Below are 143,621 nucleotides of genomic sequence, written 5' to 3' on the forward strand. Positions count from 1 at the left end.
AAATGACCCTTCTGGTCTGATTGTCTTCTGGCCCACAGACTGGCACTGAGAGGAAAAACAAAGACACGGGAAGAGAGCGAGAAACAGAGAGGGAGGGAGAGAGAGAGCTAAAGAGTGGTGGCTAAGTGCTAATGCACCTAGCAGCAATTAGAGAGGCTTACCTGACTGTGTGAGCACAGCACGCAAACACACACACACAAGGTACACACAGTAAGTAACCCAACCCTACCCTCTCCTTAGAAACACCAGCTGATGGTCACACATACACCAACAAAACGAAAGCCCGACTTCTCTTGGAAGAACTTATTTGCTCAAGCAGACACTCATGGGGACACACGTCCACCATGAGCCTGTTCTTGGTGGATGCTTCTGCCACCTTTTAGCCAAGTGATTAATTGGGCTGAGCTCCCGATAGTTCAACCCTTTATTCTATGAAACTTAAACAAAAACGGACAGGCCCCTCTAAAGATTACAGCAGCACATTAACCACAGAGTGAACCGTGAAATTGCTTTTTCCCCTCCTGTAGTGTTGTGACTCTATAAAATGGTCACTACCAGTTACGGCGGAAGGTACACGGACATTAGTGTTACATCAGCGATGGGAAGCAAGACATGACATGTGGGTGGGGCTTGGCCAAGGAATTCAGATCAGCAGACCACACAGGTGCATAGGTAACATTGTTTTATTCATCAGCAGATCCCAGTTTTCTTTTTCAACAGAGTCCGGCACGCCAAATTCATTGCGATAAAGAGGGTTCAGAGGGCTGTCACATGGGAAGGAAAGGTTAATTCTGTAATTATTTCAGTGTGAAAAATAAATAATGTACCCTTTGCCATTTCCATCCTTTCCTAATTCGCTTGGAAATTCATTTTCTTTTCTTTTTTCACTCCACCTAGCCCAATTCAATCACTTGAGTTCATCTGTCTGTGTTATGCAAATCTGAGCGGCTGAGACTGAACCCATCAGCCCCTCTGCTCACGAGTTGAGCGGAGGGGCTGATAGAAAAGATGAATTCTTCCGTTTGAATGTGCCTCCCTTTTTCACCCAGTTGCACGGTATCAAGGCTACCTTTTTACGCGGGGCTCTCGTTTATTTTAGCCCATTGCACAGCGCTTCTCCGGTAGTCAAATGTATGAATAAGGATAGGGAGTCACACATACACCATTTCTCTGCATCTACGATCATGGATACTCTCATTCGTATTGGCAAAGATGATTCTGTGAGGAGGGGGTTCATTTTTGAGCTGAAGACTGTCCAAATATCCTCCCCGTCTGTCAGCAATAATTTTTTATTTAAAAAGGAAGGAGGACAGATACATTGGTTGTCCTGGTCAGGCTTCTGATTGACAGCCAGCCCTGAGTATGAGCAGGGCTGAGGCTAGTGTATTGGATGCATGCAGACATAACACTATTATTCCAACTTATCCCTAGGAATAAGTCCAGGCAGCCAGAGGCACAGCGGGAGGCTAATAGACTAGCCCAGAGGAGCCCCCCTGAAGCTCGATGCATTGTGTCGAGGCCTTGTCTACTTCACGCACATTAAGGATCACATGCCACAATTTCACAGTACAGCAGGGGGACCGGCCCCCATCCCAGGCCCAGATTGGCTAGTGATGGATGGTGTTGACAGTTACAAGCCGAGTAGCAAGTGGAGCAACACAAAGGTCAAGGTTGAAGCTGTCAGTGTGGTCTAGTTAACAATGAAAGGTCTCCATGGTGGGAAAATGCTGTTTATACTCAACACTGTGCACTACGCAAAGTGTTTTTTGGCTTTAGTCATTTGAAGCCACAGCATTTGTTAAGAGTGGTTAACCACATTCCGGTAGGCTGACTAAAATAATAATAAAGGCTGTTTCTAAAGAAGAGTAATCTTCCCAGAAACAGGCATTTGCGTGAGGAAACTACCTTGTGCCTATCCCAGGTATCAGCAGCCATTGCATCCTGTGCTACATCACCGAGAAGTGCAGAATAAAACAGTTGTTCCCGCTGCAGTGTCCTGCAGGAGTGATTTTTTTTCAGTGTAGCACTTCAGGTTGAAGACATTTCTCCTGTCATTTTCCTCCAGTACTTCAGTGTAATTCTTTTTTTCTCTCCCCTCCATTTTTTCCCCGGCAACTGCAGTATGTGGCGGTCTGAATTGTGTGTTATTACCCAGCAGGAGACAATATCATTACCACATATTTGCTGTCAAGGGTCTGCAAAGAATGGTGCTGTCTTGGGCCTCAGTGATCTAACAACCTCACACAGGGCTCCAGAATTACCCACTCCTGGCTGGGGGAAGTCAAACACTACCAGTTAGAGAGGGGAGTGAACAAAAGAGAGGTACCCACTCTCTCTCTCTCTCTCTCTCTCTCCCCTCTTCCTCGCTCCCTCTCTCGCGGCGATAGAAGGGGACACACCTCCTCTGCGCCAAACGGAGGATGCTATTCTCCCCACGCCTCGGTAGAAATATATGTTTGGCTCAAGTGCGGGATGATATGAGACTGCATTGGTGGATGTGGACGGGTAGTGTGTATGACAGTCTGTCATTTCAGATAAAGAGACAAATTGTAATCTCTGTGGTGTACTATTAGTGTTGGATGAGTAGCTCATAATTACCAGCACTTGTATCAAGTTTTTGTTTTTTGTTTGATTTTGCTCGATGCGACCTCTGAATTTAACCCAGTGTATGTCAGGTGATGATAGGCAGAGCGTTTCCACAGTGTTGGGGGATAACATAAGTTACATAGGTACCAAAATGAAGTGAATTTTTGAAAGTTTCAAAAAGGGGAAAAAAATGAAATCCCAGTTACATCAGGGTATATTTTCTCTTGTCATGGCGTCAATAACAGTGTATAAATTAAGTTTTCAGCGTCTTTTCAATTGGTCATCTGATTTGCCCGCCTCTTGTCTGGCAGGAAATCAACAGCACTGCTCTAAGCACCTGTGTCCAGTCATCCAGACACCAAGGCGGGCGGTGGCGTTGTCTAACAAGAACCCCTTTTACTGCCGGATATTCAACACCAGCGTCCGCATTCAGAAAAGGGCACTAACGTTGCTGCAGTGCAAATTCTGTCAGCCTCAAAGGAAACATTTATAGCCAGGAGGGGACTGTTGTTGCCCGGTGTAGAAATCTCAAATGCAAACATTAGATATTACATTTTTAACAGCTCATCTAGTAATCTGTAACTCATTAAAGTACCAGTTACTTTTCTGTTTCCCCTCTTAACATATCACTTTGTGACAGGGCGCTCGGCATTTAAAAGGGTTCGTGCAGATATGTCTGAAGAAAATAACTTCAGAATGGACAAACAATCCCTTTCATGAAAACTGCTATTCAGACTTTGTAACAATGTCTCTCTCATAAGACAAATAGAACTGCTATCATTTCTGTTGACAGCGAGCAGACCAACAGTTTATGCATACTGAGTGACAAAGCCATCTATTTTCTTTCCGGAAAAACAGGCAATACACACTCTGGCAATTGAACCACAAATGAGGAGTGAAAAATTCAAACTTCCTCTGCCATCCACCATCATTTATACAAGTCATAGAAATATTTGATTGCTCTTGCATATCTCCTCGCGCTTAAGGAGGCAGCCAACCAATACACGGCCACGTAAACAAAGTCTGGGGCTTCTATATGAGCCTATCATTTAGGAATCCAAGCAAATCAAGCTTGCAAACAATCAGCAGAGAGGGGAAAAGGCTTCTTGTTCCTGTGCTTTGAAGGTGTAAACAGAGACCCTTATTTAAGGTAAGATTAGCTGTGCATCCTTGATACACCTCTGCACTGAAACAAGGCAAGAGTCCTTGATTTTTCACAACAATGGGGGCCAGCTCTTGAGAAAGACACATTCATATTCATGAATTAAGCATCTATAGTGATAAATTATAAGCATGCCGCTACCGCGAGAGGTGGAATGATAGAAACCATTTGAATACTATAATCATGTGGAGTATTCATGCTAGTTACCAAAGTATATGTATTTCACTTTTTTGAAGTGTGCACCATGGACAGGGTGGGATTTCTCAATAATTAAGTTTGATTAAGAGTAGTGCTCTTAACGTAGGATGGAGAGAAGCAAACGCCAACAAAGATGAAAAAAAACCCCTCCTTGTTGTTGTGCAGTCGTATCAGTTGAAGACTTTTCCTTCCCTGTGTGGCTACATTCACCTTATTCAATGGTGAACTGCACAGGAAGCTTAGTACAGCTAAGAATTTAATTAATGCCGTCTTCCCGCATTCACCATTCTGCAAGCGATATCCAAGATCATGCATCAGTCAGATGTGGTATCTGACATGATATTAAATTTGAACATTTACACCTTACAAACAGAGAGCACTCAAAGACATGAGCTGATAGGATGGCGTGATAACGTTTTGAAATCATTGCCACTAAATTAACCTGATTCTAATAGGATCTGAGGTAGATAACATGGAAAATTACTGTTTTCTTTTCAAGGCAATATACAAAATGGAAGCGCTACAAATTGATTTCTATTTCCTTCCTAGATGCCCTCCCCCATCCACACATTTTCATAATTTGAGATGAGGCGATATGGCATTAATATTCCCTATCTTATCTTGTCACATCCTGAAATTGTTGGAGAGGATATGATTAGCTGAACAATAGCATGAGAAATGCACTTTATGAAGGCTATCCAGGTTTTTATGACAGAGGGTGGAGAGGTGGAGAATGGGCCAGGAAGCAGACACGATGGCAGTCAAATGCCCTCGTTCCTGGATCTTGATTTGTCGCAGCAGGCATTCAGAAGAGCCCAGGAATCGACGGTACATGCATGCCCACCGGTGTTGGCCATTCAGACGCGATTAGCATTTTATTATTGTTTATGGGCCATTTAGGAAGCAGGAAGACAGCCCCGAGCCAACGTTGCAAGGAGGGCTCCAAAGCACAGTGTTTTGGACTGGTTAAATGCACCATTAAGCCTTTTAAAATGAGCTCCACCCGTCAGAGACTAAAAACAAACGTGGCTTTCTGGCTATCAATGGGCACCACTTAGAGGAAACAATGCCCTGTTGAGGCCCACCAGTTTCCTCATCAATGAACATCAAAGCTGAATGAGCCCTGGCTGACAGCTTTGTTTTGACTCTGATAGCCACAAAGCCCTGCTCAATATCATCCTGGTCCTGCTCCTCTGGGCTGCCCTAACAGGTGCGACCCATCCTCTCAATGCACCATTTGACAAGGCTGCGGATGGGCAGGGGGTGGCGGGGGGCTTTGGTCCACATCCTCCTTAATCCATGCTACTATAAAAACACTTTGAAAAACAAACGTTTGTTTGGCCAAAGTCAAAGCCCTGGAGCCTGGGGCTCATCCGTCTGTCTGCCCAGGCTTTCTCCCCTTTATTCCTGCCAGTTTTTGTCAGAGCTTCAACTCTTCCCCGCTCATTTGGACAGGACATTAAACAAGACCCAAGAGGATCTGATTCCCAGCCATTTCCCACAAGAGGAATACATACAGTTACAACAGCCAATTGTTTGGATTATGATAACAGTAGCTCGAGATAAAGAAAGAGCAGAAAAGGCGGGTCTGGGGGGGATCTCACAGATGAAAACATGGTGTTAAGAAAAAAACAACTGTCTGTATCGAAAGATGCCGAATGAACAAACCCGATTATCGGTCACGTTATTCTTTAGATGCAAAGCGTTTCGAGACAGCTAATTTCCATGCTCGCCCTTTTCTGCTTTTCACAGTAAGAAATGTGTTTTTCCGCCAGTGATAGGCTCCCACTACTTGGTGGGGAGATTAGAGCTCCTCCACTCAGGGACACAGAAAGGCCTTCAGCCTGGCAGAGAGTGAGGGGGAGAGCCAATGTTGAGCATTTTAATCTAGAGTCACAAAGATAAGATGCAATGGCAGATCAATATGTGCTCTATGGTGGCAGCTCCCTGAGAACTTGTCTCTCTTCCTGTGTACTAAGAAGACTTTACCCTGTGTGCCCCATGGCTTCATTTCTCCACAGACCAGCTATCTGCAGTAACTGTCTCTCAGTGACATCTCACACCGGGGCATGTTTAACCCGTGACACCACGCAAAACAGACGGTGAATATCTAAATAGGATCGCCTGTGAAATTTGCCATGATAAATCTCTCCAGGAATCATCCAGTTTGAATATTTGATATGGCATCTATCCTTGGCTAGCTCAGGGGGCGAGGCAGGAACGATAAGGGATATTCAGAGGAGCGATTAGATAAAAGAAAGCTAAATTCTTTTTCGATTGTGGGAGATGCATAGCTATGGTATTTGCACTCTGCCGTGTCTGTGTGACTGAAGTAAAGTGTATAGGTAGCATTCAGGATGTCATTTTTACTTAATTTGCTCTCCTTTGCATCATTGTGGCATTCCATCATTCCAGCACCATCAGATGAGCTGTGAGTAGTGAGGCATCATAGAAAAGATAAAAATGAAAATTCTTCTGTGCTATTGAGAATCTTTGCAATAAAAACTGAAACACCTTGAACTCCTTTAATTTTCAGCTAGATAAACAGCTCCCACAGCATGCCATTATGCTTTAAAGAGACACAAAACTCTCATTCGCGTGCACTCATACTGACATCATTAGCACACACAAGTGGGTTACGATTCGTCTCTTTCATGTCGGTTTCCAGCAGCCCACATCCTTTGGCGTCGACCCCCGTCCTTCACGTTTTCAGCACCGTGACATCCGACACGACTGCGTCCTAAACAGAATCGGATCATTAAAGGAGAAAACGCGAGGCATTGTCATGTTTGTTTGTTTTCATCCTTGGCAGCAGTTCAGATACAGCAAAGGCTCGGAGCCAGACTTGGCCCTCGCTGCAAAAAAGAAACACGATGAACCAAATCTGCATTTGTGAGCGCAAAACATGTACTGTAAATGACAACCGCTGTGCTTCGGGCAAAGGGTGGATGCTGCAAGTCGGCAGTGTGTGTGTGCTCGCGAAGATGTGTGAGCGTTTGAATGTGACAGCAGACCTCGCTAAGGACTAGCAATCACTCCATTCAGCATCTGCTGCCACACAGCTCATATTGTCATTCCCCAGTTTAAAGGAACCTTGAGCGGCTTCAAAGATCTTTTCAAAGCCTTAATCCTAATAGGTCGCGGTTTGTTCTGTCACATCAAAAGGGGGAGAGAGGAGGTAGGGGGAATAATGCATCGGGGCTGGCAGAGATTCTTAAGGGTGGAAGATTGGCAGAGGATTTGCAGTGCGGGGAGGACAGAAATCTGAAATATCGGACACAGAATGCCTGCTGTAATAGATATGAAATAGGTCTTCTCAACAGCATGAAAGGCTGACATTTCCAGAAAGTTTGTCATGAGAAGGCCCTTTTATTCCCCTTCGTCTATCTGCGTTTGTACTGCCACCATGTCCATAATGGAAATTTGCAAGTGTCACTCTAACAGGTTATAGAATAAGATTGGACATTTAAGATTTTTTTTCCACCTCTTCCCTTTTTTATTCAGTGTTTAGAATTTTCTGTGAGAGACCAATTGAGTCCAAGCCGTTTTAGAAAAATGACTTCTGCATGGCACTCCAGTGTGAAATCCACCTCCGGCACTTGTTTTCTGACCCGGTTTTACAGCGAGCTGGAAAAAATACGCCCTCGAAATAGTTTTTAAACCGTTTTCTTGGATTATAATATCTCCATGTTATGCAATATGATATATATATATATATATATATATATATATATATATATATATATATATATATATATATATCTGGCAAATTTCATTGGAGAAATTTGTGGAATGACTAAGCCTATTTGATGAGCAGATAAAATGCTTCTGTGACGATAAAGTTCAGATCAAGTCTGCCAAAGCATATAGTGGGTGTGAGACGTGCTAGACCATAAGTGTCACTTATGTGTTTACTCCTCACCTCTCTGACACTTTATCAGCTCTGATGGTGTCTCTCATGCATTTCACCTGATCGACTAAGCAGACAAAGAGATGTGGTCCAGTGTTTCAACAGTGCACAAGTGTCCAGCTAATTAGGTGCTCATGGGAACCCGGGCATTGATTTTCTGTCAGCATGTCTGCCCCCGAAAAAGAAACAGGGGCTGTTTGTCTTTTCAAACGATGCACCGTGCACAATTGATAACAGCGATAAAACGGGTCAGGGGTGTAGCATAAGCAAACCTGGACACACTATACCCGTGGGAACCCACATATATATATATTTATATATAATGATGCGGTTTAATTGTACGGCTTTGTATGGGAAATGGGTAGGCTGCGAGTAGCTGGAAGTAAACAAAGTTTGTTGGGGATGGAAATGGACTGAGTTGTCTGACAAAAACATATCTTTTCAGCTCTGCAAAGGCGTGAAATCCCTCTTGTGCTTGTTATTTCACACTCCTGTGGCTTCAACTTGGGCCAGCAGTGACACAGTAAACAAACAAACACATGCGTTCTTGCAAACACACACCACAGTATTCTAAAGAGAAGGGATTTCGGCAGAGAACTTACTAATGACCTCACATTTTCAGGCTTCTCACTCATGGAGAATATCCTGGAATACCTACTGACAATTTTTACATTATTCCAATACAGCACAGCTCTAGCATTAAAAAAGAGCTATTTTTCTAGAATAGCAAAATAACCAAGGATGCTGCCTATCCCTCACATTCTCTCTGAGATTGGAAACACGGCTCAGCTGAGCACACAGAGCACTGCCATGTATACTGTAAATAATGGTTTCAGTATCACACTGGACAGTGTGCCAGCCACCTGCTGATCCAACCACACACAGGTAGAGCCAGCCCGGGTGCCGCGGGGCTGTAGACATGGGCATTCAATCTGCCAGCAAACTAATCAGTGAAAAGGATGACCTCCAAGCTTATCAGAAGGGGTCATGGATGTAGGTGGAGGAGGCAGCAGTAGGAGAGAAGGGATGTTTTGCACAGCCACAGCAGGGTGACACCGGCCGCAGAATGGGAAAATTCTCAAATCTCAGTGTAGGAGGTTAGAAGAGCGCAACCCTTGAGGAGGTGAGGGAAGCTTGGCTGCCTACCACCCACACATTACCTGAACATGTCAGAGTCCTGTGCCAACACCTTCAGCCCAACGATGATATCATGAATGCCAGGTTCACTTGCTTCGCAATGGATATCTGGCAGCCACTATATTATTGGCACTGGGCATTTGTGGGTGTAAACTCTGTATCACGATAAAGAGCAGCATATACCATGAGTGTGAGAGTTTGATAAATAAATCTTGCCAGAATTAATGGGCATTGCCTTGCGTCGCACGTCTTGTACTGCAGATGCTCGAGTACTGCATTGTCTCTGAAGCACTAAACCCTGTTAAAAAAACAAAAAAAACCAATTCAATTCACTAGATAAACGCCCATCTTTGAAATGCAAGGACGTTTGCCTTTAAATTGAAGAATGTTCTTTTGCCTTGGCACAGAGATGCACACCGCTGAATCGAAGCATTATTTCAGCTCCTTAACCGATCACCGCTGGAAACAATTCTGTATCAGCATTTAAAGGTACAAGGCTGTAATTCAGAAGGTAATTTCACATCTTAACAGAATCCAATTAAAAGCATGGACATTTCAATTAAACCTCCCCCCGGCTTGTCGCTACAGTGTCACAGCATAAGTGAAATTGGAATCAGATTACGGAAAGAATCTGAAGAAGTGTTTTTCAGCGCAATAAGGATCACGCATTGCTGATAGAGACCCCTGTCATGCATACTGCAGGAAAAAAATAGCCCTTCTTTGCTAACATTAGTCATTTAATTCTCCCTCGTTATTAATTTCACAGCAGATTACCTGAGAAGATACAAAATGCTGTCAGCAAAGAGTTTTAATTAAGTATGGGGTATGTTGCTAAGAGTACCTTATGTGAAACTGCTGCCTTATAATGCTCTTGTTTTAATTACTTCAGAGTGCCCCCTCATTAACCTCTGTGGAGATGTGCTCCAAACTGCTGGCTGAATTACACACACTGCACTCCGAAATTGCTTATATCCACATACAGATACTTGTATTAATATTTATATTACCAGAAATGATACGACTGTTTCCAGTTCTTAAAAAAAGAACTTTTTTTTTTCAATTTCAAAGTAAAAGAAAAAAACAGAAGCATTAGGAAATCTGTGCTTTGAACTTCCAGCTGTGAGATAACCTTGGTGGCTAAGGGCACCATGACGACCCCTGGTGGGAGGTGTAATTTCAGATTAAAAGCCTGCATTTTTGCCTTATTAAAAAGAGAGGGAGAGAGAGAGAAAAAAGTCAACATATAGTATGTGAGTTTTCTATACAGCACGTCTAACAGTGAGCCTGAAAATGTATTTAATTGAAATAAATATTTCAGAATTATCTCTGCTGTTCTGCATGTAATAATTACAACAAAGCGTTAAAAAAAGAAAAAGGAAGGTAAAATATGGATAGTCCCTTTCTGAGGTGCTGCATTGAACCAAACAAAGATTGCTTTTGTTTTATCATTTTATTGCTCCGTGGCGCGTCTCTGTCAGGCAGCTGTGGGTGGTCGCTCAGCCTGAAAATGTGGGTCGCTGTGGACGTTTCCCTTTTGATCCTTTTCATCCTGAAGTTTCTGAATGGTCTGATATAGATTTCAAACATTACTCCAAAAGTGGGCTCCTGTTCAAAATATGCGGATGCACCACTGTCCACCCTCACACCTTAATGTGGTTTAACAGGATACATTAGCTTTTAATGGCACTTAATTGTACAAAAAGGAAATCCATAACCACATAAGGAGAAAAGTCAAGTATTTCCAAGCTCTTTATAAGAACAATTTAGAGCAGACAAGTGCTTTTCAAACCTTGGATTGGAATCAGTCCGACAGTCTGGCCATGAGAGCGGTGGTGCGCATTTGTAAGCCTACAGTGCCACCATTTGGTCGTGTTGGGGAGCGTCACTTGCCAATCTTAAAATAACAAATTATGTTTGGTTATGCATCAAAAGTCCTGTTTAAAAAAAAGAAGAAATAATTAAACAACAATCTTACAGTTGCCACAGTAAGAGTTTTAACTCTGCACTGAACCAGTTTTCAGGAAACAGTGGCTCTGCGGAGGGCTTCAAACTCTGCCTCAGCGTCGGGTATATGATTTCAAACATGAGCTGGACCCGAACTCCTTCCAGGTGCCAAATTAGAGAGGAAAAGATCCAGTCCCATTGTTAGTGTTGATAGATTATCGTAGGTCCGTGCCATCTTAGATAACGAGCAATAACCTGCTCTTCAAGAACAGGGGAGGTTTGCCAAGAAGGAATGGTGATTACAGTCAATTAAGACTGATGACAAAGCACCAATAATAACCCAGTGTGTGTGTGAGCATGTGTGAGCTTGTTTTATTCACTCATTCTTCCAAACTACCCTGTTTTCTGTAATCAACATCTGTTGTGACAGGCACCCTCCTCCTTTCTCAGAATGGCCCACTTCAGATAATGAGTGTCATACCAAACTGCAGGGCGAAGGCTGATTTTACTCCTCTTTTTACTCCTCCTCTTTGGCCTCTGCTCTCACTACCCTCTGTTTTCCTCTCTATCATTCAAGACATCCATTATTGGGAACCTTGAAAACGAGAGACAAATGCTTTCACAGCATTGTCAGTGGTGGATATGTGGGGGTGACAGAAGAACAGAGTGCAGTCTTGTTTTCTTTAATGAAAGCGATGCTTCACCGTTGACTAAATTTCTTGTTAATGTCTTTATTTTACATTCACAATTTTGTTTTTTGGTATTCAGACAAAACATGAGAACTTGTGAGATTTTTCCTACAGATTATTCTGTTATTGCCATTTAAATGGATTCTGTCAGTCTTATCTGCACCGATGCACCTGCATCTGCAGACCTATGGCTATGAAGCATATTTACTCCTTGGGAAAAGAAAGAAATCCAGATCTGCAGCCTTTGCAGCTCAGCAGGTTTGTTTGCTTCAGTGGTTTAGGCGCCATCTTCTGGTAAAATAGGTCAACTCCAAGAACCTAGGATGGATGGTTGTGAGGACAATAATTAGAAAACAAAAAAATAGTATTACATAACGTCATAAAGGATCTTTCCATATTTAAAAAAGTTTCCACCTGACCCCTCAGAATCACATAAAATTAAGCCATTTGAATTTTAAACGCATACTATGAGCATTTCCTGAGTTACAGCCTCTCAGTCCACCTCATTCACCTTTTTCTACAGAAAGTTTGAGCAAAGCTTGTACAACCAAATCTTTATGAAAGTCCACAAGTTGGTAAATATTCATAGCACAAATTTTACATGGCTTCATTAAATACACTACACATTGTTCTAGAATATTTGCAGATCCTAAGGTGGGAAGTGCCCCATGATTTTTCATATGTAGCGGTGGCACGGTAGTTGTATAAACCTTTATTTTTTCACATAAGGCTAAAAAGATTTTAAGCCTGCAGTCGGATCTGTGTTTTTAATCAGTTACTAAGAAGTGTAAGTAAAATCATTTTAGGTCAGAATTGCTTACAAAATGAGACAGATTGGTTCAGACAAGTAAAAGTGTGAAACTGCACTGAATGTCACTTTAGTGGGTTGATTAATAAATCTATCCATGTTCTTCAAACTTAATATTTATCTCAGAACGATGTTCTGAAAAACATAAAACCTAGTAGTGTCATGAGTACAGTGAACTCTTTTTAAGGTATCATAACCGTGAGAGTACTTAAAACTACAGAAAAGCTTTGCTGTTTTGAAACTACCTTGTATTCTTATATTAATTCATCAAAACCTCCAGTTTAAAGTGTCAAGTGGCAGCAGCTGGAATGAGCAGTGAAGCTGTTATACTTTCATTCTCTTTTTAAGTGTCACCATAGCAGGGTGTGAATATCAAAAAATGCAAGTCCTTTTAATCTGAAAGTTGGGTTCCACGGTTCATTTTTAACTTCACTCTAACTTCACTCCTGAGTGACAGGAGAATGGCGGCTAAGCTGTCATCCCTGTTGGACAACGTCTCCCACCCCATGCAGCAGACTGTGACAGCACTGAGCAGCTCCTTCAGTGGGAGACTGCGGCACCCACGGTGTGGGACGGAGAGATTTCGCAGGTCTTTCCTCCCCACTGCTGTCAGACTCCACAACAAAGACTTTAACTGAACAAACACACACATCCACACATGTGCAATAACACTAAGTGCAATAATCTTTTCTGGCATCGTTGTATTTTTACTCAGTTGTATATAGCATTCGTATTCTATTTTTATCTTATTGTATATTTTTATTCTATTTTATTCTACTGTATATAGTATATTATTTTATTCTATTCTGTACAGCTGTGTACTGTATTTATTCTTATTGTATTCTAATTTTTGCGTCATAACTTTTGCACTGTCCACTTCCTGCTGTGACAAAACAAATTTCCCACGTGTGGGACTAATAAAGGTTATCTTATCTTATCTTAAAAATTAGTGCATTCGGCTCTGAGAGTTTGCAGGAAGACATGAAATATTTTGAATACACCCTCTGACGTGTTCCCAGGCTTCCAACTACAGTGAGATAAAGTGCAGGCTTGTGTCTGCTTTTATACATATACAGCAGAGGAAATAATTAATATTAATGATCATTTACCAAGAGGCAGCCAAGAAACCTAAATGACTTAAAGTTCCTCCTGAGATGTGTGCGAACCTGGTGACCAACTACAGCAAAGGTCTCACCAAGGGTTTCTCCACCGCGCACTAAATGATGACTTCCTTGAGGATCAAATATTTATTTCACTTGGTGTAATGTGTTAAACCGAATTTAATTTAATGTGTTTTTTTCCGGACTTTTGGTTGATATTCTGTCTCCTTCCAAAAAGTGAAACTACCAGACAAAATGAGAAGCTGTAAAAAATGAACGACTGAGTGAACTGGGATCTACGTGCAGAGAAGCCAAAGAAAAAGCAAGATTAAGACCTAAAAAGAAGAAACCAATATATAGCGGGCCAAGGAGCAGCATGGATGAAAGTGATGTTCAGTGCCGAATGACAAATCTGCAGTGTGAAACCTTTAAAGACGACTACCTGAACAAATTTTCTGGCTAATGGGGTTGCATATCAGGTAAAGTACCGGGCGGCATGACCATCATTAACTCAGCACTATTCACACAGGATCACACTTGCATGTTGGGCATTTTTCTCATCTGACAGAAAGTAGGTTTGGTGATAATGAAGCCATTTTTCAGGATCATAATGCATCTTGCTGCAGAGCAAAGAGTGCTCAAAAAGGCAGCTAATATCAACTTCGTGCCATGGGCAGCAAACAGTCTGGATCCAAGTCTGATTGAAAATTTATGGTGGAAATTGAAAAAGTAAATTTCCATAGTGAGCATCCATGCTGGAAAGCTGATCTGCCAGCCGCTATTTGGGAAGGCTGGTTGAGAGAGCAGGTTGATACAGAATATTGCTTTTCATTAGTGAAATCCATCCATGCCTCAGAAAAATCAGGTCGTTATGAAAGCCACAGGAGATGCAATAAATTATTAATTTTGGTGTTTTTGTAGATTACGCCATCATTTTCCCCTCAACATCGAGTGTTTCCATTTCTACTTTATCTGGAAAAAATATAGCGTTAATTAAAATAATTCCATTTAATTTATTTGAGGCATGTTTGGCTGTTAGACAAAGAAGAAAAGCAATAAGAGTGAAGGTTGAAATGATGCTACTGAGACCTGCTAAGATGTTTGATTTGAAGATGGTGGAGCTGACAAAAAGACGAGTGTTAAGGTTTTTATTGAGTGTGACCAGGATGGAGAAGATTAGAAATGGCTACGTCAGAGGAGTGGTTCAGGTTGAGCACTTTGGAAACAAAGTTGGAGAGGCGAGGTGAGATGATTAGGACATGTGCAGAGGTGGGATAGAGCATATACTGGACACAGTGGACAAAGGATGCTGAAGATGGAGCTGGTCGGCGGGAGGAAAAGAGGAAGACCTCAGAGAAGATTTATGGACGTAGTGAAGGAGGACATGCAGAGGGCTGGTGTGACAGAGAAGGATGGAGCCAGGTGATTCCCTGTGATGATCCCTAAAGGGAGCAGTTGTGTCATAATTGTGATTTGTTTATGTCCTTCAAAAAGTGGTGATTTCATTTGTCAGTTACCCTTAGTTTTGATATTACTTTCATTTATTTTATTAATATGTGTGAACATACACACCGTGTCCCTCTCTAGCTTTAGTGTTAGAGACTAAAAGGGAAAGCATTCTGTACATTCTTTCAAATCTTATTTTAGTTAGTGTTTCAAGAGCATATTGTTTTAGTTTGTTTTTGTTTGTTTGGGTTTGTTTTTCAACCCAATTATACTTTTATACTTCAATTCACTAATTATACTTCACTCACCTGATGACCTTGTGTTGGACAAAATGGGCAATCACTACTTTATCTTTAATTTTCATGAAACAAATTCTAATTTGCAAGCACATTTCTGTTTGTTGTTGTTGTTGTTGTTGTTATGCCAAAAGGTGATTTATGAAACAGGATTTATGACTGGGGTCATATATAAAAAATAAAGAAATTACCTCTTTTACAAGTATCTTTATGAGTCTGAGTTATTGTACCTACAAAAAAAAATCAGAACTGTGACATTATCCTTGTTACAATTTCCTCTTGGTTCGATCTCTTGTAAAACACATTTTTAATTTGAATGACATTAAAATAAAGAATAAACTTTCTTTCTGTTCTTTCTGTTTAAAAATGTCTTAATATCATTCATGAAAGACACGTTGAACATAGGCCAACAAGTCATTTACAACAGTTTAAATACAGACAATCATTTTGGGGAAAATATGGAAATCACTTTTTCTTATCAGTGTATATAGTATCATGAATATCCATCCACTGCTCCTCTACTGTAGTGTTTTACCTTAGACACCAGAGGGCGCTTGGGAGCTATATCAACCCCCTTTTATCAAAATAAAGAGGTATACAGTCTCACAGTCCCATTTTTAAACTAAAGCTTGCTGCCAATACTCAAACTTTTAGACAGGACAGTGCACTCAAGCCCACTACTATCAGTTTCTGAAATTAAAGTAGACAAACTCCTCCGTGGTGCTTTGAAAAGTCTGTTCTTAACCTAGAAAACTGAAATGAGTAACCTTACTTCTAGCAGGGACGGAGAGTAAAGCTGAAGGTGCAAGGTGTAAAAGACATAAACACGGAGGCGTATTCATGAGGTCTAACCACGCCTCCGTTAGACTGCGCTTCCGTGTTTACACACCCACAAAAATAGGAGACTCCAGCGGCCGTCGGGCGGCTGTTTACCGAGCAAGCAGAGTAGCAGTGAGGAAAGTGACAGCCACACGGGAGGCTCGGTGTATGGTGAAAGACAGGTGATTTCAGCTTCCACGGTCGCATTTTAAAGCGTAATGTTCACTCGAAGGGGGCATGGAGACGTCAAGAAATCTACACAGAAAGTTCTGGACCCAAAGAAGGATGTGTTTACCCGGTTCAAACACCTCCGGACTCTGTTAGGTGAGTGAAATGTCACCGGGGAGCTGGATGCTGCATCGTCGAGGCTTAGCTAAGTGGAGCTAGCTAGCTGGCACCAGCCGACTGCTAACGTCAAACAAGGCGTCAGGTCAGCTGGCTGCTTAGTGCGAGTCCAGCCGGCTGACCTGTAACATGCATCTGCATTATGCCGGTACCCTCTGCTGTTTGAAGTCTTTGTTCATTTAAAATATGAGACAAATCGCACTGTGATGAGGCATGGATGCTAGCTAATACAAGCTAGCTCCCCTGCGGCTACCTAGCCAGCCAATAATGCTAACTGATGCAGGGAAACAGATGCCGAGAACAGGCTTTGCTGCTCTTCGGTCCTGTGCCATCATTATAGTGTTAAACACGTAACTGAAGCTTCGTCATTCAGCATCGATTCGCACAGGTTGAAGTCTCTGTTTGGACTTTTGGAGAGAAGACAGGGCTTTCTTACTGCAGGTTACCTTCCCGAGTTTCAGTCAACTTGCCTCTACCTTTTTTTGAGAAATTTGACATGATATTGACATAAACGTGTTACACAAGAGCAGTCATTTATTTTAATCCACTGGACAAGGAAGTGCAGAATTTATGAGGCTCATAAAACTGTTGTCTTCTTGCGCTGCGTTAAAAAAAAAGAGACACGACTATGTTCTGCAGTCACCTGACTTGTGTTGTCCATACGAGCTGTTAAACGGTCTGAGTTTGCACGGCTTATTCCATTGATAAACTGTAATAATGACAAGTGAATGCTGAAGCTACACTGATTTAAGCAGAACCGATGACGTGCAAGTTGTACATTTTATCATGCCGAATCATATCAAAGACAAAATAAATGCAGTGCTGGAATTTGAAGGCACCATCATCCTTTTTATAAATGAAGAGCGCATCCATTGGCTGAAAAATATATGTGATAGGCTAATATCTGGTGATATGTCACTGGTGTATTATTGGTTTCTCGTATTTGGAACTCAAACGTTGTATTAGAGGCCAGGAGGTCAAATGTTACAGTCGCCTCCCATCAGAACTCTGTTGACAACATCATGAATGCTGTACTATATCTTGTGCTCTTCTGTTATTCTCCGTGCTTTGTCAGTAATCGAGGTCAGTGTGGAGAGGAACAAAGAGATCTGGAGAAAAACTGCAATCTGCTCACTCTGAGTGCAATAAATCATGTCTTTCAGAAATATCATTCAAAGTAGGTCATGTATGTGTATTTCTTGACGTGGACCACACAGAGGTGAACATCTAGGCAGTTAATTTTCTCTTGTTTTTATTTGATGATTAATGGTTATATCCCCAGAGTAGCTGGAAAACAGATGCAGTAAACACAGTTTCTTCTCTTGTTTTCATTTAGATTTTATTTTATTTATTTTTTTACATAAAGCTTTGAAAAATATTGGAAACCTTTTTACATATTGTCCCAAAATACACACGATGACTGATTTGGGTAAGTTTTAGTTACAGTAAACACTAATTGCTTTTAGTTAGAGCACTTTTAGAGCTTCTAAAGTTTGGTATGTCTGTGGTGGCAGTGAAATTCAGAGGAAAGTCCGAGCACGTTTGCCATGTTTAGAGTTTAAACCATCGGTTCATTGACACGTGCCTGCTTGTAACCTTTTCATATAGTGACTTGTTATCCAATTTATTGATCCTCAGTACTGCAGCAGGATTGTAATAGCCACTGTCAGCCTAACAGTTGTAGCTTGAGCAAAGCTGTGGGAAGTTGATATGGTTGAAGTTTTTTTGCTATCATAGCAAACTTTCAATGTCAAGACTAGTACAGCCAAGGTGGAGGTCAGCACAGTGCTCTGCCTGCCATCTGTGTTTTTCTTTCCCTCATGTGCAGCTAAAGATAAGGCTGGTCTGTTTGTCCAGCAGCTGATAGTTGGGCCGACGTTGCAATCTCCCCCAAATTCCCAGATTACACCGAGCTTGCAGTTCAGGAAGGATTTCCTCCTGGTTCTGCTGGTTCCTGTGTGGCAGGAAGCTTGATGAGAGATGGGGGTGAGCTGGAGGACAGGGCAGGACAGGGACTTGGATAGAGCTGACCTTCTTTCACCAATCACACTGTTTTATCTTTTTGAAATATTTAAATGTTATTATTCATAACACTAGCAAGAGAAGACATTTCCAGAGGCGGCAGGCTGGAACAGCTTCTGGTGGGAGGAAATTTAATATGTAGCTTCTTGTTAAACTTTACAACCTGTATGTCAAGCATCCACAGCTGGGGTTTACCACACTTATTTACTATGTTCCAAGGAGAAGATACCATTAAGGCACAGTTTGTTTTTTAATGACTCTTATGTTTTCAGTAATCCTTTAATTTCTGCACAGAAGTTTTCAACCTGCTCGTCTTCTCTCAAGGTCATTGTCTATTAAGTTATCCAAAATTTGACCTCTTTATGTCATTGCAACACCAACACCAGAAATTTGGTAAACAGGCTTGTTAAATCAGTGGTACTATCAGCAGTATTGTACTTGAAAGGACAATCTGTGGTCTGGGCTATTTTCAGAGTGGCCCTCTATTGGTTTTCTGCTCACTGAGCCGATCTGTGGGATAGAGTGTGAAAGCTGCTGCATGTTAATTTGCTGGTCATGCCTGGCTGCATTTGGCTGAGGTTGTTAATTACAGGAGCCCAGCAAAACCACCTGATCACTCACTGCTTCACACACTTGTGGCACCAACCGCTTTTCCTTTGACTTCTCTCTGTGCGAAGTCTTTCTCATCCTCGGCCCCCACCTGCTGAGCTCGCTGTGCATCCCAGTGCTCCAGGTTGTTCATAGTGACCTGGAGTATGATGATGAAAGTGTAGGAAATCCTTCATTGACATGAATGTAAACAACAGTGTTTGTCTGGAGGAATACCCATTGTATCCCCGGGGCAGTATTTCTTTTTTAGTGCCAAGTCAGCTATAAACGAGTCACGCAGCTGCATTTGAAGCTCGTAAATGTTTAACTCAAAGCTTTTCGTTTGTGAGGACTTGAGACCGGGTGCCTTGGTTGAAGGAGTAAATTAGCTGTTGTTTCTTTACTTTTCAGCTGGTGTAAACAGGCTCAGCTGGAATCTGCTTGTGAACTGCACTGGAACAAGTGTTGCCAGTGATAACACTCAGGTGTGTTTGTTGTAGGTCTTGGTATTTTTAAGTTTGCAACCAAAGGTAAACCTGGGGAAAAAATGAAGCTCTGTACTCATCGTTCACAAAAAATGAAAATGGTGTCATTACACTCTGCCTTTCTTCGTGTGCTGTTGTGTGGGTCGGGGTCAACTGAAAGTGCTGCTGTTAGAGGAGGAAATCACAAGTTGAAGCACCAGGGGGGAACAATGAGCACAACACTGGAAGTGCTCTCAAGAAGGTCCTCTGTGTGGCTGAAGTAAAGGCTGAGATCACTTGACTTCTGATTCTGCCCCATTTGTACAACACTCAGGTTAGACTTGTGAACAAGTCCAGCCTCTTACCATCTTTTATCCCACACTGCGTAGGCAGGATATCAACACTTAAAAAGTGTAGTGCAGTTCAATGCAAGTGTCATATTAAACTGTCCTTTCAGGATTTTATTAACCTTTCACAGTCTTGAGTTTTGTTTCTTATTTTCATGCTATCACCAACTAAACTTGTATCCGAGTCATCATGGATGATTAAAGCTTTTTGACACTAATTGGCATAAGTGGACTCTTTAATGTTACAAGTAAAATAAATCTGACCACTTTTAAACCAAAACATTTACCTGGTTTCCAGATAAATGAAGAAGTATGCAGAAAGAAATCATTGTTAGTTCCCTGTCAGATAAACTGTTAATATAATGATGTTAGAAGCATTGTGTGCTGCTTAGATTAGATGGCAGCTTTAACAGCTCTGTAGTGTTGCCTATTACAGCAGCACCTCCTCTCATAATGGTCTAGGCATTTAGCATCTTAGCACGTACTTAACACGTGCTAAATGCCTTATTAAGAGAAGCACAGAGATGCTTCAGAATAGAAATGAGGACTATCTAACACTGTATAATCATGGAATAGTGTAAAGCTGCCTGATTTGACTGTACATTATAAATTGTTGTAGACTTTATCAGTTAAATTTATATTTAATATATATTTGCTCATAAAGGTGAATGTTTTTAACTGCTTTATATTAGTTGATAGGGTCGGCAGGACTATGACTCTGTCATGGATATCAATTATTTATTGTGTTGCAGTGATATCTAACAAGGTGGTCATGTTAACCACATGGTTTATTTAGGCTGGAGGGGAAGATCTATTTCCTTTCATAAAGTCTATAATTTTTACTGTCTTGTCAATCAAGAATGGGAGCAGCTACTGGCATCAACAGGTAGACGACGCTTCTGCAGCAAAACAGAACTTAGCCATGCAGGTTATCAAATAGTCACTTCTAGATGTTATTGTTACTTACTGTGCTGCTTCACTGATTTAAGTACCCTTTGAGTCAGTAATAAAACCCAAATATGTGTATATCATGGTGCAGTTGATCGTAATGAAAGTGTCAGCTTCAGTCTCTCGGGGCTATTTATCAGAAGCAGCATCGCCCCCCTCCCTAGAGACAACTAGACTTCTTAAAAATCGATCCTTAAAAGAAGAGACTGGATTATAACTGTCATGATCTCAAAAATGTAAAAGCAGCAAAACAGGTTTGTTTTTGTCCACATCTGCAAAAAGGCTCATGTGAGCCTACTACAGTGTGAAAAATGGCTGATGATCTAACAGATAGCTGCTGGGCAGACGAATGTAAAACCTCATCCACGTATTTGTTTTAGATAAATCAGTGGAAGAGCTTTTTTAAAAGAAGTTATAGAGGAACTAAGGTAAGCTGGGGAAAAAGCTTCAGTTCTACATAAAGACTGAGTTATCTGGCCACACACAGGAAGCAGGTGGAAGGTGAAAAACGAGTGTTTTGACCAGTAGTTGTCAGAGTCACTCTGGTAAATGAATGATGATTTATTTATTCATTAGCTACATTGGAACAGATCAGAGATTAATAACTCTGTAGGCAAAGAGCTTCAGGCTTTAAGAACAAGATTAAAAAGTAGATGTAATAAGAGGAACAGTTTGTTTCCACCCTTGTTTCTGCTGTTAATGTTGGTGGCTTCTAAACTGGTGGCAGAGTCAAGATAAGCATTTGGCAGTACAAAGAAGTCCTATCCCGCAGTCCCTGGGTGATTAGAATTGCAAATCATGGCACCATAAAACAGAAACTAGCTATCGCGCATTATAAATGCTGGATCGGCACACCTCAGTAGGAGTGGAGGGCTCTTATTAGTGTTAAGTTGATGTTGAAGTACGTCCATACCGTAGTAGTGACAGTTTTAGGGTGTCCCGTGTCTGTGTTTTCAGGTGTTTCTCATACACCATCAGAATAAACTCTGGGGCCATTTCTTTGAGTCTTTTGGAAATGTTCTTGGCTTTATTTTCTTTTTGCCATCACTGCTGTTTATCAGAGCCCACATTTCAGATATAAAGATATGTTTAAATCACATGCTTTTGAATGAATTCCTTTCCTCCCCTTTTAGCTACAGGCCAGCTGATGAAATGGAGAGAAAAACACCAAAACCCTGTGTTGTGCTGTGGGTGATCTGTGTTTCACCCACTGCAAAACCAGTTTGACAGGTTTCACTGTTGACCTTTCCTGTTTTTATAATGGCCAAACTTAAACCTAGCCCCCGTGTTTTACTGTGGCAGCATGTTATTGAGATCTGATCTCAGGGTGGATTTACATTTCATGTTGCCTTTTTGAATGCACAAGCTCCCGCTAATCTTAAGCAGTTTTAAAGCCAAGTAAAAACAAACACTCAGGTTTGGCTTACAGTCCATCAGATTAGTAGTTTGAGTAAAGCACAATCGAGGCTGGTGTTTGTTTCAAAAATAGTCAGTGACAAATTGATATTCAATGAAAATAGAACCTCTGTTTGGGGTTACACACTTGCAGGTGTTCATGTGACCTTGCCTTGTGGTCAGCTGTTGCGTCTTTACCTGTCTGCTTGTTTCAGTTTGGTCTTTCGTTTCCACAGCTCTCAATAAAAGTAAAGGTGGTGCGTGGAGAGGAAGAGTGAGTGTTGCCAGTTTAGCAGCTCAGTTCTGCGATAAGCTGTTTTCTAATGTGTGGGCTCAGACTGGGATAAGGTCAGGCTTTGCCAGTTGTAGCATGACCACTTCACACTGTGCTCTCTGTAGACTCATAGGCCCCAATCTGTTACACAGCTAGACACTAACTGCAAGTCAAGAGGCATTCATGCAGTGTTTGGCATGGTGGCACCATAATGAAATGACATGGGCCAAAAGTGATGGGATTGGAGGAAAGTCCTTTTTCATCACAGTTTCATTCTTGTGATTGATTTAATGAAGCTCTACACCCTCAACCATAAATAATACGTCTAAATAGGACTCTAGTTTTTATCCACACCATCATGTTACATCATGTTATGACAAGCCTGATGAGATTTAATTTATGGTCTTCCATGAGTATAGCTGATGCTTTGAGAGTGTGGCAGCCTTTGCAGTGTTGCTTTACCCTAGCACCATGTTAGTTATGGGTCCACCAATTGATCAGTGAAGCATTGGCTAATATACAAGTCAGCAAGGTGTGAGTGCCTCTGACAAATGACAGGATATTCTGATATTGGACATGTCTGTTAGATCATGTCAGTTTTGTGGATCTTGTATCTAAAATACAGTTTTATAAGTTTGAAAGATTATGATGAGTAAATGTCTGTTTCAACCATAAACATAAAGTTTGGAAATATTTTATTTATTTTCTTAAGCTAAGCTCACAATCAGCCAACCACTTGTACATTTGCCCAGTGCTGCAAAATAAAAGCTTTAATGGCCGAAGCAATCCATAGAAGACGAGTCTTGTCAGTAATAAAACAAATGGCTCTAATAGACCCCCTGATAAGGAAAATCATTCTGTCCCAGCGAGCATCGAATTATGATTGACATCTGTAGATTGGCAAAGCCTGGAGCGCATTTAGTAACACAAATGTTCACTGTGTGCTATCAAGGCCTCAAATGTGCCTCACACTGATTGCTCCTTATTGCATCATGTGACAGATGTGTCCTTCTCTGCTGGTTGCAGCAGATTTATGATTAACTTTGTTTCACTTTGGTCAAATATCAACCTTCTGTGGGTTGCAAAGAACTTCCTACAGGAGATATGTTTTCCTGTTTTGTCTTCTTCTTCATTTACATTCATGAACGTGGAATTTTAGGACTGATAATTGACTCTACGTGTTTGTTATGTCCCATTTTAATAGTGTGGATACTGTAGATATATTAAATAGTTTTAGAAGAAGTTATATATTAACTCTGCTTCCTTTTTTTTTTTTTTTTTTTTTTTAGCACAGACAGCCACAAAAAAAGTTAGAGTAACTTGGCATACTCTAGAGCTTATTAGCAGTTACTGAGATACTTTAGAAGTGGTTGAAATCTGTTAACCTTACACTTAAATGAAACCAGCTGACGGCAGCAGGTCTGTCCTTTGTTGTCTGCCTTTAGATTGTTTTTAACTAAGTATAAAACATTCAAACTCTGCACACTGACTTTATATCTTTAGTTTGTTCCAAAGGTATTCAAGTATTGTTGCATGTCTTAATAGTAAGTTTCCATCAGCACTGCATTAATGCTGCCCCTGGCTTCCCTTTGATTGGCAGCATTTGTTGACAAAAATAATTTTATTATGTCAGTATTTATTTTGGGTGGAGCACAAATGGTTTCACTTCCAGTGCTAAGACAGACATTGTTAAATAATATTGTAAAGGCCGTACCACATTATAAGAAAAATGTCCCCTCGACACAAAGCCTTTCAAAATGTTACCAGTATTGTTTTATCAGCAGCATTTTTTTTTTCTGAATGCAGTGCAATAACTGACAAGTTTGTTTTTTTTTTTTGTTTTTTTTTATTCAACATTAAAACATGTTGAATAGAAAGACTGGGCTCATGTTGGTCCACTTACATGTTTCAAATGTCATGTTTGATGTCTGTCAACAAATAAGAGGACTGTTTGCGTGCAGACTTAGTATGTCACCCTCTTAGGGTTTTCTTCCACTCTCTCAAAATGATTCCACACTTTGGATTTCCTGCCTGACATATGTAATTACTGTAACTAATTACTGTGACCACTGGTAGCAGCCATGATAACTGTTTGAGACACACTGTCACCGCTTTCACTAACTTAACTTGACTAAGAATGATCAAATAGCATTTGGGCGGCTCTGTGAATCATGCTGTCTGTTAGTGGAGGATCGTAGCTCAACATGCAAACAGCCACGGAGCAGGATGGGGAGCAGAAAAAAACAGATTTTAAGTAGTGTCCATAATTGGCTTCATATTCATATAGAATTTCCATTATTTCTGGAAGGATGACGGTAATAATATTCTTACTTAAATGCATTTTGTTAATTGGAATATTTTATAGCTAAGGTACTTGAGTAGAATAGCTAAGGGTATTGCTGCTGACTTTTGCAGTTATTATTCAATAATAAATACTTATAAATGAAAAATGTTTGAACTGGTTAAAGAACTGAATATTCTCAAGAAATCCTCAAGGAACAGGCGTATCTTTATTATGATCAATCTCCTGCAGTCTCTCTAAATTTGGGAAGTATAATGGCATCCATAGTGCATTTGTCGCCTTCTCCTTTAGCTGGCATGCCATATCTGTGCTCCTACGTGTTGGCAGCCTCCAGGCATCCGTGCCGGGGCCCTTAAAGAGTCCTCTGTGTCTAATGTGAGCATTCAGCCAAGGGCACATATCAGTCTCTTCTCTCTCTCATCTCCTTTCTGGCAAGAATATAGTGCACCTGCAGTGCTAGCTAGCCCAGGACTAATGCAAATGAGAGTGTGTCTGATCAAAGGCTTTATTCGACTGCTTTTTGTGTATGACGTGGCATACTAATGATTCAGCTTTAATTGAAATAAGTGGCGTACACTGGAATTTACCCAGAGACTTAAATGTGGTTTAACAAAACCTGTTACACTGAATGTCAGTTTTTATTGGATGTGTTGTCTGCTGATTAACTTTAAACAGGGGAGTAGGCAGAGTGGCGCATCGTGGCCCATCGCCTTCAAAGAGCAAACAGCAGAAGAGCACACCAATTATTCAGCTAAAACTTGAGACTGTTCTGCTTTACCCAGCGGGTGGCTGCTGTTCATTTTTCCACCTTATTTGAAATGGTTATGCATCAAAGGATGTGCAAAAGCATTAGATAACACTTGAACACTGTTTGGGGTATTTCCAACCACTCTCACCATAGCAGCTCTCGGTCTCTTTGTTGTAGAAGTCACAGTAAGATGTAAGGAAGCCTCATTCATGTCATGATGATGACGATGATATGAATTATCCGATAACAGCGCTGCCAAAGATCAGAAAGTAAAGGTATAATCTGTCATTTTTTAAATTAATTTTTTTAGACAGGAGGATGAGCTGATAGTATTAGACTGAACATTTTGAGAAGATACTGTGTTTAACGGCTGTGCAGTATATAAGATTATGGCTCTTAGCTCTGGCTGCATATTATTGTTTTGCAGCTGGTCGTTTCACACAGGGGTGGAACATCTGCCCTTTCCTGACAGTTAACAGGAAACATCACAATGGAGAACTGTGTCCTCCGAGCCAAACCTGGCATGGCTGATGTGTTTGGCATGTATTTATTAATTCCATTGTAGAAAATTGCAGATCTCCGAATCATTAACTTATCACTGTCAGCACCATTTAGAAGAGTGTTCATGCAATTGTTTGTTTAATAGGGCTGACTTGGTGATCCCCACAAGTCATTTTTACTGCATTTTATGCAACCAAAAAAGGCTTTATGTGAGTATGAAGCCTTATTGGGCACTTTATCAGAAAATAAACAGTAACTGGAAGGAACAAAATAGCACCTGTGGCATGAACTCGGCATTTGACGTTTGAAGGCAGTTTAGCTCTCTAGATTTATGCAGTCGGCACTAAATTGTGCGTCTCAGCAGATATTGAGATTTATCAGACCGTGTGTGTGTGTGTGTGTGTGTGTGTGTGTGTGTGTGTGTGTGTGTGTGTGTGTGTGTGTGTGTGTGTGTGTGTGTGTGTGTGTGTGTGTGTGTGTGTGTGTGTGTGTGTGTGTGTGTGTGTGTGTGTCAGCCTTAGATTTCTGCCCTCGGCCTGCAGATACCCAGTGTTACACCCCGGCCTAGGCAACCGGGGTGCAACGTAGAAAAACAAAGATAAGGAAAATAAAACCACGAAGGCTCTCCACCAAAATCCCAAAACGGAAGTGTCTCAAAACGAAAGTATTGACAAAACCCATTTACAGCTATTTACAACAAACTATTTATTTACAACAAAAACACCAAACTATTTACAACACGGGGGAGATCGCGACCATGACATACTGAAACACAGGGTTTAAATACATAGAGGGAGCAATCAGGAAATGGACCACAGGAGGGAAACACAGCTGGGGCAAATTAGAACTGACGAGACAGGGAAAATGTAAACTGAACACACTAAGATAACACAGACTTTCAAAGTAAAGCAGGAAATACATAAGTCATGCAAAAACAAAACACTGACACACCGAAACGTAACATTTCCCCCTACCCAAAAATCAAACATGTAACCCCAAGTGAAAAGTTTGATTCAGACAAACGAAGGCTGAAGACGAAGGCAGACGAAGCTGATGGAGGCTGGAGCGGTCCCACTGACCCTCCAGCAGACGACGAAGGCTGGAGCGGTCCCTCGGACCCTCCAGCGAAGGCGGATGAAGGCTGGAGCGGTCCCACGGACCCTCCAGCGACGACAAAGGCTGGGGCGGTCCCACGGACCCTCCCCCCAGCGAAGGCGGATGAAGGCAGACGAAGCTGATGGAGGCTGGAGCGGTCCCACGGACCCTCCAGCAGACGACGAAGGCTGGTGCGGTCCCCCGGACCCTCCAGCAGAGGCGGATGAAGGCTGGAGCGGTCCCTCGGACGCTCCAGCGAAGGCGGATGAGCAGCCCACCAGCTGCACACACGGACACGCAGCCCACCAGCTGCACACACGGACACGCAGCCCACCAGCTGCAGAAGGCTGGAGCGGTCCCTCGGATCCTCCAGCGAAGGCGGATGAAGGCTGGAGCGGTCCCTCGGATCCTCCAGCGAAGACAGACGAGCAGCTCACTAGCTGCACACACGGACACGCAGCCCACCAGCTGCACACACGGACACGCAGCCCACCAGCTGCACACACGGACACGCAGCCCCACCAGCTGCAGAAGGCTGGAGCGGTCCCTCGGATCCTCCAGCGAAGGCGGATGAAGGCTGGACCGGCCCTCGGACCCTCCAGCGAAGACAGACGGCTGAAGCGGTCCTCGGACCCCTCAGCGATCCCGGACGAGCCCCCATATGTTACACCCCGGCCTAGGCAACCGGGGTGCAACGTAGAAAAACAAAGATAAGGAAAATAAAACCACGAAGGCTCTCCACCAAAATCCCAAAACGGAAGTGTCTCAAAACGAAAGTATTGACAAAACCCATTTACAGCTATTTACAACAAACTATTTATTTACAACAAAAACACCAAACTATTTACAACACGGGGGAGATCGCGACCATGACATACTGAAACACAGGGTTTAAATACATAGAGGGAGCAATCAGGAAATGGACCACAGGAGGGAAACACAGCTGGGGCAAATTAGAACTGACGAGACAGGGAAAATGTAAACTGAACACACTAAGATAACACAGACTTTCAAAGTAAAGCAGGAAATACATAAGTCATGCAAAAACAAAACACTGACACACCGAAACGTAACACCAGCCAGATGTGATCTTGTTGTTTATTGACTCTGTCTCAGAGTTTGTTGTGCACTTTGAACGTTTGTGAAACTCAGCTCGAACCAGTTTGGCCACACCCCGTTTACTCTTTTCACCAATAAAATTGTTTCATTCACCCATTTTTATTGTGTTTTTGAACTTCTTCAATAAACCCTAAAGGCGTGTGTGAGAGACATTTCTAACAGCAGTTTCATAAATTGTATAAGCATGTCTATCACCAGTCATGTTGCCACTGCCAAAGTTAGAGCGTTTTTACCCAGTATGATTCTTGATTGATTCAACACTAATTCCTGTGTTGTATCTCCATGCTACCATGCATTGCCTTCCTATCTCATTATTTGGCTGATTGCATTTCATTATCATTTCATTTCCTGTTTTTGACGCGAGCAGATGGAGAATGACAGATGGAGGCGTGTCATTCAAAGGACTGAGTTATTTTGTTGGAATCGGAGGATACAGAGTTATCCCCAGCATTCCTGGGTCTGGAGAGCAGGTTCTGTCGCTTTCTGTCCACATCCTGTTACCTGATGATGTTGGATATCTTCTCACATTGCTGGATGCTATTGAACAATTTCATTCTTTCATTTAACACATTTCTTTCATAAAAAGCAAGTCCTGATGTAGCAAGCATAAGAAATAAAGTTCCTCTCTTTCTGTAAATCATTAATGGCTTAGCAGACCATTAGTAGCTGGCAGTGTGATCAGATATTAGAGTATTCTCATTACTGAATTTTAATGCATTAACCCTCTCCATGTAGCCTGGACAGTAGGTCTGTTAGGAGGGATTGTATACACTCCCAATCACATCTAGGCTCTTTATCTGAACTTTAGTACTTGTAGGCAGATGACTGTCAGCTTTTTCCAACATCCTTAAGGGCTTAAGGATGTTGGCTTACCCACTGCTGAAGAGCGCAGACTAGTATCACAACAGCTTGATGTATGAAATTCACCCAGCACCATAAACATATGAAGCAGCCAATAATATTTAATTTAGAGGCATTTAGTGATGAATTGTTACACAATTCTTTTCTTTCTCCATCTTACATTACAGGTACATGATTTTCTAATCTAATCTGTTTGATATGAAGACTTTTTTTTTAATTGTATTTTATCCACAGAGCTCTTAAGTACACATAGTTTCATCTCAGGGCACTTTTATATTGTAAGGTCAAGTTCTTACTGTTTATTATACACAGGACATGTTAAGGCCAATGTGCTGAATCCAAGTTAAAGATTGTGCATCTGCACTTCTTCCATGTTTTCAAAGCTACTGGGAAAGCAGTGAATAATCCTTCATTCTTCCTGTGCTCAGAGGTGACTGTGGGTTCTTGCACTAGCTTCAAAGGATAACACATAGTAGAGCTAGGGTTGTCAAGTGGGCAGCTACCATCCTCTGCATTTTGCTGATTTAGCCATTTTTTTAAATGGTTTTCCCCAATGCCTGTCCATTTAATCTTATTTCAAATATATTCTGTACAGTTTTACTAACTAATAATAATGTATAGGGACAAGTTTGTCTTATATTCTTAGGTGTACAGATCCTACAATAGGGGGGGAAAAGTATACCTTTAGTTTTCTGATGTGCACTGACTTGTGTATGTTCTTGTCATTAAAGCGGCTGTTCTGTTCTAAATGATAACGTGTCAGCCCTGCTTCCACTATGACTTTGCATGTTTTGTTTGATTATTGTTAGGGGCTTGTTTATATTAGAGGTCATTCTCAGCTTTTCATTAGCAGCATTCATATGCAGCATGTCCTAAAAGCTCACTTTTTAAAAGCTTGTGACGTTACTACAGCCCATGGGCTCACGGTTTACCAGACACAGACACTCATTGAGCCAGATAATAAACCCTTTTTTGTTTTTTTTGTTTTTTGGAAGTGATTGAAAGATTGGAATTAGGGGAATGATGTTATACAAATGTGCATAACAACTTTGATTTCTAAAATAGTAACGTGGATAGTAGGGCTGAGCCATACCATACTGTTCACAGCAATACTGGTATAATGTTGGGCAATGATAAGAAAATTAAATATTGCGATAGAATATGGGTAAAACGTGCATGTGCAGTGCCTTTGTTTTCATACGCACATGGTGGAAAAAGCATGGCGGCGATGGAGAATGAGAAGGGAGAAAGCGTATCGTTGAATGAAACGGATGAACCAGAACTGGTTTGTAAAAATGCTTCAACTTCAGTGGTGTGGAACTGGTTTGGCTTTCGTCCGTCAGATACACTAAACTCACATTAAACAGTATTATAATCATTCTTTATGGTTCACACTAACTAGATAGGGTAGCAGATAGGGCTGTGCGATATGACCAAAATCTCATATCCCGATATAAAACATCTATCGTCCCAATAACAATATAAATCACAAAAAATTTAATATTTTCTGTAAATTCTGTGAATCTCGGGTAGGTGAAGTGTTTCCAGCTGGGCGTCGTGTACCTGGAGTCGAGTGTTCTAACCGATGCATGAAACTACACTTTTTTAGACATAAGTTGTAAAGGCCGCCGTTTTCTTTGTATTTATTACACAGCGTGCTGCGGGGAAAAGCCTGTTCTGAGTGTAAGGTTTATTTTTTAGCACCTGACAACTATTTTTTTTTTTTTTTTTGCTTCTCACCCGTCAATATTCTGCATACTTTTTCATGTGATTCCGTTTATTTTGAAAATTCTCAACAGGATCTTGAGCTTTATTGTGAAAGGTTAATGTGGAAAATAAACAAGCGGACATGCGATGGTTTTACCGTCGTTGTTGCTAACGACAACTTAAAAAAAACAGGCGCTTGTCCATCCGTAGTGTGGTTATATTAAATATAAGAGAAAGAGAGAACTTTAAGAAATGAATATAGCCACTACAGTGGCCATCAAAACGATGAAAAAAATATTGCCGTAAACAGTTTATTTTGCGACACCACGAAACAAACAATAGCGTAAAATGAAACGATAGATGTTTTTATATCGTCATCCGATATATATTGTTATATCGACCAGCCCTAGTAGCAGAGAAACGCCAAACTGAGCAACATGAGCCTTTAAAAAGGTTTGGTGTATTATTCTGTGCAACATTTCTGATTCTGGATAACTAGAATATTTCCCCCTGTGCATCTGGGGCTACTTTACTCTGAGCCGCTCCCAAGTGACCAAGCTTCTCACTGTAGCTCTAAGGGAGAGCCCAGGCACTCTTCCATTGAAGGCTTATTTCAGCCTTCTTCATCTGCAGTCTCACTCTGTTTTGCCTCAGTGGTTAGCGAGTGTTTTCTGGAGGTTGGTGGCTGTCTCTGGGTTAAATCGGTCACAGAGTATGTTTTGATTGACCTTGTGATTTCTTTGGTCTCGCAGATTCCTGGGTTGGCCCATAGTGTTCATGCAAGATGCATTTGTCTGCAAGCACTTGTTACCTTATGGAGAACATTCTACTTTAAAGTAATAGTTGTCTTTACTGCTAAATCATGCGACTGGGGCTTTAGTAGTTGATTTTGCAGCAACTGCCTGCAGCCACTTGCAACCACTCAAGGAATATTTTTTTTTCCATAGCAACTGGTGGCTGGCTATAGGCATGTGTGACTGGAGACTAAGGTTCATTAGATTTCTTTAAATCATTTTAGTGTTGGATGTTATTTTTATAACAGTGCAGTTGACCGGAGCTAATTCCTTCAGTTCAATGTGTTTTGTGATTAAGATTGGCTCATCTAAAACAGTCTGATAGTCTAAATCTAATCTATAACCTAAAATCAGTTTAGATTTGGATTGGAAATGGGAAAATTGGAATAATAATCTTTTTTTTAATTAGTATTATTTTTTTGTTATCCTACATTTTCCAGCATCTCTTTACAACTGTTTTTAGTGGTTAAAAATTAGCTGAAATAAAAACCTAAAAAAAATCTCCCCCTTTTATCCCTGTGTTTTTTAACGAAATCAAAAGTCTGTTACCGGTAGTTTAAATAATACAGACATTTGAATTTCCTGATGGAGCTATTCTTGGTTATGCTTCACTGTTTTGTTTCATGATTAATGAATCTTAGCCTCATGGGATTAATGTAGCTTTTCTTTTTTTCATGTACATCTTCTTGTGCTTTCTCAGTTGAAAACAAGCATCTGTTTCTACAGCAATGGGCTGATAATAGCTGCATTACACTGATTTAAATTGCTAGCTGCTGGCTGGCAGGGAGGTTGCCTATCTGCGGATATCATCAGGTAGTTTTGTTAGTCTACAGTAATTATGGGCAAGCTAAGGTAACTGTAAAGCATTGATGGTAGTAAAACTGGGTCGGGTAGAAAGTCGGTGTCATCTCACTGTGTGTCACCAATTAGTCGTTACATTATACATCTAACTGTCAAACAGCAGCGTCACTAGGGATTCACCCATGATGACATGATTATTTATTTTTTCCTAAATCGAGGCTAAAAATGTAAAACACTCATTACTTTGACTCAGTTTTCTCATCATGCATCTTCATTATCCCTGCTTTGATCTCAGGGCAAAGCTTTGTCTTTGTCACGTAATTCATCATTCCAGCAGTCCCCGGGAGTTGGACAGCTTCTGGGAGTTTTCCAATTTGCCATTTAGTAGAGGGAGAATTGGAACAGAAGGTGAAGCTTAATTGCTCTGTTTTGCCAGGAATCATTTTTGGGAAATGTATATGGGGAAATTATAGTTTTCAACTGTGTGTGTGTGTGTGTGTGTGTGTGTGTGTGACTAAACTGCTATTTAATGCATTGAAAAACACATTTACCACAGCTGTAAATAAATATAGATAGATTAATGCTTGAGGAAGCTTAAACATGTGTATTAGTTAAATATCAAGCAGAGGTGTCTCTTCCAGCATCCCAGCTGCCTGTTAAAGTGTATTTTTGCCCAGGAGAAAATCTGTCTTACAATAGCACTTCCTGAGTGCTGACCTAAATCCCAAAGAGCCCTATTGGATGGCATGGAGGAAAAAAGTCATCTCATTTATTCATCCTCCAGTGTAGATGAACTCAAAGTATTACTGGCTGAAACATGGAGGAGACTTTCATCACAGCAGTAACTGAAACAATGGCCTCATATTGTCTGAGAGTTTTGCAATCTTGAAAAAACAGAAGGAAACAAAAGGGGAAAAAATCACAAACTGATATTTTCTTTAACATTTATTTGGTTTGCAAGTATGTTTTGTCTCCATGTTAAACTGTGACTACCATTCTTTAGATTAAGTGCTCTTAGCTTTGCATTGTATTCCTCACATGGACTTTGCCTTTGGGAGCTACAAAAAGTATATTTTGCGACTCGTTTAGCTTAAGCAGAACCTTAAAGTGATTCCTCACAATAAGGTTCTGGGTTTGCACCTCCTAGTCGACTGGGCCCTTTATGTGTAGAGTTTCTGTGTTCTCCCTGTGCCTGTGGGACCTTCTGAGTACTCTGGTTCTCTCCCAAAGGCATTTTAGGTTAATTAGCCATAGGTGCATGTATATGGGAGAAGGTAAGGTTCTCTGTCCCTCTGCCAGATCTCAGTGGACCGGTGCGTGGTTCACTGCGCCTTTTGCACCATAACTGCTGAGATGGATTGAGTTAAATAAGCGGTTGGATGGGTGGATGAATTTATTAGACGGCATCCATTTCACTGTGATGGACTGCAGCTTGTTTGCCTTCTGTTTAGGAGATTGATTGCAAGCTAACCAGAACCTTGTACCAGGCTGAGGCTCCAGAGCAGAAGGACCACTGTCCTTCTGCTCTGCTCTAGTCGGTTGAGGTGCAACATGGTGGCACCGGAATCGGTCTATTCATTGTAGTGCCAGCTTAACATGTATTACTTATTAGTTACTTATTATAATTTATGTACCAATGCACGGATGTGCCTCTGTGCGCCACCACAGAGGCAACAATACAAAAATTGTGTCTTTGTTGGATAAAATGCACATTTCACAGTAAAAGCATCATTTAGAAATCTTTCACTTTTCAAATTGTGAAATTGTAGATCGGGGTAAAAAGTTTCTCAACGTCCCCAAAAAAAACAGTTCTCTCCCGTGGCTACAGGTGAGGAGTGGGAGAAGTTACACTGCTTAAGGAAGTGAAGCAATTTGCTTTGTTTTAAAATGTATGTAGTTTTCTGTTTAAATGGGGAACTAATGGGAACTCACTGTCACTCCTGTGATTAGTGTCACACAGACAACATTAAAGCATCCAGGTTTCTCAAAACAGACTACAGGGGAAAATCTCTACATTAACAAACCTTGAACGTTGAATACACTGTTGAATAAAAGTGATTGTTGTTTCTTTTTTATTTAATTATTATTTTATATTCTCACTGACTAAAGTTGATTGAGTTTCTTTTTCTTTTCCCCCAGATATCATTGACAAGAGTGAGTTGAAGACATTCTTTGAGAGCAACAGTTCTCAGATTTATTTTATCTTCTATGAAAATTTCATTACACTGGAAAGCAACTTAAAACAAAAAGGTGAGTAAAAGCTTTTTTTGTAATAAACTGCACATGAACTATTTAGCTGCTGCTGTCAGTGTCGGTTCAATAATTAACCCTCTCTTTGCCCTCTGTGCTACAGCAAAGGTTATTTTCCGTTTGCCCCAGATTTCCAGAGCAGCGGTACTTAGAGAATCAATCTGATTATGTTTAGTGTAACTGAGTGGATTGAGCTTGCCTTCATTCATTCCCACTGGGACTGCGGTCTCATGGTCATACACGTTCATTTAAATGAATGTTTATGCAATGGCCCATATTATTTTTGCATTATTGATGAAGCTCTATGCAGCATAGCTTCAGGTAAAATGTTTTAAAAACTTTGTACTAAACGTGTATTCTTTGTGCTTCAGGGAACAAATCTCAAAGGGAGGAGCTGGACTCTATCCTCTTTATTTTTGAAGTAAGTGCTCTGTTGTTTTTTATGTTGATATCTCCAGCTGGTATTTCCAGGTAAACTCGGGGAGTAGAATCACCTGCTACGTCCTGAATTCACTTCATAGAGTCTGTAGATCAATAGCAGGTTGTTCTAAGGCCTCATTGTTACGCTGCCATTCAGTCCACTTGTTTTTAAAATCCAGGCGTGCATGCAAATCAGAGGTGTGTTTCATCTCTGCATGCACAGCATGCTGTTGGCTCTCTAGCCCCTCCCTCTGTTTTTGCTGAGCACTTTTATGTTGCACATGCAGGTTAAAGTCCCCTACCTTGTTTTTCCACCTGACTGCAAAGGCAGCTCGAGTTTCCAATACAAACAGTGAGCTCTCCGGTTACATTTGCTCAGGGCAGGGCTGTTAGGATGGCAGCAGATCAAATTGTGGGGCAGTCTGTTTGTCTCTTTTGGTACAGTATGCCTTGCCCTAAATTTTGTCATCACCTGGGAGCAGTATCAGGGGGTTCCTTAAATTACACCAAGTCACAGCTAGGGAAGCGCTGCCAAGGATTCTTAACTGCTATAGTCTGTCTTGAGCGATGGATTACTATGTTGTTGGGGTTTTTTGGGTTTGGTTTTTTTTAGTCGGGCATATCAAATGCAAATTGGGCTCAGTGTTTTCGTGTAATCACATTACGTTTTCGGTGCTGTCTGGGTGATGCATCGTGTACTTCATGCATGCTCTGAAATGCTTCCCTATGTGTCTGGCTGCTCATCGTTTTTCCTGCTGGTGTTCTTTCAGTCTGTCAATCTTCTTTAGAATTAACACTTGTGCCGATGCCCCTCTCCTGCAGATCATACCAGAAATTATTTTCTGATCAAAACAGAAAAATGTTATCATTCAGTTCAACATTTCCATTCAGTTCTCTCTATTCTTTACCTAGAAACCCACAGTGTCTGTCTGCACACATCCAGTCATTTGACCTGTAAATAAAGCCTGGATTCATGGCTTCTACATATTTATGGAGTCATCTTTTCAGAGAGAACTAATATTGAAAGCAGCTTAACCCTCATTTTTCCCCTTTTAGCCCCTGCCTGTGACGCTGTGTGCTTTTACCCATGCACTGAGAAGATAAGCTTGCTTTGACTAATGTGGGCAGGACAGATACAGGGTTGCCTTGATCCTGAGCTGTGCTGCACTGTGTGGACATTCTCGTCACACCACATTACATTAAGAATTTTTTCGTCAATGTGATATCAGTGCATGTACTTCGAACATGCATACTTGAAGAAAATGTGTAATATTATGCAACGAAAGATGTGGCAGTGCAGCAGAAAATTAATTAAAACAGTGTTTCGAGGCAATGGCATTTTGCTCCCTCATAAATTATTTCTACAACAAGCACAGTAATGTAATATATTTCTTATGGGAATTTTACATTTATGCCACGTGTGTCATACACCTTCTCTCAGTGCAGGATAATACTTTGTGTAAACGGCCATTGTTAACATAAGTGATGGGAATCGCCCGGCCAAAACATGGCAGCTTTTGTCCAGCAAGTGTCAGAGGATTTTGTAGCGTGGCCTACGAGTGGATAATGGCTGGGACAAAAGCAAGTTTGCAGCACAGTGCTTAGAGTCACACTTTAATGCTGTATGACAGGGTAAGAAGAACAGGACATCTCAACATCACTTCTCATGTTCTTTGTATGAGTTTCCCTGGAGAACCCCATTTACACTCCTCTCTTCAGGAATGTGAAACGTAGTCCCTCACGCTCTCACCTGTCCCTCACATCTGCCTGATATATACAGTCCACGTCCCCAGTTTGTTTCCTTCGAGCTGGCTATGTGGGGATTACTTTGCTGTCATGATGAGGTATGCAACCCCTTTTTCATGAGTTGCTGTGGGGGAGCATGATCTCCCATGCTGGGCCCGTTTGAGTAATGGCTGTCTAGAGGGGGTAATCTTTTGTTCCTCTGCCTAAACTGTGCTGGTCCACTCCACCCCCCCATCCCACCAGCAGCCATCACTCCCTTCCAGGATTTCTTTGTCTGCTTCCACAGAGGCATCATACCATGGCAGTCTTTATGGGAATGCAACCACATTTCTGAGGATGCAGTCGTGTTCTCAGCAACTTTTATTTTGATATTGATTAAAGATTTTACCCCATAAAAAGCGACATAACATTTATTTATTTTGTTTAACTTTAATAGTTAGTCAATGTTGAATCAAAGGATTGCCTTAGTATGACCACAAGGCTTTGAACTCTCTTGGCAACTGTTTGTGTTTTATGTTAAAACATGTTTTATGTTTTTGAATACGTGTTGCTATGATACATGCTGTTAAAAATAATTCAAACGAAAAGTTTTCAGTGTATAACATCCGCAGAAAAAACTGTTTGGCTCCTTTGACCGTGTAGGCGGAGGCTTGAAGTAACGTTAGCAGTTTTTCTAGTCATTCACAGCTTGAGAGAGCGAACACTTAGTTTGATTAGAAGTTCTGAATTTATTGATCGAAATGTGAAAATACTCCACTGCCTAGCCATTAACATCTGCTGCACTTTAATCATTATCTGTTCCTGCAAATGACAAATTCAGTGGAGACTTCCAAGGTGATTGATGGTTAGTTGATTCCTAGGCAGTAACTCCCATACAAATCAGGCACATTAGCAACAAATACACAGAAACAAATGTGATGAAGTCAATGTGATGGTTGTCATAGAACATGGACAGAACATTGAACAGCTGTAAATTCACACAGAAGAAACTATCCTCTGTGTGAGAGTGAAATTGGAAATGGGCAGGTGGGAATCATGAAACCTATGGGCTGTTCAGCTGCAGAAATCTGAGGCAGTTTGTGCACAACCTAAACCTAAAACCTCACCAGTATCACAATCAATGAAAGAGGGTAAACTACTATAGATTTAGTAATCATGCTTTTTTTTTTTTTTTTTTTTTAAATTGCAGTTCATTTGGGTAGTTTAATCAGAATCAGAAATACTTTATTAATCCTGAAGGAAATTATGGGTTACAGCCGGCAGCATGCACACCAACCAATACCAATCCCTGAGGCCAGCAGGGGTTGGTACTGGTTCTTCCTACAGACTGACCAACAAAGAGGCCACGTTCCAGGTATGTTGGTCAGTGCTCTGTGTATGGCTTCTTTACTAAGTCACAAATACACAACAGTGGCAGTACAGATTCAAAGGTTTACAGTTTCACAACTGTTTACATTCACTGCCGCCATCTTGGATTGCTAACTCGGGGTTTGTCTGCTCCGAGTCGGGAAATCTGAATTGAGGAGCCGTTTCCCAAAAATTCACTGGGGAAAATGAGTGTTGCGTCAGGGCCAGGCATATAGAGTTTATTGTTGTACTTCAATTAATTAAATCAAATAAATTAATTTGTTTGGAGTGGCCTTTTGCATGCGAACATGTCCACAAAAAATCTTATTAGCCTTTATAAAATAAGGTCAAGCAAAACAATACATTCTAATTACAGTTCTGCTGGTAGGCTAGTGGCTGCACACAGATGTAAAATTTAATATAAAACTCCCTTATAGCTCCATCCCTGTGAGCACAATGTGCCTTTCAAAGACACACAATCTGCTGTAGATGCATGGATGTGTCTCCATATCTGTGTTGTACATGGATTCAGACATGAAGGACAAAATTTCTTTTCCTCTTTTTTTTATAAAATAAAAACTTGTGCCAAAAGGATAAACAGGCTTCTCTTTACATTCGGTAAAGATTCATGGTTTTCAATCTCTGTCTTAACCTGTTGGCACCCAGCTGCTGTGGAGAACCACCTGTCTCGTCAGGTGACCTGTGCGTGAGACGCACATTGTTGCTGATTGGCCAAGAGTTATTAACAACCTTTAGCGATCAACAAAGAGCCAAATTTGACACATGTGACAGAGGTTGTGAGGTTGATCAGTGAAGTTAAGTGTGCTTGTTTAGTTCATTACTTTCTGATTTGAGTGCAGAAAGTTAAGGAAGGAGGGCTTCTTTTTTATTGTCATGTAGTCGTTTTATTCGTGTTTTTGTGATTTTTGTTTTTTGTTTTGTAATGACATGTGTTCATGTCTTTAGTTTTCATTCTTGGTTTGCAAGCTGCAGTCGTAAATTGTTTATTTGCTAATCAGATATCAGCTAATTAGAGCCAAGAGTTGGTGTTTGAGAAAATATTTTTCTACATGTAATTCATTTCTCTTTCTTGCTGCTGCACAGTAGAAGGATACTATAAAGAATGAGTTTTACAGCCAGCGTGAGACCTCTTTCTGTTTTCTGCTGTCACAAGACCAGAACCAGCTTCTCAGGCCTCAGGGGAAGAGTTTGTTTATGCGCCTGTATTACTGGAGATGACTTCTCACTGACAACAGTGGCATTGAACACTGGTGCCGCTGTGGTTATGGAACAGGTTAAGGGACAGCTTTGGGACCCCTGAAACTCCGTGACCTCACCCTGACATGTCAAGTGCCATCTGGACCTGAGTCAGCAGGCTGAATTCCCCTTGTTATCCTCTCTGTCAAGCTGCCCCATCTAGATCTGAGACTTAACTTACTGACTTTTTAATAAACAAAATAAATCTATTTTTGTATAGTTTTTTGTTTTTGGAGATCACAGACTGAGAGAAATCTTTTTTTTATAGGAATAGTATCAGCCAAAATGGCAACACACTAAAACAAGTATCAAGCAGAAAAAAAAGACTCTGAGAGAAGAGAGATCTCTGAGGTTAAACTGAGATTTATTCATGTCAGCCGTAGCATATGATTTATTTTGACCTGCATGTTTTTAAATGCCCAGGTGTGTAATTAGTAATTAATTACATAGTTTAAGTCTCTATCATGAGCAGCCATCTATAGTTCTGTTCGGCCTTGTGTAATTGCTTCATATTCTTTGTTCCTCTAAACCTCGGCTAACGCTTCTAATAAAAAAAATGTGCTCAGGGCCATTTAGTTACATGATTTGTTTTACAGTCTAATTCTTCTTGACTGGCAGTTTACCCATTGGACCCTCACTGGTTATGCATAATGCAAATGTACAAAGTGTAGCTTGGGGTTGCACAGGGGAGCAGCAGATGAATCTTGATGATCTGTGCGTTGGTCCAGAATATTACAGATAGGAACATTTTTGTCACTAGTACGTAACCTGATTAAGAAGAGTTTTTAAAACGGACCCTAGAATGCTGTAGCTTGGCTTTGCCAACCAAAGAGGAAGGTGTAGCAGATGGATGAGAAGCTGGTGTTAAGGCGCTGAAGGAGTCTCATGTGCTGTTGCTGCCATCTACTGGCCACAGAGGGGAATTAAAACAGTTTTGTAACACTGTTCCCATATTTTTGGTGTTCTTCTTAAAAACAAAGAATAAAAACAAGTGTTTTGGGCTTAAAGCACCATTTAATTGGAGTTTTGTATATTTTACTTGGTTTAATTTGCATGTTAGTCAAATTTCTGTTCAGTCTTACGTGGCTCACACTGTTGTGGCATAAGCAAAGCAGGTGTGTGTAACTGACGTCTTCTCTCTGTGCTTTTCATCTATAAGTGTTTGTAATCCCAGGGCCCGCTTTTGGTTGATTGAATGCAAGCACTATACATTGCACTTTATTTCCTACACTGCTTACTCTGTGTTATAATTTGAGTTTTGCCTGTTTTGTCTGGTTTTCTCATTATTGCACGTCCTTGACTGCAGTTTAAGGTAGATTAGTTCGTTATGTCTCTAGTGTGTTTGGTCCTTCCTCCATATATGCTATATTCATCTCTATGATTGCCAGAAATCCCAAACAATATGCAAAGTACAACATTTCATCTAAAAGCATTGCATTGTGATTGGTGCTAGAAGCCCTTGTAGACCACATCTGTAAGCAGCATATTCTGTGTCATGTTCAGGCTCTACTGCTGGAAATCTAAGTACGGATCATGTAAATGTGTTAAGGCTGCTGTTGGACCACAATAATGCCCTTATATTTATGCTGGAGTATGGCTGCAGATTAGTGTAACTCCAACAACATCCAGTCCTGCAGATTTTGTATTCGCCTTGTATCAGCCGGTAAATTCTTCATTGTTGCGGCCGCCATTCCAGCTCCACAGGGAGTTTTTCTGAGCTAGCTTCTCCACCTCATTCCCACTCTCCCTTCCTAATGCTCTGTGAAGAGACAGTGTTACTGTGTGCACGCACACACACAAGGCTTAAGCTGGCTACCCTGCTGTGCTACCGACTAGCATAATGTCTCTACTGGCATAAGGAGACAAAATGAAGGTGGCCAGCACAGCCTTTGCGGAGATGTAATAATCCCACTTGGGATCAATACCAAGGTGCAGCCACACGCCTGTACACGCATATTATCGAGTCTGGGGATCAGAAAGAAGTTGAATGGCACAGATAGTCATCCAGCGCCCCCTTAAAGTGATGTATGCCTTTCAGTTTCTCTGCTGTCACTGATAATGACGGGGATTTAGTCTCAGAGGACAAGAAGGGAAAGTTAAAGATAAGGGAAGAAGGAAGTTGTTGACAAACGGAGACACTCAAAGCCTGAGATGACTTGTGGGCCACCACAGCTCTCAGCATAATGCGGCAAAGCACAGGGTAAAGATAAAGCTCATACCATTTGTCAGACCAGTGTTATGTCCATGGCTAATAAAGCACAGAGTTCTGTTAGTATATCACTTCAGTGAGTTTTTTTTATCCTGCCAGTTTCTGTTTCAGTGCCAAGTTTCTTTTCCACTGTTCATATCTGTTACTATAGGAGACTAATATTTGCCATTTCTTTCCTGGCATGCTCACTTTCCTTCTCTCGCCTCTGTTTCGTGCACTCAAGACCAGATGAGCTTTTTATCATGCTGACCACCATCGGTTGTCTGGTTGAGTGGGTCAGAGCTGCATACGTAAAGCAGTAAAGGACAGGCTTGACCTCTGCATTGCAATCATGTCTTTCTGGGTCAGTCATTAGGATTTGATGAGAAGTGAGTCATTGGAGCATTAGTTGCTCGCAATGAACTGACTGTTAACTAGCCGCATGTGCACAGCCGCACACATCTGCAGACTCGGGGCATTTTTTTCATCTTTCCAGAGGGACCCAGTTAACGGGTCGCTGCATTGAGGAATAATGATAGTCTGCTCAAAGGTTAGAGCTCGCTAATTGAGTTGTAAAACTGTTGTTGGTGAGGTGATGAGTGCTGTGTCGGGTCATGGGGTTTCACTGACAGGCTAGGCAAAGTGGAGAGAGAGGGCATTGCTTAAATAAATATATATGTGTGTATATATTAGGGGTGCAACAATACACAAAATTCACGGTTCGGTACGATACTTTGGTGTCACAGTTCGATATTTTTTTCGATTAAAAAAAAAAAAGGTTCGTGCCTTTTTAATTTGTCATTTATTAAAATTATAAATATATATTTTAACACAAACGTACAGTTTTTAAATGTAATGTTGCTGAAACAACAAAGGGATAAAATAATAAATCTCTGATCGAGAAATCACTCATCTTTGGAAAAGAGTTTGTTACAGAGAAATGTCTCTTTCCAAAACAAAAGCTATACTATACGCTTCTTCTGGGCTATACTCTCAGCAGCATATTAAACATATCAGGTCCCCATAAGGAGAATCATGTGCTAACGGCTGTCTAAATGACTCTGGTAAAGTTTGTAGCATGCGTGCTTGTTGTTTTTGTCTGCTTCCACTAGGATGCTGTCGGCGTATATGTGCAGTCATATTCGTTGTGTTCCCACTAGTGCTGTCAACGGTAATCTCGTTAAAATGACGTTAACGCCACAACACGGCAAACCTCTGTTAACGAGTAACCGCGGATCGCCCCGTGCGTGGGGCTGGATGGCGTCAACACGTTAACAAGCTACCTGCGCTAACGCACTAGTTCCCACCGATTGAGCATTGCGTGGCACATCCGACATACTATTTTACTTTTGTCCATGACGCGCTTACCATCAGGGTCATACGTCACATGAAAACCAAGATAGGTCCAAAGGCCAGATCTGAATGAGGGTGGGGGAGGTTCAATTTCGGGTAGCGTTGAGGCAGTTGCCATGTTGCAACGATCTTAGCTTCTGTCTTGCTAGCTTGCGCTGCGCTCAGTGGATCTGCACTCGACAGTGCAGCCTAGGCGGAGTAGTCGAACGCAGATCCACTGAGCGCTCAACACAGACAGCATCGTCAGAAGAAAAGCTGATAAAATAAATAAAACATTTTGTATTGTTCGATACATATGCATACCGAACTGAAAGCACTGTATCGAGCGGTTCAATATCGATACAAGTATTGTTGCATTGTTGTGTATAAATGTATGTATATGTGTGTTTTGGTCAAAAATGGTTTGACTTGGAAATTCAGCAAAGAATTATTTGTTTTAGAAATCCAGAAAACATAACTGGAATAAATGGGTGTTTTCCCCAATTTGTCATTCATCAGCTAGCTACCAGAATTGTTTGTCACAGCTGACGCAGGTACTGTTCTCTACCACTCTAATCACTCCTCTAAAGCTAATCATGACATGTCCTGTTTTTCATCAGAAAATCCTGCAGAATCTGCCTGAGAAGCTCTACAACAGATGGCAGTTTCACAGTATAGGTATGCACGTAACGTTTTTCCACTTTATCAAACATTTTGCACTTGCTTGAATTGTAACCGTTTTCTTTGTAACAACTGACAGGTAGGTGTACGCTTTGTATTTCTTTACACTTAAGGACAAAAAAATGTCACCAGGACCAAGCCTTAACCTTTAATAATGAGGAGGAAATAATTAGTCTGAGAAGGGGATGTAAATGGAAATGCAAATTAACACTTCATTTGAAATGCAAATAAGTAATTGAATTATGCATGATTTCAGTCCTGCACAAAAAAGGAAAACCCTTGCAAGAAGCGATAACCCCAATTATAACTGTTTTTCATCAGCCGTTGGCAGCTAAACAGTCCAGGTTGAGATCACTGTTGCAGATTTGCCTTCCCCCTCCCCAGGCTTGTAATTTTAAATATCAACACTTATCTTTGGGTGGATGTCCCAGACATATTTACCATTTTTGTCCATCTGGATCACAAATCCGCGCAGGTTTAAAGCTTCCTCTTAGCCTTTCTTGCACTCGCATAGAATTTTTTTTTTTTCCACACATCAGTTCAGGTGTCACTGGTCAAGATCCAGTGCTGTTATATGTGTACTTCAGCCTGGTTAACTTTTTCTTTCACATAATTTTTAGTGTGCTGTATCCAGAACCGTTACTAATGGAAATACAGCACCTTGCGACATATTCTTTGTGGTGGGTAGAGTAGCTCAAGAATTACATTAATGACTTGGTGGTTTTGGCCTTTTAGTTTGGAGATGCAGGGTCACAGGTACTTCACTCGTACCTTTAAGATGCTGAAGGAAATGTGCACAGCTTTTTGTTATCCTTCTGTCCCCAGCCCACAACCCATGAAAGGATTGCTCTGTGCTTTCGTGTTCAGTATTCTGATGAGAAGACCAGACAAAAGCTCCCTCAGTAAGGGCCTGTTGATCAGGACTTTAAGACACCTGTTCAGCGGTTTGGCTTTTACACTAACAAAACCCGATTCTTAATCTTAATCATCACCTTAAAATCAATATTAGGACCAGTCAAAGTGTTTTCCAGCCCACAACGTCCTCAAAAGAGACTGCTGCCTGTCAAGAGCATGTCCTAAATCACGCACGCACAGACATGCAGAGCTCTTCCTCCCGAGATATTTAGCAATCAGACCGATGTCTCATTTGATTACAGTGGAACCAGATTGGCTTCATAAATGTGTGTCGCTGCCAACTCGTGTTAATTTTCATCAGGAAAATATGAAGCCTTGCCACTCTACCCACTAGTTTGTCAAGACCACCCATCAAGGTCAATTCTTCTGAGTCGAGATGACAGCTTTGTGCGGTTTGTCTCTTTCCTTGTTGTGCAGAAGAAAATTTGAATAGCGGTTTTTGACCGTTGTCACGTTTTCTATCCTCCAGGTTCTATTCTCAAAAAGCTTCTGCACACTGGAAATTCATTCAAAGTAAGTGCCCAATTTGAGCTTTTAAAATCTTGGCACACAAAGATGGACTGAACATATTTTTTTAGTTGAATGGATTGTTAAAATTAGCCTCCTTTTGAATATGCATAAAAATGACCTTTTCTCCCGCTTTCTAGATTCGCTGTGAGGGGATCCGTCTCTTCCTGCTGTGGCTGCAGGCCCTAAGGGACCACTGTGCAGAGGAGCAGTTCCTCATCTTTGCCTGTCTGGTGCCAGGATTCCCCGCTGTGCCCTCCTCCAGAGGGCCGTGCACCCTCGACACCATCATTTACAACCCTTTCTCCAACCCCCCAGATGGTGAGAAAAGAGTAGCACATTACACATTATGTATTCACATTTAAATGACCATAGATTTTATTACATTTGTACATGCTTAGGATTGCCACTGAAATTATGTAAAGTACCCAGTTATAATACTGGGTAGGTTTATTTTCTGTCATTAACTTGGGTCCTTTCTTTCTGTTGATTTGAGCAGCCAAGGTGGTGCCTGAGGAGATCACCCCACTGGTTCCAGCTGTGGCAGGTGAAAAAGCTGCAGATGACCTGACCTGTTATATCCTAGAAATACTGCTTAAGTACATGGTCATCCAGGTAATAACTCACTTTGTCTGACAGCAGCAAGAATAGTAATGTTATCATAACTAACCCTGCCTGCAGGATATTCTTGGATGTGCTTGATGGCTGCTTTACCCCACTTGTTGTTGGGGTTCCTTCTAATACTGTTAGATAAAGTATTTTAGTTGAGTATTTCTTTCATCATGAAAATATCAGCTTTAACCCAGCACGTTTTATGAAGTCAGCAGCTAAACTATTAATTCCTCATGTTCTGTACAGTTAGTTCCTCAGACACAAACATTTTCAGTGACTAGATTAAGTTGTGTTATAAAATTTGCGCAAATGCACTTGCATACTTAAATTAAATGCCTTTTATGTGCAAATGCTTTTTCTGTCTTTAATAGACAGCCGTGTGATGGAAGTGCTCAACAAATGTGAACATACTCTGTTCTGGCTTCATCTTTCATTTGTTTTCATGATTGGGTCTCCTCCATGTATTGTGCCACTGTAAGATAAAAAGTAAATTCAGTTGTTAAGTCTAAAGTTTTTCATCATATTTGGCCTCAGATCTAACAGTTTATGTCTATGTACTTTTTTTTTTTTTTTTTTTTTAATCTTAGAGGAACCTTCATGCTATTGTGTTGCAAACAATATACTGTCGCTGTGATGTTGGAAGCATCTCCTCTCTCTGTAGCCTGACCTTGTCTGCCTTATTGTGCTGTCTGTCTGCCAGGCATCCAGTTTAGAATGGAAGAACAAAGAGAACCAGGACACAGGCTTCAGGTTTCTCTTCACCCTGTTCAAGAAGTACTACCTTCCACACTTATTTCCCTCCTTCACCAAGCTCACAAACCTCTACAAGCCTTTATTAGGTAAGCCCACAAACCCAAACTATGCACTGTATATATTACAAACCGGATTCCAAAAAAGTTGGGACACCAAACAAATTGTGAATAAAAACTGAATGCAATGATGTGGAGATGGCAAATGTCAATATTTTATTCAGAATAGAACGTAGATGACAGATCAAAAGTTCAATCCGAGAAAATGTATTATTTGAAAGGAAAAAGATATTGATTCAAAATTTCACGGTGTCAACAAATCCCAAAAAAGTTGGGACAAGTAGCAATAAGAGGCTGGAAAAAGTAAATTTGAGCATAACGAAGAGCTGGAAGACCAATTAACACTAATTACGTTAATTGGCAACACGATTGTGTCTCTCAGAAGCCAAGATGGGTAGAGGATCATCAATTCCCACAATGTTGCGCAGAAAGATAGTGGAGCAATATCAGAAAGGTGTTACCCAGCGAAAAATTGCAAAGACTTTGTAGTTATCATCATCAACTGTGCATAACATCATCCGAAGATCCAGAGAATCTGGGACAATCTCTGTGCGTAAGGGTCAAGGGCGTAAACCCTTACTGGATGCCCGTGATCTCCGGGCCCTTAAACGACACTGCACCACAAACAGGAAAGGAAATCACAGAATGGGCTCAGGAATACTTCCAGAAACCATTGTCAGTGAACACAATCCACTGTGCCATCCACTGTTGCCAGCTGAAACTCTACAGTGCAAAGAAGAAGCCATTTCTAAGCAAGATCCACAAGCTCAGGCGTTTTCACTGGGCCAGGGATCATGTAAAATGGAGTGTGGCAAAATGGAAGACTGTTCTGTGGTCAGACGAGTCACGATTGGAAGTTGTTTTTGGAAATGTGGGACGCCATGTCATCAGGACCAAAGAGGACAAGGACAACCCAAGTTGTTATCAACGCTCAGTTCAGAAGCCTGCATCTCTGATGGTATGGGGTTGCATGGGTGCGTGTGGCATGGGCAGCTTGCATGTCTGGAAAGGCACCATCAATGCAGAAAAATACATTCAGGTTCTAGAACAACATATGCTCCCATCCAGACGTCATCTCTTTCAGGGAAGACCCTTAATTTTTCAACAAGATAATGCCAGACCACATTCTGCATCAATCACAACATCATGGCTGCGTAGGAGAAGGATCCGGGTACTGAAATGGCCAGTCTGCAGTCCAGATCTTTCACCTATAGAGAACATTTGGCGCATCATAAAGAGGAAGGTGCGACAAAGAAGGCCCAAGACGATAATACAGTTAGAGGCCTGTATTAGACAAGAATGGGAGAGCATTCCTATTTCTAAACTTGAGAAACTGGTCTCCTCGGTCCCCAGACGTCTGAGTGTTGTAAGAAGAAGGGGAGATGCCACACAGTGGTGAAAATGGCCTTGTCCCAACTTTTTGGGGATTTGTTGACACCATGACATTTTGAATCACCATATTTTTCCCTTAAAATTATCAGTCTTCTCAGTTTCAACTTTTGTTCCGTGATTTATGTTCTATTCTGAATAAAATATTGACATTTGCCATCCCCACATCGTTGCATTCAGTTTTTATTCACAATTTGTTTAGTGTCCTAACTTTTTTGGAATCCGGTTTGTATGTTTTAGTATGTTTATTTACAAAAGGAGTATTCTCTCAAGTTGCACACAGTGTACATCAGCTACTCTTTCTTTACTTATTACTTTCCCGTAACACAGAAAATAAGATAAGTGTGCAGAAAATAGTTTCCTTAATAAAAACAGTGACGGCTTTACTCGTGAGCAGCAGTTTCATGAAATACAGGAAATGATGAAATCATATCCTGTTTCAAGATTCCATAATCATTTAAATGAACAATTTGATTTAGTGGGAAAAACTCTGACTTCACCACAGCCACTCATTTAATCTTTATTATCTTTGTCTTTTTCTCCCACTGTTTTCCATTTTTAACCGCCCCTCTGCCCTCAACTCTTCATCCACTGTGTTACTCCATCAGACCTCCCCCACCACAGACCAAAACCCTTGTATGTGCCAGTGACACGGAACAATGAGAGCACCTTCTGCACAAGGGATCAGTACCTAGCACCTCGTGTGGCCTTCATCACCTGGCTTGTCACTTTCTTCCTGGAGAAGAAGTACATCAGCACTGCTGCTTCAGCGCAGAGCGCAAAGAACGGCACCGAGGTCATTCCCAAACTCATCCAGGTGAACACACAGTACCCTGTGTTGGTTTCTTCTTTCTCCATTCTGTTATTCCAAGATCTTCTTTATCCTTCAGATGTTTTTGTAGCACACCATCTTTAGCAGTAGTATAAAGACATCTGGGGTTTATGTTTCTGAACAATATTCATGCATTTATTCATTCCTAAATGTTATTTTACCTCTATATAAAACATAGTTGATCAACAGCTTCACAAGCAATACAGCATTCAACCTAAGATTATAGCTGAAATAAAATCATGATGACGGCGATCAGGAGTCATGGAGGTTTTATTTCAGACTGCAACAGTTCTGTCACTTTCGAGTTAAATCAGTCATGGAGAAAATAAATGGATTTTTATGTGATTTATCCAGAGACAAATGCTGCATACATACTACAGTGGTTCATTTCCCTTTAAAAATGCTATAAAATACAACTAACAGCCAAGTAATCTGTGCTGAAGGAGACTGTAGTGGTCCGTGTGAGGAGGTACCCCCTACTGCATACTGAAGGACTCTCGTTCCTGGCTGTGTTTTCCAGACTGTCACTGCAGGCAGTAGCAGCCAGGAGAAGGATAAGACATCAGATGGGGACGCAAACGGACCAGCGGGGGAGCCTGAGAAGAGCCACTCCAACAGTAGCACCCTGTCAGATCGACGAGCCAGCGATTCCAGTTTGTGTAGCGTTGAGGAGGAGCACCGCCATGTTTATGACATGGTGCAGTCCATTCTGCTCTCCACCCGGGACAATGTGAACTTCGTCAACGAGATCTTCCACCAGGTGGAGTATTTCTGTCGTCTGTTGCAACCTTTGCCAGTATTTTCTATTTTGTTCTGTTGGAAGATGCCTCTAACAAAGATGCACTGCAGTAACACGGACTGTGTCGCCCTCTGCTGGCCTTTTCATTAAATTACAGATTCACATTTAAAACTAACTTTAATCCTAATGAGCCATGGTTTCTTTCTTTCTTTCTTGTTAATTTGTTTTGCAAAGGCTTTCTTGTTGCCATCCTGTGAGGCTTCTGCAACCAGGAAGGTCATCAAAGTGTACAGGAAGTGGCTCCTGCAGGAGAAACCCTCTTTCATGGCAGAGCCCGACAGAACCGCTCGGGAAGATGAAGTGGACGAATGCTCCGAACAGATTATCAGCACCGAGACAAATAACATGCACGTGCAAGTAAGTAATGCAGAAAGATGAATAAGTTTGCAATAACCTGTCACATATATAATGACTAAGTTGTATAAAAATCAGTTATGCCCTTGTTTTTTTCCCCCCATGCTTTCAAAAACCCGTCTTACAGGTAGTTTTTGCAGGCCTGTATCAGACTTGGTACAATTTGAGTTGAGAATCTTACAGAAAAAAACATTTAATTACTAACAATTTTGGAATAATCAGAAATGCAATAAGAATATTATTAGTTATTCACTTTCATTGTTAGACATATCTTTTCTGTTATTTGTAAACATTGATCTACCTATAAATCATATGCCTCAATAACTTAATTACCACAACATTTAAAGTGCATATTTTTACTTCAAAGCAATTAGCAGCTTTATTTTTTATTCACAGAAACTACCTGCAGCCTGTATCGATCATGCAAACGTCCAGAAATAGTGTCCTGTCTCTGCAGCCTATTGTGAGCCCCAGTTAATGGTGTAGAATGATAAAGGTGCACCAGACTGAGAAATAAACACTAAAACCCTTTTGACCATTAAAACGAACGTGTAACATGCAAATGATACGATGCATTTATGTGCATAAAACCAGCTTACGTTGATTAACTGGCCTTAGTCATGCAGTTTGTGTATACAAATACATAGAAAAACCGGTCTTAATAAATTAGTTTACGTCTACTGTGAATTTGACGGGCCGGCCTTGTCTTCTACCAGATGATGGAGAGTCACAGTCACAAGCGGTCGTCCAGCTGGGGTAGGACCTACTCGTTCAGCAGTGCCATCAATCAGGGCTTCATCACCGAGGAGGAGAACAGGAACATCAAAGCCGGCATCCAGCCAACACTACAGGTATATCTGTGTTCATAACCTCTGATGGTTGGAATTAGTGTTTTTCCAGTATTGTTGTTGTCTTAATTACTTTATGTTTGCACACATTTACGTTCGTGCAGGTGTTTCTGACCAGTTCATCCAACGTGTTTCTGTTGGAGCCATGCCAGGATGTACCAAAACTCCTGGAAAATCAGGTTGAGGTGTGCAAGGGTGTTCTTAGCATCTATCGGCATATGATCATGGAGCACTCCATGAATACACAGACGTGGTTAGTAGTATGTTTAGATGTGCAAATTTATTTATTTAAAAAAAAAAAAAAAATTTGTGATTTTTATCCCTTTTTTTTTTCTTTTTTTTTTTTTAATCGAATTCAATTGACATTATTGTAATTTATTTACTGTCCATGTTCTGCAGGGAGCAGATGTTGCAGGTACTACTGAGAATCACAGAGGCTGTGATGAAGAGGCCACAGGACAACCAAAGAAAAGACAGCTTTGCTGAAAGTTTAGCATCTTTGCTTTTTAGGGTATGGTTGCATTTAGTTTGTTACACACTCTGATAAACAGGCAGTCATAGAGATGGATCTGTCATCACCTCTGTTCTTTGGCTCTGAATACAGTGCGATTTGTCTTTATTTGTACACGTGCTATCAAGCCTGCTCTATATTCAGCGTGTTTGTGTCTCACTGTATGTGTAACTTGGTGCTAATTCATCATGTCTTTTCTCCTGCATCCAGACCATCATTGTGGCGTGGGTACGAGCCAACCTGTGCGTATTTATCTCCCGGGAGCTTTGGGATGAGCTGCTGGCAGTGCTGTCCTCTCTTACCTGCTGGGAGGAGCTGGTGACAGAATGGGCCAGCATCATGGACTCGCTTACGGCTGTGCTGGCACGCTCCGTTTATGGCCTGGACATGGCCAACCTGCCTCTGGACAAACTCAGTGAACAGAAGGAGAAGAAGCAGAGAGGACGTGGTGAGAGGACAAAATGGGAAAAGATGAGGAGATTAGAGTGGCTTTAATTTGATTGGAAGGATGACACGGTTTATTTTTTGTCTTTTGTTTTTCTTTGTGTGCTTGACTAACTCTGACCAGTACGATTCAGTACACTTGTTTGACCTGTTTTAAAGGTGCCATGCTTAAAAGTGACCTATGTAAGGTTAAAACGATAATTCTGCCAGCTACTCTGTGTTGTTTAAAGTCAAATAAAAAGGGTTGGCCCATTAATTTTCATTCTTGTTTTTTCAGCTCTAAAATAAACTAAATGTTTAGTTTTGTTCATTACAAAATGCCCTTGAACACTTCAGCACTCACTAAGTTTTGTTCCTCGTATGTCAGGAGTGATCCAGGACTCTCAGAAGGCAGCAGCAGTTGCACGCTCATTCTCCCTGAGCTGGAGGAATCATGGGGAACAGGGCGGGCCACCAGTACAGGAGCCCATGAGGACTCGCTCAGCCACTACTTCAGGAGCACCGGGTGTGGAGAAGGCCCGGAACAATGTCCGACAGAAGGCCTCTGGTAAGTAAGCTGTGGCTCGTATGAGCCATATACATTTAAAGCAGACGTAAAATGAATTTAATACTTGGCTTTATATAAAACATTAGCATTAAAGGCACTGACAGGTGAAGAGAATGACTCAGATTATCTTGTTATGATTGCATTTTTTAAGATGCATTTTGGCTGATGCGTTAGAAGCAGGAAACAAAGCTGTTTTAAATGTGTTGTTATTGTTTTTTTTAAAGCATTGTTCCATACGCACAGAGTATTATCTTCAGCTTTTGTGTGAGTCTCTAACACCATACTGATAACCCTTTGAAGCACAACTTTAGACCGCAGGGTTTATCAGACAGTATTATTGTGTGTGAAAGTCTTCAGACAGGTCCGTGTGTACACTGGCCCAGGTGTTTCTGAAAGCCCTGACACCAAAGACAAAGAGGCCAGCAGATGGCACCTATTGTTTCCCTCACATGTCACTACCCAGTGTCAACATGTTTCCATGTCAACTGGATTGTAGGCATACAGCACAGTCCCCCTGACAGCATGTCAGAGGCCAGCTTTGGACTCTGCAAACACCCCTTATCTGATGAGAAAGTGGCAGGCTAATTATAAGTTGAGCAGTGGAGTAGTAAGAAGCTACAGTGTCTGGCTTGCTCCTCTTAATTTTGTCTAGACAGAATCTTAATGTGGGGGATAAAACACAGAGATGATCCCTTTTTGTTCCCTGGCCTTCCGCCTCACCAATTACCGCCAATGTTCTGAAATGACGAGCTCATTGAGCGAGGAGCAGACGTAATTGTGCCTGGATGACATCTTAGAAGGGGCGTGTGTGTGTGGTGTAGGTATTACTCGTGTTGTGGGGGCCTAAATTTGTTTGTCTACACAGTCTCATTATGGAGACGTGTCTTCCCTATGGAGGCGAAAAGCAAGAGCCTGTAATATAAATCGCACACATTTAAAGGTTCAAGTAAGGTCACTTTTAAGGTTGTGGTGTGTGTGTGTGCGTGCGTGTGCATGCGCGCGTGTTCTCGATCTATTATGCGTCCCATGCACATGTTTATCCACCTATTATGCTGGTCTGTTTATTTGTATCTGCGTACAAGCAAAGATGGACATGAAACACTACTGCTTGAAATTCCCTTCCCTTTCTTTGGCCTAATTGGATTTCTCCCACATTGATCTTCAAAGGCCGAGCAGCCCTCCTCCCTACTCCTCAAGAGAAGGCCCACACATCAATTGCATGGCAGTTTTTGATAGTTTCATTAAGAGTGTAATTAATGCTCATTAATATGCATAAATGGGATGCAGTGGCGGGCTGGAGGAGACGATGTATCTCTCTCACTGAAAGGCATAATTAAAGTGTGCTGAAAGCAGAGAATAGAACTGTCCTCTTTCTCTGCTCCCTTTGAGATTAAACCTGAAGTGCTATTCAGGCACAATGGCAATGCCTCAGCATTGACAACTGTCAAAACTTGGTTGCACTTAAGCATGCAAATGCAAACTAATATTGTTCTGAGATCATGTCTTGATAACGAAGGAAGGGGCTCAAAAATTCATTACAGTACTCATTAAGCTTCTACAGCTTCAAGGACCCAGTTGAACCGGCTCTCAGTCTGCCAGAGATGAGATGGTTATCAGGTCTTATAGAATAATGCAGAGAGTGAGATCAAATGTTTTCTGCTTGGCGTGTACACGGGTAATTATTTTTATTAATTTTTCATTTTTTACTGCATAGTGTGTGTAGCCCTGCAATATACTGGCGACCTGCTCAGGGTGTACTCAGACTCTCACCCTGTAACACCTGGATACACAGCAGCCATCCTGCCTTGTATATGTGTGATGGATAAGTTCTGTTGCTCTCTTTCTTAGGTTGCCCTTGAAAGAGAGAGAGAGAGAGAGTGTGTGTGTGTGTGTGTGTGTGTGTGTGTGTGTGTGTGTGTGTGTCTCAATGAAAATTTTAACTACACAAATTTTTATCATCATCATTTGAATCTGCATGGATTTAGGGGAGAGTGCTAGTCTATAGACTGATATGCGTTTCAGCTGATAAGGAGCAAAAAATCAGTTTGAAAATACTACAGATACTCCACACTGGAAGTCACGTATTGCCATTTGCAAATATGTTACTACATGTCAGAAAATGTATCTTTTAATTTAAAATGAATGTCAGCTGTATGTCATTATTATTTAGGAATAAATTAAAAAGCCTCCTCATGATCATCTTAAAAGGGTCACGCGGCTGTTAAATAATCATAATAATAATCAGTTCACTAAATTCAGAACCAAGACATCGCTGATCTTTGTTTTTGCTTTTTGGAGGAAAACTTTAGCATTCGTGCTCATTTTCTATATAGTTTCTTTACTTCTGTTGCACATTTAAAACCAGAGATTTTCACAGTAAAATAAAATCTAAAATTGACATAGTGCAGAATCAGTGTTTCTTCATTATCTGAGAAATGTGTATTACCAGTTTTTTATTTTATTGTCTTCCAGGCGTTTTGATTTCTTTCCCTCGTGATTTATATTTGGTAGATTTTGTGGTATTGCTGTGCTGATTTGTGTTATGATTTTCTATATTTTTTCTGTATAAAATCTTTAAATCTCACTTTTGTGACAGTGTCCCTTCATTTTTATTTATTTATTTTTTTTGACTGGTTTTAAAATATTTTCTCTCTTAAAGCCGTTTTATTTTAACCTGTGACTCACATGCGACTATATTTGGATCAAACTCTGGTGCTGCTGGTCTTCAATTGCTCCATTTTCACGATCAGAATTGAATTTATTAGCAGAAGCTTCTTTGCAGCATTTTGTACTTTACTATCATTGAATATTTGCTTCTTTCCTTTACCTTTTTTCTCTTCCCACTGTCTCTCTTCTTTTTCCTCTTCTTTCTCCTTCCCTGATGGAAGCTAAGCGAAGCCAGTCCATCAGCAACTGTGTTCATCTATACGAGGCTTTGCCCACTACTAAAAGTGTTCCTATGCTGCTCCACACTGTGAGCTCTTTCTTGCCTGGTATCTCTTCTGGTAACTCTGCTTGCTCTCACAGACTCTCAGGTAAAGTATTGTGAGAGCTGCATGTGTTTGCATGTTGCGTGACCTTCGCCCAGCCTTTCCCATTCATATTCAGTCACAGTCTCTCGTATAGCACCCTGAACTTTTTATTTAATCCATGTTGTTGGATGATCTGACTAATGCATTTCTCAAGATTGCCCCGGTGCCTTGTGCTGTCCTTAACAAGTGTATGTATCACCGTTGCATGTTTGCATGCCCTGTTTTTCCTCACCATGTTTCATATGTGTGAAATCTTTGTCTGTACAGTGTCTCCAAGTCATATTCCAGTGTGTTTCCATGATATTTGATCCGTATTGCACCTCTTCCTGACCATGTCTTTGTCTTCCCGACTGTCAGATGTGGAGGAGTGTCAGCTGTCAGAGTGTGGGGGAGAGGAGGAGCTGGGAGGCAGAGACAGTCCTCTGCCGCGTAGCAGCAGCACCTCAGACATCACCCAACAGCTGTCTGAGACCTTACCAGGTATATACAAGCGCAAAGCACTTTTTAATCTTCTGTATACACTCACTGAATACTGTATTAGGTACACCCTACAAGTACCAGATGTTTTTCCAATCATCTGCTGTCCAATTTTGCTGAGACTGTTCAAGGTGTAGCCTCAGTTTCCTGCCGCTGTAGCTCATCTCCTTCAAAGTTTCAGTTATTGGCATTCAGAGATGCTCTTCTGCACACCCTGGTTGTAATTAGAGGTTATTTGAGTTATTGTTGCCTTCCTATCCACTTAAAGCAGTTTGGCACTTACTGAGAACTATTGCTCACTGGACAATTTCCTTTTATAGGCCTATTCAACTATTTTCAGTGGAATTACTCCTCTTTTATTCAGTTTGTGTGTTCAGCTGTGATACAAATTAACCCTGCAGTTTCTTTATAAAAGAGAAGTAATCTGTCACTTCAGTTGTCTTTATTACACCACTATCCAGTGCAATATTACGGTATTAATCTTATTCGGTTTTTCAAAGCAATACAAAAAAAGCAAATAACAGCTTGTTTTTCACAGTTAAAAATTTAACCTCGTGATAAAAAGGATATGAAAAACAGGCCAAACACCAAATTGAATTTTTCTGTTTAGTCTGATTTTCATAAACAGGAAGTTACTGACTTCTTTACACTTTATAAGCTTGGAGCAGAAACGGCTGATATAATCGTGCAGCTCGAGTTTGCAAATGAGTTTGAACATCATATGTTTGCACATACATGTACAAAAACAACCATTTAGAAAAAACAGCTCTGTAAGCAAATTAAAGAAAGGTAAAATTCATTATTCTTCTTTTCAACAAGATGATGTGAGAGTGGACTTGTATAGTGTGAACACTTTTTATTATTTACATTACAGTCAACTGGAATTTTTCATTTTAGCAGCTAAGCCTGATATGTTTGATTTTTAAGCATGAATAGTTAAACAGACCTTAAACTGTATGTCAGAGATCTTTGGTGTTATTATTGTTTAAGTGATGAGACGGTGGATTTATGAGCCAGTGCTAGTCAGCTTGGTTTAGAAGCTGCATTGCACAGAAACAGGTGTCTGCTAATTATTTCAGAGATGCAGTACATCCAGAGTATTCACAGCATTCTCCGGCTGGAATAAAGCTGCCGCGTTAACGCCCTATTCCAAATAGATTCAATTCATTTATCACAATAAAATTCTGCACACAATAGTGAAGTGAAAAAGTTGCTTGAAATTCTGGCAAATTTATTAAAAAAATTAAAGTATTCACAGCTCTTGCTTAATAACTTGGCAGCAATTGCAGCCTCAAGTCTTTTTGAGTATGATGCTTCAAGGTTGGCGCACCTATTTTTTTGTTGGGGGGGCAGTTTCTCACATCCTTTGCAGAAACTGTCAAGCTTGGTCTGAATCAGGAGCTTTGGTGCACAGCCATTTTCAGGTCTCTCCATAGTTGTTCAGTCAGTTTCAAGTCTGGACTCTGGCTGAGGCACTCGGGGCATTCAGAGAGTCTCAAAGCCACTCCTTTGTTATCATGGCTGTGTGCTTACGTTTCTTGTCCTGTTGGAAGATGAACCTTCAGCCCAGTCTGAGGTTCAGAGCACTCAGGAGCAAGTTATCATCAAGCATGTCTCTGTAGATTGCTGCATTTATGCTGAAATGCATCCCAACAACTTGATGCATCCCAGCAACTTGATGCTACCACCATGCTTTACTGTAGGGACGGTGTCCCAGCAACAATGGTTACTGTAAGGTGCTTTATATTTTAAGGTAAAGACCCTACAATAATAACGAGGGGGGAAAAAAATCACATGTCCTCTATGAGCAAGCGTGTTGGCGACAGTGGGGAGGACAGAGGACATGCTGTGGAAGAGAGCCAGAGATTAGTACTAACAAATAAGTGCAGAGAGGTGTACAAACACATAGTGAGTGAAAAAAGTGACTGAGGAAGAAATGCTCACTGCATCGTGGGAATCCCCCAGCAGCCTACACCTATTGCAGCATAACTAAGGGAGGATTCAGGGTCCCCTGATCCAGCCCTAATTATGTGCTTTGTCAAAAAGGAAAGTTTGAAGCCTAATCTTAAGTACAGAATTCTCGGTCTCCTGAATCCAAACTGGAAGCTGGTTCCACAGAAGAGGGGCCTGAAAACTGAAGGCTCTGCTTCCCATTCTACTTTTAAATACTGTAGGAACAACAAGTAGGCCTGTGTGAGAGCAAAGTGCTCTAATCAGATGAGAGACCTTTTGGCAAACTCCAGGTGGGCTGTCATGTGCTTTTTACCTGAGAAGCATCTTCCATCTGGCTACTCTACCATTCAGGCCTGAAGTGCTGCAGAAATGGTTCTTTTAGAAGGTTCTCCTCTCTCCAGTGTAACTGGACGCTCTGGCGCTCGATCAGAGTGATAATCGGGTTCTTGGTCACCTTCCTGAGCCTGTGTGCTCTGATTGCTCTGATTGGTCAGACGACCTGCTTTAAACATATTCATTTATTTATTTTTTTATAATTAAGATCAGGGCTACAGAGATTAACTGAACATGTTCCAGTTTTTGGTAGAGACCAAATCAGAACTGTTTGTTGCCTTTCAGTCCAGCAGAGAGAGTACTCGCCTACTTCCTGTGGTTCTGATAGCAGGATGTCTGAGGGCAGGACTGAGAGCAGTGAACCACCTGTGGTGAGAACATTCATCCTCAACCATCGTGTTAGCTTAAAATAAGATTGATCAACGCTTGGTTCATCTGTTTAAATGTTTGTCTTTGTTGTAGATCCTCATCCGACGGACCAGCAGCTCAGCTGAGACAGAGTGCAATACTGAGGGACACGCAAACTACACGAGGCCCAAGCTCAGAGAGAAAAGTTAGAAGTTATAATCACTGTTCAGTTTTAATGTTAAACATAAATTGCTTTTTAAAAATGTGAATTTTCATCAGCATACTCTGAGACTATAGCATATAAATATGTAATTGTTGCATTGGATATTACAGTTTTCCTTACAGAGCTAGTAGGCTCCATTTGAAGCTTCTTTTGCTTTTTTTTCTTTCATGAATTTAATCTTTTCACCTTACCTAGGTGAGAGTGTTAGTAGCGAGACGTCCAATGGCTACCTCAATGAGGCTGAAGTTACCTGGCAGGCGTTTGATGAGGAAGCCGATAATCAGTCCACGCAGTCGGCACACATGGACGTAACAGTTGATCCTCAGAGCCAGGGGAGTCTGCTGCTCAGCCATAATGAAGCTTTAGCAGGTAGAAACTCACAGCATGCCCCTAAATCTTGATGCAAGTGTCTCTATTAAATGTCTCTGTTTAGCTGTGCTTGTTACAGTTTGTTTGAGCTAACAAATCCAGTCAGAGTACTTGATTTATGTCTGTCTGCAGCCTGCAGCTGGTTTGATACATATAATAGTTAGCAACAGAGCTAATATCCTCATTATAAAGGAAGCCCTTTGTGACCATTCATCACAGTGATTAAATTATTTGGGACACTTCAGCAGTTGTGCAGTTTAAACTGGGTTTTGTAACGTTGCTCTTGATTGATAGATTGATCAATCTTAGGAAGGGTGAAAAACCTAATATTGTCTAGATGACTTCTCCCAAGCAATTTAAGATTTTAAATCTGCTCAGAGTTTGTGGTGTTTGAAAAGTGGAAATGTTATGAAAGGAAAAGTAACCTGTGGTCTCTGGTTTGTTTAAGGTATCTACAGATGTTTGACAAATTTAAGGGTGGAAAAAAAGATGCGCTGTTGTAGTATGGAGAAGAACCACCACAGCATCATTTTACTTTTTGCCCCTTGGAGGGATAGAACACATTTTTTCCAGGAAATATTCCCTCATTTGGTTTTCTGATGCTATTTGATGTTCTGATGTTTGATGTTCTGATGTTTGTAATCAGATAGGAAGTGAAGTGGTGACTGTGGATAGCATGTGGTTCACATAATTTTCATTCAGTGAGAGCATTGTCATGTTGGAGGAGACTACTCCCATCAGGATAGAGATGTTTCATTAACCAGGAAAAATGGAGGAGGGGCTTGAATTAGCTGGTTTGTTTTTCCTTTAATTTGTCACCTGTCAATTTCTGTGAGGGGGGGGTTACCACAACATCCCTTCAGCTTTGAGGCTTTTTATTTATTTACTCCCTCCCCCCTCGTGTATGCAGATATTGTCGTCCCCCTGTCTGCCCTTCCCACCCTTGTACGTGAACTTCTGTGTTTCCCACATTGTGATCACTGCCCCTCTGCTCTGTTCCTCAAACCCAGTTTGATCCATGTCCACTTGTTGTTTTTAGGTCCTGAGTGTGCTCTCCCTACCCACTCCGCATCCCCGTCCTACCACCACAACCACCAAAACCACTACCACTACCCCCAGAATCCCCCCGCTTCACCAGCCCTGCTGGTGCACACAGAGTGCCCACGGGATTGCCCCCTGGACGACACCATGCATCAGTCTGTCTTACACATGCCACACCACTTGGGTACTGCTCCCTAGCTGCTACTCATCATGTAGACCACAGTCTTCATCTGCATTTCACTTCTTTGTCTTAAATTCCCCCTGTAGATTTTTCTATTTTCTTTTTCTTTGTTTGGTTTGATGCTACTCTTACTTAAAGTAGTTGCTTTGTCATTATTCTGCACACATAATACAAAATAATTGTTCTTTTGTTTCTTCTTGTAAACAAATGAGCAATCTTTTATCTTTTTTTCCCTGCAACTAAATTTAAAAACAGTGAAACAGAAAAAACTTTCAGAAGTCATTTGAATCACCTCACATCAGCTACACTATCATCTGTCTTTCCAAGCCTTTACTCCCTCAGGTTCTCATTGCTCTCCTGCTGCCCACTAGGTGGCACTGTCCTGCCACAATTCACTTGGATGATGCATGTGGTTTCTGCCTGTTTCCCAAAAGTATTTGAGTGTTTTATTCACTTGCATAATGCGTTTGGGGAATATGCACCAGATAACTTAAGGATTGGTCAACAGCTGCTCTAACGACGCATTAGCATTGAGAGTCAAATCAATTCATTTTATTATAACTGTATAAAGTTGATCTGCATTTGTTGACTGAATCCATTCAGCTAAATAAAATGAAGTCTTTCTTGGTACTGGCAAAGTGTTGCCAAATAATAATTTCTGTAACCCACATCACCCATTACTCTTTCTATGTGACCATGCAGATAGCAGTGAGTTTCTGGCTGATGATGTCAGCATCATTGCTGGTGGGACTCTGACTGGCTGGCATGCTGATTCAGCCTTCGTCCTGTGGAGGAGAATTTTGGGTATCTTGGGAGATGTCAACAATATCCGCTGCCCCAAAATCCATGCCAAGGTCTTCTCCTATCTCTATGAGCTGTGGCACAAGCTGGCCAAGGTACAATAAAGACATAATCAGCTGATGATAAACCAGTAATTCCATATGTTATTTGTACACGAGCATAAAAAAAAAAGCCTACATCAAAGTGATGCTTTTAAATCCTCTTTATGTCAAAGACAGATAAAATTTCTATAAAAAAATATGACATTTTAAATCAGACATTGTATTCTGTACTTCCTAAAGCAGAGAGTTTGAACCAAGCATTAGATATGATGTGTTATTCAATGAAGTGAAATGTTTGCTTACAGATTCGGGACAATCTTGGGATTAGTGTGGACAACCAGTCTTCTCCGCCCCAACCTGCCTTCATCCCACCTCTTCGAATGCTTGCGTCCTGGCTTTTCAGGGTATGAACAATGCAAAGACACAGCAGATGTTCAAAACGCTTTTTATATGTTAGTGTGCACACAAGCTATGGATGAAATACTAAAACCTAAAAATGATTTATAGATCTGATTGCCGGATCCACTGTCATGTCATTAAAAGTAAATATTAAAACATTTAGAGTGAATTTCTCAATTGGTGCTATTTGGGGGGGGGGGGAATCTGGGAGGATCTTATAATGCTCAGAAGGCAATATCATTACATTTCCAGGAGCAGCAAAAAGTAATCAATGCAGCTGAATGGTTAGCCTTGGCGGCAACAAACATATTAGTATTATCTAATCAAACTGTTTATGCAAACCAATAAAAGGAAGAATGTTGTCTCAATATGTGTTATGTCTGTATGAGGGAAAATTTAGTGGTTGGTGTTGGATTTTTTTTTTTTTTTTTTTTTTTTTTTTTTTTTTTTAAATGGGTGGGGGACATCAGCTTCTCAAGCCTCTGCTGCAGCTTAATAGAATAGAAGTGTCTCCAGCTCCTGATAATGGCACTCCTCCCCTCTTTAGGGCACCATGCTGCCTGCAGAGTACAAGGCTGGCAAACTGCAGGCCTTCAAGCTGATCTGTGAGATGATGACCAGGCACCAGGATGTGCTCCCCAACAGTGATTTCCTGGTGCACCTTTACCACATCATGCACAAGGGCTTCATGAGCGATGACCCGGTAAGGCTCCTGCACAAAAGCTGCCGGTTGTTCCTTTTTCCTCCAGTAGATGGCGCATTGGTCAAATCAATGTGCATCAGCCCTGATTAAAAACTGAAAAGCAATTAAGGCTGTTTGTTTTTGTCAGTTTGCCATTTACTTTTTTTAATGTGTGATTTTTGTCGTATTCAACTGGTTGTATTTGCTGCAATCTTTGTACTCGTGTCAGTACTAGTCATGTGTTTGGAGTGATGAGTTAGGTTCAAGGGTTTCTTGGCAGGAGTGAGGACACAGTTTATATAGGTTTATGATTGTGACCCTTGTTTTATTTAAAAAAAGAAGGTGAGGAGGAACATTACTGTGTTTTGGCATCTTCCACCTCCTTCAGCCACACCCTTCCTAGTATTCAGGTCTGGCATTGCTCCATTGCTTCTGCACAAAGCTGAGTGGTTATGAATGGAGTTCCTCTAAATAAAAACATGAAGATGAAAATGTGTGTAAGAGATGTTTTGCATGCTACTGTGTGTGTGTGTGTGTGTGTGTGTATATAAAGGACTGTAGATTTATATATGCCCTCCTCGCCGGGTTTCTGTTGCGCTTTGGCTGTGTGACAAGCTTATTAGAATGTTTTCCATGTCGTTAAATAATGTTTTGAGCCCCTGCCGCGTATACGTGATTAATTAAGGACTGACGTCTGTCGCGCTCCGTTAGACTGACACGTCGGCCGGGGGCCCGGAGTAGACTGGCCCGCTTGCCTCTGTGTATGCGAGTGTGTGTGTGTGAAGGAGTGGGAGGGGAGCCTGGGGAACGTAGTGCAGAGTAGAGCAATGAGGGGGGCACTCTGAGAGAGCAGGCAGCATTCTCAAGCTTTTGTTGTGGCTCTGTATAATGCGTTGGGGGGCCAGAGCCAGGCTGGCCACTGAAGCATGCTCAAATTGGCCAGAGAAAAGAGTCCTCACGCCACACAATAGAGGACAGCCGCACGCCTGCTTAACATAAGAAAGTGGCTCTTACTCTCCTCCTCCTTCCTCTCTGCCTTCACCCCACCCCCCCAATGCACCTAAAACATTAAGCTTCTTTATTTATAAGCTTTTTCTGGAGGCTCCAATTATAGGACTTATTTTTTTTAATGTTTTTTTTCTTTGTGCGTTTAATATTAGACATCTGAAGATGTTTGGTCTTTTTGTTCAACAGCATCTCTCATATCTTTAGAAATGAATGCTGAATGTATAGTCTGCCTGTCAATGGAGTAACACAGTCTGCCTTAAACAGCCATGCTTTATAGACAGCAGGGGGAATCCCAGTGTAAATCCTCACCAATAAAATCAACTAAGCTTGGAGGAAAATGACATTTCCCTTGGAGGGATTCTCCTTCCAACTGACAGAGTGCCAAGGTCAGGGCTATTGTCCTGATAGTCTGTCAGTCTCTGGTCACTGGTCTCACAAAAGCATGACCACCGCACAATGGCAGTAATCTATCTAATAGGTCTGCAATCTGGAGTGCAATAGTCAACAGCATATTTTGCTAAACATAATAAGTGCACACAAAGCTTTAATGCATCTATTCACCTTTTATTCTTTAGGTTAAAGAAAGGGCTCGAAAGCACTAACACATTTGCACAAACACACAGATTTCAGCACCTGTGCAGAGCTGGCTTCTCCTTTTAACTCTGTTCATCTTGTCATTCCCTAAAAGGAGGCTGCTGCATAATTTATATAGTGTCAGATTAAAATGTGAAGGTTGACCCGTAGGCCACCGACACGGCTGTTGATTAAACTGCTCGTGGCTACAACAGCCTGCAGGTAGGTTATTATCCCTTTCTTACAACTTGTGAATGAATTACAATAGGAAATATGTCCCCATGCGAAACTGTACATTTAAATTGGTAAATTTTGGGATTCTGTGCAGAGTGATGTAATGCCAGAATGAACCCCGTCACCCCAGGGGCCAGCAGGTGGAAAGCGTTTGCTTTCGTGAAAATGAGGCCACATAAAAAGGCCTGAGGTGGCTCTATTCAGAGTTACGTTAATGCACCTTTTGTTGATGCAGGGGCTATTCCTACTGCCAACACAGCGCCGCATGCGGTTATTCCCTTTCCACATTTCTCTGTTCTGATTTCTATACACACTTCAAATCAGGTTCCCTCTACTTGCACGTACAATTGAAAGCACTTTGCATTCTGCATTTGTGGCTTCCTCTAAAATGCTCATTTCAGGCAATCAAGAAACAGTTTGTTGCCTGCTAATTACCTCTGACTGCACTACACATTATGCTTCAGAGGTCAATTACCAACAAAACGAGGGTAAAATGGGCCCTCAATCCCGAAGCTCTTCCCACCAATTTTCCACATGTGTTGCTGGTGTTGGTTTGACTTCCTACTAGTCTTCTCTGTGTTTATTCTATTCTGTTGTTCACCTGGATTCCCTGTTTACCAAAGCTCTGGGTGATTAATGTCGCGCATAGATAGTGGTACTGTGTGTGTGTGTGATTGAGAGAGAGAGAGAGAGAGAGAGAGAGAGAGAGAGAGAGAGAGAGAGAAATTGTTTGTTAAGGTGCCCTTCGGTTCAGCTAGAAACTGGCTGATGTTTGAACTGTCCGATTTACACAAGTTTATGGCCAAGAAGGCAGGTGTTTGGAGCCTGGACCTTGCCTTCATACGCAAATATGCGCATGCATGACTCGGATAAGAGAGACAGCAATCTTTCCGTCTTATTTAGATGCTGCATTCTTTTATTCTTAAACTAATTATATATTTTTTTTTCCCAAGAGTATTTCCTGTGTCCGTCAATGGTGAAGAAATGAGCGTCTTTGCTGTAAGATTACCAGCTAAATATAGTCTGGAAATTCTCAAGCATCCTTTTACGCCCTTCACTAGTGCAGTATTATACTGTACATACTTGAGCAGTTTGTGCAGAACCCTCTGCAATACAGCATATGCCTGTGTTGAAAGAGCACCCATCTGCCACTGAGCCGCCTGCACCTCAACCAAACAATACCTTGTCTCTGGCTTTAATTACAGGTTTGCTTGTGTGTGTACATACATGTGACTCTTGAAAGTTGAGGTCTTTTGTTCTCCCTCTTATCCACTGTGAACAATCCATCTGCTGTCTCTCTCTTCTGTCTGTCTTTCCCACTCTGTTTTTTCCCCCTTTTTTTGTCCTTTAGTGACATGCACTGTTGAGTGCTTTACTCTCCTCAGCACGCTTAAAATGCTTAGCCTACCTGTTGAAGTGAAAAGCTTTCTCGGTGCCACGTCTCTCACACTGTGGCCCATTTACAAAATATTTCTGATACTGCTTCACTCCACCCACACTAACAACACACGAGGCTCCCCCCAAATGCAAAAATCCCGGGCTGTAATCGTAAAAAATTTTGGAGAATTAAAAGAAGGAAAAAAATCTGTTTTTGTTCTGTTATTCAGGCTGTTCCTAAATAAAGTCTGCAGAGATATAATAACGGAGATTGCTGCAGACATGATGACAGTTTATCTGTGTCCATGCTTATCATCAGGATGTTTTGAACACCATCATCCGCTCCTGCTCTCCTCGATTCTTCTTCCTCGGCCTGCCGGGCTTCACAATGCTGATTGGAGATTTCATCGCTGCTGCTGCCTGCGTCCTCACCTCTGGCTCCTCAGAGGTACAAACACACTTTCAACTTTTATTTGATATTTCAGTCATACAGGAATTTATGAGTCAAGAACTAGAAAAAGGTTTCAGATTTTTTTTCTTTTTTCCCACAAATCAGTAGCACTGTAAATCTGCAACAAAGATGATAAAATTCTTCACAAAACATCATAAATCATCCTTCTCATATTTTGCAGCTGTTTGACATTGAAAAGCTGATATTGTTTTGTGACATTTTTATGCTTTTAGCAATAAAAAATTTATTTGAGGCACCAAATAGCAGAAATGTTAAAAAAACAAAATACAAACTGCACTTACATGTAGGACTGAGCAACTGTGGCTGAAATTAGAATTATAGATATTTTGTCTTACTATGATTATTCATCATGATAGATGACTTCATGTTTGAGGACTAAATGAAATACGTAAATATCCTTTTTTTCATTAAATCCACACAAGTATTAAATGAAAAGTGTTAATATGACTGTTGGTCATGTTCAGTTAATGTTGTAGACCATCTGTACAAGTGAGCATATGGACTTTAGATAGAGAGAGAGCTGATCTGGAGCAGATCAATATTATGGCCGCTATCTGTTACTTGCACAGCTTTAAACCCGAATATGGTTCAGTTGATGTTAACTGTCATTTATCAGGTGTGTATGTGTTGCTTCTTCCTGTTTTTGCCATTACACGTACCTCCCAGCATAGATTTGTTCTCGCTCCTCAGTTTAACAGCAGCTCATCAGGTGCGGCAGCACAACCTGCTACAGAGCTGCACCCATCATGCATTTAATCAATCATTTTGTTGTCCAGCGCCTAACATGTGCGATGTTTTTCCGTCAGCAGAATCATGAATAAAGATGAAATTAAATCTGCAAGCTCCCTCAAATCCTCATCCATCGTATGCGTTCTGCGCCTTTCGCTTGAAGCGGGTTGTTTATGTGTTTGTCTCTGGTATTAATGATGCCGTGGGTTTGGTTTTCTTTTTTTAAAATTTCCTCCAGGCTCCGAGGGTGGAAGCTCAGACGATCCTGGGCTCCCTCGTGTGTTTCCCAAACCTCTACCTCCAGATTCCTATACTGCACCGTGTGCCTGGCTCTGATGACATCAATGTGAGCAATGAGGACATCAAGGTAAACGCTCATGATGTGCAGTGACGGGAATACGGACACTTCATATAAAAGCAGATGTTGTTTTAATTAGGATCAATCAGTCGTCTGCTGTGTAAATCATGACAAACTTATCCTAAACGTTATTAGATACAGCAGTGTGAACATCACACTGATTTAACATGACTACAAGGCTGTGTGTTACAGTTAATGGCGTCTTATTGTTATAAAGATGAAGGAAGGAATGGCTTGGATTGTCACTGAGAACTGTTAACTGGTGTTGTCGTTTCTGTTCAGAATTACTTGGTCAACATCCTGCTGGAGACGGCAACGAAGGAGCACTATGAAGGGTCGAGGTATGATTAGTAATTCTTTTGTTGCACTGTCTGATATGATCGCGTTTTACACACGTTCCAAGAAAAGGTTTGGGAACCTGCTCGTCACTGTTTTCTAATACTGTTTCTATGTTGATCACTCCTCGATAAATACAGAATACATATTTTTTAACAATCTTGTCCACCTGTGTTACGATTGTCGTGCTCTTGTAAGCTTTGGATTACACCTGCCTCTCCTCCTCCTCCTGCTCTATCATATTGTTGTTGTTGTCATCATGACATGTTTTGAAATGCTTCCGCAGCCTTTTCCTGCTTTGTTCTTCCACTAAATTGTCATTGAGGCATTGTTGACACCAGCCAATCATTTTTAAGAGGGGCAGACTAACTAACCACACTTTACCAGCCTCCTCTTTTGGAGAAGCACCTCTACAGCCAACACTTCCAATCTCAAAACTCACTCAAGTAGCTTGTGGAGAACTCATTAGCATCGAGGTTCACTTCATTTTTCCAGGCTGCACTGTGAATGATTAGTGTTCAATAAAGACATAAACTGGAGCGGTTTAGTTTTGTAGACAAACAAAGTACAACCAATCAGTGCAGACATGTATTCATTCCAACATTTAGTTTCTCTTTGCAGCTGTACATTTCTGTATACATAAGGAATTTGAAGAGGCTAATGGTGGTGAAGCAGTGGCTACCCGTCATTAAAATTTGATGCAATGCTTCTAAAGCCTGTTTGCAAAAAAAAAAGTCCAAATGTTCATGGTTTTAATTATATAGTAGTTTATTTCTCAAAACATCTGATCCCATTCAGATCCTGCTCTACTTAAATCTGCACATTTTGTTCTCTGCTGCTGCCATTCAGGTGCATTGCTGTGTGCAGCCTGGGTCTGTGGGTGTGTGAGGAGCTAATGCAAAAGAACATCCACCCCCAGGTTAAAGATGCCATCAATGTTTTGGGAGTGACACTAAAGGTGAGTGAACCTCTTACCCGAGGACGCTGCACTTGTGCATTTCCAGTTTCATTTACAAGAAACTACAGGTGCGCTTTTTTTTAAATGCTTGCGTCATGTGCTGAGAACACAGATAAGCCCGCTGTCCTGAAATGAATGGGTGTTGGAAGCTGTTTTTTTGTGCAAACCTTACATTGTTTATCTCAAACTAAAATGACAGTTGATTACATAAAAGGACTGCAGAAAAATTTTCAACACAGGCAAAAAGTGTGAGAATAAAATGTGACTCGTGGGTATATTCTGGAACAGGCCTTTTTTCTCCCTAAGTGAAGAGATGCAGAGAAGCTGTGGGTTTGTGGGCTTTTTTGGTTTAGTTTTTTTTTTCTTCCATGGGAAAAGGGTTTGGGGCGGTGGTGTAATTTCCAGGCTGCTCACTCTCAGTAGATGTGGGCCAATTTAAGCAGCTACATCTCCCAGCTTCCTGCTCGAGCAAAGCCCCCACCCATCCCCTCGCCCCCTTCTCTAATGGAGCAGTAATCACTCCCCTGTACAACTTGACACACAGACTCAGCCAGCCCCAAAATAGAGGGTATAGGCTGGGTGGGGGATCTAGGGGGAAGAGTGGCACTGAGAGTCTCTTTTCTAAAAGCAGGTGCTGAACTCTCAGGGCCCCTTTTTGTGTTTGGCCATTTCTGCACTCCCCACATTGTCTGCCCTTGTTACATGTTGAGAGGCATTCAGCTGGAAGAAATAGGAAATTCTATTTCTCCACAAAGAATTTCAAATCACTGAAGAAATCCACATTTGAAAGAAAATTGTCAACAGCTCAATTCTTTCCTTCAATGAGTCTGGGGAAAATGAACCATGGTTTGAAGTGAAATGAAATTATGCTGATTATCTGCACAGTAAGTGCAAAACTAAATTTAAGGAAAATTACTCCAAATTTTGGCACAGTCAGTGTGTCCTCAAACTTCTTTTTTTTTCACTGTCTTTAATCAGCATTGTCCCGCTGCTGTTTTACAAATTACGTGACACAAATGCAGCAAGAGATTTTGTTCCTGCGTTACTCTCTGGAAGCTCTGAAAGAGACATTTAAAAGCCTTAAAATCAGGGATTCTGCAGATAATTAATGTTCTGCCTTAAGATCACACATTACATTCAAAGTACTTCTGTAGTTCTAGTGTCTTTAAAAAAAACTGGCCCATTTTTTTTAAGTGTAAGGAGAGGCTCCACTGAGGTTTATGTATCTGCAAAATTTAAAGAGTATCATGATAAAACACGTTCTTTCCCTACAGTGTTTAGATTGAAAATGAACTATTGGTTAGATTAAAAGTTCCAATGAAGATAAACATTAAAAAATGGTTGTTTTTGTGGGGGTTTTTAAGCATGACTCCTCATGTTTTTGTCAAATCTGATAGCCGATGTCATACCAGAATGATTTGACCATGTTCCAAAAAGCTTCTTGTGATGACAGGAGAGCTTGACTTTCTCGCTCTTCAAACACAAGTTCAGCTGAGTCGAGGTCATTGAGGGTGGAAGAAAGTCTACGACAGTCTGCACTTCTCAGTCTTCTTTGGTCTTCAAGTAGTTCCTGCACAGCTCTGAGATGTGTTTGGACAGGAGTGTGAATCCTTGTCTGCAGAAATGCAAATCAGCGGGTGGAGCTTGTCTCTGCAGAATCGAGGGGTGTCCAACTCGAGAGGAGTTGATATTCCCATCACTCTTTTTTTCTCCCTCTCGTATCCTTCTGTTACTGCCGTAGATTTCAGAGATGGATTCATCTGTAATCAAGTGTGAAATGCTGGTATGTCTTAGCCCAGCCCAAGCATTTGGCCTTGTTTCCCCTCCTGAAAAGCAGTTTACTGACCACTAACTTTGCTTTTTTTTTTTTTTTTTTTAAGTGTTAAATTCTTTATTCAGCAGGCTTTTTTTTCCCTTCAGGTCTGCCTACCTGATCCCTTTTCCTTAAAGTGTTTCAGAGGTCTTACTGTGGGTACTGTCCTCTTACAAGTCTTCAGTGTATTTTACACCCTTTGACACTGAATCTTGTCTTACTTCTGATACCTCGATCACATCATGTTATTTAACTCTGCTGGAAACTTGAGGCACTTTAAGTAAGATTTTGTTGAATAAGCCTCTTGTGAATTGATCAAATCCACCTCTTAAAATGGTCAGTGCCACAAAGCTCCTACAGCTCCACCTTAATGCTCCTACAGCTCCACCTTGATTAAAACAAAACATCTTAAATGTCTTCCTCCATTGTATATAAATTTTCTATCCCTAAACTTATTGATTATCTTCAGTTTGAAATGAAAACATGGCAGATATTCAACATTGTACCAGGGTCCCACTATACGCTTCTATTGGAAAATTACGTTTTTATATACACTTGTACATGTGTGAATACACACATCTGGCATTGTATTAGTTAACTCTTTCTAATACCAGGTTGGGCCCTCTTTAACCTTGAGAACTGTTTTAATTCTGCAAGGCACAGATTCAAGGTGCAGGGAGCATTCCTCAGAGATTTTGGTCCATATCAACATGATAGCATCGCACAGCTGCTGCAGATGTGAATCTCCTGCTCCACCACATCCCAAAGGTGCTCAAGTGTGCTGAGATCTGGTGACTATGGAGGCCATTTGAGTGAACTCATCGTTGTGTTCAGAAACTGTTTGTGCAACACATTGTGTCCCAAATTTCAAATCAAAGGGGTGTGCGTGGCTAACAACAATAGTCAGTTGGTACTGAGGGGTCCAAAGTGTGCTAATAAAGTATCGCCCAACACCTGTGCACTACCAGCAGCAGCATGAACTATTGATACAAGGCATAATGGATCTTTCATGTTGCCCACTCTAATTGTTAGCCAGCTATGCAAATGTGGCAGAAGAAACGGATATTCATCAGACCGGGCAATATTTTTACAATCTTTTATTGTACAATTTTGCTGAGTCTGTTCAAATTGTAGTCCGAGTTTCATGTTCTCAGCTGACACCTGGCGTGGTCTGCTGCTGTAGCCCGTCTGCTTCAAGGCTCGACATGTTGTGCTGCATTCAGCTCTTCTGCATATCTTGGTTTGAATGAGTGGTTACGTTAGTTACAGTTACTCCCATCAGCTCAGCCGTTGTACTCTGACTTCTGGCAGGAAGACGAGGCATTTTCTTTGAGAACTACTGCTCACTATATTTTCTCTGTTCACTGTAAACTTTAGAGATGGTTTGTGGGAAAATCTCAGCAGATCAACAGTTTCTGAAACACTCTGACCAGCCCGTCTGACACCAACAACCACCCCACGTTCATAGTTACTTAAATCACCTTTCTCCTCCTTTCTAATGCTCAGTTTGAACTTCAGCAGGTTTTCTTGATCATGTCCACACACATGTCCTAAATGCATCAAGTTACAGTGGTCCCTCGCTATAACGCGGTTCACCTTTCGCGGCCTCGCGGTTTCTGGGATTTTTTTTTGGTGCAATTTTGCAGGTTTTTCTTTTTTGTTTTTTTTTTCTTACAGCGCATTGTGTTCTGACTCCTGATTGGCTGTAGACCATTGTCAATCAACCCCGTGCCATGTCTCCTGTACAGTACAGAATGTGTTCAGCTTGTCAAATCTTTGATCGCTAGCAATGCAACTTTGAAGTGCTGCACTGTATGTTTGTAAGTTTTCTCACCCACAAACACAACAATGCCGACGAGAATCATGCCACCTGCCGGTGTCTTTGGTTTCATTCTATAATACTGGACTTATTTTTCTACGAATGTTTGAACTTTGAGTGTTTAAACAAGAGAGAAAAGTGAAAATGTTCATGCCTGTCTGGGAAAAGTGTACAAAGTGTGTAGTGGGGGGGGTTTACAGCCTTAACACATCCAATTGTTAAAAAAATAAAGTTGGCTACTTCGCCGATTTCACCTATCGCGGGTTATTTTTGGAACGCAACTCCCGCGATAAACGAGGGACCAATGTACATGTGATTGGATGATTAGAGATAGAGAGAGATATATATAGAGAGAGAGATATATATAGAGAGAGAGATATATATAGAGAGAGAGATATATATAGAGAGAGAGATATATATATAGAGAGAGAGATATATATATAGAGAGAGAGATATATATATATAGAGAGAGAGAGATATATAGAGAGATAAACTGCTTTTAGCTTTTGCTTAGCAATTGAAAAGATGTATCTGATTTAGTGGCTAGCTAGTGTGTTGTTGTTTTTTTTAACTGACGGTACAGTTCCTCTTCACTTTTCAATTCTTGTTTGTTTGTTTTTTGTTTTTGTTTTTAAAGTTTGGGAACAAAGCAGTGGCGCAGGTAGCCTGTGACGTCTTTCAGCTGCTCATCTCTCACTGGGAGCATCTCCAGAGGTTGGAGCCCACATTCCCAAAGAAAATTATTGAGGTAAAACAGACACAAACGTCTGGTTTGCTATCCTCGTGGGAACATCCCATTGACATAATGCTTTCTCTAGCTGCTTACCCTAACCATCAGAAATGAATGCCTAAACCCAACCATAACCCAATGGTAATGTAAAAATGCCTTCAAACGTATGGGGACCATGATTTTGGTCCCCAGAAGTTTAGTAAACACACACACACACACACACACACACACACACACACACACACACACACACACACACACACATTGATGTAACCCATGTAAATGTGTTTCACATCCAATAAGAGAAATTCCTTTGAAATAACTTTTAGCATTTAAATGCAAACGTTACACAAATTGTCGCTCGCTCATGTGCACAGTCCTCATCCTGTGGTTTCGTCTCCGTTTTAGCAATCAGCCCTGACTCAGATGATGAATGGGAGTGTGTCATCCAATTATCTTTCTCCTTGTTTTGTCCCAATACAGATCTTTGTGGCCACAATAGCCTTTTTGTTGCCGAGCGCAGAGCACTCAACGGTGGAAGCGGACAAAAAGGTACATGTTGGAAAGGATGGGACATGAAATGGCTGAGATCTAAAGGCTCTTGATCTATCATGTTGGAATGGTGCATTTGCAGAGGAATGTTTCTACTGAAGTGATTTGTTTTCTCTTCGACCTCGTTCTCCACTGCGTCTTTGATGCTCTCACCTGTTATCCGCTGCCACTCTTTTTTTTTTTTTTTTTCTTTTTTTTTGCTTTGTTAATAATATATCTTTTATTTGTTAGTGTGTGACTGAAATAAATTAGGAACTTCTCTCTCATTTCTCACACTGTAGTTGATGGTATCGCTTCTGCTTTGCCTGTTGGACTGGTGCATGGCTGTTCCCTTGAGTCTGCTGCTTGAGCCTATCACCATGCCGTCACTGGAGGACCACACAGCCCACAAGGCCCCGCTGCTGGACTACATCTACAGGGTGGGTGTCATCAGTGGCAGCCTGGAATAGAGCCACCTTTTACCGATTCATATTCATAGTCTTCTGAACCACACGCAGCTTTTGCAAACAGACACAGCAACTTAAGCTTTGACATCTCCACCCCCACCCCGCCACATGGGCTTGCCACTTTAATTAGACTCACCTCTACCATGACCTTTTGACTATGCATCATTTAACATTATTGTAGCACAAAGGCGTAGAAGTGTCCACAGCAGCTTACACTCGTGACTGGCATTTAGCATATGTACGAAACCCTGACAACTGTTAGGAAACTTCAGGAGTGTTTGTTTCAAGCATGCAAAATATTCCGTATTGGATCTGCTCCTCTGTTTTTGTCCCTCAAACTCTTTATTTTATGGTCTGACCCTGAGGATGAGGGCCAAGCTTCGGGCCCAAATGACTGAGGTATTATTCATTCCCTCCTGTCTGGGCAGATGCGGTCAACAGCAGATCTTTGTAAGGATGTCACCCCTGATAAGAAATGGTCCAATTATTCAAACGGGACCCTTTGTCCACTTGATAAGCTCAGGCTATAAATGCTTGTCCTGGAGATTTGAATGGAATATGTCTTAATATGAGAGAGACTGCAGCTGCTATGAAAGCAAAGACAATTAAGCATGATTGGTTGTCTATCAGTGCACAAAAAGCACAGTCCCTCTGGCTTTCATTCAAGGTGTGATGATATTAATGTGATATCAACGCTGAAATCTATATGTTTCCACTGTCACATTGGCTGCTAATTATTCTGTATACCAGGCAGAGAATAGAAAACATCTTCCCTTTATTCCATCACTACCCACGTTCCCTGACAGGTTGTTTCATGCCTCATTTTCCTTTAATTACAAATTTATATTTAACGCTCAAGCGCCCAAGCTATTTTAGTGACCACAATTTTTCCCCCATCCTGGCTCCATTTTCTGTTTAGATTTTCTAAAATATTCTAATCAATTTAATTATATCGTTTTTATTCAGACATCGGTTAGCAGAGATTCGCTGGAAAGTCTTGCAATGTAGTGATTAGAAGTGGAAAATTAATATAAATGTACAAAAAAAGACATATTTCCACTGTCTTTGTCACAACAGCAGAGCAAAAACTGCTAAAAGTTTATAGAAAAATTTCTTATGACTGAAAGCATCACAGCTACACATTTAAAAATACGACTTGAGTCATAAATGACTCCACTTGGGCACTTAACAATGTGTCCTTTGCCGACCAATCAAATGCAAGCAGAGACCATGTTTACAGCTAATGAATGGCTTCCATGCTTCCTGGGATGCAGACAAAAGTGAAAAAAGTTGGTACGGTTGACTAACGGCGAGCACATAGCTGTAAAAAGCAACATTGCACTAGACCATGTCGGTTCACTGGAGATCTGCTCAGGCTTCTCCATCTGCTCCCTGTGCCTGCCTCAGCAGCCAGCTGCACCGCGTGTGTGTGTGCGTGCAAGAGAGACAGCAAAGATAGGTACATCCGTGTTTTATTATTTGATTTATTTGTGTACATAGTGTGCTCACATCTCCATGCACCATGTGCCCTTCTAACTACTGTGTTACCTTCCAGGAACTGTTGCTATGCAAATTGCAGTCAATTTGTTGTCAAGCACAGTCGTGGGTTTGCCCCCCCCCCCCCCCCCCCCCCTTTCTACATCTCCACAGAGGAAGTTCTTTGGGGCTTTGGTGTAGCAGCTGTTTGGTTCACATCTTTTCAGCATCAAGCCTCAAATCCCTCCCCCTACGCACCCAGAGGTCTGCTTGATGGAATCATCCACATACTGTCTACATTGCCCCACACAATACTGTTTCACATGGCAGGGCCAGCGTCTCACAGCCAAGTGTGTGTGCGCTGAATGGGATTAGCCTTTGCATGGCTTTACCCAAGTTGCTCCACTCTGAATAAGAGGCGCCCTCCTCTACATACATTAGGCATATGTTCTACCCCCTTACCTTTGCTCAGATTATACACTATACAGGTGTGTTTGTCTGTGTACTCGGATATGTATATGTGGCTAAGCATGCGTGTTTGTGGTGGGAGCTGAGCACAAGGATAAAGTCTTAATTAAATCAAACAGTGTAAACCTGTTCAGTGGCTGTAATCAACTGCCCCAGTGCGCCTTATCTAGCACTGCCAACGGATGCTCTGCCATCTGTTATGTAGATCGATACACTCACACATCACAGAAGAAATGGATTAGTGGCTATAAAGACCCTCTTTTCTTCCCTTTTCTCCCTCTCTCCCCCTTTTTGCCTTATGATGTAAATAGACCATATATTCCCCATTCACGTTCTCCTGCGTCGTGCACAGTCACGACAGACACTGCTGCATATTTTCTTACCAGACTTCAACCTTCTAGTACTATGAGTGAGTGGGGGGGAGGGTAAACATACATCGAATATCAATATTTAATAAAATGAATTAAAATCTGGGAATACTGTAAACAAGGTGGCTCGTCTTATTCACCAGCATCCTCAGATAACCTTAGCTAAGCAAATTTTTAATTAAATTGATTCAACTGAAAAACGTCCAACACTAGACACACTTCAGCGGGATTTATGGTCCAGCAGAGGAAAGTGTTCGCTGTCCGTTCCAGTCTGGGGACTGCCTGCAGTCCGCTCTGATGTCAAATGGAGGCGGTTTACAAAGTTTAGGGTACAGCCGGTCTGTGGGCCACTCTTACTTGTACTGCTGATGGTCCACTAGGCAGCTGCAGAGGAGAGCAAAGTTAAAACATGCAAAGAGCTGAAGTAAATCCAAGTGTTAAAAACAAGAGTCTCTACTGCAGCCACTGTCTGTGCTCCCATTCCCGGGAACTCTGCTGTCATTCTCCTCTATTCCAGCCCACTTGTCAACATTAAAAAGACACTTTCGTCAGCTGTGCTCAGTCAGGATCTTTGAGGACTGCACAGGAGCACATGTTGCATTTCCCTCTTCAAACTCAAATGTGTAGATGGACACATTAGCAGGACCATAAATTATGCTTTATCTTGACCAAGTTGTCTCCAAATTCAAAGCACGCTAATGGCTCAGTCACACGAGTGAAAGTAGGACAGCGACCTCCTTTTTCAGCAACCAATTGCAAGTTTTGGTGACTAAATGGTTGCCTGGAGTGAGGTTGGTGTTGCTCACACTCGCAAGTCATCTGATAGGAGGCAACCTTGTTGCAAACAGTTGCAGTCTGATTTAGACTGACCCCAATCACTACCATAAATCACTACACTGTTTATGTAGACAGATTGCTGACATGTTGCCATCAGTATGAATGAGTCAATGAGCAAAACTTAAGGAGTCTTGACTCAACTAACTGCCAGCTGCCTGTAATCTGGTTATACTGGATGTGATGGACCGAGCAGTGAAGGAAACTTAGGCACAGGTTAAAGTCCAAAAAAAAGATTTTTTATTTAACCCAAAAAACATAATTGGTTAACTCATGCAAAAAGAATCAAAATCTTGGGCCCATAAAAGAGGTCAAAATAACAAAACTCTACTCAAAGTTGACAACACAACTGATAACTCAAACTGACCTAACTTAATGAGACAAAGGGGAAACTTAAATAGTGGCTGATCAGCCCACAAAAACAGGAGAAGGGGTAAAACACACAAAACCTAACTAAACCAAACATAATGAACTCCAATTCCCCCCCATGGTCCCGAGTTATGGCATGAACCAATTTGTAGTCTTCCTTTAAAGCTCGCTCCGCCCCTTTTCCACCTCTTGGCTCCTTAATCAAGGGACTGGAACAGCTGCAACTAAGGTAACTCAGAAAACAAAAATTTAATCATACATAACAGTGTAAACTAAAATGTGCGCACTTATTTTAGAATGCAGTGTTATGTGGATATGTGAATGAATTCTAAACCAAAACCAGTTATTTATTGTCCTGTAAATAAATTCCTATATTTAAAGAAAGAAATGTGAATGCAATGTTACTTATAAGCCTCTGCACTAACATGGTGGGTATTACCACTGTGTGGCTGTAAGTGCAGCCATCACACTGGAGCAGGAAGGTTGCTGAGCACAAATGTAATAGTTAAATATCAATTTATGTTAAATGAGAACTTCTGTCTACGTAGATGGCAATAAATTTGATTTTCAGCAATCTGTTGCAGTTAATTGCTGAATTCTAAGAAATATAAAACTGTTGGCATGTAGTTGCCGACTGCAGTCTCTTATCTTATCTGATTAAAGAGGTATGACTGAAGTTTGACTTTGAGGACATAATTTGCAGTTTGAAAAAGGTGATTCCAGTAATGTTGTGAGTTAAATGTAGTAATATTATGGTATTGCGGGGTGTTTGGGGTGTCTCTACTAAGTACTGTAGCAAAACAACCCATGCATGCCAAATAATCACTACATTTTTGCTCTTCCGCTCTCGTTCCTCAGGTGCTGCACTGCTGTGTGGCTGGGTCCAACCTGCACACCCAGCAGAGCCACTATCTGCTCACCCTGTCTGACTTGTCCAGTGACTATGACCTCATGCTGGGTCAGGTTAAGCGTTGCGAGCCAACCCCGTCACAGACACCCACCATGGACTTAGGCAACCTACTCACTGTGGCTGAGGGTAAGGGCAGGAAAATGTCATTTCCTAAATCTGAATCTGTTTTGAGAAAGATCGCACTGCATAAAAAGGTTAAGTGTTAATTGTTATATAGTATGTGTTAGTATGTACATAGGTTTACATAGGAGGGTTAAAAGCCAGTTAGTACTTGATGCCAGCTGCTGCATCGTAATGTTTTGGATACTGCTGCCAGCTCTATATTTTATAGTTCCTACATTATAGCTCCCAGAATATGGAGCCAAACTCTCTACCCTGTCTGCCCCCACCCTCCCACCCCCACAAAAAAATCATCCAAAACAGGTTACAGGTAAAAGCAAACTCTAAGTAGGCCATCCATTTAGAGCCTCTCCATTAAATGTCAATATCTTATTAAAAGTATAAAAAGGAAATCAACCATCACAGGGAATGGAATGTTCACATTAGTACTCAGCCCTAAGAGAAGACCCATTATGGGGTTTAGATTAAAAAAAAAAAAATCTTTTTTGTGACCTTGTGATTCCATTAGGCAACATATTTCTCTTTCTCTCTCGCGTCCTCAACTTCTAAAAAGTCCTCAAAGTCCAAATACACAATGTGAATGTCTCCTGAAACAATGTAAGAAATTCAAACAGAAGCTTTTGTCTTGAAAATTTCATCACACCTCTGCTTTTGTTCAATTCTTTTTTTTTTTTCTGGTGCACAGCTGCACAGCTGCACAGAGTCTTGGTTGAAATAACAAAACACTATCAAAAGGGCAAACCAAAGAGTGCCGGCCTAGTTATATTCATGCCCTCACCTCATATTGATCAAGTCACATCAAAGGGCCAGTGCATCTCTAATGCAGCTTGGCCTGCTTTCTAAAGAGCTTTCTCCACTTTGATGGGGGATGATGGTATTGATAGCACTGTCACAATGCAAGAGTGCATCTTCTTGTTTTTCCCACATCCCTGCAGAATAAAGCACGGCATGCCTTTCACTTAGGAGTAAAAACCTGTACATTTACATAAATGCAATCTGCAAAGTACAATTCTATTCAGAAGTCTGCAAAGATGGTGGTTCTCATTAGCACTTGGCCAGTCTCAATGGTTGTCCATTGTAAGAAGACTCAATGGGCTTTTCAAAGTTGTCTCTTATGATTAGATGCTACCTACTTAGAGGTGTGCTAGCTAAGCTATTGTGAGAAATGAATAAAGTAGCCCTATTAGTAATCATGAATCAGATTTGGGTTTGTGTAAAAGGAGCTAATAAAGAGTGTAACATGTCGACACACAAATGTGGAGCTTTTTAAATATTGTTAAAGTCTACATTGAACATATTATAAAAGACAGCCCTGAGTGCAGCTGTATTCTAAACCCATTGGTCATTTTTACTATTGATCATGTGTTACACTTGCTTGCTTGTATTTTTTTTTTTCATCCTCCCATCCTTTTTCTCCCACCAGAAAAGCGTCGCCGAAACATGGAGCTGATCCCGCTGACGGCACGGATGGTCATGACACACCTTGTGAACCATTTGGGCCATCATCCCCTGAGCGGCGGCCCCGCTCTCCTCCACAGCCTCGTGAGCGAAAATCATGACAACCCATACGTGGAGTCGTCCGAGCTGTCCTCCGAGGTCTTCAAAAGCCCCAACCTGCAGCTTTTTGTCTTCAACGACAGCACGCTGGTGTCCTACCTGCAAATCCCTGCCGAGACTCCCACCGTTGGAGAGTCCCTGCACACTTCCTCCCAAGTACGCGTCATTGTCCGGGACATCTCGGGCAAGTACTCGTGGGATGGTGCCATCCTCTACTGCACCGCACATGAAGACTTTGATGTGGGAGCCTTTAAACCAGTTGACCCTTCCCTTTCTGCAGCCACTGCAGTCAGCCACAGCAGCAACCCGCCCCCCTCCCCAGTAGCAGGACCGCACAAGCGTCATTGCTCAGGCTCCGATTGCCTCTCAAACTCTTGCGAGGAGGATGAGTTTGATGTTCTCGATAAGCTTTTGGAGGACCTCGGACACAGCAGCCCAGAATGTCTTCCCCAGCCACGACTTAAGCTTAACCAGCCGGCCGCATCACCACACGGAATGAACCTAGAGCAAGAGAACGCCATCCTGGAAGCCATTCATCGTCAGACTCAGCAGGAGGAGGAGCAAGTGAGGAGGTGGGAGGCTGATGTAAGCTTTCGGGCTGACTGCCAGAGCGAACCGTCCCACCAGGAACCAAAAGCTCCTTTTTACTTCTGCCGGCTGCTGCTTAATGATCTTGGGATGAACTCTTGGGATCGCAGGTATTACAGACAGACTGCAAATAGCCTGCTCTTTACTGAAAGAAACAAATAGAGGAAAGTGGGGTTTTAAGAGAAGTCAGACAGGGGTCTGTTACTTATTGGTCACTAGTCTAAAAACAAACACACATTAAATGCAGGCAATCAGAGAGAAAGAACAAGACACATCCTCTTGTTAAGTCTGACACAAAGTCACTTTCTTCATCTTCAAAGTAACTCAGCTGTTGGCTTGTTACTCAAAGAGAGAGAGGATGAATTTAAAGGCACATTGGAGTCCGCAGTGTCTTAATCTCCTCTCCACAGGATAAGAGTGCCCAGCTGTTTTCACTAAGGTCTAGCTTGCAGAGCCTCATCTTTGCTGTTCTGCCCCGTAAATTAAAAGCTTACACCTCTTAATGGTGATGGTGTAACATGCACACTACAAGAGGAGATTGTGGCTTGCACCTGTGCCTGTTTTTTTTGGTCCTTGGTCATCAGATCTGCAAAACACAACTTTGGTTTAACACTTATTTTCTTTGTGATGATTTAAGCCGCTGATGGCAGTTTTAGTTTCAGATTAAAATCCTCATGTCTAATCTAATCAAGACTTGTTGTTGTTCAACAGGAAAAGCTTCCATTTGCTGAAGAAAAACTCTAAACTCTTACGGGAACTGAAGAACTTGGACTCCAGGCAGTGGTAAAGTTCACTTGGGAGTTTTGTATCATCTTGTGATGATTTAGCACGTCATGATAAGCAGTGTTGTCTGTAATGTATTGTGTTTTCCTGATCGCCCATAAACATGTTTCTGAATGAGTGGAATTAACTCTTTGCATGTCCTGCGAGCCCTCCAGTTTTTCAAGACTGCAGTGCTCCCTTACTCCTCCATGAATTTGCTAATCTGTGCCAACTCCTGCTGAGCACAACCCTGGAAGTCTCCCTCCATCACTCTCTCCGTCCTGTTCTCATCGTTCTTACTGGACTCTCGTAGTCCGATCAATTAGTGCTCTACACATTGCTAATGACAGGAGGTTATAAAATAATGCCCTCAGAAGTGGACCGTTTTCTCCCAGACGGTAGACCTGGTTGGACAATAACAACCTGTGCGCAATCATGCAAAGTCTCCTAAATGCACTCCAGCACAATGTACTGCCATGGCAACAGGGAAAGTAGGATGGGGGGGCTTTGCTGCCATTCTTCTTCTTCTTTTTTTTTTTTTTTAACATGATGTTAAAGCTGATGGATAGATAGCAGACGGGTTTTTGGAGATAAACATTTTTTTCCCCCTCTGTGCTTGAGATTTTTATTCAGCAGTTCAAGGTGAGGTGTAATCCAAGCATTTCATCCAGAGTAGCTCAAGTAGTTAAAGGCTTTTCAAGTTGTGTTACAACTGTTAAACTGGTTAGTGTAGCTGTTGTTCTTTTAATGCTGGCTGCTTTTTATTTTTTGTTGTTGTTCTGTAGCCGAGAGACGCACAAGATTGCTGTGTTCTACATTGGAGAAGGCCAAGAAGACAAGTGCTCCATTTTGTCTAACAGCACAGGAAGCCAGGACTATGAAGACTTTGTATCTGGACTGGGATGGGAGGTGCAAACCACGACTTTAAATCAAATCTTTGCATTCATATTTGCACAAAGTTGTACAGCCTCACTCAGAAAAGAGTAACTTTTGCTTGTACATTTCAGGTGGACCTAGCCACGCACTGTGGCTTTATGGGCGGGCTCCAGAGGAATGGCAGCACAGGTCTAACGGCTCCTTATTATGCTACCTCCACTGTGGAAGTTATTTTCCACGTCTCAACGCGTATGCCATCTGATTCTGATGACTGCCTCACCAAAAAGGTTAAAAAAAAGCTCGTATTGACTATTCGCACATCTGGATTGTCTGTATTGAATTACTTGCACACCTTAAGTTCTAAGTGCATTAGAAAAAGAAGAATGTACTGCAGTGAAATGGCTACACAGCCATGCCTGCCCAGAGCAGTATGTTGTTGCAGCCTTCAGCTCTGTGTTAAGCTGTGATCAGGAGGTGTGACTCCAGAGTGTGGGCATTGATTAGTGACCCTGGCCAGGAAGGCCTGAGGAGTAGAGAATCGCAGGCGCGTGAGTGAAGAGAGGGCATGTGCTGCTGTGGTAATGACTATGATTCTGCTAGCCCCTGCCCCCCTCCCTGTGTGCTGTGACCAGGGCCTGGATTCAGCCATTAGCTCTCCCTGCTAGGGCAGGCGCCGGCCGGATGCCGGCAGGATCCTTTTATCCAATTCCTGCTGCCGCCACAGGAGCGATCGATTTGGTTCTGCAGTGGGATTCTGAGCTGTAGTGCAGCAGTAGCAGTTAGCAGAAAGAAATGAGCCGCAAGGCCCCTGCCCGTGCTGCCAATCTTCTCATACAGTACCCTGCTGAGGAGGGAAATTCATCAGGCTCTCCTCATATCCAGCCACACTCCAGCCCTCAACAGACATCCCCCTCTCCATTTCACAAATAATCGCCTACTCATTCCAAACCCATCCTGGAACTGTGTTTAGTGGCCACGGAAATTAGTCTGAGGAAAGATTTTGTCTCGGTTTGTCCAGAGTGTGGCGCTGGAGGGGTGCCCGTGCCCAAAGCAGAGTGTGCTGCCACTCCGCTCTCATTCAGTTTCGCCGGGAACTTCTGTAATTGCTCGTGCTCACCTCGCACAGATCTCCACACCAGCTACAGGTCCAAGAGAAATTTGCAGGCTGGGCCGCTTGCGCCGATGTTTCAGAAAACGATGGGAAGGTAAAGAGAAGAGAAAGTGGTATGAAAAAATTGGAATGAGAAACAGGCTTTGTCTGTGTCTAAGTACGATGTTACTCTGTCAATTTAAAAATAACACTTTTAGTCCAGCAGTCACCCACTTTACTTGCTGTAACCATAGAGGCATACTGTAGGGGAGAGACGGATGGGGTAGCTCTCGCTGAGTAGATTGCCTGTTTGAAGCTGATGGAAGGGGGGGGAAAAGCTAAACCTAAAAGAAAAGACGGAAAACCATGAATTCCTCAATCCAATTGTGGGTTTTAAGGCACTGCAGGCTGTAGCAGCAGCAGCAGCTGGCTTCAGTAATGCATTTATAGAAATGACCTGCAGGGTTGGGGTCAGGCCATGTAGACGATGTGGATGTGTGTGAAAGTGAGGGAGATGGACGGGTGCCTTAGCCGTCCCAGTTACCCTCGGGCGCTACATCTTAACTAGGTTGCTGCAGGTTGTTTTCATTAGGATGCTCTTGTCTTCTGGATCCTTTGGGTGGCAGTTTCCATGTATGTGAACCCCACTGGTTGGGTGGAAGGTCAAGGTGGGCTAATTGGACAAGAGCCTTTGACTTGAATCACATTTTATTAAAGAAGTCTCAAACATTTGGATGTGATTAACAAGGGGATAAATGGGTTGGTGCAGAAGATGATTGACTAGAGCATAAGCATCCTCATTAAACTTGTCATTCAGCTAATCCAAATGCTACTATCTTAACCCAAATTAACATCCCACTGCTGATTGTCTGCAGCAAATGCATATTCAACATTTTCTCTGAAATTGTCCCAGTGACTGACCTGGCTGGTACCTGCTGATCCTTGGACAGACAGACTGAACTGGCGAGCTCCAGTAATCAGCATGCCGTGGATTTGTTTAAGATTAGCGTATTACCATAATTAAGGGCTTATAATAGAATGTGCTAATTGCATTTTTGGTGGCGAGGGCATGTTTCTTAATGGCTCATTAGGCCAACAGTACATTGGCAGATGTTTTCTTCTGAGTAGAGACTCACTTTTCAGTGTCTATGATACTCTGGAAAATGGAAGGACTGCTTGATTCGACATCACTGGACCACCAGCTAATAAATGATCTACACTTGTCATCAGAGAATGTAATGTTGCTACTCCCATCTATTTTACTTTGAAAAGGGGAAAGCTGTTTACCTTTTTTCTTCTTTTTTTTTTTAAACTAGCATCAGTCAATTTCCTGTCATTTAAGCAAATCTTCTTGTCCTGCCCAGTTTCATTTGTGGTTGTGAACAGAGTGGAAATGGGAAGCAATTTAACCTCTGATGGGGTAGGTTAATTGGATTTAAATTATTTGGTTTTAAAATGCTCAATTTTGTCCATTTTATGTTTGCTATTTGAATTTGTAATGAAAAAGCTATAATAGGAGACTAAACCAGAGCCAGGCTACGATTTAGACCATTGTTTTCAAACAAATTTTGCGATCACCTGCTCCAGAAACAGTTGCTCCCAAGATGCACTAGAAAATAATATTGTCAGTCATCCTCTTCTAAAAAGATTTTTAACCTCAGTCCGCTCCTCGATCTCCTGGAGGCAGTGTGGGTTTTAAGTGCAGAGCGGATAAAACCCAGTTAGAAGCCCTAATCCATCCAAATTTGTGTTCCTGTCTAGTTCCCCAAAGCAGTGAAAATTATATTCGCTCACTAAGCTGTTGATTAGACTAATTTTGTTTGTTTGGCAGCTGCGTCACCTGGGAAACGATGAGGTGCACATAGTGTGGTCCGAGCACACCAGGGACTACCGGCGCGGCATCATCCCAACTGACTTTGGAGATGTGCTGATAGTCATCTACCCAATGAAGAAACACATGTATTTCATCCAGATCATGAAGAAACCACAGGTAAATGGCAGTGCCGAGTGGAATATTTAGGTTATAGACCACTGCAGATGTTTTAGCTCTTTAGGTGTAATGATCATTTACGGGAGGTTTTACTTTTTAAGCATGCAGGTTTACTGTCATGTCTTAAGGGCACCTAAACAAAGTGGTAGCAGGTTAATTCTACCTGTTACCTGCTGTAACAAGTCAGCATACAGCATGGCACTGCATTAATTTCCTGTCTGTGTTCATTAGATAATGCAGACCCTCGTCCTTCTGTTGTGTTCAGACTTTGCTCTGAATTTCATACCTTCTTTCCCTTGTTGTGGTTTCTGTCTGAAGGCTCTCAGGTCTTTCCTCCAGCGATGCATTATTACCCACACTGTGGGTATGTGCTTTCAGAGATGGTTACTGGCCTTTGTTGGCTTGCTTTCATCTTGGTTACTCCATAGTGCTGCACTCGATGTGTGGCCTCCTGGAGGACCGTGAAATTACTTTGTCCAGGATGACTGGATTCAGATGTTCAGATATATCCACACATTATAAAAGTGCATAGTGCAAAATTTGTAAAGCAGTATTTTTCTTTTCTTTCCAGTAAGTTATCTTGAGAGAGATAATCGGGAAATGGATCATGTAAAATGATGTTGTAGTTTAAGCCTAACTTGAAGAAACACGTTATGTTCTTATTCTTCCATTGTTTTTTATAACAGTCATAGGAGGAGGGGAAATTCATTCAGACTGTATTTGTTTCTTTCATTGTTTTTTAGTGTGAATGATCATAGTGCCAATTTATTGCCGTCTCTGTTTGCATCATAGTCATTGCTCTAATGGAGTTCTGGTTTTGTCTGTGTAAACAGAAAACTAGCGAGGCCATCCTCGTCACTGAAAGCTCCACGTTTTGACTTTGTTAAATGTCAAAATTCAACACAGCAGTTCACTAGATGCAAAACTTTATTCACTGCTGAGAGCACATTATCAAAAAGAAATTTAAATAGTTTTCCTGGAACTCTCAATTGCTGTTAAGAAAACCCACAAAACTGCTTTTATCATTCATGAGTCATACACTAGTCGACTTCCATCCATATGTTTTCCTCAGTGCTACTCCAGGCCCACTCATGTTCATGGAGGGCCTATTCCAGATAACCTCTGAAAACACTAACCCTTTGTGCAGGAAGCTTTTATTTCAGTTTTTCTGTCGGGGAGCTGCACAAAGAGGAATTGGAATGAAGCTGAAAAACTACAGTTGTTAAAGATCATAATTTAAAAAAAGAGTTTCTGCCACAGAAAGCCTTTTTCATTGGGTGAAGGTCAGAAGAAGAGCTGCCGCTGCAGTGCCGAGGCCAATCGTGAAAAAATAAACATTTTTATCGGAGAGTTCCTCTAAATTAAAAAACATGTAAAACCATCTACTCAGATGTCTGATACTGGAGTATTTATAGTATAACTTCAGGTTTCCATCACACGATTTAGCTAATTATTCTGTATCACTGGTGTTATACATCATTTTGTTGTTTAATTTGGCTGGTCGAGTGCCAAGTTGAGGACAGCAGGGCCTTTGGAAAGACTTTGACGTTCACGTCAACTTCCAGGTCAGTGACTATTGAGCTTCAGTGATTAAGGGCCCCCTTCCAATATGCATGAACAGACGCGTACACACACACACACACGCTATTCTTGAAATTCATTCTGCCCCTTTGTATTAAATAGCTCAATATGAGGGCATTGTATAGTATTGATTGTCATTTTAATTTCATTTACCTAACATTGATTCGCATAAGATATGTGTGGTTGTCATGCAGAGTTAGGCAAAATCCAATTTCAACTTGAACCCTTCCCCTAAACAGATGGAGGGTTTTTTGTTTTGTTTTTAAACAAAAAATGTGTCTCTTAAGTACTTGCACATGCAAAAACAGGATCCGCACTAAAATTTGAGTTTTATTATCGACTTGTCTAATTTCTTTGTTTCTTTCTTGACTTCCTCAGGTTCCCTTCTTTGGCCCTCTGTTTAATGGCGCTATCGTCACTGGAATGCTGCTGCCAAGTTTAGTACGGGCTACCTGTATCAATGCCAGCAGAGCTGTCAAGTCCCGGCTGACTCTCTACCAGAGCTTGTATCCTTTTTTCCTCAAGGCTTCTGCTTTACTTCCTCTCTCACACAGGTACAGCTCCTCAGATGAGTGTGACACTTTTAAAAGATGAGGCAGTGGTTACTCAGAGAGCTCAGACTGCTAAGTTTATTAGCAACGATTTTGAAATATTTCAATTAGATGTAAATAAAACATCACTGAGATTAAATTTCCAACATGACAAGCCACCACATTGGAGTGGATTCACTGGAACATGTGGTGTGCTTTCCATGTTAGCCAAAGTACACAGCTGAGTGCAGACACTGATCTTTATGAGCTACCTGATTTACATACAACTATTAGGCCTAGGCTGTTTCACAGCCTGGAGCAACACGGGAGGTTGCGGGGCTGTTTTGGGTAAGAGAACAGATAATGTGTCATCATCTATCACTACCGTTTTATGGCGGACGAGAAGAACCAAAATAAAAGCCCCATCAACAAATGTATACAAGTGCATACACTCACACACTGCTCTCATCCCTACACCCATCCATCCAACTGTGTGCCGTTAAGGGCCTGACTCCAGCTGTAGTTGTCAGTTGGTTTAAAGAGAGTGTAATTACCAGTGGAGATGAATTAGCATGTGAATACCAGCAGCACAGAGTCGAGGGAGGGGTGGGAGGGTGAGATTGGGGGGGCAGAGTTGGGATGGCCCCTGGAGGGGGAAACCTGATCTCCCTTAACGTCCCGCTCCTACTCGGACAGCGTGTGCGCCACCGCCTCACCAGAACCACACTGCCCCTCTGGCAGTTGCTATAGAAACCTCTCCCAAGGAGGTTTTATTTGGATTGAGGATGTATGCATAATTTCTAAACTTGTTTTCAGACTCTGTGTGGATGACTATTACTCACAAAGGGCTTTTGGTCTGTCATCGTGCTGCACCGCTCACAGTGTAGGGTGTGTGCAAGTATGTGTGTGTCTGTATGCATTTCACAGTGCATCACATAGCTTGGCCCCCCCACCCCAATATCGGGCCTTGTCTGAAAGTCCCCGGGGGTATCCTGAGTGACAGATGTCTGTTACCCGACGCCAAGTGAATTAGCCCAGTGTGATTCTCAGTGCCAGAGGGGGGCCGTCCACAGGCCTGCCTGGCTCTGGAAGCCTGAGGGACTGGGGAAGCCGAAGGGATTTTTGTTTTTTGTGTTTTTTTTAAAAGGGGGGTGGTGCTGCTGCAGTAAGAGGGCCGTACTGGGACACTAAAGCCTCACCTGGCATTCCTTAGCACAGAATCAGTTCAGCACAAAGGCATGATCTATGAGAGGAGATAAGCGCTGCCTCTGGAGTTCTGGCACCGATCGGCTGCCAGGCCTCGCACACTCCACCAGAGGAGATGAATGAAAGTGCCAGGCGGAGCACACGGCCAAAATGAGTATCTGCATGTCTGCCTAGCCAGAGAGCTCGTGAGCACAGAGGCAAAACTTTAAGCTAATGAATGTTTGGTGCTGTATGAAAAGTGACAACTTGAGATTTGATATTTTAAGAGAACGTCAGAGCGCACTGGTGCAACGTCCCGCAGTGGTTTTGATCGTAAAAGAAACAGTGCGTTGGTAGCCAGGTGGAGTTGCTCTTTCAGATGCTTTGATTTCAACATTGCTTTTACTGTTACGCCACTCCAGCCTTTTGCATTTTTCCCTCTCCGGTCGTTTCAGTTCTTCCATCTTCTCAGGATATTGCAGCCCTTTATCTTTCACAGGTTGGAACAATGACCTGAAACTCTTTTTTTCTTTTTTTTTTTTTGATGAAAATCCTCATCCTTAGTTTACCCCTTCACAATGCCTTTACAATTCACAGCCTGCTCTCTGCCTGTGAGGCCACTCTCCAAGGTAATTAGTTGAATATTTCTTCAAAGAGAAGCTATATAACCCCTGTGTGTCCAGATAAAAGGCCAGTATGGCTCTGCAGCCCCCTCTCTCGCGCCGTCACAGGGATCTAGAGGACTCCAGCAGTCTGCTGCAACGCTCACAGAATCTCTCGAGCTAATAGGATTTGATATTGAAAAATGACCACCAGCAACATTTTCTGAAAATACACACAGATGGGCTACAGGAGTGTTTTTCAAAAGGATACTACCTCTTGGCAGCTTTCTGTCTTTCTCATATGGCTTTGCTCTCTCGTCCTTTTTCTGCCCACATGATTTTGTCAAATCTGTGCAGTTGCATATGCCTTGTCGTGTCACGTACAGCCATCGGTGTCATTTGCGATTTGTGTCATTTTCCTCTGCCAGGACACAACCTTGGCCTCATAGGCAACATATCACAAGACTCTCACAGACAACTCATAATGTATCATTTATTATTTATATGGCTGATAGGAAATGCAGCTGCTCTGGCTTTGTGTTCTAAGTGTATTGTTGGCCATTCGCGGCTGCATTTTGAATACTTGAGACCACAAAATGTTCAATCAAAAACAACTTTGAATTAAATGTAACCACATTTGTTTTTACAGACTTCTGTGAAACATGGATGTTAATCGGGCCCTCCCTTGCAAATGTAAGAAGCTTAAAACCAAAAACAGCAATTAGTTTGTTAGTGACACGTGGACCAAACCTGCCACTGCACTGCCTGCTGCCATTTACTGTATGAGAAAGATCCTTCATACTGTCAGTATAGAATAATGTCGTCATCCAGAAGGTGGGATTCATTTCACTCTTCAACAAGCACTTGAGTTTGATGTGCCATCCATCACTCTTTGTGATGGGGTATTGTTAAAGGTGAAGTGTGTGTGTGTCTGTGTGTGGGGTGATGGCAAGTTACTAATAGGTGAGACAATGCAAAACTGACCTTGATTCAGAGGCATAGCCTTCCTATTGGACAGAATCAATAGCTTTTGCACACTGCCCTTAGTCCCCATCCTTTGCTCTGACACACAAGTAAACACACACACAGATCCATCTCCAGGCAGCGATCAATAACCATAATCTGTTTCTGCCCATCGCCAGTCATGCGAGCCAGGCTTTTAGGTAGCGTGTGTGTGCATGTGTGTGTGTGTGTGCGCAGCAGCAGGAAGAGGAGAGGAAGGCTTGATCCTTTCAGTGGAACCCAAAAAGCTGCTTAACTCTGTCATGTTCCCTCACAGGCTCATGTGAGCATATCTGCAGTCCCCCAGCTCCACTGCTGGAAACAAGATGTACATCTTTGCAACGGCTGTATGCTGAAAACACAATGGATATGATATTCTGCATGCACTGCTTTTGTGTGCCGTTTCTGCATCCCCACACGCCGTCATAATTAGTACAGTCGCCGCATTGACCGTGACACATTCTCACACCCCTTCTGAGCAAGTTATTGTCCCGGTCTCATCGCGTCTTTGTCTCACGACAGCATGTTCTTTTGTATACTGTAAGATTCTTCACCTAGCGGAGATGAAAGTGCGCCTGTATGCATGATAGGGTGTCATGAATAGGATCTGCCATGTTAGTGTTGTCTCTCATGAATTATTTAGCATCGTTGATAGGTCTAATTTGCCAGCTGTTGTGCCATAACTGTTGGCAGACTCATGGATAATACTCAGCAGTCTATATCACTATGGAGCACAGTGCTTGACTGGGCACAGTGAGACGCCAAGCTAGTCATTATAAGCTGGATTCATGTAATGGTCTGAGCTGATGTGAGTATAGCCAACTTCCTGTTCACTGGAAGCGGGGCTGACCAACTAAAAGTAATTTGTAATCTGCAGTAACTTTTGCAGCGGGAGTTGGACAGCTTGACTTGTTGCATGATTTATGACAAGTGATTGTCAGCATATTGTTATTACTGGATGCGAACCGTTTAGTCGGAGGCGGTTGGCTGCTGTTGGATGAGTAGGTAGCTGGAGTTGGGTGAGGGGCTAGTTTGGACTTAAAGTGTCCCTGCTTGGAGTTGGCAGGGCTAAGTTTGGGCGGAGGCTGGCATTGGCTTTGATAGGGTGGTTGAGAGTTTACACATTATTTCAGGGGGCTGCAAAGAGAGGAGGGGGCTCTCCCCAACTGAATGTTTTAACCTAATCCCATTATCAGTGTAGCGCACTGCCTCCCATCTCTTCCCCCTTCTTATCCCTGCTCCCTCCCACTCCTCTCTCCAGCTGACCAGCTGTTCCTGCCGGGACTCACGACAATGTCCGATGTGTTCAGATCACTGAGTACCCCCCTCCTAATAAACACACACACATGAACAGAGCGCAGTCCATGCACGACCAAAGCAATTGCCAAGCCCATTGCTGGAGCCGAGAAGGCCTAGAGGAGGAGGGTGTTGGTTGGGGAAGAAGGGGTGTAGCTTTGGGGGTTTGGAGGGGGCAAGCACAGGCCTGTCAAACAGAGAGCCCTGACTCAGGAGGCAGCCCAGCTCGGATGGCATATGGCGTCTAGCTTCATACAACATGCAAAAGTATTCTCTCTCTTCACCCCCTCTCATCTACTCCCCCTCCCCATCTCCCTCTCCCTGCTGCTAATGCAGAATGACTCATAGCATTACTCATTTTTTTCCTGCCCCCCCAACACACATTAGTTCCTCCTCCTCTTGCCACCCAGCCTGTAACAAAAGGCGTACACTGTGCGGCACCCACACCCTGAAAGCCCTGGGGGCCTAGCACAGCCTACACTCTGGGGTCTGAGCTTCATGGGGGCCGCCCCCTTTTAAACACAGGTAGAGCAGGCATGGAACCAGACAGCCAACAGCAGGGCCCCAGAGCCCCGCCTGTCAGAGCGTACACACACTGCTGGTGTCAGAACTGCCTGTTGGTATATATCAGTTTGTGTTTGTATATACAGCTAGCTTTGCACTCTTGTGCTTCGGGGCTTTAAAATCATCACGCTTGGTGTCCTGCATTTGTTCATCTTTGTCTCTCCCTGCAACCTTTGTGACGTCTTGCTGGTCTCACTGATATTTTTCCACATTTTGATTGATATTTAATTACCATGTATAAAAGTCTATTTCTTATCAGGATTTTTTCAGTTGCTTTCATTTATTTACTTTTTTGCGCAGTGTTTATCAAATAAAAAGCCGTGGTGTTTTCAGGTATCAGTGGTGGAAAACTGCGTAGCCTAGTGTAACCCAAAGAATGTCACGCTCTGTGTATTTTTAAACTTGAACCCCCACCCTCATGCCCTCCTCCCCCGTCCGTCTGTTATGCGTTCGTGTCTGACATCTGTCTGTTTGTTAGCGGCAAAGTGAGAGCCGGTTTTATGCGGGATCACCTTCCCTGTCTCTTCTCCATCTCGGCGTTGTGGAATGGGTTAGGAATGCCAAAAAGACCATTACAGTTGTGTGAAGGATTCTGTGTACTTTTTGGCAGCTCTTTGGACTAAATTAGTATTATTTTCTGGTCAATATATTTGAATTCCAGTACAAGGGATTTTTCCTTGTGTGGTGTATAAAAAGTGCCACATTCTGAATGTCAGATGGTAAAAATGGAAGAAAAACTCTGTATTTGAAATGATTTGACTATTAGATAACTGGAAAATGATTTGAAGTCTATTTCTTTGTCTTTGTCATTTTAAAATATCTTTCTACTACTGTGTGCTTCTAGAGAAAAGCCTCCCAGTAATAGCAGAAATTCCCACAGATTGAACCATCAAAGAGGACAACATGGTCCTCCTCCCTCTTATTATAGTTTGCATATGCTTGATCATGTAGGACTAAAGTCCTCATCTCAAATAGGCTACTATATGTAAGGGAATGGCCCTCCGAGCCAAAAAGAAGCGCAAATATTCTCACAAAATATCACGCATAGAAACATTGATGCAATCACCGTCTCACTAATAACGCACAGGATGCGTAGTCAGGATGCTGTGACCCCGGTCGCATGATTGGACCTATTACGAGCTACACTGAGACATGTTCATTGTGATTGATGTGTGCCGCTGCTAGCTTGGGTGTAAAAACCTGTGTCTGCTTTATGTGATTAGCATCCAGCTAGCCACTCCATCTGTTACCCCTAGCCCTGTTTAATTAATGAACTTTCTTTTTCCACCCCACAGCCAGGCAGTGCAACACTAAAGCAAAAGCTGTTAGTCCTCTCAGGTTATCCAAATGGATGCGTGTTCTTGCTCCCCCTCCCCTCAACCCACCCCCACTCAACCCACCCACCCACTCTCAATGGGTGCGTTCTCATTGATTAGTTATGTTTTGTTCCCCCCCCCCCTCTTTTGTTTCAGGGTTCTTGAAGGGAGGGTTAATGAGCTTTCCTGGCAAGCTTTAGTGCTTGGAATCTGGGGATAAATGGGAATAATTTTGTTGTTTTTTGTTTTGTTTTTTGTGATGGACTTGGCAGAGATGTGAAGCCTCGTGCCACCGTGTCAGTCTGTGTGAGTGTGTGTTTGTTTGGGTGTGTATGAATGGGTTGCGGCGGGGTGCGTTGCATTTCATCCCTGCTGGTCCATCATTCGTCTTCAGAAGCCGGGAATCTGGAACACTCTTTAACAGTTGGCTCTGTCACTATTCATCTTCCAACCATCTCAGCAAAACTCTTGTCCTGTCCTCCTTTTACCACCAAGTAGTCCTCTCTTTTTTCATTTACGTCCCTTCTTCCTTCCATGTCTCGTGAACAGCCTTTTGTCCAGCTAAAGCTGCCCTCTTTTGTTTGTGCGGCCTTTTTTATCCTTGTGCTAATCGGCATGGTCGTGTGCCTGAGTTGGACCCCATCTTTCACGCTCAGCTCTCCTTTGTTTGACACACCGCCCCTGATAAGAATCCCAATTCTAGGGCCTCTCTGATATTGAAATCCAACAGCGGCGTAGAAAGAGCCTTCAATCATCTATTATCTGTGCTCCAGTGATTACCATTCAATCTCCCTGGGTCCAGGCTCCTCATCACCGGCCCCAGAGCTGAGGCCGTCCCCTGAAAGAACCTGCATCCCTTAACGTCTGTGTCACATTGAGCATAGCCATAGATATTTCTGACACCGTCTTGAGACAGCCACGCATCGAGCGCTGCTGGGAAATGTCAGCAAAATGTCACTCATCATTCTCCACTGGAATCTCTCGTTCTCTGATCTGGCACGGGGGTTTTGGAGACTCTTGTGAAGATACCTTGTGACATTATTGGCGGCCTTTGTCCCTAAATGGCCATTAATTTTTCAGTTCCCTTTTTTTGTTCAGACACCAGTATTGCTCTTTTTTTTTTTTTTTTTTTTTTTCCATAAGGCTGCATTGCTTTTAATGTTGCAGACTTAATTGGCTGTTTTAGGAAGGAATTGCTTGATTATTTATAAGTTGCACATTAATGCCTCTTTAAATGGTTCAAAGGCAGTGTGTGCTCTTCCGCTGGCCTGTGGCCATTATTCTCTTTCAGAGGATGTCCTTGTGCCTTGCAGCATTTGCATTTTTGCACTAAATGGAATGTTCTGCATTGACAGACAGGCAAGGGAAACAAAGCAATAACAAAAACAAAACATTTAACTGTGCATCACTGTGCATCGTCTGCTTCTTCTTAGAGGAGCAGCCTTTGATGTGTTAATACTGATAGTCTGTATTTCATTGTCAAGTGGTGGCTGTGGCTGAAAGGGAAGCGGTGAGAAATATTGGCCAAATCTTCCTTTGCGTCTCCACTGCAACAGGCTGTAATAGAGTTTGATGTCGAACAGAAAGAAGGTTTTGTTGGTTGTAAAAGCACGCGGAACACATTTTGGGTGGTGGGATCTCCTTTAAAAATACCGTATAACTTTAAAGCACCATTCCTACTGTGCATGGTTAGCATTGCTTTTTTTCATCATTTTCCTGTTTGCTCTTGTTTTGTGTTCAAACATCCACTTACCTAATTCTGTGTTTAAATACACAGCAGCGCTTGGTACCTTTTTGTTTAATGTAGCGTACACATCTTCATTAGTTATGTATATCTTCTAATTACTATTGATGAGACTCTAGCTGATTTGGGTACAAATCTATAGCTTTTCATATTCTAATGAGTGTTATTTACCCTCAGATCTCCAAGCCAGGGGGCTTTGTGCAGGCAGATATAGCCCGCACTGCTCTAGCTACACCCACTTGTTTTTGTATCTGCCGACTCTGACAAAATCCAGTTTCCATCCCCCCACATCATCACCCGTCTGTGTGGATGTATAGCACTTCCCGCTCCTCCATCTGTTTTTGTCCACCCATGAAAAGGTCCATTATAATCTGCAGGATGCACAGTGGACGTACTGCAAACTCCACTTCAGCCAATCAAGACGCAGCTCTGAACTCGCGCCGTGAATCCAAGGGGCACGAACGCCACCCCCGAGTTCGTTTTGGATTATGTGCGGTCTCTGCCAGAGATCTTCAGTTGAACAAGTTTTTATACCAACATTGTCTCCATCGTCCCTTTTCCCTATAAAAGCTTCCACTGTGAATGGAGCTCTGTGCATGCCCACTGGATGATGGCAGGCTCCTGATTAACCCTGGAGTGACTAGCTAATGTCATTGAAGGAGAGCCACCTGGCTGTGAGACTGTACAGTCAGCTGCCACTGAAGGACCAGAATAGGAGACGACCAGGTGTTGGGCTCCAGCCCCCCTAATTGTTGCCATGTAATAGCCTGCTTGACTGCACAATATAGCCCAGGGGCGAGGATTAGGAAAAAGCTGTTGCCATCGTAGAAGTCTATTTTCTTTTTTCCTAAGGTTTTGTGTGCGACTTTCTTTTTAAGTGCGTACATCTATAATTCTTCCTTCGCTGTCCTCCTCCTGAGGTTATCCACCATTCCAGGTTTTGTCCTTGCACATTACAGAATCTGGATATTTACTGTAAATGTGCACAACTACAAAGTTGCTTTTCAGATTGTGATGGGATAGAAAAATGTTTCATGTCCATGAGATTAACTGGCACAAACTTGACAGACTTTTTAGTTATCATGCATCAAAAAGTATGTGCATCATGTACTTGACAGTTTAGTATTTTCTTTCTTTAATAATTGGCCCGACAGTCCAGATCTCATAACTCATTCTAGCAGCGGTGGCATTGATTAAACTATGCCCCTAGTCACAATAATGAACCTGTTCTGCCAGTGCTTTTACCGCAGATGTGATCATATGTAACCTAGTGCTAATCATTAGCATTCTCCCTAAATGCCAGGCATTTTGCATGAGGCCAGGCAGCCTAATTGGTCCAATGAACCTTTCACAGAGGGGGCAATGGAGGAGCAAGAGACTTTATGTGTAGGATGCCTCGGCCGGGAGGCAGAAAGGGATGCTTGGCATTAACGCATCACGCGTCTTCTGACGCACATACCGCAAGCATCATTAAAATTGCAGAAGCCTCTGTTCATTTTGTTTTAATATTTCATCAGTGCTTGTCTGAGCTGTGTGATTGCAGGGTGAAAATCAGAGTCATTTGGCATGACCCGGCGTTGGCACATTTCTCTGACAATTTAAGTGTCAGGTTGGTTTTGCAGATGTGTCAAATAGATTATAGAACATCAGGGTACTTTGATTACTGCTGTGCTTTGAGGTGTGTGTACAGGTGGGCAGAAACCGTGTGAGCGTGATAATCATCGTGCTACAAATTTCATCATGAAAGTTGGAAGAGAGAAGAGGCTAAAGCCCTCATATGGATTTCAGCATGCCCTTCCCTGTTTAATCTTTGACTTTTTATTAAAAGTTCAAATTGAGATCAGATAGATGCTTTTTGCTTCCTCTCTCTCTTGAACAATTTCAGGAACTGAGGGGAAAATATGACAGATATTTACCTCAGATAGCTCACAGGATGCCCACCTTTGTCCTGACCTAATAACATTTCCAGAGGGTGCAGACATTCGTGACACTCTGGCCATCGTTGCTAACAAAGGAGACCTTCCAAGAAAACTCTCACCCAGCCACTCAGAGCTGTATCTGTTAATCTTCATCCCTATCAGCCTTTTGTAGCTCATCTTATTATGACTTTCTGTTAATACACAGTGGAGGCCTGTGTGACTGTCTGGCTATAATGGGTCTGTGTTTGATTAATCATGTCGACCCTTTGTGCTTCACATCTAAGGCTGCTGTGTTAGGACTCATCAATGCAGGCCAGAGTCCTTTGAAAAAGAGATTGGTTACAGACTCGGCTCATCTGAATACACAAGGCTAGCAGGCTTTGATGGCAGTCATGTTAAACAAACCATGTGCCAACAAATTATGATGTCACCAGGTATCTTGGAGCTAACCCACGTCTCTGGTGTGTGAGGATGACTTGTTGCACTGCCATTTATATTCTGTGAAACCCTGGCAATCAGTCAGTTCGAACATAGTTTAGGGGTCAACATTGACCTTAGTGTAGGTGCTGCTCTTATGATTTGTTTTGCAGCGGAAATCGATTTTTAGTGGCCCCCAGAGGAACGGTGGGTTGCCGGAGACTTGAGAAAATGGGTGTCTGCTTCCTCCAGTCAGCTTGTAAATAACCCAGTCATGCCAGCTAGCAGACATCTGATTTTGTCTGCAGCTTTGGCGAACCCGTGTGAAATCACTGACGGGCAGTGATGATGTCACAGGTTAGGAGTGATGTCACAGCCATAACTCCCCACCCTGCTGTCCGAATGCCAGATGGACGGTAGAGAGGTGTGCAGGTTGGAGCTTAGAAAGCTCTCGCTGTGGGAAACGTGCCCCTCAGGAGGTGTCATTAACCTTGGCTTACTGTTTGACCTGACTCCTCTGGGGCCTCAGAGTTCCAATTTCTTGGACCCACTAATTGGGCTACTTGTTAAAACTCTCTGAAACCAGCTATTCCTCTTGAGCTTCTTATGTTTTGCAAGTCCACACTCACCCAGAAAGTGGACCCACAAACAGCATAATAACGCATCTGTGACACATTCAGACGTTTTCTGCAGCCACAGCTGTTTAATGAGACACCAGGGTCTGAGTAGCTGATATATAAAGTGGGAGATGGACACACATATACGCTATACCATACACATTTTCACTTTATCCACCTTAATCTGTTGTTCCTTCCCATGCTGCCATTATTCCTGCAGCCAGCCTTAGTGGCACATTCACTCTCTCTGTCCCCTTTTCTCCCTGTGTCTTTCCATCTAAATGTCTGTCTTCCTCCCCGTTTTCCCATAATCACCTCACACCTCTGAGGGCCTCTGCTGAGACGAGGTTCACACCTCAGCCCTCGCTGTGACAACAGGTACCGCTGGCACTCAACGCCGGGCCTCTCTCCAATCAACACCTGCTCGCCTTTATCTCTCTTTCTTGCCTTCCTCTTTACCATCTTTCCTCCTCCCTTTTTCCCTCCTTGCCACCTTCTTCTTTCTCCATAGTCATAGCCCTTATTTGTGATGTTCAACCAGTAGTTTGCCCTGTGCCCCTGCCTTTCTGCCTCTTGTGTCCTCTTCTGTATCAAGTGACAGGTTGTCCATATGCAGTAATCAGTTTGTCTATATCAATGCCTCCTGGAGATGGCACTGTAATTCCTTCATGATTTGAACCTGTTCATGTTGCTCCGGCTTGTATTCATTACTGCATTTGGTGTCAACAGCTTGTATCAAAGTGAGTCTTATTGTCCGCTTTTGATAGCAGTCATCATTTCCTCTTAGCTCGCCACCAAAGCAGGGACTAAACCTTCTAATTAATCCACAGGATTGGACCCTATCTGCGTGCTATCCAGTGATGTTGCTGTGAATGTGCATTTGATACGAGGAGGTGGTTTACTGTGTCTTTGAATGAAAAGCATGGCGGCCACATCTGCTTTTTTTTATACTGTTTGTACCCAGACCCCCCCCCCCCCCCCCCCAAACATCCTTTTCCTCTTAACAGCCCAATTATGTGACTGCTGGGAGTCAATGGCACTGTGAGCTACTCCTCAGCTCCTCTCCTCACCAAGGTCAAGCTGATTGGTCCAGGTTAATGGGCAGATGTGGGGCTAAGAGAGGAGGGGGGTCAAGCACCTAGAGGCACCCTTCACCTCATCTCTAAACTGTCCCTCTTCACTACAAGAGCCCCTTTTTGCCACCAGTGCTTTTACAAACAGGATTAACCTTGGCTGCTGCTGTGGAGACTTAAGCAGTAGGTTTGTCCGCACGCATGGCAAAAATATTTTTGAATAGGTATTTGATTATTTCCCCTTTTTGTTTTTGTGTTTTTTAGGTGAAACCCTGGATTCATAAAATCAGTGAAGTGTCATATGTCAGGATCATGTCATGGTTGGAGAGTTGTTGTTTTTCATTAGCACAGAGAGACTAAATCTCAAAGTTCTGATGTCTGGAATAATTTAAGTTTATCCACTATTTCTTGGCGCACTCATCTTTTTTTGTCTCTCTTTCTGTTGCGAAAACTTCCTTATTAGATGACGACAATTCAAGCTTCCGGAGGAGCGCTGTTTGAAACCCGATTAATGCACCTTTGACAAAAGGAGAGGAGGAAGTCGCCCGCCCTGCTCATATCATCCAACTTCCGTCACTTAGAAGTGGATAGAAATGGAGCTTAAGCAGTGAAATGTCAGTATGGGGTGTCTTAAGACCCTTATAATGCTGCTTTGCCTAATCTGGGCCTCGACCCCCTACCCTGCCTTATCAGCAGATTAGCTGTGTGTGCCTGTCTCAATCAGTTCAGTTTAAAAGAGAGCAGAACAATAAAATGTTCAAATAGGAAATAGAAGACAAAAAAAAGAATAAAACAACCAATTGTCATCTGGACACAGAGAAGAACCCGTGTAGCTCTCTACGAATGCAAAGCTGGTCATCAACTCGTTAAAAAAGGGATGGTGAAGAAACACAAGCTAAATGTGTACTGCAGAGTTCAGTATTGTGTCTGAACTCTATGAAATATAATGAAGCATTGTAACAAAATCCTGTAATGAAAAATGAGGGATATTTAATGTCGTGACACAAATTAAGAGCAGGATCACATGGGAGAAATCAGAAATTGACGAACGTGTTTACACTGGATATCAACCATACCCCCCAGAGCTAACTACACTGAAGGAGATCCTTAAAGATGTCCCTGTTATTGATTAGTGTATTTACAACACAGATGTTGTTTCCTTTTTACAAAGATGTTTATGGTTTAATAGAAATAAAATAAGCTTTCAGCAGGAGCATTCAGTCACACCAGGTCTGAACCGGTCATGCTGCTGAAATCCCCATACATGGTTAGTACAGCTAATGATTATTTGGACTGTATATAAAAGATGGACATAGCCATGATGACTTACGTCAGTGTATGTAGTGCTGTTTGAAACCTCAAGCTGAGCACTTTGGAAGTTTCATTCTTGTTTTTTGTTTGGAAACCGGACGAGGAGGAGAAACTGAGGTTATAGCTCACTGACACAGTGGCAATATTGTCGGTTTAACAGTATTCAGAGACCAACATGTTCAGAATCGGTGTCATTTGATAAGATCGGGAGCGTATGTAGTCCAAGTGCTCAAAGTCTTCTTCTAGACTTCTTTTTGCAACCCTGCTGACCTTTAAAAGGAATCCAGATTTAATACATAAGCATTGGCCTCACATTTTCAAATCCTTAAGCTGCTCCTATCTTTTATGTCATCTAACCCCAAGGTGTCTACCGTTATTTGGTCTTCATCAGGCAAAAGCAGAGTTTATCTTTTTGTCTTGTACTGTAATGCTCTCAGAATTGCAGACCTAACATTAGCAGCCTCCAGTGGTCAAACAGGTTCTCTGTGGTCTTCTGACCCTTACTGTCTGATTACTGTTAATGATGCAGGTGAAAGACGCGTTTAGAATCCAGAACATTTGCTTGTTTATTTTGCCTCAGTGATACCTTTTTACTAAAGGACTACTTCCTGAAGCCATGATGCATAATGATCCTTGAAGGCCGTGTGCTTGAGTGTTCAAAGGTTTTGTGTATTTGAAAGATGCTTAGTGTGTGTTGGAGGCCGGTGGTGTGGTGTGACCACTTTTGCCATAGGAACACAAAGATTCGGATTGGGATGGTCAGGATGCTCCTCTCTAGAGACGCACAGGTTCAGAGGTCAGCTTAGAGCTCAAGCTCTTCTGGGGAACAAAGTGCATGGGTGGTGGGTGCTACCGTGAGCGTTGTGCCTGCTTATGCACAAACACCTCTGTGTGTGAGCGTGTGTATGTGGCTGAATGTGCTGGGTGGGGTTACGCACAGTATAAAATGGATCCCAGTGGACAGGCGTGTTCAGGACCGGTCCCTATGGATGGAGAGAGAAAAGAGGAGAGATGATGATGATGAGGGCTGGTGACGGTTGGCCGATGGGGTCCAGCGGGGATGGAGCAGCCTGCTAATGAAGAGCCATCTGAGGCCTCCATTCACCTTGAACATGGGGCGCTGCAGCTGCCCTGACCTTGGCTTTGATCCACAAAGATGCTTGACCCCTACCATTTCCCCAGAGCTACCCCCACCATCTGGACAGCATGCATGCATATGTATACATATGTGCACACACCCATAGATGCATATGCATACACACGTATGTTGCTCCATATATGCATGCACATATGTTCACACAGGTATGAGTAGCAGGTTTCTGGCTTCACACCTGCGCTGATTCGCTGCATGCTAGCTATAAGTTCAGGTCTTCGTCACCTGTAATGACAGAGAAGCAGAGGGCAGCCAGGGGACAGGATGAAAAAGGAGCATTTCTCAAATGTGTAAAGTGTTGGAGTTAATAGGCTTTTCTCTCTATAGCATCCACTTCCACCCCACCCTCATAACTCCAAAACGACCACATCCATGTCTCCAGATATCATCTCCTAACTAAAGTTGTTTTACATTAACTCCAACCTGGGAGGTTTTTTTTCTCATTACTATCCCAGTGTTTGCCACGCTCCATAAACATTACATTGGTTTTCCTTTCTTCTCCCTAATAAGAATGCAGCCGCTTGGAACGTAGGGGTTCCTTGGAAATTCCCAAAGTGGTTCTGCAAACTCTCCTCCCACCCGTGCTCGTCTTTCTTGACCTCCCTGTTCAGCTGTAAATGACAGTTATGTCACGGGTGACTTGAGTTGCGTTCCATCTGTGGAAATGTAGACCTGTCTGCATTTTCCTTTTTATATTTCATCCCTCGCTTTATGAGATTTTTTTTTTTATGGCACAGGATATGGGGTTTAGCCTTCTGTGATACAGTTCATCAGGAAGGCTTTCATAACGGGTAACATTTTCAGGAAGTATGAAGGTTTCTAAGCTGCCGTCCTCTTTCCCGGTCTCACAAACATGAATATTTACCAAGAACTCACCAACTGTAGCTGGAGCTTATTTTTCCACTAAAAGTAGGTCAGTGTCTGCGGGTTTGGTGTCCATAACATGGACACGGCGTTTGCATCATTGTTCTGGATGTGTCCCCTGATTACTATACTGCATAGAGGTAACAGCGTCTGTGCATATGCAGGGGAACAAGCTGTGCCCATGCCTAAGTAATTAGAGACCAGCATAAAACTGAGAGTGAAGGCAAGATTACCCCTCACTGTGCATCAGGTCTGATTTCTGTGCAACAATTTTTTGTTTTTACCCGCAGATAGCATCTCACATTTACTTAAGTGAGCTGATTATGGCTCTCGCTTTTACTCATCCCCAGAATACCTTTTATTAGTCTCCCTCCCTCACCACCTGTTTTTCTCCCCCTCCTTCTGTCATATTTTCTCTCGTCTCTTGATAATTCTGTACTATCTACCTTCATTTTATTCTGTGAAGTTTTTTTTTTTTCTCTCTCTCTGTCTCTCACCCAGTATAATCCATTTGTCTAACTTGGATAGAGGGCAGCGGAAGGAAGTAGTGGAGGAGAGGCGTGTGTCAGAGTCAGAGAGAGCGTCTGCTCCAGCTGGAGTCAATATTTGCTTTAGGAATCTCAATAACAGGCCTGCAGTCATCTGCATCTCTGATAATGGACAGCCATATGGCTCTGTTGACCCACGCTGTGCTGAGGTTCTCTCTCCCCATCCTTCCTTGTTTTTCATTTCTCGGCGTCCTTTTAAGTTCTCTCGTTTCTTCTCATTCAATCAGTCTTTTTCCTATATTTTGCCCTCCACTTGCCACCTCAAATGTGGACACATTTTGCTCTTTTTTTTTTTTTTTTTTAACAAACATCCTTTCTCTCGGTCATCCACTAAACCCTGGATATGACCCACCACACAGAGCTGTGACCCAAGTTACCATGGCAGCAGAGCCTGGGATACCCACTCTTTGTCCAGCACGGTTTCAAACAAGTGACAGAAAACAGTGACGTTGCATGTCTGGCTATGACAAGAAGACAGATGCAAAGCTCACGGCGAAGTGCTTTTACGTGCTTGAAGTCATGCTGCTCTGCATTTCCTAAATGGAGGTGTTGGCAAAGAATAAGCAATTAGGTGCAGCATATAGTCGGCAGGTCGTACACTTAATATATTTATTTTTAATCTTCCCGTTTCTTTATTTTTGTGAGCTTTTAATTTAATGGATGTCTTAGTGTTGTGTCCTGACAAGTGTCCAAATGAGGTTATGTAAAGCTTCTGCTTCATTTTTTTTAGCAAAGTAAACTTCTCTTGTGTTTGAGCAACATGTATATTTTATTTATTAATGATCTCCTGCATGTTGGGGGGAAAAACATTAAGTCGTGGCTTGTCAGTGAACTTACTTCCTGTTATCTTGTCTCTTATTCTGCCCTCTGTCCGTTTCTGACTCGCAGCAGCTTGGCCATCGTACCCTCTGGTGTGTCCCGGCTCAGGTGCCCGTCATCCCCGCTTTGCTACGGTTCCCTTCAAAGCCATTGGTCATGGCTGCGTTGGCCCCTGCTGTGGCGGCATGTGCCCACAGCAGGCCTCCTGCCCACTAGCTGTCTCGTCCTATCTATCTAACCCAGACTAGAGCCTCTCAGCCCAGTCCAGCCTATCTCAGCTCAGCCTGGTACAGCTTTGGCGTCAGCAGCGGCCCGGTGTCACTCCACCCTGGCAATCATAATGAGACGAGGGGGAGGAGGGTGTCGGCGTTCAGCAGCGAGAGCTCCGCGTGTGTGTTTCAGTGCGAGAGCGTATGCATTTGTCAAGCAATTTGTCAGGTGTCGTCTGTGAAGGAAACATGACTACAACAGACAGCTGAGAATAATCAGACTACACACACACACACACACACACACACACACACACACACACGTATCTCACAGCACTTAGGATCATTATGGCTCCAGATAGACCTTTTTACTCCAATAGTTCACTACACCATATTTCATCCAGCACTTGCCGCCATTCCACAACATGATATATCTGTGATAATGATATGATAATGGCCATCAGAATGTTTTCCACCCTACCCAGCAGCCTTTTTGCGGGCTTATTTGTTTATATATTTATTTATTTATTGGAGCTTTCTCATTTCAAACCCAGCCATCCATCCTGCATGCTGGCTGCCCAGGCCCCAGTCACTGCTTGTCACTCTGAATTTCAAATGGCTCCAATTTTCCCCCTGATGGCACGGAGAAGTGGCAGGCAGCACATCAGGGAGGGTGGTCCTAGACATGCTGCCTGCAGCAGGGGTTCTATTAGAGCGAAGAGAGGGATGAGAGGCGGGAGAGGACAGGAGAGGAGAGTTTTCGAGCATCACGCCAGTAGTGATGTATTCTTTCTTTCTTTCTTTATGATTATTGTGGAGACTGCATTCTCATTTTGGGGTTGGTGTGGCATGGCTGATTGTTCCATCTTTGCTTCTGGCTGGGTTTTGCTGATGGTGGAGCTGCCCTGCCCGCTAAAGCTGCCACTCACTCCCACAGCACTGTTTGTGTGCGGCGCATCCAGAAAAATGTGGCTGTTATTTGTCTTTATTTTTTGTTTGTTGAAATCTGCAAGAAATTAATTTATATTTTTATGTAACTCTTATGAGAATCAAAGGCTTTTTCTCCTGTTTATCATTATGTGCTTTCCCTTAACAAGACCTTACCAGCTATGAGGAGCGGGCACTCTACTTGGAGGCCATTGTTCAGAACCATAGAGAGGTCATGACCTTTGAAGACTTTGCCTCACAGGTTTTCTCCCCCTCCCCTGGATATCCAATGAGTGGGACAGGTGAGAAATGAACCACACTGCAATTCTGTCCTCTTCCTCATTCTTTCCACTCCACCTCTTTCTGTCTCTCCATCTCACTCCTGCTTCATTACCTTTGGGTATTTTCCTCCCATGCCTTCTTCCCTTTTTCCTCATCATCTCTTCCCCCCGCGTTTCAGTCTCTCTTCTTCCTTCAAAACACACCTGTCCAAACCTTTTTCCTCTCCCACCCCCCCTCTCTCTCCACTCCAAGCCCACGCTCACCGATGAATATCAAACGACGGGCCCAGGCTCTTCTTCAAACACTTTTCCACTTCCTCCTGCCCCACTCACGCTACTTTGTACATCTCCTCTTTTTCTTTTCTTTTTTTCAAACCGCATCCTTCCATGCAATTACTTTCCTATGAATATAAGCAGCCTTTTAAATGGCAGTTGCAGGGTGTGTGTCTTTGTGTATGTCTTCATGAGCTCATTCACCAACACTTAAGAGATCCGACCAACAAACAGCAGCTCTCGGATGTCAGCACAGCACTCTTATCAGCCTGTGATGAATAGAATGGAAAACGTGTCTTATCTTGTTCTTCCTACTTGTACCAGCACCGATCGATCTGCGCCAGCACTGAAATCAATACAGGATTGCACTTTTACACTCTATTGGATCTCGACACACGTTCTGTTTTGACAAGAAAAGCACTCCACAGCATCACTCCGCAGACGTCGTGTCATTATCGAATCTGTCAGAGCTTATGTTTTGAACGAGGTTTACCGTGTAAGCTGTATTTTTGTGCCATATGTGGGCATGTGAAAATTAACTGTCTACTTTTTCTTTCTTCTTTTTTTTGTTGGAATTGGCCTGTCTTATGTCTGTGTCGGACTTCAGATGTTCAGGTGTGATATTCAGGCAGGCGGGAGGTGGTGAGACACATTACCATACTGCTGTGTAGGGGTGTAAAATTTACCTCCTCCATCCTCGGTGCTGAACAAGCGTGCAGGGGCATATAGAAAAACAGGAGTGAAAATCAGAGAGAATTATTTTTAATTGCTCAAAGCAGCTGATGCTGACGAGTATTTCAGTCGCGGGTTGTTTTGACCACCTTCAGGTGAAAAACGTTCGGTACCCGAAACTCTGTTTCCGTGTCGAGTCTGCTTCCAATCTTAGGATCATGATTTAACTATGTATTAGAATTTAGCTATGGGAAATCATAAACGGTGGAGGAAGATTATTGTTGCAGATTATTTTGGAAGAGCCCCAAATGACTGTTGACCCAGCGAACAGAGTTAAAGGGTTCCCAGATTGCTTTGGAGCCGGTCTGAGAAAGGTTAGCTAGAACTGAGAATAATGTTTCACAGCATGAGACGTGTGCTGCAGCCAATGCATGAAGCTCAGAAGTATAATGAAGTCTGCAAGGTCATTGTGTCAGCCTCCCACTGAGCAGCGATATCCCATTTCTCCAGAAACTGTGCAAACAGGCCAACAGAATAATACAAGGATATGCACAAAGGTGTTGTTTAAACTTGCATAAAAATACTACAATACTACAATAATACTACAAATACTAAAAAAAACTACAATAATTTCTTACAGAACTGTGCAGAAGTCTTTAGATTTTGTATGCCTAAGCTAAAATAATTCTAATAATTGGTATGACTGCTTTTATTATTGAACACAGCCTGAACTCTGTTGGGCACTTTCTTGTAATTTCTTTAAGTAGTCCACAGAAAATGTTCTCCAGGCCTCCTGATGGACATTCAAAGCTCTTCTTTGGATGTTTCTGCATTTTTTTTTTTGTTCTCTGTCATGATGATCCCACACTGCCTCAGTAATGCTGAGGTGCGGCTCTGGGGAGGCCAGTCCATGACTGATGGTGTGGTTTTTGTTTGATTTTTCTCTCCGGGTATGCTTTTACTGCACCGTAAAACTGTTATTTTACCAGATTGTTTTGTGACAGGCAACCAATTTAAAATTCTAAAGGCATGATTTAAAGTTGGTTATTACTAAGTTTCTTGTTATGTGTAAACACAACACTGTGTTTACACAGTGATTCGTAGGTCACTATGTGACTTATAGTTCGTATTGTATTTGCTACGTCTGGCGAAACATTAAGCAATGTGAGGTAAATGAAGACTTTTGCGTAGCACTGTATGAGGTTTTGGATATTGCACGTGGAATACACTCAGAATAAGAGTCATTTACAGGCTTCCACTAGGAATAAACCAGCCTATCAAAACTAAAGTTGAGATTAAAATAAAATCCATTTTAAATAGGCTTTCTAAAGTTAGATTATTTCTTCGGTCACTGTCGGTGAAATCCAGGAATTAATGACATTGTAGATGCTACAACCAGTACACACTCTTTTTGTCATTAGCAACAACTCTCACAATTTCATGTGTTTCATTTGTCAACTGCATTTGCTGTATTTCAAAAAGTACGATACGTGTGACGCTTCAGGTCTAATGCATCTCACCAGGCTTAGAGCTTGAATGTGTCTGTGATGGCTGGCTGATGTTGCTCCTCATTCTTTTCAAACGTGCTACCACTCTCACTCTCCTATGCTTTTCCTTTGTGCAGGATTGTGTGTGTGTGTGTGTGTGTCTGTTTATACACAAGTTTGTCTATCCATCTGTCTGTTCACCCATCCTGCTCTGCCTCTCATTGCTGCCACTAACATGTCACTCATGCTCCATGACAGCGTGCAGGCGTTGGCCGGGGATGGTTTGGGACATGGAGTACCCCTGGGCCAAACTGGACTGTAAGACTCTGCCTGCTTCCTCCATACTAGGCATGACGCCCGGCATCGGCTTGCTAACATCTATCACTTCGTTTAGGTCACCCTGAACCCCACCATCGTCAGATAACTAAGGGTTGCGCTTGATTTAGCAGCAGGGTTTGACTTTAAGCCCTGCACACTAATTGCTAAATGAAGCGCTCCTGCAGTTTTGCCAGTTTGCTGTAAGGCATGCAACCCGAGCCCTCCACCTTGGTGGTTTGTCTGTCTTTCATAACTTCATTCTCACAGCTCCTGAATGTAACCCCCGTCTCACCCCACAACTTCAGTCGAGCATCGCGGCTTCCTGCATGAGCTAGCCCGTCTGTCACACCCGGACGAAGACTCCATTCTCACCACTCCGCCCTCCGTGTGTTACAACTTGCACCGTTTTGCTGCATTTTGAGTGTTTTTGTCATTTTGTGATCATTCGCTTTACTTTTTAAAATGATTAACTGCACACAAGAAAACCCATTTTTCTCTCTGGGTAAAAGTACATAAAAGCTCCCCTGACCCTCCGAGGTGCCCCGGCATCTTTTCCCTCTCTCATGCTAACCCTCTCAGCTCGTAACATCGGTGGTAAATGTTTTCCAGCCTCTTGTTTCCATGTGAACTGAACACCATTCGTGCTTGGGATTTTTTTTTCAAAATGGTCTCAGTTTTTAAAAACTCCAAGTAACCAGTTTGTCAGGTAGAGGGGAAAAAATGGCATTTGTTGATTAACTCATCACACAAATCAGTTAACCTTTTCTGACCTTTAAGCCTTTCAGCAACGGCTAACCACGACACCGCACGCGCTGGCTGAAGGTCCCTCCCTCTGTGCCTGAGAGTTTTCTTTTCAGCAGCGTTGTTGTGTCCTCCTGCAGTGTGATTAAGGTTGTGTGTCCTTTCTCTCATGATGCTTTACTTTTTTTTTTTTTTTTTCCCTCCTTTTAGATTAAAAATATCTTAAAGATCCAAATACTGTGTGTGGTGAAGGTAAGCCCCCCAAATGAGGCCGGAAGCTTGTTTTGGTTCCGGCAGCCTGCCTACCTACCTGCTCTTCCCTCGTTCACTCATCCTGGCTGTTCCCCCTCCCCGAACCTCTCCTTTTTCATTCAGTACTAACCGAGCTTTATTTACTGAGCGCTTTAACAAAGGGAAAGGGACAGAAAAACCAGGCTGTTTATTTGGGGTATGTCCTACTGTTTAGGCCAGGCTGGTAATTGAGAGTGATGCACGGTGGGGACAATTAGCACCTGACTAAGTAGCAGCATGAACAATACGGCTACACTTCTGGCCCTCGCTTCTGCATGTGGCGCGCCTTTATCTCTTCCCCCAGCAAACACTTTTTTTTCTTTCTTTCCTTTTTTTTTTCCTCCCTCAATCCCCCCCACCGCCCCCACCCCTGTCATTTCCTCCTGTTGGAGTGTGCCTGTTTGCCTGGGGCAGACTCTGAGACTAACACCTGCCGCACTGGAAGACGTCTTTGTCATCTAAAGCCTTGTTTGAACTGCTGCAGTGGGGACCAATGGGATAGCGGGGCCATTTAAAGAGTCTCTTTGTTTTCTTTCTCCCTTTGCTTCTCCTCTCTTCTTTCCGTCAGAAATGAAGCTCTGCGTACGGCCGTTTTGACCGAGTATAGGGCGGACGTGTTGGGTTGTAATCACGATAATGATGACACATTAGCCTCTTCTGGCTCTGTGTTATTTTTCCCCACTTAGTAGCTTACTTGGAAAATTAATTCTTACAAAAGGCCATACAGTGAAGAAGATCATTTAGAAACTGATGCAACCGCAGTCATTAAGTGCCACAGTGGTAGTGATGACTGTTTAGTGCAGCGCGTCTTTAATGGTGTGTTGACTGGATTGCCTTTAATAGTCGTATGTTTTTCCAGCAGATGCATTTTGCAAGAGTTTACTGTAGGAATGAGTACAATACGGGAATGCAGAAATCGTCCTGCTCATTTTTACCCAAACCCGATCCTTTTTTTTTCCTTTTTCTTTTCTTTTTTTTATATTCATATGCAGATTTGAGAATGCATGTTCAGACCCCCCCCCGCCTCACCTCCCCTCTAGCCCTTCACAATACCCACACCCAGCGTTTCATCCACGGCCCAGCCTCCTCTCTGTGAGCCGTGGCTCTGGATGCTGCTGGTGTCCACTGTGCGGCTGAGTGTCTGTTACTCCAGCCATCTGCCATTCCTTTTAGCCGCTGCAACTTGAGATGCCTCTGAAAAAATGGCAGGAAATAAAAGGATAGGAAAGAAAATAGGCAACCAGATGCCACCTCAACAAAGCAGAAAAGTTGTTTAAACTCGAGGCACGGGGCCAAAGCGGGTGGGGGCGGGGTGGGGGCGCGCCCGTAGTTGGGGTTTGGTCAGGGGCACAGCGAGGAAGTCGGCGTTCACAATAATTGATTGTCCTCGCCAGCATTTCATGCCCACCTCCCGGCTTATTACCGTTTGTCATAATCATTGAAGTGAAGTTTTTGTGGAAAAGGAAAATGTTTGACAATAGGAAGGCTCCACATGTCCACAACAAGAGCGTAATGTGTAATTTCATTTTCATTCAAAGCATTCTGCTGTCACACTGTGAACTGAATACTTTTTTTTTTTTTACAAAGGTTGCCTCATTTTTCACATCATAAAAGGGAAACTGTTGGGGATAAAGGCGGCTTCTCTTTCAACAAGCTTTGCTTCTCTGCAGCATGTGAAAAAAGCATGTGATTTCTGAGATGCGGCATCTTGATTCGAATGAATTCTGCTCTGCAGCAAACTCGAATCCCGACACTCTTTTATTCTAAACTTGGTATTTGTGTGAATGTTGGTGGAAATCCAGGGAATTGGGTGATCCTGGTTTTGGGAGCAGCCGCGTGCATGATGGAGCGTGCTGGGATATAAAACAATCAAATCCTCCTCTCCCTGTCTCTCTCTCTCGTTGTCGTGTTTCTGTCTACAAACTTTTCCTCCATTTCTCTCTCCCAGGGTCTTTCACCGGCAGCGGAAGCACCGAAGCCGGAAGCATCACCACCACAACAACAGATTCAGTCGACCAGGTGTCTCCCACCATGCCCCGTGCCACAAAGAACAGAGTTTCCGGGAAACTCCGCCGATCAGCCAGCGCTATAAGCAAATCCTCCAACTGAGCTCTTCAACCCATCCCCCTCTTCCCCCTACCCGAGTGCCGCCTTCAGTCTTTTCTCGAAAAACCTCACAAACTCAGCCGAGACTGCAAGAAATTACTTTGATGTTTCGTTTTTTTTTTCCGTTTTTGTGACATATAAACATTAACTGGAGCATACGGCAATTTTTAATTTAAGTGGCGATCATTGATTTCTTTGTCAGTACATTTCACTTTGTTGTGGTGTTAACTGAGACAGGTGTGTACGTGAAAGTAAGCTATTTATGTTCGTTGGTTTCAGCATAGGAGGCACCTGCAATGATTTTATCCTCATTTTCTAGAGCGCTCGCGTGCGCTAGAAAAACACTTAAAGTTCTTACTGTAGTAAGGTAATGGGAGACTGTTTTACCCTGTTTCTGTAGTTCCTCTGTCCCAGCACTTCATGTAACAAAGCACTGATGACGCAGCTGTAAATGACACCACGCTAAAACTGCACAAGAGTTTGGTATCCATTTATAAATAAGTCTGCCTTTTATACCTCTGTTTGCATCCGCCACAGCCTCTCTGTGTCAAAGATACCATTTCAGTTAGCGGCAGTGTGATGCCGTCCCATCCACGTTGGGGAATGATGTTCCTGCAGGGAAAAGCACCAATGGATGGGGAAAGCCTCCCCTGAATGTTTCGCATTCGCTGCACTAGTACACGGGAGTCCCTGCAGCATGTCCAGCCAGAGGCTGTTTAATTGTTTTGAACTCGGAGTGGACAATCGATGACGTCTTTCTAACTTGAGCTGAAATGACATTTGGGTTTCGTTTTTTTTACTACTCTAATTTTCCTTTTTAAATGAATTCCAATGGATCGCGTCATTATTTGATTTATGCAACTGCGCTGGAATGAGAAAACACTGCGTTTGTAATTGTTTTCTGATGTCGTTAACATAGGCTCATGTCCGGTAATTAAATAAGTTCCTCCTGTCTCTTTCCTCTGCTATCAGTTTCCCTGTCCTGTAAAGCCGAGACATCGACATTCCAACATTCCCAACACACGCAGACCACGGTCTTTGCACTCACTCTTGTCAGTTAACATCAAATGCTTCTTTGTTCTTGGATGTAAATTGCTTTAAATATTATTTGTTGATGTCAGTCTGTTGGATGGACTGTTTGAATTATCTTTTGCGGTGTTGTGTGTTTGTGTGGTGTTTAAAGGAAAAATGCCGCCAGAGCCTCAGGTAACTCCATGCACTGGTGTGTGTGTGTGTGTGAGAGATTGTGTTTCTGAGGGAGCTTCTCACAGTGCCTGTGTAATGTCTGTCTTCTAAGATGATGTCCCACATTATTTCCACGCCCCACAATCAAATCTCAGCGTCCCGTCTCCTCCTCAGGAGTAAAAAAAAAAAAAAAAAAGTCTCTTCCTCCCTCTGCGTCTCTCAAGTTCACGTCTCATGAAAACAGCAACAGATGGATTTTTGCTCTTTATTTATTGGTGGTGTGCTGCCACCTTCTTTGTGTCAGTGGCATCCATTCGTCCTCTTTCCCATGATCCTCTTCCCATGTCATGGCCTCCTGAGGCCATGGGAGGGGATGGCGGTGGGGAGGAGGAGGGGGCTGGGTTTAGGTGGCATGCCAGAGCTGAACTCTTAACAGCCCTCCTAGCAACAGCCAGCCCGCCTCTCGCACTCCTCCAACCTGCCAGCTCGAGTTGTCATGGTAGCCAGGTGTCCCCCGCCTCCCCTCCCTCCCACTCACCCACTCACTCGCAAACCTACTCACTCACATAAACACACTATAGACTCTCACCCTCTGAGGGCTCCACCTAAGCTGCAACACTATCCCCCATCTGTTGCACTACTATGCCTTACTTTCCCTGCGTTCCTCTGTCGGTTTCTCCACATCTCACCTCCTGTTGGTCCGTTCCCCGAGCAGGATGTGAGGAATCCCCGCAGCAGGAGGAGGACTGACAGATCTGTGCTCTCTTTATTTTATGTGTTGTCATTTTTGAGGAATGTATAGATATATAGGCCTGGATCACATCTATGGTTTTAATTTTCCCCAAAGCCACTTGAAGGAACTGACCATGATGTTGATCCAAAGATTGTAGCTTATAGAATATGTCTGTTAAAAGAGGGCTCGCGCCTTCCTTTCGGAGGATTAGTCACTGGAGGTGTTAGTTCGGACCAAGATTGTGTGTCTTATACGCGTGAAGAAATTGAGATAGTCGTAGTTTTAGTTATTTTCTCCTTCTCGTTTTAGAAATCCTTGTACATTGTGTCAAATTTGAGGGCTTCATTGCCCTCAGGATATAAATATATTAATGCCTGTAATATAATCTTTGTATAAGAGGGGGGAAAAGCTTGAAACTTTCATCATTACTTGTCAACATATCAAACTGTTTTTAATGACCGAAGTCCTGCTATCTTTATTAGAAATGTGAAAACTGAAACATTTCATTAAATCAATTTGAAATTCTACCTGTTGTTTGCTGTATTTCTGATTATCTGGATTTGTAAGGTTTGTGTGTGTGGTTATGATGGTGCTGTTGCCATGGGCTTTCTGACCCTGGCCTGGCCATGCTGGCAGCAGCAGGAGTAATCTGACCCTCCTCCCATCTGTCTCCCCTGCTGCTCTACCCTGCTTAGAGGAGCATAATGGAGCCCCACCAGGAGGTACAGGTGCAATTGGTTGCAGCATCTACAGGTGCCCTGCCTCTCCTGGGCCACATAAAGACGCAAGAAAAGTACTTGACTGTAATTGGAGCCCTTAAATTGTGCATCCGTGAGAAAGAAACCTAATGTTGCCCCATTTTCACCCGGCTCGGCACTGTTTGCTTGTTTGTCACCGACTCTGAGATACGTTACGACAGAACAGGCTGATATCCCCGTGAATACTACCAAATTGTGTTATTTCATGTGTTACGCTGGCAGCTGCAGTCAATTTTCACACTTCAGATCTCACTCTTTCTTAATGTATTGTCAGTGTTGCCTGGAGGAGCTCGAGGGGGTAACACTGAAAAGTTGGCCTTCTCTTTGGCCTTGCACCGCTGCAGGAGTTTTAATAAGCACAAGAACTCTGCAGAAGCAGGAAGAGACTGTGAGGAGTTCAAGTTAGTGAAGAGGTGATGTTTTTAAATGTGTGTGTGTGTGTGGGTGTATATATATATATATATATATATATATATATATATATATATATATATATATATATATATATATATATATATATATATATTTTTTTTTTTTTTTTTTTTTTACACTACATTAGTCTTTCAGTTGACCACCTTTTTTGTCATCACTGATCGGCCTGTGAGGTCAGCTATATGTGTCTTTTGCTAAATTACCACCAACTTAATGCTTTATGGATTCTGGAGGTCAGCTTTGAAGCCGGTTGTGCCCTGATGTGTCCTAAATCATTTGAAAACAACCGAAGCAGGAAAAGAAATCGAGTTGTGTGAGTTTTCCAAAGCAGACAAATGTTTTACTGCTGCAGAGGTGAGTTCTGATCCACCACCTCTTTGTCCTGCTGTCATGTCCTGACGTGGTATTAAGAGGGTGAATTTATGATTAGGCCTTAAGTGCTTCACTGAGGCAGCGAAACGGCGTCTATGGAGCCACCGCAGCGATGATTTACGCAGAATAAGTCTGATGTCGAAGGCACAGGGGGGTTTAGCCAAGGGAGTTGGACTTTCTCCCTGTTAAAGACGACTAAATAGATTGGTATCGTTTTGGAGTGTCACCATGTGTGGGAGAGGTGTTGAAGAGGAACCTTTACAGGTTTTGAAAGGTGACTTGGTTTAATTTCACTCTGTCAAAGTTTAACAATTTGTCATCTCGCTCCTGTACTTCAGAAGGCTGCTGTCAGAATCAACTTCAAATCAGCTGATCAGGCATAAAAAATGGGACAAAAAGTGCCCACGATGCCTCCTGTAGAACATTTTAGTCGAATAGAGTTTAAAATATGTGTGGAGGAACGGAGCGGGATTTATTTTGGTGCGTGTTCCTGTGCGCACTGCGCAGTTTGCGGGTTGAAATTAAGAAAACGATTGATGCACGTGGGCAATTTGGCATTTCTTCTCGGCTTTTCCAAAAGGAGCAAAACCAGAACGAGCCACGAGCTCATTGTGATTTAGTAATAATTATTGTAGCACGAGGAGTTTTGTTTGGACATAAAGTTCATGGTGTCGTGTGCGGCTTCCTGTCTGTGTGAAAAGCGTCTTGAGACCACGTGTCCTTTGGAAAATATTTTATTTCGATAGACAACAACGATATACACATACAATCAAAGCGCTATAAAAGCCAACATTTAAGAAAAATAACTTGTCCTTAAAAAAGATTGCATCTAAGGTAAGAGCTTTACGTTTTTTCCTCTTTTTTTATTTTTTTATTTTTTATTTTTTTTACAAGAGCTGTGGAGATTGAAGATTAAAACCCGACCCACGACATTTATCACAACTCATAAATTTGACAAAAAGAAACAAAACAAAAAAACACAAAAGATTTGGCTATACGACATGTAAACTGCCAGAACGATTCACAGGAAAAAATCACGACAAACACAACAATAAGTTACATAAAATAATTAGAATAAATAAATAAATAAACATATGATGACAAATATTGCAACAATTTTCAAGAATAATAATAAAATATGTGCCAGCATTCAAATTAAAACAATCTATGTTGACTTTTTTAAGGCAGTTATACAGCGGGATTTGGATGTGTACGTAGGCTATTTCGGACTAGGCTTATTTGTATACTAAAGGCATTTGTGGTTCTACTAAACAGGGAATTCCTCAGTCACTCCTTTTTTTTTTTTTTTCTCCATCAACACAAAGTAAGTTCTGTCATTCACAAACTAGCGTAAAGCTACAGTGATAGAGCAATCACGGCCGGTGAAGTCAACAGGCTTTGATGGGGAAAAGGATTTCTGAGAAATTTAAGACATTTCTTAGGTCTAGAAGCTATCGTTGAACATGTGCTGTCCTAGAAAAATACCCTTTAACAGTCAAACTAACGCTTTGTATTCGTTTGTTTTTTTTTTTTATCTTGATAAACTAATTTGAGAAAGAACATCTCAAAATAGGCCTATATGTAATTCAAATATAGAGAGAAGCATTCAACAATCACTGATTGGCATGGAAAAGACACCACTTAAACATTAAACCGCCCTGCCTTTCATTGGCCTAAAGTTATGGCAGTGAGCACAAACCCTTTGTGTTTTCGTTTTTCTTTTTTAACCCCCTAAGCCACTTTTCTATCCGCTTCTTAATTATTATTTTTAATTTCCCCCCATCAAAGGCACGAGTTCTGTGTTGTCTTTAGCAGGCGGGGCGCACCGGCATTTGGAGCAGGATCACCTGCCTGTTCTCCGAGGGGTGGCACTTGTTTATGTGCCTGGTGAGCCCCGGCGAGCTGTAGAGGGTGGCGGGGCAGTATTTGCACGGGTAAATCTGGGAGGAGTGCATGAGGCGCAGGTGTCTCTCCTGGCCGGCCCTGCTGGTGAAGCTCTCCCGGCACACCGGGCACAGCAGGCAGTCCACCGGGCTCAGATTGAGGGGGCTTTGGTTTGAGGCTTCCGCTGAGGATGAGGATGATGACGCTGATGAGGAGGTGTTTGACTCCGGAGCCTGCTCTGCCGGGCGGTCGCTGGTTTGAAACCCGCGCTCCTCCAGCACTTTCTTTTGCAGGGCCTGGTGTCCCATGATGTGTTTCCTTAGGCACGCCTGCCGCTTAAACCTCTTCCCGCAGAACTGGCAGTCATAGCAGCCATCTTCAGAACCCGATTCGGACAGACCTGGACTCGGGGTGTCTCTGTCACTCATGTCTTTGGCTTCGTCGGAGACTGACTTGACACCTAGTGGTGGCATTTTGGCCATTTCAGGTTTGATGCCCTGCGCGGGTGGCATGGCGGGCGCGCCGGTGGTCCGAGGTTTGTGCCAGCGGCGGTGAGAGGCGAGGTTTGCCGGGCAGCTGAACATCTTATCGCACTCAGGACACCGGTACTCGACCCTGACTATGCGGGAGCACTTGTGCTGAGCCAGGGAGAACGGATCCGCGTACGCCTCCTTGCACAGCTGGCACACGAACTCCCCCAGAGGTTTGTTTCCTGCGGAGGACTGAGCCCGCGGCTTCATCTCCACCGGACCCTCTTTGATTTTGAGACCAAGCACCGGAGAAGTCGTCACCTCATCTTCAAAGTTGAGTTTTCTAATGGCTTTGGGTTTTTTGGATGCGGCTTTAGATTTGCGCTCCGTTCCATCAGTTGCGGGTCTTTTGGTGCCGACTCGGTTGCTTGGTCCCGGGAGGCTGCTGCTGCTGGTGGTGCTGGTGCCGCTGCGGCTGCTGTTGCTGGTGCCGATTTTCAGGTCGACCGGGGCGTACAGGAGGTGATCCAGACCGGAGAGGGAGGCGGGTGTTGGGAATGACTCGGCAGAAATAGGCGAGCCCAGATTGAAACTTCGCTCGAAATATCCCCTGTCGTGCTCCTTGCTGATGGGCCGGGTGGGGCTGTAGAGGGCTTGGCACACGGCTTCTGGGTTGCCGAACTGTGCCGGCTTCTCCATTCTTGGCACCGACGCGTCAGCTGCGGTGAAATCCGGCGATGCGGAGGCGCGGTCCGGACTGGACGCCACTGAAATCGGCGGGGATGGGTCCGTGTGACTCGGCAAGGCAGCTGGGGTGGGTGGCTCCTGGAGGTCATCATCGTCTGACCGAGTCCTGTAGGAAACATGTGCAGATTTCTTGTTTCTTTTTACCAGGAATCCTTTGGGCATCTTGGCGAGGAACGGCGAAAAGGCACTTCGGGGAGGTGGGTAAAATCTGGAGTATCCAGGTTTGAAAAATATGGCAACACTAGAGGCTTATGGGACTTGATTTCCCCAGTATATCGATCCCTCTGTTGCTGAAATGTTTTCGTCTCCAAGGCATAGCTCCACTCTTTTTATGCCGGAATGATGCTATTGTTCTCGCCCCCCCTGTTGCAGCATCCCCGACCAATCGGATGAAACCAAGATCCCAGTGGGTTTTATTGTGGGAGGGCTCAGATCCTGGGTTTGCTGGATTTCGTTGGAGGATGTGCAGATAGCTTAGCAGATGTACTGGCGGTTTATTACATTAATGTGTGCGCTCTGCCCCTCCCCGACAGAGGCACACGCCGGGACCCTCCTCTTTTTACGGTCTGATGGGCCCCTACACAAATGCACACGTGCCACTGCTTTGTGGTTCTCCTCCGGGGGTCCCGGAGTTGCCAAAAGGAAATGTCCGTCACCGCCACAATTATCACAATTTCGAATTAAAACTGGGTGAGACAAGCTTGGTTAAACAGAAACCCAAAGGTGTGTTTCTTCACGTGTCCGCTGTGGTGTTGGTCAGAGAGGCGGCTCGCCTCACACACGGCTGTAAAACTGTGTTTGCAGTGCACAGTCATCCAGTTTGTTTTAAGACTAAACATTTTTTCTATCCACGCACTTGACTCGTTTACGCGTGACCTTTACGCGCGTTCCGCGGGCACATCAGTGAACTAAAGACACTTTTTAAAGACCTTTATTTTGGTCTTGAATAAACACTACAGAGGGAGTGTTTCTTTATTTTAGGGCACGTGTCTGTCTCGGTAGTTTAACTCGACATATAAATCAGTCATCTCGCTGCATACATAAGTAATAAGAAGGCCCTCTGGTCTTTGTGCACAATGGCTACGTCTGCCCGTGCTTGGATATCCTGTCTCTCTTTTTTCGGTTTGAAAGGCAAATTGACCTCTTAACTGTGAAACGGGACTCACGGCCAATCTGGCCCACAGCTAGACGCGTGCTGGGCGGAATCAGTGCTCCAGACAAAGAAGGCCGAAACCGAATTTCGTGTTGGGGAGAAATGCTGCCCAGATATTCAGAGCTAAAATGTGGCTGATGTAGCTGCTGGATAGCCCAAAAGTGTTTTCGGGATGTTAGAAGTTGAGTACAATTCTGCTGGAAGAAGCTAATCTAAGTTTGGATTGTGTCGAATCCACGTTTTGAACAAACTGAACGGTTTGATTTACTTTCAAATGTCTCAAAGCAAAACTCAGCTTGCGTTAAACTGACTCATTTCGCAGCACGTCTCCATCTAACAAAGACAGACCGCACTGTTGTCTATTTCGCTTCCCCGTCAGCGCTCTGTGAGTCTCTCATATTTTGTGTGCAAGTCTTCTTTTTTTCGCCATAATGGCTAAATGTATGCGGCAGTGCGCCACTTGGCAGAATGTGCATTCTTTTTCCCTTTCAGTCAGCAGACCAGGGAGGAATTAATCTCCATCATCGGACATTGTTCCCCTCATTTGCATAAAGCTGCAGTATGACCAAGTCAAATAATTGCACAATCGGAGCCGAGCCGCAGGCCTGTGCCTTGCTTTCAATAGGCCTCTGTGCCCCGGTGCCTCCTCACCTGCCTGAAAACACACCGTTATGTTTGTTGGAAATGGTTAAATGATAGATTAGCTGAATAATAATGTAATAAAGTCTGAAATGCCCACGAGGCAGACTTAAAACTGCGGGAAACCTTTAAATTATTTCAGTAAGTGACAAAGTTTGACCACGATTTTGAAGTTTCTCTGAGAATCACGTTTAAACGTGTCGTTCATCTAATCGTAGCTGGGGGGTTTTGTTGGGTTTTTTGTATGTTGTTTTATTTTCACGGGTTTCATCGACTGGCCCAGAGGTAATTACAGATTTTCTCTAAATGAGAAACCTCTCTAAAACCTGATTTCTGTCCCTGCTGCATCACGCTCTCCTCCGCCGCTCTGTTGTTGAACTGTTGTTCTTTCAGTCTGCGCGTCTATTAGTCGTGGTTTGTTGGGACTACAAGCTTTGATGGCATTTTAACGAGTTCCTCTTTCCCCCGAGATAATTTCTGTGGGGCGCGTGGGCCGGTGTGTTGGCCTTGGCCGTACCGACGCATGCGCGTGTTTGCTCAGTGGCGCGTGCTGCCCTGAGCGGACGGGAAGCATAGGCGCCTAATTAGCATACAGCTGCAGCTGCTTTAACGCAGGCCCAACACCATCCTTTTAACCTTATGGCATGCTATAGGAGTCCAAATATTGCTCGAGTTTGCCTCTTTCTTACAGGTTATGATGTTTATGTTGAAATATAATATCGGTAAACGTGTAAAATATCAATAAGTACATTTTAGATGTTTTTTTTCATTGAGGTTAAATCACATTTCTTTGCTAAAGGCACGCTTTGTTTTGTTTTTTGTCCATCCTTTTGCAAATAAGCTCTTACAATGACTGCTAAACCTTTGTAGGCCTGTTAGTTTATGGCTTAACTGCATCACCAGAAGCCTGATTTGAATACTGGTCCATTTCTGAGATTCTGGCTTCAGAGCTCAGCTCTTACTTCATTGCACCACCTACAGGATGAAGGGTTAAACTCGGTGACAAAGGAAGAGTTTACCTCCAGTCATCAGAACCTTATGGTCTTTTAAAAGGCATCAACACATAGTTTGTGTTCAGCATTACTCGTGATTACAGACGGAGCTTTGGAGCCGTTTGGTCATGTCACACAGATTGGATTACACTTATTCTCGCTGTAGCTGTACAGAGACCTCCTGTACATCCCTGATGAATGATTGCCTCCATGTGCTGTGCCAATCAAAGCCAATTTGAAAGTGCAATAGGACGTGACTGTAATTGGTGCTCACTACAGGGCCACATTCAATGCACTGTCAATCAATTATTGTAATGGATTAGCTGAGCTCCTATTCTGGCTGGTTGTAATCTGATAGAGGGCTTTTTCAGCACCATGGAGAGAGCCAGCGAGGGATCCAGATTTAATCAGACTGGCTGTGGACACAGCACAGCCTCGGCTACAGCCTTTGTCCCCAATGCTGAGAGCAGGCAGAGACCAGCAATAGAACAGAGATGCAGCAGAACAAAAGAGCCTAATGAAGCCATTGGGGTTTTTTTTTTTTTTTTTTTTTAAATATCCTTGTTCAAAACACACAGACACAATTTTTATCAAGGGAAACAGTGTTTTACTTCCCTCTTGTCCAGTCATCTGGCTTCACCGGCTCCATATTCCTCGACTTATTCAATACCTTCAAAGCTCTCAGCGACTTGGCATTCTCATATTTTTCAGACCTTCACCCTTACGCCCCTTCCCAGTTTCAGCTGCTGTTCTGACTGCTCCTCACTTCAAACCTAACACCACGGGTGCCCGAGCTTTCAGCTGTGTTGCAACTCATCACCTCTACACCTTCGCCAGCTCGACTCTTTGTCACAGTTCAAATCTCAGCTCAAAACCTGCCTGTTTTCATTTGCATATCAGCTGTAATCATCCTGTTATGTGTTACTTTCTCAGTTATTTTTATCTTTTAATAGTGTTCTTGTTGTTTAGCGTTGTGTAAGATGACCTCGAGTGTTTGAAACAAGCCAACGGATGAAATGTGTTATTGCTTTTGTTGTCTCCAGCTCTAAGTTAGTCCGTGCGTTTTCCCTCACTGTGGGGAAAATAAATGTATTTTTAAAAATAACTGCAGTTCTAAAACACCTTTTGTATTCCAGTTTCCAGATACTGACTGTAAACTGAAGGATTTTAGTGCTTGAAGTACTTTGTTTGAAGGTCACATCTCTAATGCGAGCTAACACCTTAGTTTCCTGCTCTCTGACCAGAGATCATTGTGGCTGTTTTCACAATTTGCGTCCCGTGTGACCTGGAAAACCATCTGTAGGCGATGTGCGGGAATTCAACAAGTCCCTGCGAGGCAGGAGTCAAACTGCTCCTGTAAAGAGCAACAATAGTAAAAGGTTTGTGGAAAAGAAGTCAGACAGTAGAGCCAGAGGATCAATGGGGAAATTGGCTGTTTAGCAAGGAGTGCAGCACGGAGGTCACTGTCTAGACTTTAAAGTGTACTTTGGATGGATGCCCATGAGACCAGGTTACTGTGAAAAGCCCATAAAGTGGTATAGCTCCGAGCTTAAGACTAATGGACCTGGTGGACCTGACTGGGAATGTCCCTGATGCCATCTGTACGTTTGACGGTGATGCTGATGACTTTATGACAGCACAGACAGATGTTTTCTGGCTTTAATGACATTTCTAAAAAGGTTCTGTGGATCTAGTTGGCAAAACAGTCTTTTTGGAATATAGCCGCAGTGCATCTTTAGAGGGGGATTATGATGACATCCAAGGCGAATAAACGAGAACGCCACGAATGCTTTTAGTGTTTATATCAAACATCGTATGATCAGACATGTGAACAAAGGCTTCAAAGGGACAACACCAGATTTTTCCCCCCTTGCAAAGAGGCTGTTATTAAAAGGAGGTCTTTCTGCATATCAGGCATCAGTTGCTGGAGTCCCAGGGGCATGTTTAGCTCTAATTTACTCATCAAAAACATCAGAGTGTCTCTCAATAATCTCTGCAGTCCATTGGTTGTTTGGGGTGGAGTCCCCTGTCAGAAAGCATGCCCTGGAATGTTAAACACTAATTCACCTCTGAGCGGTGGAGGTGGATAAAGTGATTGTTCTATCTGGGAGCTGATTAAAACAGGCTCTAGCCCGTTTCTCCCCTCTGCGTTCACCTCTGACGTCCATCACATTCATTTCAGTATTCATGAGTGGATGAGAAAGCCCAGGCAGAGCGACTGCCGTATTACAGATAATAAGGCCAGCGGGCACCACATTCACTGCCACAGGTCCCCCCCCCACCCCTGCCCCAGCTCATTCAATTACTCTACAAGAGTTCTCTGAGGCACAGCTGCACTATGGGGGTAAAGAGGAGCAAATTGAGGTACATTCATGTAGACGCACACGCACTCACGCACCTCACAGATACAAAGAAGTGGAGGAGGTACGCACACGGCAGCGAGAGCAGCCAGCGTATAAAGGATCTCACTGACAGGCATTTAGCTTAGTAGTCAATACATTACACAAGTAGACAACAAAAAAGGCTCATCCTCTCTAACTCACTGGCTCCCTGAAGATTATATTGATAATGACTCTATAAGAGAAATGAAACCAAGGCCATTCCTCATAGACTCCATATATGAGGTTGCCATTATCTTGATGAAAGTGTAGACAGCAGCTGTATCATCTACGAGCATGAAAGATGGACTCTGGCAGACCTAATGGGCCATATCCGTTATCTATTGATTATCATCCATTCATCTAAAGATGCATTAGGGCCGTGTGAAAATCTCTGTTAAAAACATAACTGCCTGCTTCCTGAATTATTTACAAAGTTAGGTTTTAAACAATGGCTCTAAATGCGATTGTCCACCTGGTGTCATCACTCAAGAGAAGACTGGCTGCTCTCCGTGGTGCTGAACTTCTCCCCTGGAGTTTACAGCAGCAGCTGTCTCGTAGAGCACTGAGGATGTAAAACACTTAATGTGTAAATCCTGCTCTCAGTGCGCCAATAAAACACCCATTTTTCCACTGTGCGTGCTTTGATTGGTTTTTAAAATTAAAATTATACATAATACTTTTTGGAAATTCATGTATTTGCTCATGTCCCACACAACGATTGGCCAAATCTTTGCATTTCTAATGGAAATGTCTGGCTTGTCTTAGTAAAGCACAGCGCTCTCCTTTTAAGTACATTTATCCTTTTGTTTGTATCCTTTTGTTATAAGTGTTATAAGGGTAAAACCACAGCCTGTAACATGATATCGCGAGTTTGGCTGTTTCCCTTGCTTTCAGCTTTTCTGCTGCTTCATATTTACTTAAATCAGCGAGAGTGGTATTGATTTTCTTTTCAAACACTTACTCTAGCAACTTAAATTGTAGGCTACAGAAAAAGATGAACGTAGCCACCGTGATGTCTCCAGTCAGATTTGAAGCTTTATGCTGGAGCATCTTGGATTTTTTGTTTTTAGCGGTGGATCTATGAAACTGAGGAAATCCCAATGCAGACTTGTAAAAAGCTAAAGATTGAGATCATCGATTCAACAGGAAAGCGTTTAATAAGGTCATAAATTAAGGGAGCGAGAAGGTCATTTCCTCATAGATTTCTATACAATGCATATTTTTTTAAGGAACAGGAGTCGCCCCCTGCTGGCAGTCAGGAAAAAATACAGATTTAGGGCACATGTGCACTGGCTTCAGTGCAGCATGTGGTCTATGTTTAGTGAGCCTGTTTCACAGACATTTCTTTGAGTATTACAGCCACACGTTGACTTTAAAAACGTACCTACTTTCAGCCGCTCCTTTATTCACCGGGGCCGTCACAGCAGGTAACTCTGCACGTGTGATTGGCAGATTTTTTACACCAAATCAAACGTCCTTAGATGAATGTGTAAACCACTTTATCTTTCATTAATATAATAAATGCTATGTCATCATGACATATCTTTGTCTCCTGCTCTCACAGTTCTCCGCTGAGATTTATCAAAATCTAACAAATGCACAAGTCTTGGAGACATTTTGAGCTCAATTATCAAGTCCACCCTTAACACATGTACATTTCTTGACATTTGATTTGGGAATTTTCCAAACAAAGAATTCACAGAATTGGTACACTCTTCATTAGATTGCATAATTTGCATTCTCTTGTAATTTTGCTGCTTCCTTGATTATTAAACGATCACCCTAATTAGGGAGCATAATAGGGTTAATCAGACTCTGCTCGTCACACTTATTATTCCTCCAAAAAATGAAGGAAAAAGATACAGTACTTGATTAATTATATCAGCCTTTTCATCAGCTGGGCTACCATCCCCCCCCCCCCCCCCCCCCCTGAAATTAATATCATGTTGTAAATGGAAGGAAGGAGCTGGCCGGACACAGACAGATGAAAGATTTCACTCAAATTAATTAAGCACTAATTATGCGGCGGGAGTTGGGAGCAGTTTGCATAATGAGCTCTATCAAAAGAGATCAGTCATGAAGAGGGACTGTAGAGTTTCTATACAGCCTTCAGATCATACAGACACACCACTGCACTGCACGAAGAGGGCTAGCAGAGAAGTGGGAAGAGGGTTAAAGCACTTCGAGGCTTGAGTCGTGAGGTTGAGGAGTGTTTTGTTTGGTTTGTCAACCTGCCGAGGATCAGAGCCTTCCTCACTTGTGCTACAAATATGGATTATTCCATTCTCACTTAAAGGTATCACATCTGTCCCGAGGCTGTGTATGTAATTTTTTTTTCTCCCAGCTTAAGAATGAGATAATGAATTCCCTGGTCTGGCAAGAGCAAATAAGAACAGAATGTACCTATAAGTCCAAGCTAATCACAAACAACCTGCATCCACACTCGAGGGAGCTTTAAAGACCCTAATCACCTCCCACTCCAATTCTTGTGGTGTTCTGTTATTGCTGATCAGGGACTACACTGTGGCTATCTATTTAGACAATGGGAAAGGGATTAAATAGACAGAAACTCTAGGTCTTAATCGCCTGTTTAATCACTGCAACTGTGCAGTCTGTGGAGCTGAGTTACTTGAACTGATTTGTGCCATAGCAGCAGCAATCATGCATTGGCTAATCAGGGTGCACAGCCCGGAACTGCCCTTCAAGGTCTCCGAGTGGAATTACAAAGACTATGATTAGTTAATCAAATGAAGAACCCAATGTCCTTTCTTTATTTGTGTATACACCTTATCTAAATGGAAATTGTATAGCTGAGGCACTTCCAGAAGGGCACATCTACATGTGAATGATCCTCCTCGAGTCCTTGGCACTGAATGCAGAATAAGATCTTTCACTCCCAATCATCGTGTTATGGCATTGTGGGGACTTTTACATGTCTGAATGATATTTGTTGTCGATGCGCGTGCGAATGATGCAATCACTCCGTCTGTTGTCAAGTAAATCACAAAGCAGTAGACGGCAACTCTTCGAACGCTCGTGATGATCTGTGGCAGAATGTCAAGACTATTACTTTGAGAAAGGAGAGAGGGGGAAGCAGACGGACAGCTTTCTGATTATGACGATAAACAAAAAGGAATGAATCAAATGTGCAAAAGGCTAGTATGTATGTATGTGGCACAGAGATGCTGTATGTAAGCCTTTAATCATGTTGGGTGTCTGCTAATCAGGTAGCCTCCTCTCATTGTTTCCTAGCAGAATCCAGATGATCTTTCCATCATCTGGATTCACTTACTGGTAATATCACAAATCTGTTGTAAAGACAACCAACCAACACATCAAACAAATACACCAAAGATTAAAGTTGTGTTCAAGCATCTATATGTGTTACTGATGCTCAGCTCATCTAAACTTTAGTCTCTCCTCTCAGCACACAGAGGTCAGAGCGACCTTCCAGGAATGGTGGTGCTATGGTCCAGAGAATTGATTGGTCAGTATCATAACCTGCTCCAGAAAGGTTATCTGGATAAGATGAAACCCTGCTTTGTAAAACTGGGCCCTGTTCTGACAGTAAATTAAGAAAATATTGAAAAAGTCACCATGTGGAATACACAGTTCTGTTCTTTAACTCTACAGGTGACCGTTTTCATGTCATCATTTTAGCTTTTCTTTTATGATCTGCTGACTCATATCTTAGTGACCGGCAGTAGTGGCACATCCATCCTTTTTGGTTCTTTTGGACACAACTGGGTTCCATGATTAACCGAAGCAACGCCATGCCAGAACCAACTGGACCATAGAGTCATCAGGAATGTGCTTATTGAGTTCGCTCATCAAAGAAGCCAGTGTTTAAATTTCCGTAAGCTTCTACACTAAGGACTTGTTTTTGCAACTACAGGAGATTACAACAAATGTAGATTAAGCCACTTACTTCACTTGTCTGACCCAGAAGTTAGGTCCATCTTTCATATACAGTCTATCGCCTGGTTTTTGTCCTTCTGTAATAAATTTTTCTCCTGGACATTTTTACTAGTTTGCATTAATTTGCTAATGCATTAATGGCTTGTGTAGGTTTTCTCTGCACAAAAACATTTCTGTTATGTTCCTTTGTGACTCACCTAGTTCATTTAAATCAGATTCAAAAAATATTTTGAGTCATTTTCACTATAATCAAAACATCTAAAACTCCGGTAAAACCTTCACTTGAACTACAACTGAATTTTAGCATCAACAGTCAACAACATGCTACATTTTAGTTGCTTCCAGTTGCTTTTAAATAACAAATATGTTCTGGGTTCACTACATGGTGTGCAAGAGTGTACAAGTCCAAGCTGGGAATGCCATAAAATGGATGCATCCGTGTATCTTTTATTGAAATGCTCGTGCTAATGAAACAAGAATTCCAAAGGATGCTGTAAGAGTGTCGTCGACTGGGCCCAGCCAAACGCACATTATCATACACAGCCATTAAATGCGCTCTTTTCTTTTAGGTATTTAAAAAGCGTAAAATGCTTCCCCATATTTCCCCCCCACTATTTATCACTCATAACTGTGCGCTGAATTACATTTAGATTGATTTTAAATAAAGTCATTTTTTAGTGTTAAAGCTTTCTCTGCCTTCTGTCAGACATGCTGTTTGACATTGTGACTCTTGTTCGTAAGGAGAAAAGAATTTCCCTCCATTGCTTTGTGATAACTTCCTTCCAGGGCCAGCAGACTTGACCCGCACACTCCTACTAGAATCACCTCTATTATTAGTCCATGACAGCAGCCCCGTGGAGGGCGGGGGCCTCCCTGAAAGGTACAGGGTCGCGGATGTCCCAATCCATCTCTGTCTGCCAAGCGATTGATTGTGATTTAGTGCACGGGGCACGAGATGGTGGGGTTCCTTTCTGATGAGCGATAGGTGGGAACCCTTTGACTCCCAGCACATGGCAAGCAGAGGCAGGGCTATGATGAGGGGTCACAGGCAGCTGGTGGGGGTAACTATGGTGGGTAGAAGCAAGGTGGGGGTTGTGTGGATCACAAGATAGAAGATGTCAGAGATCCAGGACAAAGCCCCTCTTCCCCAGCAGACAACCAACCGCCCGAGTCCATCACTTTACCCATCTATCACCCATCCGGCTTTGTGGGCAGCGTAGCAGTTGCCTGCTAATTGTTCATCATCAGGGGGATCCATCATCAGCAACGATCAGTGTGAATAGAGAGGGGCAGGGAGGCCACATCAAAAAATATAAGCCCCTATGAGGGGCGTCGTGCCAGCTGCTTAAAAAAGTGGGTTTAACCCACTGAAAGAATGAGTGACATTACCACCCCGGATTTACCTCCAAGACATATGAACACCAAGAGTGTAAGATAGAGCTGATTGGATGCTTAGAAATGAACAGCTTCTTCATTTTTGGATTCTGAATCAGGATTTTTCCAATATTGTGCTCTCAGAAACTCTGGGCACATACTGTGTCTGCCTTGATTAGGAGACTAAAATATGGCCAGAGTGAAGAGGATATATTTGATATCCTGTCAGATGCTCCAATTTCCCAGTTCTCCTCTAAATATTACCGACCCCAGACAGATATGCATAATACACAATATCTGAGTGGAAATCAGAGGGAAATGGCTTTCACTTTTTTCTTTTTTAATTTCATTTTTAAATCTCAGTACTCAGGAGCAAAGTTCAGACAGAAAATATTCATCCCGCTGTTTTTTTTTTCTCCCACTTCAGGCCTGGTGTGAGACACAAGCTGCTCTAGGATGGATGTTAAGCCCAGCCGCAGCCTCGCTTCACTGGGCCGCTCCGGCAGCTTAACTCCATAATCAACCTGAGACCAGCTTTGCTAGGAAATACACTGCACGTGTTAGGCTGCATTTTTATATAATGAGGGGGGTTATCTGCTGTTTACTTTTTATTATCCACCCAAACATCCATTAGCCGTTCTCGCTTACCCTTTTAGAGGGTCGCGCAGGGCTGGAACTCCAAACACAAACGCCGTAGCCAGCCAAACCCAGAACCTTTTTGCTGCGAGACGCACTTCATACCATCGTGATTTATATATTTTTGTTTTTGTCCATTTAGATTTTATCCAAAAACATTGTCTCAAATACGTGTGACCTTAATATTATGAGGCCAGCAGTGAATAAGGCCAGCATATTGTCAATCACAGGAAGTTGTGTCAGCCAGGTCAATGTGTAGCCAGTAACCTGAGCTGCTGTTGACAGAACAGGGACAGGTGCACCAGCCAAACTAATCCATACATGCATGCCAGACACAGGTCATCCATTAAGGCAGATTGATTCAAAGCATTAAAAGACTGTTCCTCAACAATCCCTCACCCGGCCTTACCTTTGCTGTTGCCACGATACCAAATTGCAGTAATTCAAGATGGCCTGAACTGGAAAGGGAAAGGAATGTTCACTGTTTGCCCAGCTAATGCTGGAAACATTTTGTCACACAGCGGCCGAGGGAACATTTCTGGAAGTTTTGTCTGAGCTTTAGAAAATGAAAATGAACTGGTTGGTTTAGCATCTGATGTATTAGATATAGAGACTCTTTATTTAACCCGAATTTCTTGCTGCAGAAATATCGAGTACCTCGGGCTCGTGGGAGGACTTATACCCTGCGTGGCCATTTCACATAATAGCCTTGTACAAAAACATATAAACCAGATTTCACTTTGATTCAGTGTTATTATCAAGCCCACTCCTGTGAGGCCCCAAATGCCAAATAAAGGTTTACTGGCAGAGGCTAGACATCTGCTGCTTTCTGATTGGTTGATAATGCAGCAGTAGTCTCACCTGTTTTCCACAGCCCAGTGCATGGTAAACACCCTGAGTCAGACCTGCAGGGAGAAGGAGCCCATCTGGTCAGCAGCATTAACAACTAGCTCTTTAACAATGGCTTCCAGGAAAAGGAGAAGGGCACAACAGGCCATATCAGCCAATAAAAACAGGCTATGCATGACATTTAGCGCCTGATGTGGGGCTTAGGAGTATACAGGTTACCTACTGTCCACACCAGCCTCTGGCAATAAAACAAAAGCCAATCTCACAGAGTGAGGGGGATGCTGTGCATAAAGCTGCCTGTTTCAGCTGTTGGTCTTATAAAATCTGTATAAAGATGCACACGGAGCATCAAGGAAGAGGATCATTTTCATATAAACATCAAGCAGCATAAAAAGCTCTTTTTTTCTGCTATGCACAATAGTTTTCAATAATCAAACGGACCGCGAGAGTTAATGGATAGGCTCGTTTAGAAAGATGAAAAACATGGAAAAAGTGCGAGACAGATAAGAGGAGAAAACCACGTCTACTTCTAGATGTGGACGCATATCTACAGAAAACCACTGAGGAGGTTATTTGACTAAACAGTGCCATCTACTGTTCTGCTGTTAAACTCTGAAACTGCAAATGTCACATTGCTGAATTTGTGATCACACCAGCTTCCTCACTGCTCTACAAACAGTTTTTCATTATTGTCAAACCTCCTGTGGAGCTGAACTAACGCACATTGCTACAAGAGGCCGGACAGGCTAGGAAACGGAGGCACCTCGGGTTTTTAAATATCTGATCGTGTCTGTTTTTTGCAACTAGGACGCAGAGGATGGATGCAAACTCTAAATAAGATCTAGGATTTATCAAGAGGGATGTGAAGACAGAAATGTTCGGGGTGGAGTTTGAACAGCAAGCAATGGGCTCTCTACAGCTGCTGGCACTAATGAGGATAATTACCCCCGTAATAACATTAGCCTATCTGAGGGAATGGAGGGGAAGGACAAGTGGTTGTGTTTGTGTGTGGGAGGGTATTCAAGCTTGTGTGTGTGCGTGCGTGCTCGTGCCTTTCCTTCTATCTCACTTGCGGTCTCTCCCTCATTCCCTGAATCTCAATATCTCTTTGTTAGCCCACAATAATTGTATTTGGGCCTCATATCCGCCATATCAGATTCGAGTTTGTACAAGGTAATTAGCAGAGGAAGGGAAGCCTCCACACCAGGAGGACAAATGCCCCCATGACATCATTCTGGCTCCACTCAGGAGGGGAAGCTTTTTCCCCTCGCTCCCTCTTACTCATCTTTCTTGTCATTCGGCTGTCAAGAAAGCGCAGTTAATGGGGGCAGACTTGTAGTAACAGGCAAAAAGTTGATGACATTGAAAAGGAGAAGAGCCGGGATTAAGAAGATAAAGAAATGAAGAGATGGAGGAGAAAATGGGGTGGAAAGTGATTTGAGATGAGATGGAGGGCTGTGTTTTTGCAGCAGGCCTGTAATCTCCAATCAGCTTCTACTAACAGACAGCAGGGGAAAGTTCCTCGGCGTTAATGCAGCTTGCCATTCAGAAGGAGCCGGTGTATCCAGCTGGGAGTCGGGGGATGAGGGGAGGATTAACGGGCACTCAGGTGGAGAGAGATGAAGAGAATCAGACGGAGACCCCGCGGATGGTCACACCCTCTCTCCCTCCATCTCTCACGCTCCTTTTTATTTTTGATGAACAAATGTACTCCGCCGTTTTAAAAGTGGAGTGGCGAAAGAAGGAGGAAATGATAGAAGCTTTACTTTAGGGGTGACTTCTCTATCTGTTGATGATTCTAATTTGGATCTGTCCTCCAGAAGACAAATCAAAAGCTTCTCCTGTATAGTGAAGGACTTGGATCTAGTATCTGCCTGCCGTGAAAGAACATCCCAGATTTTCCTTACAGATCAGTAAAATATGATCAGACAAATTTAAAAAGCTCCACAACGTAGAAGTGATTTACTCTTGTGCTCTAATGTATCATTGTAAAAAAGTCAACTATATGCAGAGGCATTGTCAAATTAGTCATTCATCATATCAAATGAAGCACGACTGACAAACATCATGTCTTTTAATTTTATTTCTTTTTTTGGCTGATCCCATGTGCTGGTTGAGACATTTTTTCCTGAAGCCTCCTCATCAGCTGCTCCTCTAAACTGACTTAAATTAATGGCAGGTAATCTGCAGATGCCAGCTGTGCAGCATCACTGCCTTCCTCCAAATGATCAAAGAGTTCTTCCTCTTCTTCCTCGTGGCTACACGGCCTTTCATCGACTTCATCTTTGCAAAGAAGATTAAAAAAAAAAAATAGAAATAAAATATGTATGGTGTAGTTAAAATGGGTTTGCCATCCAGCTGAGAACAGTTAACAGACCTTGTTGTCTGAGAACTCACTTCTCTGAAAGTATTGTGGGAGATGCGACAGCAGCAGAGCGAGTCTGTCTGTCTCGAACAAGGCTGAACAGAAATGGGACTAAAAAGATAAAGAAATGAAGAGATGGAGGAGAAAATAGGATGGAAAGTATTTTGATAGACCCTAAGACAATTTTGTGTCTTGGCAGTTTAAGTCAATGCAGGTGAATGATGGTGCAACACATGTGAGTAAGGTCTGCACATTTTGTTGCTACTGTGTCATCTCAGCTTTCAGTCCAGTTTTGTTTCAAACAGAGGCTCTTTACTGAGGGATGATGGAACATATGACTCAACGCCAGCTTTTCTCTCTTTAGTAAAAATAGATCTTTCTCTCCATCTGCAGTAATTTATATTTTGTGGTATGGCTATTTTCTGGGACCTTTTCACACTTCCATATCCATATCTGAAAAACCTAAGGTAGGGAGAGCACTCATCCCTGCCTGTGCACGTACAGTTAGGCCCACATGTTTTAGGACAATGACACATTCTTTGTAATTTTGCCTCTGTAAACCAGTAAAATTAGGGGGGAAAAGTTTCACTGTCCAAAAATCTATGGATCAAAATGTACACAGACCCCTCGCAGAACAGGGGATTCATAAATAACAGACTGTGAGATCAGAAATAACATGAATGACATTAAGTCAGTGTAAAGGCGGGATGTAAAAAAAACAGCTTGCAGAGTGTGCAACAACTGCATGCAGGTTGAAGCAGCTTAAATACTTTATATTTTTGCAGATAAATTGAGATAGCACAAGTTTTCCTGTTTAAATTCATACTTCTCTGGTTAACTATTATACTTTGACAAGATGATAGTCAAACAACAGGTAACAGTTAACAATGTAAAAGCGTATTTTATTGTAACCTACCTTTTAAGCCACATGGATCATTCGGTATTCCAGAAATAAAGGGTCTGGTATCTTTTACAAAGTCATTTTGGTGATTATTATCCAGTGTTTGTTGTTTTCCATTGTGCAAAATCAGTTTAAATATTCTTTAGTATTCTTGATTAGATGATTTCTGGATGAAGGGGTGTTAAACTGGCACAGGACACAGTTTAATCTAACAGAAATTCTTAGTGAAACACTCAGTTGTGTATAAAAACTGAAGGTCTGCTCAAACCTGAACAGAAATGTTGGGATCATCTCCTGTCAGGAAGTCAGTCCCGGTCCTCCTCCGGTTCAAGCCTGGAAGAGGGTAGGCTGCGCTCTCGCAGCCAAAGGTGATGTCACTCCCTGGATAGCTGGAGAGATTTATGGGACCTCAAAGGATACAGCAAACTGCAGTAAAAGGAAAGGAACACCCCAGTGTTTAATCGCCTAAAACTGCTCCATGTCAAGATAATAATCCATTTACAGTTTTAAAATATGAACTTTCCTAAACTATGATGTATGAAAAACAGAAGTACATTAACTGGAATAACAGGGTCCCCTCCTGCTGAGGTTTTTGGTTGTGTTACTGCTGCTGGCAGCCTCTCTCAGCTGGCAAATACTGGGGTGGGTCCACCCATCTGAGCCACACACAGGGACTTTCTCCTGGCACGCACATGAAGGCTCTGGCTTGGTCCTGTGTCCCTTCTTTGGTAATTTAATCTGGCAACCAAGGCAATCTCCACAGTGGTCATATAACTTCTAAGCTCCATCTGGGTCACGTTACACGTTTGCACACAGCATCTGTAAGTGTCCTGCACCCAGTCTGCAGAGCAGCTGTCCGGCACTGGAGGGCAGAGGTGCTCGTCGCACTCCCTGCGACCCTCCACCTCCTCCCACAGCCGCAGACGAATATGGTGCTGGGTCTGCAGCCTGGGGGAGCGTGCACCATTACATCCATGCATACATAGACACAAGCAGAGCTGAGGCCTGCTGCTAACACACATCAGTGCACAAAGTCAAAAATGAAGTCTAAAGTAACCAACTGAGGCCAGACAATGTAACTGCAAAATGAACCACATTCATAAGAGAGACTGCATTCCTGTTTTTCTGCTCTCTTACAGTCAAACATGTTGTTCCTCCTCTGAGTTTTAAATGTTTCCTTCTGTCTCCTCTCCTCTGTCCTCTTCTGAATGGTTGATTTAGTTTTTTTTATTAATACCATTGAACATTGCTGAATTATATTGCCATGCTCGTGCCCCTCCTTTGAGATTTCTTCATCAGCTTCGATTCCTTCCTAACAAAGAGATGGAATTTACAGGGAATGAAGCGAGCAAACTTCATCTCTCAGGTATCTCTTTCCTTTTTTTTTCTTGCTTTACTCACAATTCTGCTGCCTTTCATCGTGTGCCAGTGAGACAGGACTGGAAACTGGGATTTACAAGAGCTACGGGAGATTCTGTGCAGTCTGCAGGTTTCAGGTTGAAGAACTTTTGTCAGCTATGATATTCACGTCTCTTAGAATTATGACTGAAACTTTAACAGATATAACTTACATTCAAGGTGCTGTATCTGACCAGTGAGGAAAATCATCATGTTTAGATTCACTAAAACATGAAGTCATTTTGCATCTGCGTGTTCGTTTTTTGTTGTTGTTGTTGTTTGTTTATTTTTACAGAGCCTGCTATTATTTTTGGGATTTGAAATGTTAGCCTGCAGTTTGTGTCTTAACCCTGTAACACTACCATATTTGACGCATGGGTTCTCTAAATCAGTGTGGTTTTATTTTAATTTCTCAGAGAGTTTAATAAATACTCCAGTTTACAAGAAAATTGATTTCTGGCAACTATTTCACAGTACAGGCATTAAGGGGTTAATATAATTGATTTCAGCTTCCCAAAAAATGTTTTAAAGTGTTCACTGAGATGTGCTGTGTAGCTTAACTGAGTTTCATAGGCTGCTGTGTCATAAAGACACTGGTGACTTAATTATTTGGGTTCGGTCACCAGCAGCGGCTGAGACTGGGTGGAGGGCAGTTTGTTCAACCACGTCTTAATGTCATTTGCTTAAATCAAATCCATAAACATGCTATAATAATACGTTGTAATACTATATCATATGAGGCATTTAAATGCTATGAGGCCTGGTTTAAAAGCCTTCTGTGTTTGTGTTTACTCCTGCGAAGCTGCACTGCCGGTAAGTCCGGTGTTTAGGTAACGTGGCACTTTTCCTTTCGCCATCTAGTGTGGCTCTGTGCGTACACAGAGGTGGAGGCGCTGCACAAACGCTTCCTTGTGTAAATGGCAAAGAGGCGTGGCTTACCTCACACGTCACGTCGCTCACGTAGCACGGCAAGAGGATTGGAGATCCGTGAAGTTAATGAAGATGCGTCATTAAAATCCGTTTGATGCTTCAAAGTAAGAAATAAATTTGTTTAATGTTCCCAATAAATGTTAATATTACATTTATAAAAGAGCACAGAGGCTGCACATTTAGGGGTCACCCCAACAGATCATCTGCCTCACCTTTTCTCCAGCGTCCTCCTCTGTCACCCCAACACTCTCCATCAATGAACCTGTTTTCCTCCTCCTGCTGCATCCAATATATATTCAGTGTTCCTCTCCTGCACATGTCTCAGCCCCATCCCTCTAACTTTAACTCCAAACCTGAGCTGTCCTTCTGGTCACTAGCCTCCTAGCCTCACATAAGAAGGTTCTGGGTTTGAATCCAGTCTGGGGGTCTCTGTCTTGAGTTCGCACGTTTTTCCTGTGCTTACCTGGATCCTATCTGGCTTCCTCCGACAGACCAAAGACAATTAGTAAAGTAAGTATATAGGTAAATTTTGGTGAATTAGATTAGCAGATGAGAATGGATGGATAGACTGCTACTAATAAAGCATCTGATGGCCAGTGGGGTTAAAGTATTTATCAGTGTAACATTAATGGATGTCAGAATTTAAGGAGTAAAGGAAAAAGCGACAGATCTAAAACTAAACTAAACTGATGGACTGTAAAGAAGTCCATCAGTTATATTTATCCCATATGGTTTTACAGAAGTTGATTTCGCTTTCTTGAAACTAAAGTGAATTTACCATTTGTGCTTTTATTTTGAAAGTAGGCGTATAGGAAGTTGTCTGTTAAACTTTCGCTTGACTCCGCCCCACGTTTTACAGGAAGTAAAGAAATGTCTACAGGAAAAACTAGAAGACTTCACTGAATGAACTGACGGATAAACCTTCAACACTCACCTCTTCTGCTTCTGCTTCCGACAACGTTTATCAAGAGTCTCCACCGGAAACGCCTTTTCATCTCTCAAAGAGAAACGGTGAGTATTTTACAGAAACTCTAAATGAAAGTGAACTGTTGTGTCATTTTAGCACTTATTACTTAGGTTATGTTTTTATTCTTCAAGTAATATTATCAGTTTCGGTTATTTAGCCTGAAGAAGCAGCTTTTACTTTTTTCTCTTTTTAAAAACAAAAAGCCTTCAACGTTGCTCTGATCCAATATTTCATCCATTTGAATTAACTATAATATGTGGAGTTCTGTAGAGAGATAAAGTATAAGCCTTGAGATATTCTGATTGCTTCCGTGGAACAAACAGGATGTCTTCAAGCTGAGTAATAACTGGAACTGAGTGATAAAGTTTCATCATACAAAGTGCAGGGAAGTTGTGGCCTGTTGGAAAGAGAATATCACTCTCTCGAAAGATAAGATGGCTCTTAACAATAGCCAGTAGTCACTGACGTGTTATTCTTCGAGCAATATAATTGTTTCATGTGGTTGGACAGGTGAAGGCTTGAACCTGCTGACGTGGGACAATACAGGTGTGTCACTTGGCTTTAAACAGGTGTGTCAGGATAAAGCATCTCCTCATCCTCCAGTCAGGGTGGCATAGTTTTGCTTCCACTACAGCATTCAGACTGAGAGAGGATTTTGATTGACTTGATGTTATTGTATCTTTTATCCATCAGACCCAAAGAATGGCAGAGAAGGTGCTGGTCACAGGTGGAGGAGGCTACATCGGGAGTCACTGTGTGGTGGAGCTCATTGAAGCAGGCTACCAGCCAATCGTGGTGGATAACTTCAGTAACGCTGTGCGAGGTGAGCTCACCAATTAAGAGCTTTTACTGAGAAAATTACTGAAAAAACTGTAGGGTCTACCTTACAGGCAACTGATTTGGATTAATTAAAATTGAATTGAATTGAAAAGTAATCAGCGTGATACTTAGACCTAGTGTTTCTGTATGTGTGTGTGTGTGTGTGTGTGTGTGTATCCATTGTGTTTTGGATTGAGGAGAAGGGAATGTGCCAGAGAGCATACGCAGGATAGAAAAGCTCCTGAAAACCAGCATTGAGTTTCATGAGCTGGACCTCCTCGACCGCCCCGGCTTGGAAAAGCTGTTCAAAAAGGTCAGAAAGTTGTTACACTTGGTTTGTTTTTCCTAATTATTCATCTGCATCTGCTACTGTTTTAGAGAGTGCCAACAGTGTACACACTTTGATTTGTAAAGTCAGTGTGTTTGGGGTTGTTTGGCTAAAAAAAAACAGCCCGGTTTCTGCTTTACTGTTACACACATAAAACAATCAGCAAGAAGATAAATGCACCACCATTTAACTTTTTTAGCCTTTGTTTGTTTCCTTAAAAATGTCCCTGCTGGCCTGCATAAACTGTCATCAAAAGCAGTTCATTTGTAGTATTTGCATGCCTTAAATCTGAAACCGGCCTGTGTCACACATGTGCTTCTCTGTTTGTGTGCTGCAGCATTCCTTCAGTGCTGTGATTCACTTCGCGGGGCTGAAAGCTGTGGGCGAGTCGGTGGAGAAGCCGTTACTCTACTACAAAGTGAACCTCACCGCCTTCATGAACCTGCTTGAGGTCAGTCAGTAGCTCCTGGGTAAACTGATCTCAGATCTGCACTTTCAATCTTTGCTCTGCACTCATTATTAATCCCTGCTCTGACCTTATTCTGTGTTTGCTGAGCGCACACCCGTGTGTTCATTTGAAAATGAGCTGATAAATTCTAAAACCGCTTCCTTCTGATATGTTATGCATGTGGAGCTCATCATAACAGCCAGAATCAGCCTTTTTTCCTCAGCCCTGAGCTGTGGACTGCTGACTCGCTGGCCACTGATTGTGTGTATGTGCCATGTTTATGTGTATCTGCACGTCCCCCAGGTGATGCAGGCTCACAGAGTGCGCAATCTGGTCTTCAGCAGCTCCGCCACAGTATATGGAGACCCCCAGCGCCTCCCCATAGATGAGCAGCACCCCGTGGGAGGCTGCACTAACCCCTACGGGAAGACCAAGTACTTCATCGAGGAGATGGTCAAGGACCACTGTAAAGCTGAGAAGGTAAACTCAGAAGAAAGACATTCACAGACGCACACACTTCCATCTCCTGAGTTGTCTCATTATTCCTTCTCTGTGGGCAGGACTGGAATGCTGTTCTGCTGCGCTATTTCAATCCAATCGGAGCTCATTGCTCCGGTCAGATAGGAGAGGACCCTCAGGGTATCCCTAACAACCTGCTGCCATATGTTGCCCAGGTATCTAAAGTCTCTGCCAGATGCCACGCTGTGCTCATCATAGTGATTGTATTTCAGTCTTTCATCTGTCTCCATGAATCACATGACTCCGATTTGCTTGCATTGCTTAATTTAGGTCGCCGTTGGGAGACGAGAGTGTCTGAGCGTATATGGGAATGACTACGACACGATCGATGGCACAGGTAACGAAATTACTGCAAATCACTGCACTTGCTTTGAAATAGCACTTTAAATAGCAGCCAGATACTCGGTACCATGAAAACGAGGCTCCTTTCTCTTTGCAGGTGTGAGAGATTACATTCATGTTGTGGATCTGGCAAAGGGACACATAGCTGCTCTAAAGAAGCTGAAGGAGGACTGCGGGTGCAAGGTATAACAACTTGGAGCAAATTTCCATCACGACCATTGTCACATAGATGCTTTAGATATTTATTAGTGTGTGTGTGTGTGTCTGTAGGTTTACAACCTTGGGACAGGAAAAGGCTACTCAGTGCTTGAGATGGTGAAAGCCATGGAGAAGGCTTCCGGAAAAGAGGTGAGTCATCGTGGTTACTGTGAGAGCTGAATCATGTTTATAGTCTGTTTTCTAGAAGTGACGCAAAGCACGACCAATCTGGCACTGTGGAAATACCTCTGATCACCTTATTTTTCCATGTAATTAACATAATGTGTTTTCTGTTTAGATCCCATATAAGATCGCCCCTCGCAGAGGCGGAGACGTAGCTTCCTGCTACGCCGACCCTCGCGTAGCTGAGAAGGAGCTGGGCTGGAAGGCTCAATTTGACCTGGAAAGAATGTGTAAGGACAGCCACGCTGGAAAATCTGATTCTTCTCCATGATTGCTCTTCTACAGTCAAATAAATGCGTTGTAGCATCTCCCGTATGATCTCTGTGTTTTTTCTTTGCACTCCTTTCCATGCAGGTGAGGACCTGTGGCGCTGGCAGTCCATGAACCCCACCGGATTTTCTAACGGCACTTGCTGACGCAACCCGAGCAGACTGTTGCTTAAAAATCCTCTTTTAAAATCACCAAAGGGAACCACCAGCTTCCTCATTGGCGCAATGACACATAAGACCTCAAGAGAAGCTGCATTGTTTTTATTTTTGTTAAACTCTAATGATTCAGCTGACTACAAGAAGAGTATCTAAATGTTTGTTTACTCTTTGCTGTTAGATCAGACTTAACAACTGATATTTTCTCTATAAATGTATTGATCTGTGAGCCATAACAATGAAAGAATAAATTAATTTTCTTACTGAATAGCTGAAACGCGCACTTTGCCTTGACTGTCTGGAGTGATTGTGACCCCGGTTTTTGTTGTTATATACATATAAAAAAAATTCTGAAATACGGGGGCAGATTAAAGACTCGGACCTGTGTGGTAAGGTTAGAGGAGCATCATGAGCCCTGCACAAATACTGTATGAATATCGCTCCTTTCGCAACGAGGGCGTCTGTTTAAACGGGGCACTGGGACTTTAAATGGCTCCTTGAACCCTCGGGCACCCAGTTAATAAACACCCACGTCAGCACTGTGCTCCAGTCGGTCTAACCGGGTTTCGGTCTTTAGGGCTGAGCAGGAAGTGCCTGACTGTGGACCCTGGACGAGCAAAGAAAAGAGCGGAGGGGGGGAAAGGCAAACGGGAATTAAACATGGATATGGTGGCGGACTTGGGGGCGAGCAGGCTGTACAGGGCGCCGGGTGAATCGAGCCACCAGTGAGTATCGATGGATTTTGTCAGGGGGGGTAAGAAGGCGTGGGGCGTAAGCGGGTCCTGCCGACACCTCGCGCCTGCGAAGCAGTCGCTCGCTTTGGGCAGCAGTCAAATCCTCCCCGCTGTGTCGCCGGACCTCCGGAGAGAAGTGGGGGTGGTCTTGAGGATGAAAACGGGCGTGTTAGTGCGTCGTTGCCCTAGACTGTTACACAATGCGAATAGATGTGTTTTTCCAGCTCGCAGCGCGCTCACTTGCCGGAGGTTTGTGTCTGTTTTTCTATTGTGTGCTGGCTGAAGCCTGAAGTGGGCGTCGCTCCAGGACAGACAGACTGGGCTGCCCGCTTTCCTCTCGCAGGACTGCAGCACTGTCGTGTTGCTTTGTAGGTCGAAGGATGTCTGATTTTACGCGGAAGAGCTCGGTGGGGACGGTAGTCTTGATTTCGCCTGCCGTGAAAGGCACCGTGGAGTCCTGCGGGCGGGCGTTGCACCGTGGGTTGTCGGGCGCTGCGGAGGTTGTCACACAGCCGCGCTGATGGCTCATTAAACACGAAAGCGTGCAATCCCGAGCCTGCACGAGCACGGATTGAACAGGTTACCGTGAAATGAGAACTGTTCTGAAAATCAGGGTGCTGGACATTTTTTTTCTCTTTGCGTGTCCGGCTGCAGTGTTTTATTTTCTCTTCCTACAAGTCTGACGCGTTTACTCCATCGGGGGTTTCCGGAGCGCGTGAGACCTCAGAAATGATTAAAGGTTTTGTCACCCGATGCTCTCTGACTGACTTGAGTCGGGTGTAACCCATTAGGAGAAGATTTTGCCTGAAGGATCCTTCAACAAATCAAAATGCAGAAAAAAGTCAGGTGGGCGGGCCCTCTGCTGAGCCCGTGTAAAGACAAAGATGCAATAATTGACAGCTGCAAGCATGTGGTGATGCTGCTGTGTTTGTTATGCTCAGATCAGTGTGCCATGATTACCATTGTAGGCTGTTACCAGACCATTAAAATCCAGGAGCCCGTGTTTCCTTTATTTATCTGTTAATTTGGCATTGGGAGAAGTTCAGTAATAAATGTCCACCGGGTCTGCGGGACCTCTGTCATTTCTTATTTTCTTGATAAAGAAGTGAGTGTGTCCTGCATACAGAGCTAGTGAGCAAGCTGTCATGTTGTCTCCTGCAGGCAGCCTCAGAGGTGGTTCAACACGGCCGACATCACAGTGTCTCACCAAAGCAACATGCTGAAGCAGCTCAACCAGCAGCGTCGCCAGGAGCTTTTCTGTGACTGCAGTGTGTTGGTGGAGGGCCAGCTCTTCAGGGCTCACCGCAATGTTTTGTACGCCAGCAGCGGCTACTTCCGCATGCTGCTGTCCCAGGGGCCCGATGACTCTGTCAACGCCACCTTCGACGTCTTCAGCCCCGAGACCTTCACCGTCATCCTGGATTTCATCTACTCCGGCCAGCTGGACCTCTCCAGTCACAATGTGATTGAAGTTATGTCTGCAGCCAGCTACCTGCAGATGAACAACGTCATCAGCTACTGCAAGAACTTCATCAAGTCCTCCTTGGACATCAGTGTGAAAGATGAAGACAGCGATCGCTGCCTCAGCTTGTCTGAGACCTGTAGCTTTACCAGCGGAGCAGGAGAAGACTCCACAGAGCAGCATCAGGGCCCCTGCTCTGTTAGCCCTCCACCTGCGCTCTGGACTCGGGACAACTCCAGATCACAGTCTAGCTTTATGGGAAAGGACTCGGACCAGGATCCTTCAGCCTCAGCCCTGAAGACTGACCCTAACAGCCCTGTTAACGAGCTCAGTGCAGATGCAGAAGACCTCCAGGACCCTCAGGACCCTTTGTACACCTTGCCTGGATCAGAGCGTCGGCGTGGAAAAGGGAGCACAAAGAGGCGAGCGTCCAACAGCGCTCGGTCCAACCAGCACGAAGACTTGGACATCCAGGAGGCACGGACACGAAAGGCTGAAAAGGCAGAGGAGCTTTACGCTACTCTACCACCGATTGTGGGTGTTATTGGACACTTTAATAAAGGTGTGTGCTGCCAGAAGATGATGATGACTGGAATACTTGGACAGAGATGATAGGAAAAAGTCAAATGTCACAATTTCTCTGTTCCTCTTTGCAGATTCGAATCCTACCATGCGCTTCAAATGCCCCTTTTGCACACACACAGTGAAGAGGAAAGCAGACCTGAAGCGTCACCTGCGCTGTCACACCGGGGAGAGGCCGTATCCATGCCAGGCCTGCAATAAGCGCTTTACTCGCCTGGAGCATCTACGCAGCCATTTTGAGACAGTAGGTGTTTTCACAGCAGATGGTAAATTTACACTTTCTTCTGTGTCTGTGTCGGCTTACAGCTCCAGGAAAACAAGCTGCTAAACAAATTTACTCTAATATTGAATAAATCTTTATCCGATCTTTTCTTTTTCTTTTTAATCTCCCAGATTCATCAAGCCAGGAAGCTGGTGTGCAGGAAGTGTAAGTGTCAAGTGACCGAGGAGACCGGGCATGTGGTGTGTGAGGGCACGAGACGCTACCGCATGTGCACGGCGTGCATCCAGGAAGTGGGCTGTGACGACGTCCCCATGAACAGCCTGGAGGGGCACAACGAGGAGCCGGCACTGTTACTGGGCGTGGATGGGGAGGAGGAGGGGGACACAAAGAGGAGCTGGATGGTGACTGACGACGATGACCTGGCAGAAGACTCGGGCGCCGACCTCATCATCCAGCAAGTGGACATCAGCGACGAAGAGCTGCAGTGAAACTGGACCAAAGTGTGCGTGTGTTTGTGTGTGTGCAGATGCGTAACCATATTTGAAGTGTTTGTGTTTTAAAGTGCCCCTGGTATGCTTATTTTCAATTTAGGGGTTTACTACAATAAGTTTACATTCATTAGTATTCAAAAATCATTTTTCTCATATTGTACTGTGCATAGTGTTACTGCTGCTTCTCTTTTCACCATCGGCCTGAAATGATCTGTTCTAGGAAAGCGAGGTATCCAGCCAGAGTTACAAGTACCCCAGAGAGTACTTTAGCAAGAGCAGTTAATTAAATTACAATTTCATTAAAGAATTGATTGAACTTAAAGAATTTTTGGCAGATAATTAATTGAAAGTAATGGTTAAAAAGAAGAATTGGGCGAAAATAGTCATGCATAAATGATTCAAACATATAAGAAATGATCAAAAATGAAATATCCTGCTAAAAGCACAGCTAAAATCTTTAGCTAAGAGAATATGCAGTTCAAATGGTTCAATAGTGGATGAATATAACAGTTATATAACAGTTACAATTAAAACACAACAGAAAAATAAAACCTGTTTTCTAGGCTGTATTATAACACAACTAAAGATGGTTAGCCGTGCAGCATTTTTGTGATTTCTACTGTCATTAGTTTTTTTTTTAATTAAAAATGGAATAAAAGAAATTCACCAGGTCTTCAGTTCATCAGCCGGAGGGCACAAAAGCTTGTTTTCATTCTTCCAGCCTCGCAGAATACTTGGTTTGCTGACATGTTTTACATTTCGTTTGTAGAAAAGAGAAAAATGGCAGACTTTTAGGCAGCTGGTGCAACTGGATGTAGCTGAGGCATTCTTTGTTTAGCTGCTAAACTGGCATTTTACATGGTGACATAGAGAAGTAACGGAAGAACAGCCAGTTTCACAGGCAGTTTCACTTCAGTGTTTTGTGTGGGTGGGTGAAACTTTACTTTTAATAAAGGTGTGAAGAATAGGGAAAAACCCCAAAAGCTTAACAGGGGCACTTTAAAGCCATGCAGGAGAGTTTATGCATAAAATGTGGGATTCACTCATGTA

General features: G+C 42.7%; 4 protein-coding genes across 10 annotated transcripts in view; 3 read left to right on the forward strand and 1 right to left on the reverse strand.

The window, feature by feature from the left end:
• The first annotated feature begins 16,168 nt into the window (after nucleotides 1-16,168).
• On the forward strand, nucleotides 16,169-113,178 carry ralgapa2 (Ral GTPase activating protein catalytic subunit alpha 2). Of its 3 annotated transcripts, XM_085442356.1 has the most exons (42): nucleotides 16,169-16,419; nucleotides 34,546-34,656; nucleotides 35,028-35,077; nucleotides 43,567-43,624; nucleotides 45,012-45,055; nucleotides 45,190-45,370; nucleotides 45,549-45,664; nucleotides 46,362-46,500; nucleotides 48,468-48,676; nucleotides 49,212-49,451; nucleotides 49,665-49,847; nucleotides 50,561-50,695; nucleotides 50,797-50,945; nucleotides 51,092-51,203; nucleotides 51,414-51,651; nucleotides 52,015-52,194; nucleotides 55,083-55,229; nucleotides 55,584-55,706; nucleotides 58,275-58,360; nucleotides 58,452-58,542; nucleotides 58,756-58,929; nucleotides 59,969-60,154; nucleotides 60,854-61,047; nucleotides 61,299-61,397; nucleotides 61,940-62,095; nucleotides 65,586-65,714; nucleotides 66,706-66,834; nucleotides 67,108-67,166; nucleotides 68,011-68,119; nucleotides 72,389-72,499; nucleotides 72,965-73,033; nucleotides 73,315-73,452; nucleotides 77,853-78,030; nucleotides 79,448-80,279; nucleotides 80,881-80,952; nucleotides 81,717-81,840; nucleotides 81,939-82,094; nucleotides 84,729-84,887; nucleotides 86,847-86,974; nucleotides 104,745-104,866; nucleotides 107,536-107,595; nucleotides 110,576-113,178. In XM_085442356.1, the coding sequence occupies exons 1-42, from the start codon at nucleotides 16,314-16,316 to the stop codon at nucleotides 110,734-110,736; spliced, it is 6,243 nt and encodes a 2,080-aa protein (XP_085298482.1). In that variant the 5' UTR covers nucleotides 16,169-16,313; the 3' UTR covers nucleotides 110,737-113,178. The 3 variants fall into 3 exon arrangements, with proteins under 3 accessions (XP_085298482.1, XP_085298483.1, XP_085298484.1); XM_085442357.1 differs by lacking the exon at nucleotides 107,536-107,595; XM_085442358.1 differs by lacking the exon at nucleotides 59,969-60,154.
• A 1,753-nt stretch (nucleotides 113,179-114,931) lies between these two features.
• Nucleotides 114,932-117,667, reverse strand: insm1b (insulinoma-associated 1b). Its single transcript, XM_085442236.1, has one exon. It carries the CDS (start codon nucleotides 117,474-117,476, stop codon nucleotides 116,022-116,024), a length of 1,455 nt encoding a protein of 484 aa, XP_085298362.1. The 5' UTR covers nucleotides 117,477-117,667; the 3' UTR covers nucleotides 114,932-116,021.
• A 17,153-nt stretch (nucleotides 117,668-134,820) lies between these two features.
• gale (UDP-galactose-4-epimerase) lies at nucleotides 134,821-139,347 on the forward strand. 3 transcript variants are annotated; one of them, XM_085442508.1, is made up of 12 exons: nucleotides 134,821-135,360; nucleotides 135,710-135,861; nucleotides 136,511-136,640; nucleotides 136,834-136,949; nucleotides 137,302-137,415; nucleotides 137,716-137,892; nucleotides 137,973-138,086; nucleotides 138,202-138,268; nucleotides 138,371-138,456; nucleotides 138,544-138,621; nucleotides 138,770-138,884; nucleotides 139,009-139,347. In XM_085442508.1, the coding sequence occupies exons 3-12, from the start codon at nucleotides 136,520-136,522 to the stop codon at nucleotides 139,068-139,070; spliced, it is 1,050 nt and encodes a 349-aa protein (XP_085298634.1). In that variant the 5' UTR covers nucleotides 134,821-135,360; nucleotides 135,710-135,861; nucleotides 136,511-136,519; the 3' UTR covers nucleotides 139,071-139,347. The 3 variants fall into 3 exon arrangements, with proteins under 3 accessions (XP_085298634.1, XP_085298635.1, XP_085298636.1); XM_085442509.1 differs by lacking the exon at nucleotides 134,821-135,360 and adding an exon at nucleotides 136,328-136,386 and having other exon boundaries at nucleotides 135,684-135,861; XM_085442510.1 differs by lacking the exon at nucleotides 134,821-135,360 and having other exon boundaries at nucleotides 135,686-135,861; nucleotides 136,837-136,949.
• A 194-nt stretch (nucleotides 139,348-139,541) lies between these two features.
• Nucleotides 139,542-143,621, forward strand: part of zbtb8a (zinc finger and BTB domain containing 8A) — a 4,483-nt gene continuing 403 nt past the window's right edge. Inside the window, exons 1-4 of one of the 3 annotated variants that reach the window (XM_085442505.1) lie at nucleotides 139,542-139,804; nucleotides 140,975-141,837; nucleotides 141,932-142,101; nucleotides 142,251-143,621. The exon at nucleotides 142,251-143,621 is cut by the window's right edge and continues 403 nt beyond it. In XM_085442505.1, the coding sequence (XP_085298631.1) occupies nucleotides 139,740-139,804; nucleotides 140,975-141,837; nucleotides 141,932-142,101; nucleotides 142,251-142,568 (1,416 nt within the window). In that variant the 5' untranslated portion in view covers nucleotides 139,542-139,739 and the 3' untranslated portion in view covers nucleotides 142,569-143,621. Of the gene's footprint in view, nucleotides 139,805-139,861; nucleotides 140,063-140,103; nucleotides 140,660-140,974; nucleotides 141,838-141,931; nucleotides 142,102-142,250 lie in introns of those variants that run through there. The other 2 variants (XM_085442507.1, XM_085442506.1) reach the window with 2 other exon arrangements.

Source organism: Copadichromis virginalis, linkage group LG19 (genome assembly GCF_057382275.1).
Source record: "Copadichromis virginalis isolate Kocher_CV1m ecotype Utaka linkage group LG19, C_Virginalis_male_GT1.1, whole genome shotgun sequence".
NCBI classification, from domain to species: domain Eukaryota; kingdom Metazoa; phylum Chordata; class Actinopteri; order Cichliformes; family Cichlidae; genus Copadichromis; species Copadichromis virginalis.

Coding starts and splice junctions, on each gene's coding strand:
- ralgapa2 (XM_085442356.1), top strand. CDS start 16,314: ATGTTCACTCGAAGGGGGCATGGAGACGTCAAGAAATCTACACAGAAA. Junction 45,371..45,548: donor TTTCTCCAACCCCCCAGATG/GTGAGAAAAGAG, acceptor TGATTTGAGCAG/CCAAGGTGGTGCCTGAGGAG. Junction 62,096..65,585: donor GCTTCATGAGCGATGACCCG/GTAAGGCTCCTG, acceptor GCTTATCATCAG/GATGTTTTGAACACCATCAT.
- insm1b (XM_085442236.1), bottom strand. CDS start 117,476: ATGCCCAAAGGATTCCTGGTAAAAAGAAACAAGAAATCTGCACATGTT.
- gale (XM_085442508.1), top strand. CDS start 136,520: ATGGCAGAGAAGGTGCTGGTCACAGGTGGAGGAGGCTACATCGGGAGT. Junction 137,416..137,715: donor CCTTCATGAACCTGCTTGAG/GTCAGTCAGTAG, acceptor CACGTCCCCCAG/GTGATGCAGGCTCACAGAGT. Junction 138,885..139,008: donor ATTTGACCTGGAAAGAATGT/GTAAGGACAGCC, acceptor CTTTCCATGCAG/GTGAGGACCTGTGGCGCTGG.